At 43.4% G+C, this 141,252-nt stretch overlaps 11 protein-coding genes across 14 annotated transcripts in view; 7 read left to right on the top strand and 4 right to left on the bottom strand.

The window, feature by feature from the left end:
• Positions 1 to 18,297, top strand: part of dtnbp1a (dystrobrevin binding protein 1a) — a 21,575-nt gene extending 3,278 nt beyond the window's left edge. For both annotated transcript variants that reach the window (XM_076280775.1, XM_076280774.1), the window contains exons 5-10: positions 643 to 775; positions 1,799 to 1,931; positions 4,104 to 4,126; positions 13,371 to 13,526; positions 14,762 to 14,905; positions 17,617 to 18,297. In XM_076280775.1, the coding sequence (XP_076136890.1) occupies positions 643 to 775; positions 1,799 to 1,931; positions 4,104 to 4,126; positions 13,371 to 13,526; positions 14,762 to 14,905; positions 17,617 to 17,921 (894 nt within the window). In that variant the 3' untranslated portion in view covers positions 17,922 to 18,297. The remainder of the gene's footprint in view (positions 1 to 642; positions 776 to 1,798; positions 1,932 to 4,103; positions 4,127 to 13,370; positions 13,527 to 14,761; positions 14,906 to 17,616) is intronic.
• A 1,026-nt stretch (positions 18,298 to 19,323) lies between these two features.
• jarid2a (jumonji and AT-rich interaction domain containing 2a) lies at positions 19,324 to 58,080 on the bottom strand. 2 transcript variants are annotated; one of them, XM_076280772.1, is made up of 18 exons: positions 57,469 to 58,080; positions 43,887 to 44,022; positions 41,396 to 41,549; positions 38,697 to 38,866; positions 35,228 to 35,413; positions 32,806 to 32,990; positions 29,234 to 30,482; positions 27,326 to 27,909; positions 26,521 to 26,613; positions 26,233 to 26,351; positions 25,833 to 25,903; positions 25,602 to 25,716; positions 24,786 to 24,891; positions 24,246 to 24,428; positions 23,628 to 23,758; positions 23,275 to 23,458; positions 22,117 to 22,224; positions 19,324 to 21,020 (listed from the first exon to the last, which is right to left on the bottom strand). In XM_076280772.1, the coding sequence occupies exons 1-18, from the start codon at positions 57,511 to 57,513 to the stop codon at positions 20,838 to 20,840; spliced, it is 4,002 nt and encodes a 1,333-aa protein (XP_076136887.1). In that variant the 5' UTR covers positions 57,514 to 58,080; the 3' UTR covers positions 19,324 to 20,837. The 2 variants fall into 2 exon arrangements, with proteins under 2 accessions (XP_076136887.1, XP_076136888.1); XM_076280773.1 differs by having other exon boundaries at positions 35,231 to 35,413; positions 57,469 to 58,078.
• A 7,974-nt stretch (positions 58,081 to 66,054) lies between these two features.
• On the top strand, positions 66,055 to 69,212 carry LOC143119341 (glyoxylate/hydroxypyruvate reductase B). The gene is made up of 6 exons (XM_076280770.1): positions 66,055 to 66,109; positions 66,456 to 66,831; positions 66,916 to 67,087; positions 67,882 to 68,060; positions 68,338 to 68,434; positions 68,718 to 69,212. Exons 1-6 carry the CDS (start codon positions 66,095 to 66,097, stop codon positions 68,869 to 68,871), a joined length of 993 nt encoding a protein of 330 aa, XP_076136885.1. The 5' UTR covers positions 66,055 to 66,094; the 3' UTR covers positions 68,872 to 69,212.
• Positions 69,213 to 69,437: 225 nt separating this feature from the next.
• pard6ga (par-6 family cell polarity regulator gamma a) lies at positions 69,438 to 74,729 on the top strand. Its single transcript, XM_076280769.1, has 3 exons — positions 69,438 to 69,662; positions 70,352 to 70,574; positions 73,461 to 74,729. Exons 1-3 carry the CDS (start codon positions 69,603 to 69,605, stop codon positions 74,468 to 74,470), a joined length of 1,293 nt encoding a protein of 430 aa, XP_076136884.1. The 5' UTR covers positions 69,438 to 69,602; the 3' UTR covers positions 74,471 to 74,729.
• Positions 74,730 to 76,426: 1,697 nt separating this feature from the next.
• adnp2a (ADNP homeobox 2a) lies at positions 76,427 to 84,539 on the top strand. Of its 2 annotated transcripts, none has more exons than XM_076280768.1 (4): positions 76,427 to 76,685; positions 77,122 to 77,238; positions 77,458 to 77,550; positions 81,359 to 84,539. In XM_076280768.1, the coding sequence occupies exons 2-4, from the start codon at positions 77,131 to 77,133 to the stop codon at positions 83,996 to 83,998; spliced, it is 2,841 nt and encodes a 946-aa protein (XP_076136883.1). In that variant the 5' UTR covers positions 76,427 to 76,685; positions 77,122 to 77,130; the 3' UTR covers positions 83,999 to 84,539. The 2 variants fall into 2 exon arrangements, with proteins under 2 accessions (XP_076136883.1, XP_076136882.1); XM_076280767.1 differs by having other exon boundaries at positions 76,427 to 76,690.
• A 772-nt stretch (positions 84,540 to 85,311) lies between these two features.
• Positions 85,312 to 87,795, top strand: rbfa (ribosome binding factor A). The gene is made up of 7 exons (XM_076280766.1): positions 85,312 to 85,999; positions 86,192 to 86,225; positions 86,309 to 86,476; positions 86,612 to 86,724; positions 86,846 to 86,930; positions 87,049 to 87,125; positions 87,255 to 87,795. Exons 1-7 carry the CDS (start codon positions 85,821 to 85,823, stop codon positions 87,634 to 87,636), a joined length of 1,038 nt encoding a protein of 345 aa, XP_076136881.1. The 5' UTR covers positions 85,312 to 85,820; the 3' UTR covers positions 87,637 to 87,795.
• A 321-nt stretch (positions 87,796 to 88,116) lies between these two features.
• Positions 88,117 to 99,678, bottom strand: zfat (zinc finger and AT hook domain containing). Its single transcript, XM_076280765.1, has 16 exons — positions 99,229 to 99,678; positions 98,556 to 98,720; positions 98,111 to 98,383; positions 97,794 to 97,988; positions 95,787 to 95,940; positions 94,228 to 95,624; positions 93,327 to 93,559; positions 92,713 to 92,797; positions 92,429 to 92,578; positions 90,866 to 91,039; positions 90,490 to 90,578; positions 90,074 to 90,212; positions 89,349 to 89,473; positions 88,902 to 89,022; positions 88,645 to 88,772; positions 88,117 to 88,410 (listed from the first exon to the last, which is right to left on the bottom strand). Exons 1-16 carry the CDS (start codon positions 99,260 to 99,262, stop codon positions 88,198 to 88,200), a joined length of 3,675 nt encoding a protein of 1,224 aa, XP_076136880.1. The 5' UTR covers positions 99,263 to 99,678; the 3' UTR covers positions 88,117 to 88,197.
• A 2,353-nt stretch (positions 99,679 to 102,031) lies between these two features.
• dync1i1b (dynein cytoplasmic 1 intermediate chain 1b) lies at positions 102,032 to 112,771 on the bottom strand. The gene is made up of 17 exons (XM_076279508.1): positions 112,686 to 112,771; positions 111,628 to 111,762; positions 111,396 to 111,510; positions 109,001 to 109,058; positions 108,239 to 108,298; positions 108,001 to 108,116; positions 107,764 to 107,859; positions 107,183 to 107,345; positions 106,978 to 107,077; positions 106,754 to 106,879; positions 106,121 to 106,267; positions 105,502 to 105,615; positions 105,244 to 105,377; positions 104,558 to 104,702; positions 103,960 to 104,100; positions 102,827 to 102,952; positions 102,032 to 102,599 (listed from the first exon to the last, which is right to left on the bottom strand). The coding sequence occupies exons 2-17, from the start codon at positions 111,733 to 111,735 to the stop codon at positions 102,486 to 102,488; spliced, it is 1,863 nt and encodes a 620-aa protein (XP_076135623.1). The 5' UTR covers positions 111,736 to 111,762; positions 112,686 to 112,771; the 3' UTR covers positions 102,032 to 102,485.
• Positions 112,772 to 114,732: 1,961 nt separating this feature from the next.
• LOC143119335 (serum paraoxonase/arylesterase 2-like) lies at positions 114,733 to 120,853 on the top strand. The gene is made up of 9 exons (XM_076280764.1): positions 114,733 to 114,887; positions 116,644 to 116,714; positions 116,952 to 117,007; positions 117,291 to 117,450; positions 117,669 to 117,795; positions 117,919 to 118,119; positions 118,196 to 118,277; positions 119,946 to 120,074; positions 120,466 to 120,853. The coding sequence occupies exons 1-9, from the start codon at positions 114,808 to 114,810 to the stop codon at positions 120,625 to 120,627; spliced, it is 1,068 nt and encodes a 355-aa protein (XP_076136879.1). The 5' UTR covers positions 114,733 to 114,807; the 3' UTR covers positions 120,628 to 120,853.
• Positions 120,854 to 128,660: 7,807 nt separating this feature from the next.
• On the top strand, positions 128,661 to 140,446 carry LOC143119334 (serum paraoxonase/arylesterase 2-like). The gene is made up of 9 exons (XM_076280763.1): positions 128,661 to 128,756; positions 129,073 to 129,143; positions 129,368 to 129,423; positions 130,044 to 130,209; positions 130,487 to 130,613; positions 130,990 to 131,196; positions 139,475 to 139,556; positions 139,691 to 139,819; positions 140,050 to 140,446. The coding sequence occupies exons 1-9, from the start codon at positions 128,680 to 128,682 to the stop codon at positions 140,209 to 140,211; spliced, it is 1,077 nt and encodes a 358-aa protein (XP_076136878.1). The 5' UTR covers positions 128,661 to 128,679; the 3' UTR covers positions 140,212 to 140,446.
• A 732-nt stretch (positions 140,447 to 141,178) lies between these two features.
• LOC143118455 (engulfment and cell motility protein 1) overlaps positions 141,179 to 141,252 on the bottom strand; it is a 13,289-nt gene continuing 13,215 nt past the window's right edge. Inside the window, exon 9 of the mRNA XM_076279507.1 lies at positions 141,179 to 141,252. This exon is cut by the window's right edge and continues 556 nt beyond it. The gene's annotated coding sequence lies outside the window, so the exon portion shown is untranslated.

The following is a 141,252-nucleotide window of genomic DNA, read 5'->3' as shown; positions in this document are numbered from 1 at the left end:
CAGCTGCTACGCCATGTTAGCTAATCTAATTAGCGTTGTGATCACGGAGCAAAGGCTGCATGAGCAGGTCCTGTAGGTCCTGTAAGTGGAGACGCAACAGCTGAAAGGGCTGAATAGCGGATGTTTCTGTACCTGACCTCTTTACCTGGATAGTAGGCCGAGTGCCTGTAATGGAGCCTTTGGTCTTTTGGCAACTTTGGATTTTGATGATCTGAACTGGCAAATAAGCCAGTTAAGCCAAGCAGCAGTAAGAATGGTTCATCGTGACCTAAATGAAGTGATTTAAGTGATTCATAACAGATTGAGGTGATTTATCATAATCCTATCAAAGTTAAATGTTAATGTGGGAGACAATTTGCTTGTTTTATTGGTGCAAAGGCTCCTCATGTAGATCATCACGTCATCATAGATCTTTTCATTCAAAGCAAATTATTTCGTAAACCCTCAGGGGTCCCTGGACCCCACTTTGAGAACCGTGTGTGTGTGTGTGTGTGTGTGTGTGTGTGTGTGTGTGTGTGTGTGTGTGTGTGTGTGTGTGTGTGTGTGTGTGTGTGTGTGTGTGTGTGTGTGTGTGTGTGTGTGTGTGTGTGTGTGTGTGTGTGTGTGTGTGTGTGTGTGTGTGTGTGTGTGGGGCTCCACCAGGCAGCAGACGGGGAGGTGGTCATGCTGTCGGCCCACTGGGAGAAGAGGCGCTCCGGGTTGGTGGACCTTGAGGAGCAGCTCCAGCAGGTCCCGGCCTTCCTCAGCGACCTGGAGACCGTCACGTCCCGCATCGGTGAGCTAGACGATGCGCTACACTGCTGGACCCATGGTCATTTAAGATTACAAGATGATCACATACACGTACACATAATTCATAAATACTCACAAAGTCTCTCCACATTCTTTTTGAGCCCATAATCATGTCCCGCAGAAAATAATGCACTCTACGTTGAAGTGATGCCCTTAGAATTTATATGAAGTCCTTTGGTCCAGTACACATAGAAAAAAAATGTTAAAAGTAGGATTACTAAACTGGCGTCTCTGATATTCCATTCAAGGAAATTGACACCCTAGCGCTATAGGTGGGGAATTTCCTTCAGCGTCCAATCAGCAACCAAGCCTGTTTACCATCAAAAACAAAATCATTAACAAAACAACCTTTCTGGGCAAAACATAAATAAGAGCATTTCACTGGAGTTATCAAACAGCGATCTTCCTTCATGGGTGTTTCATTGAATTAGGAATAGACAAAGTCATTATACTGAAAAAAAAACACTTTTACTTACTGTTGTAAAAAAAAGTATTTTGTATTTTTACATGTTTGTGAGTTGTTAGAAGCTACTCTGTCTTTATTGTCTATTTACGCCTGGTAGCCTGAAGAGATGTTGACAGCTGTTTGTTGATATCTGGTCCAGTTGGGAAGCACTGTACAGGTTTCTTCCATCCCCTGGAATCATTATAAGGATGTTTCCGACTATCTGTTTGACTAAGATATTTCAATTTTGAGATGCCTTCTAGATGTTTTACCATGTGACCACTAGAGGGCAGCATATGTACAGTTGTATTGCAATGACATGTCTCACCAAAAGCCCAAAAGGTCAATTTCTCTATGCACTTGTTTAATCTCTTTAAGATGTTCTGCACCACACATCATGTTAAATACCCCCATAATCAGATCTTAGGTTTCGCACACATCACCACCACCACCCTGATATCAGCTTTACTACCATCTGATTCTGTATGGAAGTTGTTTGAGAGAGTGCAGTGACATTGGGCCGAGATTTAGCGTGGGATGCATCTGCTCTCTGTTCCTCAGCTCAAATGGAAGCTGACTTTGAGGAGATGGAGAGCCGCCTGATGTACCTGGAGAATCTGTGTGCCCAATGCGAACAGCAGCGCTTTAAGCACTTTCAGAACCTTCAGCTGGAGAACTATAAGAAGAAAAAAAGGTGCAGTATTTCCAGTAATCTCAGACTATTTACTATCTAAAGGTGCAGTATTTCCAGTAATCTCAGACACCTCGATGTTTCCACCGAGTTTACATCTCTACATTGTGGAATGAAACAGCCAGCACGGCTCAGTTCTGTGTAAAAGGAGTTTGCGTATTATTTCCCAAATAAAGATTAAGGCTTTTCCACAGGTACTTTGACAACATTGTGAAGTTTAGCACTGGATTAGTAGTAGTTTGTTAAACACCTCTTAAACGCTCTCGGCGGCCTCTAACCAGCAGCCACCACTTCCCATTTCATATTTGGTTATTCTAAACAGTCAGTTCCCCACTGTGAGGAAGTTTTTTTAAATGAGACAGAGAGAGAGAGAGAGAGGTAACCAGAGTCTTCGTGCTTCCCCCTGTCACCAAACGTTCAGTGACCTGAAGGGCCACGTTTCGTCAGCAGTGCTCGCTCCATCCCGTGTGAGGGAGTGCATTCATCGGTGGCAGTTATCCGCCATCGTTAGTGCGTATTCTGCACGCAGCCTCTCTGCCTAATGCGATCAGCGTGTCACCGCAATCAGCTGCACTCGGGCTGATTATGAAAGAGGAGCCATCATCAGCCGCAGAGCAGTGAGCGTGGAGAGAGAGCGAGAGAAGAGAAGAGAAGAGAGAGAAGAGAAGAGAAGAGAAGAGAGAGAGAGAGTGGAAGGGATGGAGAGATGGAACCAGGAAACAAATGCAAGCCTGAAGCAGTGGGCCAGATATAGGTCAAGCCTTTTTAAGAATGCCAGTGGTGACGTGCTCCTCTCTCTTTCTCCACCTCCTCTCCCCCTACTGCATTGTCTCCTTTCTTTCTTTCTTTCTTTCTTTCTTTCTTTCTCTCCTTTCTCTCTTTGTGCCTATCATCACTTTAACGTATATATTGTGCCCATCATCACTTTAACGTATATATTCTCTGCTACCCATCCGTCCATGTGCCCCAGACCCAGCTGGTCGCTATCCCAATGAAGTGCTGCCTGCCTGGTGTACAGTTCAGTGTAGAGTCCACCTTTTCAGTAACTCCTCTTCCCCACTCCAAAACCAAACCAGTGTTTGCTCTTCAATCTGAGGTGTGTGTGTGTGTGTGTGTGTGTGTGTGTGTGTGTGTGTGTGTGTGTGTGTGTGTGTGTGTGTGTGTGTGTGTGTGTGTGTGTGTGTGTGTGTGTGTGTGTGTGTGTGTGTGTGTGTGTGTGTGTGTGTGTGTGTGTGTGTGTGTGTGTGTGTGTGTGTGTCTCATTCTCTCACTGCTTGGAGATCTGATGGCCTCCTTTTGTAAGCACTGACCTCCCTGGCATCCATCACAGCTGCCATTGTTTGTAGGGCATGAGATGAGGAGAGTCATGGTGAATGCCAATGGGTTCTCTCGCCGTCCTGCCGTGGCCATCAAGAGCACTGGTAGATTTGTTGGCGTGCGTGTTGTTGATAAAGAGCCAGGCTATTTTTATAGTGCCCCCATATGTATACCACACACACACTTGATGTACCAATGTATGTCAAGCATAATGTATGTGTGCGTAGTCTTGCGTGAAACATGTAGAGCGTCTGAGAGTAGCCTTTTGTGTTGGACCTGACTGCACATGAAGGACTGAAGGAGTAAACACATGACGACGCAAATGGCCCCTCTGCTGGCATTCTATCGTTATGCAAAACTGCAGCAACGTTTGCAGACGTGCGCAACTCAAAAAGTACACACACACACACACACACACACACACACACACACACACACACTGACACAGGATGTCAAGGTGGGTGCTCGGTCTGTGATGATGGCTCCCATACCGGGTCATGCAGCTGGCGGCGGGAAACCGCGTGTCAGCTGCGCTCCCACAACCAGCGCCACTGCTGCCGCTGTTCTGCACTCCGCGTTTATTTACCACACAGAGAGGCAGAGGAGCAGCCTGAGGCTCTGCCGAGGAAAAGTCAAACAGCAGGAACTAAAGACAAGAACCGCGGCAGAGACGTTCTAAAGACGAGAACTGAGGCGGAGAAAAAAAGAACACACACAGGCAGATTGTTTTTCACTTGCTTTGATGTTAAATGTAAATAAGAGCACTCTTATGTGCACTGACACAAATGCCATTTGCTGTTCTAAGAGTCGGCTAGGAATCATCCCTAACAACTTCTTTCTCTCTCTCTCTCTCACCAGGAAAGAACTGGAGTCCCTCAAAGGTAAGACAAATTGATGGTGACGTAAAAGAAACTCTCATTATCATAACCTGATTCATATTTTTTTAATCTTTTTGTTCACATCTCTACAGCAGTCACAAGCATTAGCTTATAGAATTGAACCAGTAAGCTTTTTTCAGTTATGTAAAGCATAGAATACCCTATTGATGAGGTTTTTTGGAAACCAGTCTTTATATGTCATTTCAAGCTTGTATTGTAGTGAACTGAGCGAGTGATGAGAGGTCATGTAGGCTAAATGTTGAACATTTCTGTCCACTAGTGTTTATTTTTATCCTGCTTGGTTTTCAAGCAGTCATCAGAATTTCTGCTGTTTTTTTTTTTGTGTCTTTGTATTTGATGAATGGTCGATCCGAAAGGTTGTCCTTCTGTTCTCCACCACATGGTTCCTTCTGTTGCCGGAATATTGCAGACCTGTCTGTTTGTGTGGGCTTTGTGTCTGTGGAAGTGGCATTAAGCTAATTAATTGTGTGAGGGGGCATTAGCAGAGGCTTGTTATCTGAGGTGAGACATTGTCAAAGGTGTGTGTGTGTTTTTGTTTGTGTGTGTGTGTGTGTGTGTGTGTGTGTGTGTGTGTGTGTTTTGTGTGTGTATGTGTGATGCTCTACACTCATCACTACTGTTTTTGCCTCACAAACCTCAATACTAATAAACAGTGTGGAGGGATGTTTGGCAACTCTCCAGCCAGACACTAATTAACCTTTGTGTGTGTTTGTAAGTGAGAGCGGGCAGAACACAGTGTGGCTCTTAGTAGATTGGATCATTTCGAGGCGCTCCGTCTCTGCTGTGCTTTCGATATGGAAGTGACCTTAGAGAAGCTCTCCCCTAGTGTGTCCTATTCAAGGGGAAATAATGCTCTAGATGCTCTCCAGTCAGTCTTCATCAGGCATGTTGTCCGTCTCATCCCTGAGAGACAACTCCGAGGCTTTATGGTTAACATCACAGCTGAACAACCAACCGCTCCCTGCCTGTGAGGAATTCGCTCTCCAGTCAGTCTTCATCAGGCATGTTGTCCGTCTCATCCCTGAGAGACAACTCCGAGGCTTTATGGTTAACATCACAGCTGAACAACCAACCGCTCCCTGCCTGTGAGGAATTCAGGTCATCTGAGTCTTTATGCTCTGCATGTTTAAACACTCCTATTCTGCCGTATAGGAGGGTGGTATGGCCTGTTACCACGGCAGCAAAGCTTAATACCATCCGACGGCATTCATTACAGTAAAGAGACCACAGTGGGTCAAACATGGCCTGTTGTCCCAGCCGCAGAAAAAAATCATAATGTCATGATACGGAGGTTTTTGCAAATGAACAGTGGTCTGCCTTCCCTCCTTTTTTTTTTCTTTGCCAGTGTAGAAGAAATGGTTGGTGGATGCCTCAGGCTGACATGTTTGCGTTCATGTGGAGACACGTGATGGTGACGATAATGTGATAGAGGTCATACGTTTCCCCTCCAAAAATGTTGATGGAGATTGTCTATTTATTTATCTTGGGAAAGTAAAGGAAACGCTTTGAATGCTTTTAATACAGCGGGCAAATGGAGTAGGTTGCTATGCAGTGTCATACTCCTCAGCTATAAATAAAGTATGCCAATCAATGAGTGTCAGTGTGATTTACAATAGCGCCTTAGCTGGAGAAGAGGGCTCTGGAAGTGTGCCTAAGATCTTAGCTCTCAGCGCAGAAGAGAGGAAGATTATGCTATGAGTATCGCTTTTGCGCTTGTTCATTTGTTCTGTCATGAGCTCTGTGAGCGTATTTTCATGAGTGTGCCTATTGAGAGCTGGATTTTCATCGTGGTATTAGATTTTTTTTTTGTTTTTGTTTGTTTGTGTGTGTGTGTGTGTGAGTGATGACGTGGGAAGGGCAGCTTTGAAGAACTCTTGTGCTTGAGCAGCACAGCTGCTGCCTTTATCATGTGAATTTTCCAAATTGGGCGTTTGCAGCGGGTGCCATGGTGATGGGAGAGTGTGGTGATTATGCCTTAAGACTGCCGTTAGTGTGGGTGGCGTGGAGAAGGGCCTGCCCGCTTTTTTTCTCCTTCTTCTTTCGCTTCTTCTTCTTCTTACTTGTGTGGGAAACCAAGTTCAAGAACTCAACTCTTAACGTCCAACAAAAAAATAAAATAATCAAAAGTTCTCTTGTGCTCAGCTTTGACTTTGACTTCTCTTGCCTTTTTCAAATGTAGATCATCAACATTTGAAAAAGGCAAGAGATCATGTGGTGGTGGTGGTTTTTTCTGTATGGTTGTAAACCAAATGGTGACTATCCATGTGCTAGCAGTAGCCCCCCGTAGCAGTCGCTGATGCAGGGAGGATCAGGTTGTGCGGTTGCTGAGAGCATATGTGTGGTGCACTGACCTCAGGTGTGTGTCCGCATGCAGCCGCTACTGGAACACACACACACACACACACGCACACACACACACACACACACTGCAAGCCTCCAGCAATATGCTTATTTTCATCTCACGCTTTTCCAAGCCCTGCCCTCCCCCTCCCCCTCTCTGACAGCCGGGAGTGGTACGTTCCCGCCTTCTCTCTCTCTCTCCACCTCTCTCTCTCTCTCTCTCTCCACCTCTCTTTCTCACACACGTGCTACACGCTACAGCTGCGTCTTTCCGACCACTCTGCCCCTGAGCGTGCAGGCAGGCGTGCGTCCAGTGCAGTGTCCTCGTCTCCTTCAGCCTCCCTCTCTTCATCCCCCGTCCCGCTGCATCCGGCAGCATCTCGCCCCCCATCTCAGTGTCTTCCCACGTTCCCCCAGCAACAGCGAGGACCAGCCAGGAAGGAGTGTAGCCGCGCTCGTCGGTGTGTGTGTCTGTGTGTGTGTGTGTGTGTGTGCGTGCGTGTGTGTGTGGACTGACTTTGTGCTGATGGTGGGTGGGATGGAGGAAGGAGTGTAAGGGGTGGGGATTTTGGCTGCGGGCAGACATGCAGGTCTGACGGAGCTTCTTGGACCACCACCCCCCACCCCTTTCTCCGCCCCCCACACATCCACCGGTCGGTGTCTCCGGTCCACTCCCTCACCCCAGAGGAGATGTCCTCTCCAGGAGATTCGGACAGCAAGAGCACCTCCTGTAGGTCTTACCTGTTTACCTTCTCTCTCTCTCTCTCTCTCTCTCTCTCTCTCTCTCTCTCTCTCTCTCTCTCTCTCTCTCGTTGTGTGATGGAGTGTTGGTATTTAATGTCATGTTTAATGTTTAAAGTTATTAACTGTATGTTTGTAGCGGTTGCTGAGTTCAAGGATGTAGATTTTATATTTTGAAAGCAGAGTGCAATCGATTGACTTATTTACCGCCGTTTAACTTGCATCCCTCATGTACAAGTACAGTAGCCATCAAGCTCTTCCTCCCTCTGTTTTTTAATGAATGATGTCAAGACATCCCTCACTCTAAGAACACCCTGTGTGTCTGTCAGTGTTTTTTTCTTTCTTTTTTTCTGTGAACTTGTGATTTATGTGCTAGTGATTCTTTCGAAGTGTGGCTAATCGGGATGCTTATGCATAATGCATTTAGAGGTCTCTGTGCTGTCTGGTGGTTGTGAATTGCGAGTGCCCAGTTTTTTAAGGCAGTTAAAAATGCCTGCAGACTGATCAGTCCTTCAGCAGTCTTCTCACCCAGCCACCCACCCAGCCTTCGCCAGCCCTGTACTTTAATCACACCCCCGGAGAGTGCCTGCAGCCTGCTCCACCCCCTCGCTAGTCTTGGGAAATGGCCAGGGTGTTAGCGTGTTATCTGTACTTTTTCATTTTGTCCTCACGAGGGTCAGAAGGTGGCCAGTGAAATGCTTTGAGGAGTGAGCTGTATTGTGCTCCTGCTGCTGTGCTCCTCGTTACCATGTGATTTGACCTTTGCCTCACTGCAAAGGGGGGGCGGTGTGTGTGTGTGTGTGTGTGTGTGTGTGTGTGTGTGTGTGTGTGTGTGTGTGTGTGTGTGTGTGTGTGTGTGTGTGTGTGTGTGTGTGTGTGTGTGTGTGTGTGTGTGTGTGTGTGTGTGTGTGTGTGTGTGTGTGTGTGTCTTAAAGCTGGAAGGAGAGGAAAGGGATTTGGAGTGCAGCAGCTCAGGAGCAGTTATCCCTGAAATGAGCAACGTCTCCATCCTCCAGCTCCCAGTCCATTGTGAGCAGCTTTAGATGGGCTTGGAGCACGCGGAGGAGGCGGAAGACCCCCCAGGCCTTAATTAGCCAGGTGTAGAGTCATCTGTATCAGGCTCCTGAAGCTGAATTCTTCGTTAATCGGCGAGCCAACGACTTTGAGAGTCCCCAGATGTTGCCGTTTGACAGATGTGATGGGCGTGCGCCGGTCGGAGCCGAGGAGAGTGTTTACCTGAGGAGAGTAGGGGCCTGAGGGGAGCCGTGTGTGTTTGAGAGATCTGGAGGTTTGCAGCTCCACTGCATGTTTACCAACTGCTGGTCTGGATGCGTTTTTGATGTGTTGCAGGTTTATGAAGTCTGGTAACAGTATTTAATTGAGTCGAGTCGATTAAGTGCGTTTGTGACCCCGCTAGGCACAGAGACATTAAAAGAATCATACAGAGATGGTTGTCATGTCACCAGTTCTTTAGTCAGCCTAATCCTAATATTTTGCCTCTCCCCAGGCTTGGACTGTTTGAGATCCTGACTGTTTCAGAATTAGAATAGGAAACGTCCGCACTGATTACATAAAAAGGAAAGATCACAATGGAGTTCCTTAAGAGTTTTTACTGCCTCTTATAGCAGAGATTGTTGAAAGAGGTTTAGTCACTCCATATTTAATGCTATTAAAGTCTTTGGTCATGATGATTACGGAGACTATCTAAAAGTCCCTCTCTCTCTCTCGCGCTCTCTCTCTCAAGAGAGAGACACAGGAGATGGCCAGCATAATGGAGTGTGCGCTTTGTGACCAATTCACACGGGCCAGCTGGGTGATGCGCTCGTGGTTGTTGTTGTTGTTGTTGTTTTTGTGTTTTGTGTTTTGTTTACGCAAGCCGCTCGTGTCTCTTCATCTGTGCCCTTTTAGCTCCCTGTTTACTTCAAGCGTGGATGGCTCTGTGAAAAGAGAGGATCGGAGAGCCACGCGCCGGCATTCGTTACCCCGCTCATCCCTCCTCAGAGTGGAGCCCCGTGCGCTGCTCGTCTGAATAAAGCGCTGTTTATCGGACGTCCCGCTGTTTGACACCACCCCCCTCGCTTCCATTTTGGTCTGCTGATGTGGAGGTCAGGTTGGGAGCACGGTCATTTCATCTCAGAGAAAGGCGGCGGGGATTTGGGAACATGAGACGCTGAACCCTAGCAAAATGGCCGTCTATCATAAACCTTTCATCTTGACGCTGAACTGAACGTTTAACCCCGCCATGTTGCTAAGCTTTGATGAAAAGAACCAGTACTGTAACTAAAATCGTTCTCTTTCCTTCACTCTCTCTCTCTCTCTCTCTCTCTCTCTCTCCCTCCATCTATCCTCACGCCTTTCTCTCTCTCTACTGTCTTCTGGCCCTTGTGAAATCCTGTGTGAGCAATGGCCTCAATAGCTAGCTCTCCACCCTCCCCTGCTCTCCACGCCTCATCATGAAGTCATGTGTGTGTTTCTTCTCCTAGCATGTGATCACCGTCGTGGCCCGAGGGGTCATTCTGTATGTTTCACTGCTCTTACAATGGCTCCCTTAGTGGGACAGACCATAAGAGCTGGGTGGGAAGGGAGACCATAAGAGCTGGGTTGGGCAGACCCAGCACGGGTCGGCAGAACCTGATGACCGTGAGAGAGGATTGTTCACGGCCTATGAAAGGCATGTGTGTTGATGTGAATTGTCATTGTGTAATCACATGCTCACACTGTAACCTGACCGGCTCTATGAAGACATTTTGAAGCAAAGCAAGGCTTTCCAAAAAATTGGCTCAGCCCAGGAAATTGCTACTTTCGGCGTTTAGAAACCTCAATTACATTCAAAGAAATAATTCCATGATCATATCATACTACCACCATAAAATGATCCTCTCGTAAAGGGACCACAACTCTTAACTACTAAAGAAAAAACACCTATCTCAAACCCTTCGTATGGTCGCTCAGCCCAGCAGGAAGTGGAAGGACACCACAGCCGTTTCCTGTTGCCACTCTCCGGTCGAGGACACTCCAGAGGTGCCTCAAGATCGCCCCCTGCTGGGCCCACCACTGCCAGGCGGCCAGCAGGAGAGAGAGAGGGTGCTGAGCAGGAGAGGGGGGATTGAGCTGGGGATCATCAAAGTGAGTGGGGGGGGGGGGGGGTAGTGGAGGGTGTTGGCGTGCTTTTGAAGGGGGGGGGGGGTGTTGGGGGTGGTAAGTGGAGAGAGGGGGGTGGAAGTGCTAACAAAGCAAGTCAGAGGATTTGGCTCCCTCTGATGAAGGCTGCTTATTCGATTTGTCATCAAAAGACCCTCAATTGGGTCCTCATCATAGAGAGAGAGAGAGAAATTGCTGGAAGGGCAGGGATGAACCGAAGAGTGAAGCTCATGACCAAAGCATCGTAACGGGTAGTGGATGGCATGATTCAGCGGGATTTTCGTTTGCTTGTGTGGTCTGTTTTGATGTATGAACACACACATAGTTGACTGAAGCTTGTGCGCCTTCTTTGCTGTCAGCGCACAGGAGGCCTTGATGCATCCCCCGGCTCCACTCCCAAAGCCACCGGGAGACGCCAGGCTCTCCGCAATCTGGGAAGTGCCCGCCTCCGAGACTCTGTGGACGTCTCTTTACGGCGGGATCAATGGCTTCCTCCTGCATCTTTCTTCCACCCGGCTCCAATCTGCGAGCTGCCACTTTTAAGCAGATTATTGCTAGATGGGTGAGCGGTGCATCTCCAACAAGCAGACGGACGCTCAAGCACATTGGCTCTCTCTCTCTCTCTCTCTCTCTCTCTTTTTCTCTCTCTCTCTCTTTCTCTCTCTCTCTCTCTCTCTCAGGCTCAATTTAGACTCTGAGGTTTGGTGGTGATCCACCACCCCAAAGGTCTGTGAAACTCCCTGCGGGGCCGTTTAAGCGTAAGCGCCAAAACATTACACGTCTCATGGCGTTTTACAGAGTGTTAAAACATTCAGAGAGAGCCCATGAGTAACAGGGGCGATGAAAAACTCCCTAGAATTGGAGATGCATATAGAATATGTTTATGGAATGTTTTGAGGCTTGTATTTATGACAAATTAAAGGGTGAACTCAGAGCAGTGATAATAGTCACATTGTAGGAGAATCCATTGGTTTAACTGTGAGTGAAGCAAAATGCCAAGGCCTTCCAGATATTTTTTTTTGCTTTGCTTTGCCCCAGTGGTTTATCATTATACAGCCTAAATCCTAGAATTAAAAATCTAAGTAAGATAAGTAACTGTAAATCTATCATTTTCCTACTATTTGCTTATAACAACATTTTTTTGCACTTGATTTAAGTCTTTTTTTTTACCTTGTTATAAGTGAAAATCTTCTATTGGCTAATCTGGTCAGATAATTCTGCTTATTCTAAGAAGTATTTTTCACAGAACAAGAAACTTTCACTCAATAGAACAAGAAGATTTTCATTTTTGAATTTTAGAATTTAGATTTGTTTTTTTGGCTGTACTGTCCTGAGGATGTGTGTTTATCAAAAATGTACTGACATCGATCTTATCAGAAAACAGAACTTTCCCTATTATATAGAGGATGCCGCTGAAGGAAAACCTACAATACTACATATGCTGTTTATACAGTATGAGCCTGCAGCAGTGTGTTCACGTTGTCGTCATGCTCGCCCAGCCCATAGTTTATCACACTCCCTGCTGTTCACACATGAATCAGGGCCAGACTCTCGCGCTTGCTCCCGCTCTCGGCTGATGGGATGGCGCTCAGAGAGCTGCCGTGTGGCCGGCTCTGCATGGCACTTAAAGCAGCCGTGTCTCTGGCTGCATGTTGACATCATACTTGGGTTCTGTGAGATGTCCAAGTTACGTGGCTCACTTACTACCCTAACAAGCCTGGAGGGCTGGATACCATGAAGTACATCTTAGTCTTAATGTAAAACCAGTGCAGTAAAAACAGTTCAAAGCCGTTGCACTCTTAGATGTGGGTAGTAACACAGCGGCTCAACACAGTTCAACTCAACATGCAAAGTATGTTTGTGCTTACTTTCTCTCTCACCCACACCCACCACCCACAGCCTCCGCTAGCCATGACTTTTGTGCTACATACCCAACCACACACACACACACACACACACACACACACACACACACACACACACACAGGGGCCGTGCCATTCTCGTCTCTGAAGACACTTCCTGAGGCTTAGAGGAGTGTGTCTGTCTTCCTGTCACAGAGACAGAGAGGCACGCCATCCATTGTAAAGTCTCCCGTGGATAGTGGAGCAGCCAGCCGTTGGCGGCCAGGGCGCACTGTCATTTTCTGCCGGAGCGAGTTGAGCCCTCACCTTTGTGCCAGGCAAGTAAGTGCTGTAATTACTCACTTGGCCCCTTTGTGCCGGACACTCTGTAGCAAAACCCCACCATCACGCATCATTTCAAGGGTTAGATGACCTGTGTTCAGAGCCATTCGGTTTGTGTGTGTAGCAACTGCTCTGTGATGTTGTCAGGTAAAGTTTGAAAGGTGAAGGAAGATGGCTGGATACACTGAGAGGCGATGGGCAAGGGTGGCTTGTGTTGAGCTTGCTGGGTCTCTGCTGGAGGTCGAGGCTAACGGCGATGCTAACTAAGCAGGATAATCTTTAACCTTCGCAGTAACATCCTGTTTGAGCCGCGCGGCGTGCAAGTTTCCCCTGGAGACACACAGGAACACGAAGAACAATGGCTGATGCCCACTATGTGCTGGGTCATGCACACCAAATGGATTTGCTCGGAAAGCCTTCCTTATCTAGTTGTTGTTTGGGGAATGCTGTTGGTCTTCATTTCAGCTGCAGAGCCACATGGAGATGATATGCACTGATGCTCACTGCACATATATATATGTAGCACACATTCAAGCTACATCAACGTTCAAAAAAATCAGAAGTACCAGAATAGGGGTCAACATTTAGAAACAGGAACTCACTGATTTTATTTAAGTCTTATTTGCCTATCTCTTCTTCTCCTCCCTTTTTATCACTCCCTTATCTTCTCTTTCCCTCCTTTTCTCTGTGCTTCTCTTCCTACTATCCTCTTACCATTTCCTCTCCCTCCTTTCCTGCTTATGTCTCTCTCCACCTCCTCTCCTCTTCGCTCACTTTCTCACCTCTCTCTCACTAACCCCCCCCCCCCCCCCCCTTGTAGCGGAGCTGCATTCTGAGCATGCCCAGAAGGTGCTGGACATGGAGCATGCCCAGCAGGCGAAGCTGAAGGAGCGTCAGAAGTTCTTCGAGGAGGCGTTTCAGCAGGACATGGAGCAGTATCTCTCCACAGGCTACCTCCAGATCGCCGATCGGAGAGGTGAGTCCACGCCACTTCTTCTTCAGTCTCTCCTCCCACTTAACCGGTCTCAGGCGCTGTTAGATTTTTGCCGTGTCCTCGAAGACAAAAGAGTGCAGCTCGTTATGCTTAGTTAAAGACGATAGCGACACTTGCATGTATTTGCATGTCTTGTCTTTCTTAATGTGACTCTTTCTCTTTCCCTGAATGCAGAACCAGATATGAGATGCAAATGCATATTGTAGTTGTTTTGTGGCAGGATGTTGAAATCCTCCAAAACACAGGTGTCGGAGAGTTTTGTGTTGCCAGTTGACACTATTTGTTGTGGCAACAGTACGCACATCTAATGGTGTGTCAACACTGTGTGTGGGTGGACGGAGGTGTGGGAGAATGAACATTCGAAAGATGATGCTACTCTATCTCTCTCATTAAACAAAAGAAACAGTCAGTCAGCATATACGGCTATGTATTAGCACCGCTAGGGGAAATATTGTTTTCCCAGTTATCCTGCCTCCATACGTCCACTTATTGATCTCCGAGTGTGGACTTAAAAGACTCCCTTTAGTCATGATAAAAGTCCAGCCCACTCTCGTCATTAATATTGGATCCATCACCTCGGCTGCAGCTGTACTGGACTGGACAGGACTGGTCTACAGGCGTGGCTCCATTAAGAGCTCATTCCTCCTCAGCTCCCCAGTGACGGACTGATGAGTTCTAAACTGACTCTCTCTCTCTTTCTCTCTCTCTCTCTCTCTCTCTCTCTCTCTCTCTCTCCATCCCTCTGCTGCCCTGGTCGGCTGGTGCCTTGTCTTGAGGTATGGTGATGGTTGGGAAAGGCTCTCTGCGTATACCCTTCCCTCGCTCACTCTTCCACCGTCACGTCCCTGATCTGCTCAAATCATATCCATTACTCTATTTGTTTGTTTGTTTGTTTGTTTTCATTTATGATTACATGTAGTTATTTTCTAATTGTATATGTCATTTGGTAATTGATGTAGCACTTTTTACAATTACAAGAGCATGATTCCTTCATGATGTGGTAATCCAGTTTTAACATTCATTCACTTAGCACTAAAAACACCCTTGATGTACCTGGCTAGCTTGTAGCCTGTGGTTGTAGCTAAACCAAAATGACAGTCCTTCCATAGAGTCTCCCTTGATTTGATTGGATTTTTAAAGACATTTTAAAACATTCATATGTGGAAAAGCGGCCCAATGTTTTCCAAGTGTAACTGTGGCATTTGATTGGTCCCCAGAGCCATTAGGAAGCATGTCCTCCATGGAGGTGAACGTGGACATGCTGGAGCAGATGGACCTGACGGACGTCTCTGACCACGAGGCCCTGGATGTCTTCTTGAACTCGAGCGGGGAGGACAACAGCGCCACCTCACCGGTCTCAGGTACAGGTACACACACACACACACACACACACACACACACACACACACACACACACACACACACACACACACACACCACACCTGATCAGACAGTGAACTAGAGCAGTGTTTCCCAAAGACTGGGTCGCGACCCACGGGTGGGTCGCAGGAGATTTTATTTGGGTCGTCAGAACACTTTATGTTGTCTAATAGGCCTAACTTATACTATTTAGCCAGGAAAGCTATCAGTTTTCTATTAGGATAGTTTACCACAGTCACGGCCCTCTGCGCAATTTTGCATTTAGAATAGCTCTGAAACTGGGGGGCGAACACGTCGCACAGGGGACATCGTGGACATCTCCCTCGCAAAATGAAACATTTCTGTGGGACGCCTGCCATGGACCTCTCAGTTGCAAAATGCAAGGGACATGAATCAGCCTATTTGCACAAACATTAACGGACACCAGCTCTTCAACTTGACCGATTAAAATCTAGTCAACTGGCCCAAGCCGTGGCGCAACTGGCTGGGGCACCTGCACCGTACGCCGGCGATCCGGGTTCGATTCCCGCCCCGTGGTCCTTTCCGGATCCCACCCCGACTCTCTCTCCCACTCACTTCCTGTCACTCTCCACTATCCTGTCGCATTAAAAGGTATAAAAAAGCCCCCCCCCCTTCAAAACTTATAAAATCTAGTCAACTAAAGCAGACATCCGTAGGCTATACCGGACATGGCTATTCAATTTGCGTCATAGGCTGTAGATAGTTTCGATTGTAGATGCACTCTTTAAAGTTAATAGCAACCTCCTCACATTTCTTATTATTTCGTATTTAAAACGCTCAACAGTGCATTATATTAGGCTACAATTTCAATGGGCATTTTAAACGCTATTATTTCCTCTTGTTTTCCACCTCGCAAACTCTACTAGGCTACAGTAAAGGCGCATTATCTTTTGACTATTGCGCAAAAGCCTCTTGTTCCGATATTTATTGATTCTTACAACATAGCTTGTCACAACATCAATACACAGCCTTGGTATACGGCCTACAAACAAACGTTTAACTCCAGAGGAAAATGCGGATTCAACTTTCCAAATAGGCCTAAAGAAACCTCCACAAATAGGCTACAATATAACGACTTGAGTTACTTGCTACTGTATGTTTACATAGGAATTGACGGTGTTATGGATCCATTTGCGCAACGCAACGTAGCCTACAACATCTCTCTTTAGAAATACAGGAACAGCTTACTATGCTGAAGAGTGACGACTACGTAGCATGCAAGAATACCCCCAAGAAAAGTTTGAGAACCTGTGGCCTAAAACAATATGGTTGCATGCAGGTTGCATGTTAGATCTGAAGTGAAATGGGTCGCGATGGTCTGTCATTTTTAAAAACTAGAGCCTGTTAGTTGTAAAGTCCCCAGGTTTCTTAGTCCCACATGTTGAACCGTGAGGCAGAACTAATAAGGGAAGTCTGCAGTAGCAGTGGGGAAAGATAAGGTCTCATTTTGACAATCTGAACTTGGAAGTGTTCATCTGTGCTCATGTGACATAAGGCTGGTAACTGCTAATCACTTCACGATCTAATGAAACCACTCACTTTAATGTGAAAGCATTAGCCAGTGCATATATCAAATGTGCCAATCCCTGAGGAGACAGCCGGATGTTTTCTATAGGTAGCAGATGTTTGAGTGCTCACTTCAAATGCAATTTAGGCATTTGTGTGCCTCCCTCTAGACTGGGCTGCTCTCCTCCCTCTAGACTGGGCTGCTCCCCTCTCCTCCCTTTGTGCCTCCTCCTGTTTATCTATTCACACTTTTCTGACCTCCATCTTCTTCTCCATTCACTTCTTCTCTCTCTCCTTTCACCTCCATCTTCTTCTCCCTTCACTTCTTCTCTCTCCTTTCACCTTCACTCTTCTCACCTCCTACTCATTTCCTCTCACTCTTCCATGCTTCACCCTTTCCCTCCTCCCTTCCATTTGCGTTATTTCAATCCTGCTCTCTCTTTCTCTTTTAACCCCCCCCCCCCGTTACTTTCTCTTCATTCAGCTCTTTTCAATTAATTGTGCTTTATTGGCATGCCCATTTAAAGGCCCCATATGCAACATTTTCAAGTTAATAAAATAGTTTAGAAATCATTGTGATGGTTAAATGACCTGTTGTGGCGAGAATGGCAGCTTTCCTCGCTCCCCCTACCGTCTCCTAGCAGAAAACCAGCCTTGCACAGCCTCGCAAGATCTGCACTATCGTCCGGCAGTGTCTGAATCAGGAAGTCCCGTGAGAAGCGAGAATCAGCGAGAATTAAAATTCTCTGGACATACACACGCCCCCCTCAAGCACCGGTTAGCCATGCCGGCTAGCTATTAGATTTTTCATTCATTTTTTAGATGTTCATTTTGGCAGAGACAGCAAAAAGACCAAAAAGACGGTTGTGCAATATGCAGCCCCAAGGCTGTAGGGGGAGCTCAATAGAGAAACATGCAAAATCGGCGAAGAAATGACTTGACTTAGACGGGCCCTTAGAAATAAACAGTCTCTCTCTCTCTCTCTCTCTCTCTGCCTCTCTCTCTCTCTCTCTCTCTCTCTCTGCCTCTCTCTCTCTCTCTCTGTCTCTCTCTGTCTCTCTCTCTCTGCCTCTCTCTCTGTCTCTCTCTGTCTCTCTCTCTCTGCCTCTCTCTCTCTCTCTCTCTGCCTCTCTCTCTCTCTCTCTCTCTCTCTCTCTCTCTGCAGGTCCGGAGCAGGACTCCTTGTCCAGCGCCGACGCTGAGATCTCCCTGAAGGTGCCCACTCGGGTGGAACTGGGCCATGGCCTCCCCTCTGCCTCCACGGCCTCGACCCGCAGCGAGTCGGCCAGCCTGGAGACGGAAGGGCCCGACGAGGAGGAGGAGGAGGAGGAAGAGGAGACCAGCCTGGGGGACGCGCCGGTGGTGGCATCCGACGAGGAGGACGTGCAGCCAGACACCGTGCTGACCGTCCTCCCTGAGCCTGACGAGCCGCCCAGGATCTCGGACGACAGCGACTCGCTGACCCCGTGACCCCGTGGGTGAGCACCACGTCGGCGGGAGGCAAAACGAGACGAAAAGCGATCAAACCAGAGACTGCAGAGAGATTTCGCTCAGACTCTTAAAACACTGGACACTTTCCTTTCCTTCCAGAAATGTTGCCCAAGTGCAGACTGACAATACTGTGTGTTCAGGAGCAGCACTTCCTGTCTGGGATGCTCCTGTTTGTTTGTTTGTCTGTCGTTTGTTTGTTTGTTTGTTCTGCTTTTTCCAGAAAATCAATGTAGATCATATATTCTACAATTTTTCTCAGTATTACATGGGAATGATCTCCCCCCTATCCCCAACAGAGGTGTATCTAGAACAAATAAAAGTGTTTTTTTTTTCATTCTTGCTATTAACACAATCACTTAAAGTCTTTGTGAAGTCATTGCTGCAGACTTTGTTTTGATTTGCTATTGCTGTTCACCCCCCCATACACACACATACATTCATACATACATACATACACACACACACAAACATACAAACATACACACACACACAGAAAGATACGCAGTGCTAGAACTATGCCTCCAGCATGCTTGTGCTCACATCCCTCTCCTCCAAAGGTTTCCGCTAAGACATGAATACTAACATGCAGACGCGCTGCAGCCTAAACAGCCCTTGACATTGTTGGCCATATGTCTGCACACAAGCTGTCAGGACTGCACACTGGGAGAAGAGTGATCGCAGCCAATCACAGCAGCCCATCAGGGGAAACGTATGATTGCACCACGCAGGGGAGCAAGAAGGTGAAGAAGTGTGTGTGTGTGTGTGTGTGTGTGTGTGTGTGTGGTAAGAAGCTGGCTGTGTGTGTGTTCCGCATCGCTGGCTGCTCTCTCCTCCACGCTGCACACCAGTGCTCCGCTCACGTCCAACGGTTCATGGAACACCGTTTCAGCTCCCCTGAACAGAACTACTCTGCACTGTGTCTGCGTTGAGATGCGCCCAACTCCACGGTCACGTCCTCATCGCACATCTGGTGGGAGGTGAGAGCGGCTTCATCCGCTACTCTGCTGCGCTCATGGACAGTAGTAGAGGAAGTGGTCCAACCGCATGGGTAGCACCTCACTGAAGTGCACATGCACGTTGTCCTCCGAGTTTAATGGTGTCAAGCCAAGAGTAGTGCTTCATAGTGGTGCAGCTGTGCCTTTGGACACTGTTGAACTGACTCTGTCCTGAAAAAGAAATGCGTTTATCCAAGCTTATTTTGCATGGGAGTATACAGTACTAGTCTGTGAACCTGAGAGTCTTAGCTTAGTATGAGCCCACAGATAATACATAAAAAAAATACACGGGACTGTATTGCCTCATAATAAATAAACAACAATTACTGTATAAATTACTGTATAAGGACATGTTAGAATAGCACAGACATTTGAGATTTGAAGGATTGACAGTGGAATAGTTTATTTATTCAAACTTAGAAGTACAAACCTGCAAAGTGAAAAAACTGTAATAACATAACTTTTGATAGGAGAGCGGAAAATTCAGTGCTTATAAATAAAATGTAAGACAAGCAAGGTTTACTGTAAAAAAAAAAAACATCATAAAACACTGTAAGGCCTTAAAAAACAAACAAAAACTAGACAACCACAACTCTGGAAAACACTAAACTCTGTGTTTGATTATCTCTAATACAGTTCAGTCATTTTTAGGGAAGCAACGATAAAGTTGGGATTAAAGAATCGGGTGCCAGTGCAACAACAGGAGCTACTACTGTACCTATATTATTATTATTATTGTTATAATTATTTATTATTATTATTATTATTATTATTTTAACATTTCCCTTTTTATTATAAAATTAAAGCTAAAAAACTAGGGACCACCACTATGCCATACTTGATGATTTAAGCAGCACTTATTTATATATGTTACAAGCGTGACCCTGTGGAGGGCTCGCCGAGGCAGGTGAAGGTTCCAAAAGGGTGAGTAAGGCTAATACCCTTCGTCTTCACCGTCGATTCGCCTCGAACCACCCACCATGCTCTCCCTCAGCTTGAGTTTAGAGCACAAAAAGATAAGGTATTGGCTTAGCACAAGTGTAACAAGGGTAATTTTAGCATCTGTGTGGGTTTTATTTGTTTTTTTTTTTGGTAAAATCTAATTTGCATGACATAATGTCAAGGGGGGGGGGGTTGTGGGGGTTGGGGTTATTATTTCTTACAACTGAAATAAAGTAGTATCCTAGTATTTATAATAAAGCTTAAAATTAATGGCTTCATTTCTTAGAAACCTTATTCATAGGTCTGAAACGTTTTCACGGCATTTTCTAATTTTGCTGACTTTGGGGCCAGCGGGAAGGTGTCTCTTTTATTATAATAATTTGACTTTCTGATTTACAAAATAGCTTATATTTAAAACTGCTGTGTGACTTCTTTGTAGTAACCTCAGTCTGCACTTCCTGGCTGATTTCTTTTTTTTTCACTGCGGGGGGTGACCTGCAGGGGGCGTCTAGAGGAGGAGAGCAGGCAGGCCTAGTGTGGAAGAGAGTGAAACTACAGCACCATTTGAGCACAAAACAGAAGGTAATTCGATAGATATATTGGTATTTACGTATAGATCTATATTCAACGTAATGCTAAAACAACCAGAAAATACTCAGATCTAAAAAAAACAACAAACTCATATAAAATAACGATAAAAAAGAGAAACAGTTGACCTCAGGACTAGTGCAAAAAGATTTTTCGTGCTTTCAGGGAAGAGGTCCTCCATCTCTGTTGGGAAGGTATTTGTGTGTATGTGTGTGTTAATGCTGAGGGTTGGTGTGTAAGAGTGGGGGATTGTTTTTCAGAAAGTTGAAAGGTGGAGTGTATCAGGTGATTGAGCTGGGTGTGTGTGCGTGTGTGTGTGTGTGTGTGTGTGTGTGTGTGTGTGTGTGTGTGTGTGTGTGTGTGTAGGGGGTCACATCTGAGGGCTGGCGGTGTGTTTCGGGGTCTGGGTGGAGCTCCTGGCAGCTCGGGGGCTGCGCTGTGCTGGTGTTGGGCACGGAGGCGGGGCCTGGGCCTGGGGCTCCGCCCTCCTCCTCTCGCTGCTCCTCTCCTGCACCCTCCCACTCACGCGGCTCAGCAGGCTGTTCATCTGCTCCTGTCACACACACACACACACACACATGGCAACATACATTACACATTATACACATCCAAACACACCACAGATTACACACACAGACGTAGACACATCACATCCACACAAACAGGTTCAACGTGTTGGTTCAACAGGTTGAACATGTAGAGTACATACCAAAGATTCTAGAGTGTTCTGCTCAGAGGCCTTTGGTACACACCAATCAAAATAAGTATGCCCTAAACACCCCAAAACACCCTCAAAATGCCCTAAATACCCCAAAACACCAATACTAATTGCATTACTAATGTCAGACACATGACATGTTTCACATCAGTGAAACAGATGTCAGGCTAGCAGGCTGGGGCTGCAGTTGAGCACCTGCATAAAAAGCCTTCACTCCTGGTTAAGTGCTACACTGCAGTTCAAACTAAGACCTTTCACATTTATAGTTGCCAATAGTAAGCACACTAATAGTAACTAAGGCAGGCAACACCAGGCACATTCTGTTCACAAAGCGTCTGCTGCTAGCCTGGAAAATCCATACCCTGGTAATCTAGAAAGATTAAGGGTCTGGCCACGAATGATGAAAATGGCCCAACTGGCTTGCAACACCAAGCATGTATTTAAAAATCTCACTGCATGCAATTGGATCACACTACAACCAATGTTTACTGACTGATTCTGGACTTCGACGCAATTGGATAACACTACGACTAATGTTACTGACTGATTAGTTGCAGCGCTGTCGTCATCTGTTTAGCTCGCCTCATGGCCCGCCTATATCAGATACACCGATGTGATTGGTTCCTCGCGATGCAAGGTGTAAAAGTAACATGCATTATTACTCATTGCCAGAGTGTCTTGCAGAGACCATTCAAATTGTGCTTTCGCGAGACCTCCGGATTTACAGGGTAGTCTGCTGCAAGAATCAGCTTCCAACGATCATCAGTGGTACTGGCTACATCAGACATGATAGCGGCATATACATTCGGAAAAATAGTCTCAGCGAACGGAGCTCTTTAATTGCAGACCCGGTTTAGTCCGGCTGTAACGTACCACTGAGAGGAGCAGACTGAACTCTGCTGAGGGGTGCTGGCCCGTGAGCCCTTCTTACCTCGTCGTAGCGGTACATCATCTTCAGACCCCTGGAGGAGCGTCGCTTCTGGACCAGATGCAGCGTGCACTCCAGACAGAACACCACGTTATCGCTCTCCTGGACCACCTGAGGAAACCACACGGCCCAAAGGCCAACAACATGAGCCACACTCTCTCAAAGGACTGGCTGTCTACAAAGAGATGCGGAAAATTGGATTACCAAGTTATGATAACATAAATCATATATGTTATCAGGTATACAGTACAACCTTCAGTTTGTCCTCACATTCTTTATTTTCTCTATTTTTTACCCTGTTAGTTGACCCTTTTATTTATTATAATTTAAGTTTGCTACTGTTTGTTTTGCTTGTTTGTCTGCAAAGCACTTGTGGTTAAAAAGTGCTATATAAATAAATTGTATTATTATTCTTTTATTATCATATTTCCACTGGATATTGATAGGGTAAGCAGCAAAACACATGTCTACTTACAGTGTGTCCAGCTTTTAACCGTGAAATTAAAAGGCAACCCCAAGGATCCACCCAAACCGTGGAATTGTCATTCCTCGACTTATGATGGGATATTCCCTTAAGGTGACTGACGAAGGCACTGCTTTTGCACTGGAATCCACCCAAACACATAACACTTCACAAGCTAGGACCGTCTCCAGTATGCAAGGAGAGTTAGCACTGAAACAAACTGCTAACATGGCATAAAACTGCATTAGTAGACAGATCTGCAATGGCCTCGGAGGCCTCCTGTCATTTTCAATTAATGCATAATAAGTGTATCACTGAATAAGCCTTATTACCTTGCAAGCAAACTTCTCATATTGAAATAAATCTCAAAGAGGTTTAAAACTTCAGAGAGTAATGAGCGCTTGCACTGTTGCAAATCAATCAAACTGATTTGTTACACGAAACACAATTTGTGAACTTATTTATGTCAGTGCTGTGGATTACATACTTCACAACAATCTCTCACTACAGATCTCACAAAATCATACAACTATTCGAACTGCATTCACACTGCTATTAGTCAACCTTATGATTTTACAACTGTCCGCCGTCTACTGTGCTGCAGCCTCCAACTAAGCATCTCACAGAGCGTGCTCCCTGTGGTCATTTGTTACACTAGGGCTGTGTGGCATGCAGAGGCCATGTTGTCTGGCACCCACCATGGACAGGTAGCACAGGTGCTGGCAGGTCTGGCAGCGCCGGTCTGAGGTGTCCTCGGCCAACCGCGCGCTCGGCTTCTTCCGGCCCTCCGTGGGGGGCTGGCTGCTGTCCAGCGTCCGGTAGCGCGCCGACGAACGCAGCCCGGCCTTGAACAGATCCTGCCGTTGGCTAATCTCTGTGTCCCTGTAGAGGAGCAAGGCACAGGTGTGTTTAGCCTTGTGTTGTGGCTGTGTAATTCGGTAGCAGTATGAGGTTATGATGAATGGTATAGGTGTCTTTGGAATTTATGTTGGTTTACATTTATCTCCTTAAAGGTCGTTTGTGTTTATGTCCTCCTAATGCATGTTTATACCTGAGATCTCTGAGAAGTGAGGAGATTGTACTCTGCAAAAGTTTGTTCTCCCGTCTGGACTCAAACATGCCCATCTTGTAAAGAAGCCTCTCCGTGGAAAACGGCTCCTCCATCCGACGACGCTTCAGTTCCTGTACAAACGAGAGAAATGAATGTGAACGGCAGAAAGAGAGAGGGAACAGAGAGAGAGAGAGAGAGAGAGAGAGAGAGAGAGAGAGAGAGAGAGAGAGAGAGACCAATGCAATATTTATTTGAATTATAGAGTACTAGTGTTACATGGAACATGACTAAGTACTTTTTTGTGTTCATTTGTTTGCTTTTCTGAGTGACTGCACTTCTCATAAAAGAAATTAATCTTTTAGCTTTGTAGTACTGGTGCCAGAAAGAGTGACAGAAAGACAAACAGAGGAAGAGAATGAGATAAGGTACTCCAACACCTTGTCCAGTCATCTTTTGTTTGAACAGGAGCCTCGCTTGTATAATTTGACAAGCATAGGCATATACTGTATTTACTTTCACTTTTTTGCTTTTAATGGTTATGTCTCAATGAGTGTGTCTCCGAATAACCCTTTTCCTTTGGCAAAATCAGTGGTGTGCTTCTTGACCCTCTCGGCTTACCTTAGCAGCCTCATGGCCCATGGTCATCCACTGGGCAGTGGCAAAGTGCACCGTCTCCGACACACTGTACCCACAGCACACCTTGGCCACGAACGTCCCTGGGAAGCAGATCATGAACTGGCCGCTCTTCTGGACCGTGCGGTGTACTCGGATGCCCTCTCGACACAGCACCTCGGGGGAGATCTAAAGCAACAGGTACACACACGTACACACGTGTGCACGCACACACAAACACGCACACACACGGGGGGGGGGGGGGGGTCACACTGATTCTCAGCTCTCCACAGGGGCCACAGTGTCTAATCCCTGCTGTCGATAGAGAGAAATTTGAATAGATATCTGTATAGAATATGCATAAATTTGGCAATGCAACTATACCTCTATACCACACTACCATATAACCATCTACCTGCTTTAATCTAACACATTGTCATTATGAGTCCAGTGTTACGTGAGAGTAGAGAGAGTATCAGGTAGGTCAAAGAGGGGCGTTGCTGTGCTGTGCTGTGCTGTGCTGTGCTGGCGTTCACGCTCACTCACCATGATGCCTTTCTCCAGCATCTCCAGTCCCGGAGTCCCATTGGCCTGCAGCAGTGTGTGAACTACTTTGTCAAGTTTCGTCTTCTCCTCAGCGGGAATACAGTACCTGCCGACAGCACTGGGGGTCAGAACCTAGTGGGGGGGCCCATCACTGTGTCTGCAGCTTTCAGTTACTCAGATGGCCTATATAGGTTGTCAGTGCTTTTTCTAAGGTCTTACAGCCTGTCTATCTAGACAGACCTTCAGAAGTGAGAGTTATATCAAGCAGAGGGGTAAATTATTACATGATCTACAAGTTGCACAGTAACCATTTAAGAATCTAAATAGATTCTTGATGAAGAGGCATATGCATATCTGACATATAGTTGCATCCCCCATAGGCCCAATAGTCAACCCAGAATGTTGAGCCTAGCTTTATCATACAATCTGATTTTGTTTGTAAGCAAATGAGCGCATATTTAATGAGATAGGGCCTAATTTACATATTTAAACATTAAAATAGAAAAAACATGCAATACATTTATTTCTCATCTTAACATAAGTAATCAACTGGGAAAGTTTCATGGTGATAGCTAGGTAACATTTTTACCCTATTCACCTGTAGTGTCTTAATTATCTTATTATGCTAATTATACAAATTACCCAAAGAGCAACTTTTAGGAACCAAGTTGAATTCCATCCACTAGACCTATATATGACATTTCTGCAATAAAACTTTAGGGTACTCAACATTTCTGGGTTCAAGAAAATGCAACTAGACTAAGAGGGGGGTACAAATGGCATAAAATATAGATCCAAAGAACATTCTGCACTCACCAAATACAGTCAGCACCAGTGTGTAGGTAATCTATGTACGGAAGGCGGTTCTGGTCCCGAGACCAGCATGAGGTAGAAAAAACCATGCCAATGTTCAACCAGGGGATGGTCACTCCTGCACAGCAAGGGAAACACAAGGCTTTCAGTGAGCCGCACTACAGTCTGTAAAGTGGACATGGAACTCCGTTATCTGTCGTGAGGCCGTGTATGGCACGCGATGCGAGCACCTACCAGACACAGCACCGAGGTGACGTAAGATGGATCCTGAGTTATTGGGAAGGACAGTGAGGTTCCATCCATGCCTGAAGTTAGAACACGCAGCATTGGTCAGACGCAGACAGTAAAAAAGATTACTATGTGTAGCAGTATGCTGTCCTAATTTCAGTAACTCTGCATCTCATTTCATTCTCATTTCCAAAGGGATCTAAGGTCTTGAACTGCATATTACCAGACTGATAATACACAGAGGAGAACTATAAGGACTAGCATTACAGACAGAGAGAATATAAGGCAGCTTCGTTAAAAGCTTTGTTGTCATTTAAATGGCACTAGTTTTCTAGTGGTTGGTAGTCGTTAGTGACATTTTTGCGTCATGCGAGGTTTATGAAAGGACTTTGAACTGTGCACTTACTTTGAAAATGGCTCAGACTTGCCCATAGGGAAGCCGCTCCCATGTGTCTTAGTGTCAATCCTCCCACAATGCACCGCAACATGGCTTTCCCTTTCCTCCACGATCCTCCAGTACTCCTCCTACACACACACACACACACACACACACACACACACACACACACACACACACACACAGAGATTAAGAATGACGTGCAATCCCTCTGAGTACATCCCAGACGGAGTGAAAAGACAGAGGAGGTTAATGATCCATCAGGGGCGCTCCAAGCGTGGCTGATCACTTACTGACCTCTACCTCCGCTGCGTCAGGTTCCTTGCTGAAGCACATGTTCATGGTGTTCCTTGCTGTCCTGAAGAATGTTGTGAGGGACATGGATTTCCCCTGAGAGAAAAAAAAACAGTTTACAAAAATGAATACATAGAAAATAGTGATTTTGTATTCAACTAACAGGACTTATTTGAGGTGCTATCAGGCATCAGGCTAATTTGCTAATGCTTTCATCTCAACTTATTTCCAGTGCAGTGAAGACATATCAACTTAATCCTGTGTGTGGTGTGTGTGTGTGTGTGGTGTGTATGTGTGGTGTGTGTGTGTGTGTGTGTGTGTGTGTGTGTGTGTCTGTGTGTGTGTGTGTGTGTGTTCCTGACTGCCCTGGGCAATAATCCCATGAGAAAATATGCCCTGGAGACAGACTTGTCTCAGCAAGACTGGTGGCACCCTGCACCACCTCCATCTCCAGCTTACTCTCTCTATCCCCAGTCAGCAGGGCAGTGCAGACTGGCCATGAGCCCACCCATCCCCACTGACCAGTCCAGTGCATTTACCCTCCGGCTGCCAACTATGTGTTAAGTGCTCTTCAGCAATCAGTCATTTTTAATGCACCCTTTTGTCTCTTCATATCTGATTGCTGCATTGCTGCATTGTTGTTGTTTTTTGTTTATTGTTGTGCATGGTATAGTATGTATGTGTAGTATGTATGTTGTCTCATGTCACTCATGTTTTTTTTTCCTTTTCTTTCAAGGGCATTTAAAGGCTTCTTGTTATTTTGGCATTAAAAGGATTCCTCTATTCCATTGTTTACGAGTGCACATACCCTGTAGACGCACTTATGTTGGTCACTCAGTACACCACCCTGTTGCTCTGTCTCCTCCTCTTCACCTCCTCCTCCTCCTCCTCCTCCTCCTCCTGCTCTCTTCTCCTGTGACGCCGTCCTCCGCCGGCTAGTGCTGCCGTTGCTGGTGCCGCTGGCGCCGCCGGCCTTCCCGCCCGTGTCCAGCTGCAGCTCCCTCAGCCTGCCCTGGTGGTGGTGGTGCGCGCCGTTCGGGTGCAGCACGCCGTTGAGCAGGCCGTTCTTGGGCTCGCTGCGCGGCAGCAGCAGCAGGGCCTGCTGGGAGTGGTCAGCCTGGCCCTCCAGGGGCCCCTTGTGCCTCTCGAGCTGCTCCTTGTCGGCGAGGACCTCGCGCTCCAGGCGGGCGCGCTCGGCAGCGGGCAGCGAGTCGTAGGAGAGCAGGTACTGGCAGTAGGCCTCCTGCAGCTTGGCCAGGCGGTCCTGCGCCGACTTGGGGATGCCCAGCAGGTCGGCCAGGCGGCTCCACTTCTTCAGGTCGCTCACCTGCTGCATGCCGCCCATGTCGTTGATGAGCTGGAAGAAGCGAGCAAGGTCCAGTTCGCAGCCCCCTACACACACACACACACACACACACACACAAATGCACAGAAATGAGAGGAGGTACAGAGCTTAAATATAAACATGGGATGTTTACTTGTGTGTGTGATTAACTACTGTTGTTGTTGTTGTTGAAACTGTAGGGGATGGTTAATCCTCTCCCTCTCTATTTCACTCTTTTTCTCACTTTCTCGCTCATCTCTCTCTCTCCCCCACACACACACACACACACACACACACACACTGAAAATCTCTTTAGCTCCACTTTCATCCCCTCCCCCCTGCGGCCACTGCCCACACCCCGACATTCCCCATTTGTCACAGGCTTTCTCGGCGGCCCGTCACGATGCCAGCGTGGGCACAGCCTGACGCGGGCGGCGCCCTTTCATCTTGCTCGCGGCTCTCAAGACGCCTGGTGCCCGCCGGACCAGAGCTGGCAAGCTAGCCTGCCGTGGCTCTCAACCCTCCCCACTTCAGCCAGGGTGTGTGTGGGACAGGGTGTATGTGTGTGTGAGTGTGTGTGTGTGTGTGGTGTGTTTGCGTGTGTGTGTATGTGTGAGTGTGTGTGTGTGTGTGTGTATGCGTGTGTGTGTGGAGGACACACAGGAGGCCAGGCTCTAGCAAGAGGAGAGGAGAGTGGAGGAGATACGCTGGCAGGGCGACAGCTTCTATCCCTGCGTAATCTCATCAAAGGCAGCCGACTCGGCGTAATCCTGATTTAGCTGGTCACTCTCTCAAGCAACACAAACACACTCTCCTCCACCATCTTGACAAGCACTTACAGCAAGACACACACACTCAAACTGCAAGACAGCAACACCACTGTTCTAAATCAATGTGTCATATAATGACAAGTTTGAACACGATCATGTCTATCATTATTAGCTGAAGCTCTAATGACTGTTGAATGTCTGGAGGGTAAAGTATTACAGTATGTTTTCTCAGTCATCCAGCATTTCAAATGTCTCAGTGTGATTACTGAGCTGCCTGCCCCAGGTGCATTAAGACACAACAGAAACAACAAAACCTTTCACACAATATTCCATTTTTACCTAAAGAGCCTCATACTTGCATCCATACATTCCAATACTGTCTAAATAATCACACATGTACACCCCCATACAGATACTGTACATTTTCACACAAAGTTCAACAGGTTTTGCAGTATTGATTGAGATTGTTTGGTGGAATATGCATCACATTGCCCAGTCCAAGGTGCAATGCTCAAGTTTCCATTAACCATATTACACCAACACCATAGTACCATGCCATACCATATTACTACTATTAACTCCAACATTTGTTATTCAATGAGAGAGAGAGTTGGCCACATACCGATGAGTGGGGGCTCGTCCAGGGAGATGGCCTGTGTGCGGAGGTGTTTGCGTATGCAGGCCAGCCGCTGGACGTTGGGGCCCCAGCGGCGTCCAAGCTTGTGCACGTGCTGCACCTGCGTGACGAAGCGCATCTCGTCCTTTAGCTTGCACTCGGGCCGCCAGCAGGGGGGCGGCACCATCCGGCACAGTCCGAACGGCTCAGCCCGCTCCCGCACGCGCGCCACAAACGCCAGCGGGTCCTGGAACTCCTGCGCCGACGGCTCGAACACCGGCACATCCGTCACGCCTTCGAACGGCCCTTGCCCCGGCCCTGCGTCCGCCCCCGTCCCCGTCCCAGTGCCCGCCCCTGCGTCCGCCCCTGTCCCGGTGCCCGTGCCAGCGCCTCGCTTGCCCCGCTCCCTCTCGCGGGCCGCTTTGGGCTCGGCCGGTTTCGGGGGCTCGGCGGGCGGCGGCAGTGCTGGTGGCGTCGGGGCAGTTTTGGGCTGCGGCGGCTGGAAGGGTGGCAGTGGCGGAGGCGGTGGCCTGGGCTGAGCCTGGCGGGTAAACATCAGCCGCCCGGCCGACACCCGCTTGGGCCTCTGGGAGGCCGCCGTCTGCTGGCTGCCCGCCGCCGACGCGTCGCCGTTGCTGGGCACGGCCGATGCCGTCTCTGCGGCTGTCTCCGCGGCAACCTTCTCCGGCACGCGTGGCTCGGCTGGAACAGCGTCATCCTTCTTGCAGCTTGTCTCCGGAGACACCACCTGCACTTTGACCTTTTTGATGCCCACCTCCGGACTGTTCCTGGCCGGGCTAGTGCCTCCCCCGGCCGCCTCCAGCTGTCTCTTTGACTGCCTGAGTCCGTTACGCCGCGGCGGTGGCTGACGCGGCATCTGGCGTGTCTCCCCGGCTGCCTCGCCTCTGCCGCTGCTCCTGCCATTGAGCCGCGAGCAGCCATCGGCCTTGGGGGGTAGCGCCGCTCGGACGGTCTTGACCTGGCTGCTCTGTCTGGCTTTTCCTGAGTTGGGTTTGTGGGGGGGCTGGCTGGTGTTGCTGTGGCTGTTGGTGCGTGAGGTGGCCGAATGGCTGGTGCGGGCGCCCGGGTTGAGCTTGGCCTCCTTGAGCAACCTCGCTTTGGTGTAGGTGACGTGGCCCTTGGGGTACTTCACAGCTTTGGTCGGCGGTGGTGGCGGCGGAGGCGGGGGGAGGGGATGTTTTGCCTTCCGCGTGCTGGTGGAAGATTCCCGCAATGCTCCATTCATTCTAGAAACCTTTGGAGACCAGAAACACAAATGAGCATTATAATTCCAAACCTGGAAGCATATGAAGAAGGTAAAGTTGGTTACTGCCTGCTAGATCATATCCAGATATAATTAGTACATTTATTTCCTATTTTATTTATTATTTTATGATACAACCTTTTTAACTGAAGTAAACTTTTCTAGCCTCTCTAGTCAATTTATTTCTAGTGCACTATCTATACTATTTATTATTGTGTGATATCACCCTTCTAGCTGGAGTGATTTAACCTCTCTAGGTTGTAATTCAGGCCATGAAACAAGCTAACAAGCAGTATAACCAACGTATCATTCCAAAACACCTTTCATATGCACTCAAGCAAAGCCAGCCTGTAAGTATTAGCATGCATGTCTGAAACGGGGTCAGTGGGTCCACTGTGTAACTAATCTCCAGCAGGCTCCGCAGTCACCACTAGGGGGCTCACCAGCACTGCTCAGCTCTGCAGAGACAGCGGGCACGTGAGCTCAGCCATGTAAAGCGATTGTTCGGCCTAGAAATGTGTGTGAGCCAGCGAGCGAGCGAGGGAGAGAGCAAGGGAGAGACAGAGAGAGACAGAGAGAGAGAGAGCAAGGGAGAGTGGGGGAGGGGCGGCGGTTTTGCCTGCGCTGTGCTTAATACACACCGGCTCAAAGATCCACGCTTACATTCAGCACAGAAACACTGACACACACATACCAAGGTGTAGCTTTAAAGCCAGACTGCATGTCTCTATGCACATACGGTCCTATTGTTCTGAACTGTTTTTTGTGCACACGTGAGTCAGTGGGGTGGTTGGGGGGTGGGAGGGGAGGATCTGGCCACCGGGAGGCAGATGACATCATGTGTTGCTATAGCCCTGCTGCAGGATGGTGGGAAGGCTAAAGTGAACCATCTGCAGCTCTGCAGTCCATAGGAAGCGCTGGCACAAGGACAGGAAACTTCGGGCTCAGCGCAGCACAGAGCCTCCGCAACACCGACGCAATGGCCGAAAATCGCAAAGCCTTAAGCTTCAGCATGGGCTCCCGTTATAACCAGTTTTCCATGCCCCTTGTAAATCACAGTCGCGGGGTGCTGCGCAGCTGCCAAATAGGTCAAATTCACCCTGATGTTTAAGTGGATTTAAAATGGCAAGCTTTATGTTATATTCATGTCTGATTTATGTTATCAGTCGAAGGTTTTGATTTTGTGTAACAAGATGTTATTAATGTAGCCTAGTTGTTTTTTTCCTGGACCAAAGCTCTGCTCTGTTTCCAAACAGTGAATGGATTTATATTGACATAGAGTTCTGTCAGGGAGAACCTAAACAAGCCACGTAACGTTTGCTCTGAATCTCATAAGTGCTCGAGTCTCTCACTGATTGATGAACCGTTTCTGACTAAACTGGCAACGGGGGCCAGTAGTTTTCACGGTGCCCGCCGTGATTGTGGTTTCATTTGCCCATCAAATGGGCATTTATTCATTCCTTACTTTACTACTCTCTGGCTGGAGTTGTTTTGGCACCTCTGTTTATGGCGCAGTATGCAGAGCTGAGCTTAACGCCGCCGGACATGTAGCCTACTGTACACTCCACGGTCTGCACACATAAAACAATGCTTCCCATTACGTTGTGTTCACATAGGGTGCATGTAGCCTACTCATTAGCAGTGAGTGCTTTAATCCAGTTTGCCAATCAAGGAGATTAGACCCCAGACCACACCCTGACGAAGACCCAGAAAGCGGTTTGAACCGGTTGCCATTTTTACTGTTGATATGCCCCAACTTCAATAAAGGGTTTTTATCTTTTTCCTTGACTCAGTGCCAGTGTGCCTGAAGTGAGACCAGCGGCTTCTCCATCTCTTTAGTGAGGTTTGACTAATGACTGAAATCAGCTAGCTCAGTGTATGCATTCAAAGGAAAAGAAAAAGGACCTGTTCTGACTAATAGTTCTTTGGATTGCATTTAATCATTAAGCAAGGGCTTTCACTTAACCTATGATACAGCACGTAGTCCAACTGAGTTCACTGGAAATCATTGCACAGTGCACACACACACACACATACACATACACCATAGGCAAACAATCACTGCATGACCCTGCTGCCTTTAGAAATAAGTGACAAATGTGTAAGATATTCTCAGAGACTTGAGCAGAGTGTGAGGTGGAGGGTGGAGGGTGGTGGTTGAGCAGAGTGTGAGGTGGAGGGTGGTGGTTGAGCAGAGTGTGAGGTGGAGGGTGGTGGTTGAGCAGAGTGTGAGGTGGAGGGTGGTGGTTGAGCAGAGTGTGAGGTGGAGGGTGGTGGTTGAGCAGAGTGAGGTGGAGGGTGGTGGAGGGCAGACCTGCAGTGGCCGCTCCTGCACCGCCCGGCTAGGCCTCAGGTTGTGGGTGGTGGAGGCGCGAGCCGGGGTGCCGTGGTCGGAGCGTTGCTCCCTCTGGCTCCTGTCCCTCCCCTGGGGGGTCTCCTTCCCTCTGGACCGCAGGCTCACCTCCTTCACTCCCGCGGCTTTGCCCTGGCCACTGAAAACTGAGGAGAGAACAGGAGGAGAGTGAGTGGGTATGAATGCACTATAGCACCATGCACTGAGTCAGCAGGTGCTTTCACCCACCACCACAGTGACTAACAATGCCGTGAACACTTACATGAGAAATAATACAGCGCAGTGAGGAATGATAATGTATAATGTCAATGTTTGAGCCAGGCTAACCAGCCTTTACCTTAGGTAAACAGACTTTTAACCCACTGTGTGTGTGTGAGTGCCTACAGCCTGTTAAATACATTGACTGCCAGCTAGACGACCTAAGCTTCTATATGGTGTGAATTACATTGACTGCCACTATTTTTTTCTATTCACCTATGTGATTACTTTGGCTTTTGCTTCAAGATCATTCTTTAAGAATACTAAAACGCTTCAACAAATAATCACTGAAGTAGCATGTATTACACACATAAACCTGAAGGTCTGAAATGCCTGAATTAATCTTTTAAAAAAAATATATATATATATATCAAAACATAATGAGCCAGTGTCACCTTTTACGATGTTTACATTTCAAGAGCTCTTAATATTTCCTGGAAAATAAAATCGCCATCCACACACGCGTGACAAAAACACACACACATACACACAACCACAGAAATGGAGCTTTCTGCGCACATTCTCTCGACAGCAAGTCCTGTAGCTGAATTTCATTTTTTTAAAGAGAGTGTCCAATGTTGGCCATAAAAATATTAAAGAGTTGTGAATTACTATTTGGGTCACTCTGCTAAATGAAAGCCCCACTCTGTAGGCGCTCCATGGGACCCACATATCACCCGCACTGGGCCCTCGGCCAGCGCAGCATATAAAATTGTCTCATTTAGGCCCGGCCTTGTATTGGATTCCTCTGCGGAGCGTGCTGGCCCAACATGGCTCCCTCCCCAGTTCATTTCGCTTCACACAGAGTCCCTTTTCAACACCCGGCCTCCACCCCTCCAGCACCACCCACCCGGCCTCCACCCCCACCCCCCCAGCACCACCCACTCTCTGCTAAGGGCATGGGGGGGGGGGGGGGTCGACAGGCCAAACACCAACACTCCCAAACTCCAGTCTGTCCGTAGTGAATGTAGGGGAGAAAAGGGGGAAGAAGGAAAAAGAGTGAGAGAGAGAACGAAAGAAAGAGAGAGGGAGCGCCTGGAGATTCAACTTTTGAACCTGAGCTGGCTGAAGTGGCGGCCCTGGCTGGGAGGGTACGTCCGTGCGTGTGGGGAGTATGTTTATAGGGGAGGCTCTCCGGTGACAGCGGTGTCCGATTTCGGTCCGGAGATTGTGCTGAATAGGCAGGGAGCCTCAGCTGAAGGCCAGAGCGCCGACAGGGGAAATGGGCCATCAGGGAGAACAATGCACGGAGCAAGGGAAAGGGCCTGCCGATAGCACGACCCCCTAAAGATGGTGGGTACGTTTGCAAAGAAAAACGTACGTCTCAGTCTAAAGGATAATAAAGAGCCAAGGTATTTAATCTCATACAAACCTGAAAAAAAAACAACATAACACTAGATAGGGAAATCTTTTGGGAATGCTACTGGGTGTATGTATTTTACTGCACTTGCAGATTAAGTTTTTCATATATTGCCTTGAATCGAGTCTTTCTTGAATTATTCTTCTGTGTGTCTGTGTGTGTGTGTTTAGACAAGGTCCAGTGAGAATGATTCCGCTCATATTTCTCTCCTGTTCCATATGGCTCTGATGCTTTTATCACCTGAGCATTGGGGAAGGTTTCCATTCAGTGTACCCTCAGCCTCAGCTGTGTTTGAAATAGGGAGAGAGAGAGAGAGAGAGAGAGAGTAAGAGAAAGAGAGAGAGTGTAAGAGGAAAAGGGAAGGAGAGTGAGAGCATGTAGCCATGGCCTCTGATGAGTGTGGACATGGATCATTAACTTCATGTTGTGGCAAAAAGCAAGGGCCATTATTCCCTACACTGCTCACTGGGGTCCTCAAAATGGGAACCAAATGGCTCCTTCTGCCGGCTGCTGGTCGTCCGCGGACACGGAGAAATAATAAAACCTGAACACTTTGGCCTGTTCAAACACACCAAGCAGAACTGGCCCTGGACTGGATAAACCTGTAGTAGCTGACCAATGGCTACTCAGGGGGAGAATTTGCATTATTTCATAAAAATGTGATTGTTTAAAGACTTACATAAAGGTAATAAATCTGTCCCGTGTGTGTGTGTGTGTGTGTGTGTGTGTGTGTGTGTGTGTGTGTGTGGAGGGGGTGTGTACAACTACCGTGGCCGTTGGCGGTGGGTTTGCCAGGTGATTTGTGTTTCCGCGGTGTGGACTGACAGGACGTGGACGCCTCGCTGCCCGCTGCCTCCGTCTCCTGATCCCCCTCCTCGTCGTCCTCCTCCACGTCGGCGTCCTCCTGGGCAGTACCAAAGTAGACCATGCTGCTGGGTAACGCCGAAGAACCTGCACCAAAGAGACGGAGGAGGAATTAGAGATACGAGAGAGAGAAAGATAGACAAGGGAGAGGGAGAGAGAGGGAGAGAGAGAGAGAAGGAAGCCAAAGGAAGGAAAATTCTGAGAGTTGGAGAAAATAAAAGGCAGAGATTATTGGGTGGGGGCAGAGTGGAAAGAGATAAAGAGAGAAAGAGAGAAAGAGAGAGAGATAGAGGGAGGACTGGCCATGTAATATACACCTCTCCCCATGATAGCACCATATATCTCTTAACAGGGAGGAAGGGGAGGGAAAAGGAGGAAATGTGTCCCCCCCTTCAGACAGCCTGTGGGGGCCGAGGGGGCGTCATAACACCCAGTCTCCGCTGACGGGCCCTGAGGGGGTCCAGTCGAGCAGCTAATGTCTCGGCCACGCTGGAGTCAGAATCGGTGTTGGTCAGCCCCGTCCTCCCTTCATCTGGGCCGGCGCTTATCCACGCCGGAGGGCCAGACTCCCCCGGCCCCTCGGGCCCCCTGGCCGCCATCGGCCTCACAATGGAGGGCCTGTGTCAGAGCGGCCGCTTCGGAGGCCATGAATAGCCATTTATCTCGGGGGGTGGTGGGGGCAGAGAGGGGAAGGTCATCGAGTCCAGCACTCTAGCATGTGCTAGCATGTGATCCCAAATCAGGGGGGGGGGGGGGGGGGCTCTGGGAAGGGCCATCTAGCGAAAGCGAAAGAGGGAAAGAGAGAGATGGAGAGAGAGAGCGAGATGGAGAGAGAGCACTGGGGGCCTCCCTGGGCAGGCATGGGAGAGGTCAGGACATCCCCTTGACAAGAGGTAATCTCTATGTGACAGCAGGACTGGCCGGTATTCAGACGGTGTCTCTGGGCCTCCTGATAGCTTGGGGGGTAGAGGGTTAATCCCATCCTTCATCTCTGATGGACGTCCTGGGCTTTTAAATCTCTGGACTATTGTCCTCGGCCCGACAGGACAAGCGCAACAAGCCTTCGTCATTGCAACAGTGTGGCAGGTCACTGAATAGATATGGCTTTCAGGAGTAGCATGTAATTTGGGAAGAAAAAAATAGGATTTTTTCATAAAATAATATTCTTGCTGTAACCTATTTACTGCACAGCAGTAGCATGTCTGTGCATACAGTATGATATAACCTATTTACATGACAGTGCTCATGAAGTTACATTATCAAAAAAACAATAATGGGGTATTTTTTCTATGGCAAATCTGTTATGCTGTGGAAGCTGATGACAGCTGGCAAATTACTCATGCCAAATAAACATTTAACAAAGAGAGAGGCCTCTTCAACGGTCTTCTACTGTCCCTAATACAGTCCGGGAGTTTTCCCATCGTGAAGTGGGGCCTCTCTTTTACTGGCAACTGGGGCCTCAAACCTGTTTTTCTTTTTGCAGGGACTTCAAAACGTACCACAAAGACCACAAATCCTGTTATGAGTTGGTGTGCCCAACACAGTCCCCTGTCATGGACATCATGGACCAGCATTCAGAGCACTAGAGAGTCTGCAAGCCCTTGCACAGAGATGACTGTCATTGTAATGAGTTTTAACTGGATTCTTCTGGCTGAGCCACAGTTGCTGATGACACTTGCGATGAACCAGCGTACAGTTCAAATAACGCAGTATACTTTTCCGCACCTGCTCACTGAACCGGGGGGTTGACGGATGGGAATTGGGAGGAGGGGGGGGGGGGGGTGTTAACCGGTGATGGCCAACTAGCAGACAAGGGTCAGTGATGATGTGGTGGGGAGGGGTCAGGTCTAGTGGAAGAGATGCTTTGATTCGCTTTTTTATGTCTGGAAATCCATTAACCCACTTTGCCCTCCGCCAAGAGTCAAAGGGAAATCTAATCAGTGGGCTCCATGACTTTGCAGAGCCTTCTGTGAGTGTGTGTGTGTGACAGAGAAGCGAGAGAGAGAGAGAGAGAGAGGGAAGAAGAGAAAGAAACTGGAAGGGAGTGAAAGAGAGAGAGAGAGTGTGTGTCTGTGAGTGTGAGTGTGTGTGTGCATGTGGACAAGAGTTAATTTGATTTTATTCAGACATCTTTGTTCCGGTTAGATGCTACAAGGAGCGAAACAGGATATGGAGGGGGGGTAAATGAGCGTCGCGCTCAGACACAATAAAGCACCTCATCGTATTCCTGTCGGCTGTGATCAGTCATTCACCGCATGGAAATACTGCTGCCAAGCCCTTCTGAGGGGAAGGAAAAAAAATACTTAAAAGCGCTTTTCAGAAACTGACCTCAGCATAAAAGAACTATCTTAATACGGTCTAGACATTTGGTCTCAGGTTTATTAATTCTCATAAGGTTAAAGCCCCGAGAAGAAAGAAAGAGAGAGGGAGAGAGAAAGAGAGAGAGGGAGAGAGAGAGAGAGAAAGAGAGAGAGAGAGAGCTTGAGGAGGGAAACCTGAGACAGTGCGTCTGTGATGACAGACACCAGCAGACGCTACCTGCCCGGGGTGACTGATGAACAGAACTAGCAGCCCTGAATGAACGGGCAGCCACAGAGGGTGCACATTCCAAACATCCACCCCCACCCCCCCCCCCCACCCCCCTTCCTCTCCAACCCCCCAACCCCCTCCAATGACGATGTAATCAGATAAAGCCACGAAAACAAATCCTGGCACCGGGCACGGCACGGGCGAAAGGAGAGCTGTCACTGATGCTTAGGGAAAACACTGATTTGGGTCTGAGAGTGAGGTTAAGAACAGACCCAAAGTGGCGCTCCGCACCGCACAGCACCGCACCGCACCCGCTCCACTCTACTCTGCACGCGAGCGCGAGCGGCTGCCTATAATTCTGACGGGGCCCCGGGAGGCGAGCCAGCAGACAGACACGCGCCGTAAATAACGTCAGCGGATGCCTCCGCAGCGCAGCGCGGGACACGCCAGTAAAAACACGGCTACCTTCAAACGACTTTGAAAAGTGTGTCGCAAAAATGAGACGTACTCTCCGGCCAGTCTTTTTTCTCCGTCGCTGTCCACCACCACCACCACCACCCCCACCTGCATTCCTCTTTACTGGCCCAGAGGGTTGGAGGGAAATAAACCGCGCTAACAAAGCAGCAGCATCCTGGGACGGCGGCAGGGTGAAGTTTCAGGACAAAATAAACGCCCTGCAGAAAGAGCTTTTCTGTTGTTACTGCTGTGTGCGCCGGAGTCACGATGGGCCAAACGACAGCATCACAGCAGCAGTTAGAATCGAATGTGCACGGTTTGCATGGGGAGGAGGACGAGGAGGAGGAGGAAGAGGAGGAGGGAACGTCAGCTCGGTGAGGCCTACCTCGTAAACAGAGAAAGGTGAGGAAGTCCTCAGTCTTGGGCCGGCGCTTGGAGAGCTCACTGAGAGGGGGCACGGGGCTAGGCGGCATGGTCTCCACCATCTTGACCGGCGTGGAGGTGGGGGAGTTGGGCTGGGACTGGGCAAACTTCCTCTGGGCCTGCAGTCTGGGCCTGCGGGACAGAGAGGGACGAGACATTAGGACCACTGGCCACAGGGGAAGGACACAGACAGGCACTCAACACAGACGTCCTGACCAATGATTTATCTAGCACCAGCAAACTAAAACAAATACTCCTATTTGCATATAGCTTTTTTTCATTTTTTATTATACATTATTTGTGTGTTCCAGCAAAGAAATGCAATACATTAATACAATATACAATACAAAAATACAACTAAGCACACACACCAGTTATGCCTTTCAAAACATATACAAATAAGAGCATATACCTCTATGTATTTCTGACAAGGTGAACCCATTTATTAACACTTAGAATTCACTCTAATAACAGCTTTTGCCATTAAATATAATGAAAAAGGGGGAAAGCGTACTGTATATTTGACACCAATGGTCTTTGCATGAGTGCTGGGTATGGATCAGACATGGCTCCAGTGCCTCACCAGTGGTATAAATTATTAGAGGCTCAGGCAGGCTACCTGCTATTTCTGCACAGAGGCGGGCAAAGCGGCACAGGGGGGCTGAAGCAGCTGGGCAATTATGTAGCCCCCTCTGGCCTGCAGCGGGCTGGAGGGTCTGGACAGGGACCAGAGGAGCTCGGCCCCGCGCGCAAGCTCTCCCCCTGAGCACATTCACCATCATATTGCGTCGCATCGCCTGTGTGTATACATTAACCTTTCGCTTTAACCCTCTCAGACCCCAAGACTATATTACTCAATCATATCAGGGAGAAGGAGAAAAGAGAGAAAAAGAGAGCTAGAGAGAAAGAGAGAGAGAGAGAGAGAGAGAGAGAGGGAGAAATAGCCTCATCAAAAATCCGCAGGGTATCTCGAGATATTATCTCATACAAAGTCATTTCCTTCCAGAATGGCCCAGTTTTTCATTCAACCCCCTTTTTTGTGCAGGGAGAGAAGACATCTCAAGAGGGAGGCAAGACAGCGCTTCCTGCCTCCAGATGAGAGGGATGTGATAATTACACCGGCAGGCGAGTTTTTTTTGACACCGCCGCATGTCTTGATCGGAAAAGAGACCTGTGAGAATCTGAGGCACCGGGAGAATAACACCCGGCGAAGTTTGCGGCAGTAATAACAGTCAGCTGCACCACACAACAGTCCTAATAACAGCCAGCCGCACGACACAACAGCAGCAGCCACAGCAGCAGCAGCAGTAGGGGTATCTGTTTCCCCCTTGTTAAAATTCACAGCTCTGCCATCCTGGGATGCTTGAGCCCGAAACGAGCTGCAATCGAATCTGTAACTGCGGCAGCATTTACGTTAATTAGTATCAGCTGTCGGTTAGCAGTCGAACACATTCAGTAGCTTATTCAGTTCGAGCCTGATTGTGGTCCAAGGAGGACATTTCCCCAAAATTAGTATGTGCCCCAGAAGTCAATCTTTTCACACAATTGCTAAGGCATGGCCTTTAGTGGATACTGTTACAGTGAAATAATGTTTTGTATAAATATTATACTCTCATAATCATGCCCTGAAAAGGAAAGCTGACACACATTCAGCAAAACTGATGTAGTAGTAACTGCCAAATTGATGTAAGCAACCATTACATCACTCGCTGCCAGGCTGTATAAAAACATCACAGAACAACATACAAGAAAATAAACATATCACAGTGGACAGTGTCCTGTTGTCTTCTAAATGGGTTTTTACAGCAGAAATAAGCTAGCCTGCTGCACTTCAGCCGTCTACATTGCACGCTTAGTTGCCTTTCTGAAATGGATTTCTTCATTCTACACTTACAAAAAAGGGGTCCTTACAAGGGAGAAGTGCAACCTCCTCTGTCCTTACACAACACACAAATCTACAGGCCTAAACAAATTAGGACAAGCATTTTAAGACATGCCATTTTTCCACGAAACCTTTCCTCGCCAAAAGGGTAATTCACTTGACCATCTGACAAACACTACAAGAAAAAAAAGCTGTGTTTTTAATGCCATCTTGTCACAGTAAATGAGGAATAAGGAGATACAAATACGACACCATGTGTGCATATTAAAAAAACAACAAAAGAAGCCATTTGGAGAAAGGTCAGAGAAGCAAATAGCGGTAAGTACTGTGACATTTAGACTGGTCCATTCTGCGCTGCCTATCAGCCATCTCCGCTAATCACCACACTGGACCTGCACCAAGCTCACCGCAGACGCATCGAGGGAAAAGCCGCGTGTCGCGCGTCCATCTCTGGCAGTCCTCTGCTGAGACTACAAAAGAGAGCGGCAATCATTGCCTCTGTTGCCTCTCTCTCTCTCTCTCTCTCTCTCTCTCTCTCTCTCTCTCGTTCCAAACACATCCACTTTGTTCGAAATTAGTGGCTGGCATTCTTGTAATGCCTTTTAGATTGCCTGAAAAGATTGCTGATTTTGCGGTCACAATGATCAGGAATAAAAAGAGGTCTCTGGAACTGTGCTTTGTGCTTGACATTCACTATATTCATTGCCTTGTACTTCCTTGTAATCAAACACATTTCTGGTGTATTGTTTAGGAATTAACATTGTGACGGTCAACCTCACCTCTTGCGGACGGGCCCCTCCTCTGAGGATTCGCTGACTCCATCATGACTCGGGGCCAGGCGACGGGAGCGGTCCACCTTGGAGCTGCCCGTGAACCCTTTGGACGCTGTTGACCTGGAACTCGATCCACTCAAATGGCCATTTGCTAAAACACCTGAGAGGAAAAACAATGACATATTTAGGATTGACAGAGGTGGACAGTCTGAAGTCTGACTCTCTCTTTTTCTCTCTCTCTCTCTCCCTGTCTGTCTCTCTCTCACCCTCTCCTTCATACAGCACCCTAACAGGGCTCTCTGCCAGGGCTTTGGAGAATTCCTTGAGAACTCCTGGCAAGTTAGCCACCTTGATGTGAGTCACAGTCTTGCGGAGAATTAAAGAGAGAGGCCGGGCCAGGAGGGGGGGACAACAAAAGTCCCGGTGGAGAAACTTGGGCCAGACGAGGAGGAAGGTTTTCCAGCTTTTATGTGCGATTACGGCATTTCATTTCGAAATGGCTCGCCAATGATTACTAACTGCCTGTTCTTTAATCAGTTTACATTTAAAGTCCACAATTCATTTATGCCAACTTCAAATGCTTTTTTTGAATGTCCCTACAAACAATTTTCACAAAATGATTTTCTGAACAAGCTGTAAAAAATCAGCACACCTTGTTATCGCTGACACAAAGAAGAAAAGCCCCATTGAAGAAGTATAATTGCGACAACTACTTCTACAAAATTCTTCTGTTTTTTTCTTAGCCACAGAGGAAACAGTCCATTAAAACCGAAATAGCACCCTGTCCTACGCATGATCAAAACCACCACCCCCAACCCACACACACACACACACACACACACAGACACACACACACCCTGCAAAACAGTCCTTTCTAACAATAGAAAATGTCAATAAAGATGAACTCCATCGGTATCACAGAGTATCGTTTGTAGGCCTTTACTCATCTACTATGCCACTGACTATGCTATGATTACACTGACCCACCGCCAGTTGCCCTTTTTGTCTGCAGATGCAGGTGCAGTGCCATGCAGGCCGGGCCGAGCAGGTCACTGGTGCCCTCGTGCTCTAATCTCCCTCTGAAGCACGGCTGGCTGGCAGACTGACCGGCTGGCAGCGCGCTCTGCTCTGGGCACCTCTGGGCCATTAGAGGAAAAATGACTCAGACTGGTAGGGTGCAATAAAACCAGGCTCAGAAAATGAAACCATACAGAGAGGGCTTTATTCTGGCCCTAATTTGCCTTACTAAACTCAAGAGTGGGAGCAAGCATGGCAGAAGAAGTAATAGTGAGTCTAATAAGCTGGAAAAATGAATGGCCAGAAAAATAGAAAATCATGGGAAGACAGCAGTGTCCACAGTGCTGCCTGACTGGAGCAGAGCTCTTTTTTGGAATATATCCACGACTGGCCCACAAACAATGCTTTTCATCCATTTAACTGTGATATTCCCAAAATAGAGACAGTAGTGGCAAGGGAATATAGATGTCCTACACAAGATAAAGCATGAGAACTTAAAAGGATTTTGTTAAAAAAAAATAAAAAAAAGACAATTGGTGACAAAAAACCCACTCCGAAGATTAAGAGAGGCTTTGAGTGTGTGGGTTTCCTGGGCAACACGTTGCCGTCCTAATGAGACGATAAGAGAAGAGAGCGCTCCTTCGAGACGAGTGTTGATCTGAGGACAGCTTCCCACTGCTCTGGAGAAGGTCAGGCTACCGCTGGGCCTCAGACTGAGACGGAGACAGTCGAGGCTGCCCTGAGATATGCCTGCGGCATCTAGAAAGCGCCTCCAATGGAGCCCCAATAAGAGGAAATGAAAGCAGACTCTTCTCTGGCTACCACTGCTGCCTGTTTCCACTGTTTCCAAAGTGATTCAGACAACAGCATCCTTTTCTGTCAACTCCTTTTTTTTGCAACTATGTGTCAGCGACAGAATTTAGCGGAGCAGTGTCTACGACAGTGTGTACGCTGCCTGTTACAATAAATTCGGTTCATGCAGTTTTACTGGAGTCGAATTCCTTAAACATCAGTGATTTCACCTTCAATTTGATATATGCAGGCAAAGGCACTCAGAGTTGAAACAGAGCTATGGACAAAAATGAAAGGACCCTTGTGCAAAATGTTTCACTAGCGAATTATTATTATTGCAATGGAGTATTTACAGATGGACAAAAATGATTGTAGAAAACAACAACAGCAAATATAATCTCTGTGAGTCTTAAAATGCCAGAAGACTGAAATCATTGTATGCTATATTGTATGAAATATTGTATGAAAAGTGTGTGTGTGTGTGAGAGAGAGAGAGAGAGAGAGAGAGAAGAAGAAAGGGAGGGAGGAAGACCAAAAGATAAAGTGTGATTGTGTGTGTGTGTGTGTGTGTGTGTGTGTGTGTGTGTGTGTGTGTGTGTGTGTGTGTGTGTGTGTGTGTTTCGATAAAAATGAAATTGTAAAGCATGCAAACGTGCTAAACAAGCTATTACGATGATTGTCCACTCACCATTAATGCCCCCCTTGCCGTGGCCTTCCTTCCCCAGCACTTTGCTCTTCTGTTCTCTCTTGAACTCCTTGAGGGAGAGGTAGAGCACCCTGCGCACCACGCGCTCCTCCGACCAGGGGATGCCATCGTTATCATCCTGCAGAGGAGAGCACAGCACAGCACAGCACAGGATGAGCCTGACCCAGAGCAGTATCCCAAGGCAGCACACAGAGGAGCAACCCAAAAAACAGCTGCATTTGAGGAATGCAGAGATCCACAGGGCCATGCTAGTGGAGACAGAAATAGACAGACAGCATTACAGCAGACCTACTATGGAGAGCTTCATTACAGCAGACCTGTTATGGAGAGCTTCACCGGCCATATAGTGTCACTGTCACTGCAGTGAGGGCACGGTGACAAGAAATTTCAGGTATTCTACTGGATATTCCCCACTTGAAGTAGGCTAGTCTGGTATAATGATGTGTGTGCTAACCTTCATAATCTTACTGGAGATGGTCTAATTTTAATGTTGAGAGGATGCCAGACATGTTGGAAAATCTCTGGACACAGCTTACATTTACATTTATTCATTTAACAGATGCTTTTATCCAAATGAGGAATAACATTCAAGCTACAATGTAGATGAGGCCTGTGTAGGTGAAGACACCAGGAGCCCTCGAGACCTCACTGCCCTTGATGTGCTTTCACACACAGAAATCCTGGAGGAACTGGAGCCTAAACATAGAGGTGAGGTGTGTCTCTACAGAGAGACTACATCATCACTGACCAAACTGGTTGAGAGAGAGAGATAGAGAGAGAGAGAGAGAGAGAGAGAGAGAGAGAGAGAGAGCGAGAGAGCTCAAACGGACCCTCCCACAGATACAGTATGCAGGCATTCCACAAAGGCATGATGGCCACTTCTGGGATGGTGAATAGGTGCTTTAAGCCTATCAGGTGTCAAAGGTGAAATCGCCATAATCACGTTGAAGAAGGGCATCTGTAGGGCGATTAAAAACGTTTCAATAAGAACTGTGAGTGCCATCCTTTAATTCTGAAGTTTATTTTGACACTCAGGAGGATTTAGCCCTCAGATGTGAATATACCAAGGTGTTGAGCGCGTTAGTCCGGTTATTTACTTATTTATTCGTTTGAACTCTGCTTCCCCATAATAATAATAATATTATTTATATAGCACTTTTCAAGCACAAAGCACAAAGTGAATGATATGTGATACATGTAAAAACCCTTGAAATGCTTAAACAAAGTGAACAAAATGCTCGTACACACATTGTGAACCCAGAGGGCTCTCATATCTGTTGAAATACATATTCAGTACCTATAGAATAACAGTTCCTGGGGTGGGGAAATATATCAATGTCAAAAAGGACACCAATCCTCTTATAGGGCTCTTCCAGTGATATGACGATGGCATAATCTGTGAACAGTGGCCGTGTAGAGGAAATTAAAATCACAAAGTGATTCACACAAGACGAGATGTGTCAGATTCACCGCGGAGACAAAAGCGCACTCGGGCAGAATAAATGTGCATTTTTTAGGAGAAACAAAGGAAACCGCCACACTGTCTGCGATGAACTGTCGTGGCTAAAAATAGACACACACACACACACACACACACACTCCAGCAGCAGGCTTCTCTCATCGGTGAGAGAGCAGCAGCAGCAGCAGCAGCAGCAGCAGGCACGTGTCAGAGGGATCCTTATTACTGTAGATACTGACTGCTATCACAACACGCATGCTAGCTGTTATGATAACACACATTCCCTGTGGGCGAACAGCTTGTTTGTACAATACACATTCTTCTCCCAGTAGCGAGATGGCTCCCACTTCCTGCTCCACGGCTTTCCCCCAGCTGCTTCCCACAATTCCTGATTCTCTGAAAGCTCTTCACACACTCGATTACTTTCTCACATAAAGGGGCACACACATCCGAGTGTGCGATTCTGTGAGTGAGTATATATCTGTGTCTGTGTGTGTGTGTGTGTCTGTGTGTGTGTGTGTGTGTGTGTCTGTGTGTGTGTGTGTGTGTGTGAGGCCTCCCCTTTTTTACCCTGAGTCAGCTGGCTTCAACCAACCCAAGCCAAAATACCTTCTGGAGTCTGTTCAAACCCAGAGAAAAATAATACTGTGGGTCAACCCTACTGTACCAACAATGCAACACTTTTGGGCAATGTCCAAGTGCGGGGAGGGGGGGGGGGGCACCGGTCTCCTGTTACACTCACATATCATTCAGCACAGCCAGCGGGAGCCGGCCTGGCTGGTTAAGAAAAGAGAGAAGCCGGTTACCCCACCCCCCCTGCCCCCCCCAGCGCGGAAGGCAGCGATACACTGCGGAATTCTCCAGATGTAAATAGCCGCCGATTTCAATGGGCTGTACAACGTGTTCCTCTAAAAGACTGTATGGCACACACTCTGCTCCCAGGGAAAAAACACTACTGCATACCAGTGATTAATTACCCCCTGCTAAGAGGATGAAACTTCTTTGTCCATAAAGAAAACATTTTCTTGCCTTTCAAGCTTGTATGGCTTTTCACACATACTCAAGCCTACCGATGCACATAAAATGAAACATGGCCAGGCCTACAATCAATACATGAGCACTTCTAGACTGTTCTAAGCCACGTAGAGCCGTGGTGTTGGCAAACATACTTTCACAGTAGCATTCATCATATATATTCAGGCATGTGCTTCAAATTCCTGCTCCTTCCACAGGGACTATGTAAGCCGACACATGTTTAATTTATGAATAGCTCCATCCATTTGATCTTAAGGAACACCAAATTATAAACAAGTCTCCTTAGCCCATGAGTCACACCCTTGACAATAATGACAACTACTTTACGCCGGCGAACATGAGCATGCTTCACTCCGAGCGCCATCTTTCTTCGTGTTGTTCAGGGCTGCGGAGAGTGTGGTATGTGTGGCATGCATAACTGACCAACCGTCAACACAATAGAGACAGGTCAGTTGTTTTGTGGTTAAGTGTGGGGTCCCCTGGGCTTGGTCTTTAAAGCTCAGGTCTTTGTCCTACAAGTGAGCCTACATTGGCCCCCATCTCAAGGGCATGGGAATTAAACAGTTGATGAGATATTGCTGTTGACACAATGACAAAGAGAGATGCATGTGAAAGGGGTTGCGGCAGTTGAGTGATATAGACACAAGATAACAATATGAAACCTGTCTGTCTGTTACACACCTAACTGTGTGATCCTTGAGAGCTACATCTTGGATGTGTTACACACCTAACTGTGTGATCCTTGAGAGTTATTTTGGATGTGTTACACACCTAACTGTGTGTGATCCTTGAGAGTTATCTTGGATGTAGTACAAGAGAGCCTCATCAGCAATAGTAAATGAGTGAATGTCGCCACAGTCTCGATCCGCACCACTTTACAGCTCAGTAAACCAGAGCAAATTGAGGAGACTTTAGCTGACTGAATGAGAAGCAGCACAGCACTTCCTCCTTCTCTCTCTCTCTCTCTCTCCTTCCTACTTCCTCCTCCATAATCCTTCTGTGAGAACAACGGTCTATCTGGACCTGCTCTCTGATCAAATAAATGTAGATCACTGCTTCTCCACTGTATGGACCCTTTCAACAAGGTAAACAAAAACAATGCTTGAACATTCTATTTGGGCCCCAATCTACTTCCTCTGCATTAAGATAACATATGGAATGTTAAAAAGGAAGTCTTGTGGGGCCAACTATGATGCTGATAATGAAAATTCCATGAAAGGGTCTATAGAACCTAATGAGTGACGTTCTAATCAGAGACGCCAAACAGAGCACCTTCAGTCTGCACATGTGCATGCGTGCAGTGTTCAATGCATTCGCTGAGTCCCACGTGAAACAATCTATTTCAGCTGAATTTCCTTTACTTCGGTTCCAAAAACGGAGGTTAAATTAAATACCTAATCATCTCTGACACGCCGGGTACCCTCGGAGAATCTCAGTTTCCTGTGTGCCAACTGCAATATCCTCACGTTCTGCCTTTAATGTCCTCATCCATTTCCATGGAGTCTCCCTTCCTCTCCCAGACCTGTGCTTTGCAGAGGAGAGCCTGAACCCATGCCAGACAATGTGGTATGATTAAAACATTCACTGGTTCAGAGCAAATGAAGTCCTACACCAGCCTGGGAGAGGTATGTTTTCACTCAAAGCCAGGCCTCAGAGAGCTCGGTAAATGATTGCTTACCTCATTGCAAAGAGTTAAAATCCAGCAAAACACTGATTGCTAGGTTTCTCTTAAAATAATATAATACTTTCAAACATGGCTGGAGGACTTCTCTGTTATCACAGGGTGAATAAGGCTACGGACTGAACCAGTGAATAGCTTCCACATTGTGTCCAGTGCAGATCCTCTGCCTCATCAGAGACTCAATTTCTTTATGAGTGGCAGATGATGAGCTGATCCTCTGTGACTAACACACTTGAGGGAAAGCCCTGAGGTTTGGACTGTCTTCAGCAGCCACGCAAACGGATGAGGAGGCATTTAGGCTCACATAATGAAAGTGATACTCGCGCAAACGGCCAAACCATAATGCCCAGCGCTGACAGGGATTACATTATAATTGCTAGCAGACTAGAAACAATTTTGTGCACTTTTCAAGCAACGCTGTTCCAGATTTGCATACAGATAACCTGTCAAAGCAAACCCAATGGAACAGGACAGCTCGAATGGACAGACTTGCCTTGTAGGCACTGTGAATTGCACAAGGTGGCATTGATCCAGGCACAACCACCATCTCAATACTGCCATGTTGTTTGAGTAGGACAGTGTGCCAGTTAGCATGTATGTGTGTGTGTGTGTGTGTGTATGTGTGTGCATGCATGTGTGTGTGTGTCTGTTTGTCTGTCTGTCTGGGAGGGGGGGGGGGGGGTATTCCTCTTTGAATAAACATGCTATGTCTACGAGGTTAATATGCGAGTATCAACTGCATCGCTTCGTCACAACCCACAAACCTGACAAGAACACAAATGACTCATGTGCGAAAGACGCAAATGAGCGAACGCTGGGATCCTATTTTCAAAATCCCATTGTTAGAAATATTAGCTTATCCACTTCCATTTACAAGGATGGATCACCATTAAAAATGAATGCCCCTCTGTGACTAATAAGAAATGAAGTCAGCATAATAAGTAGACAGAATATTTTTTAGCACATTTGTTCTCCCACTGATAATTATTCTCCATTATTTATCTAAAATGTCGAGCAGTAAGTCAACTCTCTGATTTTCTACACTGAGGGAGAATATATTTAATCTACAAGCTTAAACATGCTCCTTATTCAATTATCCTTTCAATGTTTAAAATATTTTGGTGTTAAAACAAGACTATGTGGCCTACAGAATTGCAATATATGTGTCACTTACAAGACCTACCAAATCTCTTTGTATGGCATACCAGTGATGGTGAATATCACTATTACTTCTGACCACCTGAAACCTCTGGTGCAGATGAGAAGCATGACTAGAAGGCAAAAATCCCTTGTTAGCTCTTGTTAGAAGCCAACGAATCAAAATCAATACTTTTGCTTCACCCATCTGGCAAAATCCAACTTGTCCACTGTGTGTTTTTGGTCTGGACTGGGCCTGTGGGGTGGACTACACAAATAAACAACGCTCAATCTGTCCGGCTCTGGGTCTCTCCTGAGTGGCCGGCAGCTGGCCACAGTATCAGTCAAGCAGCAGATTAAGCAGAACACATCAACATTATTACACCCTGTTGGCCGAGCTCCACGGCCACATAAAAACAGAAGCGTGCGGGCAGCCGCAGTGGCGGCAGCAGCAGGCCCTAGCAAGCCTCTGCCAACATGTCGAACGTGACCTTGTTCTGAGACACCAGAGCCAGTGGCACACAGACACAGAAAGAGTGGCACACAGACAGCACCACTCTTTTTTTTTTTTGCGTGCGTGCGTGCGTGCGGTTATAGCTCCTGGGAGCTCTCATTCGCCCGCTCGCACGGCAAGGAGACAGGAATTCCTGTGAGCCTTTACAGAAGCGGGAGTGACACGCCACTTTCCTAAATTTCACACGGACATCAAGGTTAGCTCTAGAGGAGGTGAATACTTTCCACTAAACCTGAGTCTGCAGGGCCATTATGACACTCAGGCTTAGAAAGGGGGTGGGTGGTTTGTTATGGTCAGCCAGCCAACGGATTTACACAGCAAGTGGGAGAAGTCCTTCGACTGAATATTTCCCTCTGAATCAAAGTTATGTTGGCCAAAAGAAAATGCCAAGCTCACGTGATACGACGTGCATTCAAAGACTGAACAAAAGGAAGCCTATAAGGCCTGATATTCCAGCTATATTTAGTGATTGTATCTCATCTTGGATTTGTGTCTGATCTGTTTCCTGTAACTGCTAGGGGAATAGAGCTTCACGCCGATGAGCAGGGAATACTGTCAGGTTAATCATTTTTACGAGATACAATCACAAAGTAGCAGGGAGACTGCTTGTCTCTGTCAAAAAAAACACACAAACAACAACAAGCCGTATTCCAAAAACAAGTAATGAAACGCATGGATTTCGCTTTTTCAAGAACAAGACTGAGGTGTTTAGACTTGTCTCAATCTGTTTGGATCCCCACTAAGCAGCTGCTGGCCTGGCCTCACCACCACCGCATGAATGTTATCTACCGCCTGCAGTCAAAGGGTTCTGAAATGGGGAAGCGTTGACTGCGCTGGATTTCCCCCCAGCTGTGGAGTTAATTGCATCAGCTGTATTTTATCTGAATTACCAGGTGAAGAAAGCGGAACCAATTTGCTGTATAAATATGTAATAATAAGCTTTATTTTTGCAGACACAAATTGTAAAATCTCCTTTTGATCATGATGCTGCCGTTCCTTCAGAAGGCCTGGCTTGAAAAGCAGCATAATAAAACCATTCATTCTACCAGCTAATGAAATGAAAACAAATCGATGACCAGACCCAATATATGGAATGTAACACATTCAGAGAACATGATTGTCATACATTTCATCTGGGCACACCCCTTGTGGATAAAAATAAAACATGTATATGGCAAAATGTCTGCACTACAAATCTTAGCAGTACCATTTATGGCCCTTGTTCCTCATTTTACTAGCTGTAATGCACACAAAAGACAATGCCCAGGGGTCTCGCTAAAAGCCTGATTACACCACAACAGGGTTTTAGCTCACTTATCAAGGGCACTTTGTTCCCTCAGACGGCACCGTCCAAATAGTCACCTAGAAGCCAAGACAGACTGTCACGGGGAGAGCCAAGATATCACAGCCCCGCCTCCTCCCCTCCCTCTCCATGACAACAGCCACATGGCCCATGGCCTCCCAGTTCTCTCTCTTTTTCTTCTACTCTGTCCCCCTCTCTTTTTCTCTAACTCTGTCTCTCTCCTTCTGCTCCTACTCTCTTCCCCCCTCTCAAGAGCACCTATAACTCTCTACTTGCCCACACAGCCCATTCACTCGCATGGGCTTTGATGCGTCTCTTTTTTTGTCACTGGATAAAACTTACGAGTCGTGAATCTGCTCAGTGCCTCACTCTAGTGCCTGCGGTCTTCAGGCTTAAAGAGAGCAAGGAGTCCATGGTGGTGGCATTAGACTTCCAGAGAAAAAAAAATCTCTCTGCTCAGCTACAGTATTGAATGCAGCTGTGAATTTGACAGAAATGGATGGGAACTCACCCTGACAGTGCTGAGAGAAGGAAACGGAGGGAAAGAGTCTGTCAAAGCAGCAAAAAAAAATTAAACCTGTTGTGAAATATTATCCCCTGGTCCTTTGTATAGAGAGGGCGGCTGTGTGAACAAAGAGGGGCCCGGAGTGGGGTAGAGGTCTCTGAGGCAGAGTGGCAGCACAAAGCAAAGAGGGACATGCCTGGAACATGCTTCAGTCCAGGGCACATACATAATGCAGCTGCACCAGGTCTGCTTCTGTGCAGACTATAGGAAGAGCAGCGGCATAATTTCACACTACATTTACGGCAAAACAGCATCTTCTCAGATACTGATGTGGCCATTCTTTTTAACACAGTAGCCTACATGTAGGCTATATGAACGTATGAAACAAATGAAACAAGCCTAACCACACAAATGTACATAACATATACACAAATGCATACAATTAAGCTAAGCTTGTTTAGGTGCTCGGCAGAGTCGGTGTTGATCCTAGGAGTGATTTGCTTAATTAGAGCACAGCTGGACATGTCTGGGAGTGGGATGGGCTCGGAGAGATGACTGGCATCTCGGAATATTTCCCCTGGTGATTTACGTCTTTGTTTTTGGGCATTAGGAGATACAATGCTTCGCAAAAAAACGCATGTGGTTTCCCACAGCAAACAGGGAGTTTATGCTACCAGTCGTCTGGTACACCGATACTTTAGTTAGCCTCGCACACGACTACACTCTCAATTGTGTAATGACCTCTTTCTGAAACTCATAGCTCTTATTTGAGGTCAATTTAATGACAGGGACGCATATCCATAAGCACTATATCAAAAGCATTTGGGCTCTGACGGAGCATCTTTTTGCCAACTCAAAAGCCTTTTTCTGACAGCAGACAAGCTGTCACTGCCCTCTCCTCTTCTCCTTTAAGACAGGCTTTCCTCTACCTGGAAATATACTGCAAGATGAATACCTCAGGGAGAAACTCAAGGATGAACACTACCATTGGAATAAAACAGACTTGCAAGAAATGACACAACGATTCTTAGATGCTTGGACACAATGCAGAGAGAAAATAGAACTGGCTATAGAAAGGCACAAAGACGAAGACCTCACTTAAATGCGTGATGAATATATTTTCATGCCGTCCATCCAAATAGGGAAACATTTACTCACAACAACAGGATGGGGGGGCAGGGAGAATGGTTGGCCCAATATAAAGCAGAGGAAAGCTCGGGAGGGCCGTTTCAGTTATACCGTACTGAGTGCTGACGATACAACTGCTGCTGGCTGCCAAGGGGCCTGACTGGACATTACAGATTACTTTGTTAACATATATTAGGCCCGAAGACATGTGAACCGACCAGGAAAGATACATCGTCCATTACTTGGTCTGATCAGCCAAAACTGCAAGGAGCCTGTCACACAGTAGTTGCACTGTTCCTGTTCCGTAGCCTCTAACAACAGCTGAGTGTTGGAGGAAAGCCTTGCACTCAAGGATCTATGTAAACAGAACCTGGCTCAGTCCAAGCTGAGAGAGAGAGAGAGAGAGAGAAAGAGAGAGAGAGATAGAGAGAGAAGAGACTCAGGCCAAGGCCAGCAGCACAGGAGGCCACAAAGCAGAGCAGAGCAAGAGAGTAGCCTGCGCTGGGCTGGGCTGCACTGGGGATATCCCCAGGCTGTTAGGGCTGCTAACCCCAACTCCAGGGCCAATCTCTCCTGGTGTCCTGAGATGGAAAACACCTGGACCTGCAGAAGCATGTCACGCATCGCGCCCGACCAGATGAGAAGCACAGTCAGAGATGTTTCTGAGCCAAAAAAAGACCAAATAAACATCTTTGAAATAATCCTCAGAAAATGGTGGATGGTTGAGTATTGGTTATGAGAGATGAAATATACGGTGTTCTATCGCTTCCACTGTGAGGACAGATGAAATTCTCACAGAGGACTGCAACACATCTGGAAGCGTTAGGAGTTGCCTGGCGGTGTGCTATTAGACTTGTTGTAGCTCCTCTCAAGTTAGAATAAGCCAAGTGCTCGTAATGGCTATCTTGTGGCTGTGGAGGAAAACTAATCATTCTGCCTAGGTAGTTATAATCCTTTTGTTACCCTGTCCTTTAGCTACTGAGCACAACATTTAAATTCTGGCATGCATCGACGCAATGACAGCACAGTTGCCAGAATGTCAGACTAGGCAAGGCTAGGCTATTGTTTGACGATCAGATCCCATCCAACATCACAAGCATCGAGACCACTTCCTTTTTTTTTCATTTCTTTGCAGTTTCCAGGGTAGTCGAACCAATAATTCTGAGCCGCACTGGTTTCCTTGTAATTATTGTTATGTGCCATGCCCAAATGATTTAACCACTGTGGCCAATGGCAGTCTGGCATGATTAGCGAGCCATATTTCCATAATGCATGGAAATTGAAAGCGATAAATAGATGAGTGAAAATCTATGTTTCCCATAATTCAGGGCATGTGTCCCGCATTGTTAACGTGTCGGTTAATGTAGTGTGACTGGAGTCTGCTCTTAGGGCTGAGATCTCTCTGCTGCGAAAGCGGCTCTTGACAAACACTGTTAAGCAACAAGAGGAATAATGCACCACAGGTTTGACAAGTGGCCCTCAGATAAAAACTCACCCTGCATGGAATAAATCGGGGGACATAAAGAAACCGCTGAAGCGCTGAGCTGAAGCAAAAGCAGACTGTGATGCATGGAAAGTCCATACCTCCTCACACCGACGGGAGAGCCAAGACATACATTTATGGCCTGCAAGGGTCTCAGCTCAAACACCAGAGAGTAATCAAGTGCTTGTTACATGGACACTTTTAACATTCATTTGATTTGAAATCTAGATCCGGCCATTTGGACTGACAAAACATGACACAAACAATTTGTAGAAACCATTTGAATGGACAAAACAGAAGTGTTGATTATGTGACTATGTATACAGGTCTTTATCCAGCTTCAGCAACACTGCAGGCAATAGTCAGGCTCATACCTGTACAGCTGATTATGTAAAACCAAACAAAATAATTATTATCTGAATAGCGACTGAGCTTTGATCGCCACTAAAAATTCTTTCGCTGCCAACCCTCACAATAATCTGGCTGGAGCAAAGTCATTAGGTTCACTCCAGAATAAGGTTACATAATTTCTTTTTAACAACGCTTGCTTGCAATCAAATTATATAACAGCAGTAATGAAACGGTGCAGCCATTGTGTAAACAAAAACAAATGATGGGAAGGGCAATAGAAGTGTAAAGTGCTGACTGCAGCAGATCTTCCCGAGGGTAGGGCTGGTTCGATTCCGTCCACCGCAGATACACGGTTCACATGCCCCCCCTCACCAGCAATCCATACCTACTCTGGAGTATAAAGGTCACTTTTACAGGTGTGCAGGCTCACAATCTGTCCAGAGGGGCACACAGCATGCTGAACACATCTTTCTGGCTGCAGCGGCAGAATCCACTCTGCTCCGTTGACTCAGTTCAGATGGAGGCTGACAGAGGCGTGACACAGATTATAGTGATACTAGCCGAGTCAGGCCAGAGCCTGGTATTAAGTTTTAATGCCACAAGGCAACACTGTGGCCTTTAAAGAGCCCTCTGTGTGTGTGTGTGTGTGTGCATGCATGTGTGCGTGTGTGTGTGCATGCATGTGTGTGTGCGTGTGTTTGTATGAGTGTTAGGATAAGAGAATGAGAGACAGAGAGGGAGAAAGACAGAAAATGATTGTGTGTGTGTGTGTGTGTGTGTGTGTGTGTTTGTATGTGTTTAAAAACAGAGACACATAGAAAGGGGAAAAGGCAGGACGAGAGAGCAGGAGAGAGTGTGTGTGTCCCATTCAGTAGGTCAGATTCCTTGACTGGGCCTTGTCAGTTGTGTGCCCACTCAAACAAACACTGACAGCCTCTTTAAATTTGCAAAAGCCTAGCAACAGCTGTGCTTATCCTCACACATGGCAATGAATTAAGTTTTAGAGCACATGGCACTGAGTTATGTTTTAGACCACCACACTGCCGTGCAGACTACCAAAGCTCCCCCCAACCCCCCCAACCCCCGCACTTGTCATTTCCAATTACCTCCACTGCCATCTTTCTCTTCCTCTCTCTCTTTCTCTCTCTGTTTCTTAACACTGAAGACATGCTTTAACGGGTGTCTTTATCTCTGGTTTTTTACACTGTCACAAAATGCAAACAACACGCTTTGTGTGTGTGTCTATGTGTGTGTGTGTGTGTGTGTATGATCACAGGGATGTGCTTATCTGGTGTAGCCAAGTGTCTTTTTTAGCTGAGTTCAGTTGCGAAGGCCCACTTGTTCTTTCATCCACTTCTCCTTAAGCCAAGCATGTATAATAGTCTTACACTAATTGAGTTGAGGTTAAACTGCAAGGGCTGAGGTGCTTCCGAGAGCACAGTCACACTAAAGTCCACTGTGACTAGTTGGGTTCTTCCTCCGAACGTACACTATGTTCGGGACGACACAGGTATTCTTTCACTTGGTCCATCTGGATTCTTGTGTTCACCTGCCACATGCAGCTTTAAATTGCTTTCCATAACTTGGTTGAAAATAAAAGAAATCCATAAACAATTCCTGATTGATCCACTGATTTGACATATTTAGTGAAGCACAGTCCTTTTGAGTGAAGTGATCATGAGATGTGACTCACCACAGTATTTACCACGCCTTAACTTTCTACACGCATGCAAACAGAGCAATGTAAAGCACCAAATAAACTCTACAAAGAAGTTGGAACAGGAAATATTTCAGATGAACGATTTCAATGGCTCATTCGCTTTGAAAAACTGCATGGTAGGTCAGGCCTACTGCAAGGCTTTAAGGTATCAAGTCATAATACATTGATCCACCTTTTCTCCTGAGTTTACACTGAATCACTATGTCACTAAATCAGCTCTGTCATGTACATAGTCCAGTTATATTACATATTTCCTTATTGAAATACTAGAGTATCTACCAGAATATCTTTTATCCTCATATTTGTCAAACAAATCACCCTCACCATGGTGTTCTGTGTGTGGCAGTGAACACAGTTGTGCTTATCACGTTGCTGACATTGAGCTGAACTAGTCTTACTGGTGAGGAGACTTTGGTTACCTTTTCTGTTGGAGGAAGCATATAGCTTCCTCCAACAGAAAAAATACTGGGCCATTACTGTAAAGTGCAGCTAAAATTGTAACTGTGTGAAGTCATATCCCTACATTACAGAATAGGAAAATGAGAACAATGACTTCAACTCTATCTTAAGGCCTCAAATGAAGCGTCCTGATCCTGAGGTCAATCACTAATTTTGGTTCCAGCAAAGGCTACATTTGATCATATTAAAAGACGGTTCCAGCACCTAGGCTATAAAGTGGACATCCAGCTTTCTAAACGAAACTGACATGCTTAAGACAATCCAACATAAGCTACATTGGTGTCTACACCACTCTGAACTCAGTGACCGTTTTGGGTTCACCAAGATATCATAGTGCTTCGATAACCAATTGACTACAAAAAGACTGCCAATGTAAACCGGGTTAGTAGTCGCGAATGGCGAAAGAACCCGGAAAAGCCAGAGGCGAAATGTGGCTGCCTGCGTTCTGAGAATAGCAAACAAAGCGATTCTGAGGTCAACTACAGATATTCTTAGAGATCCGTTTCACGAACACACCTCAATAAACAGACGTATTGCCCCATTTCTGAAGTAATAATGTGCGTCCAATAAACAAGCAACTCCCATCTGGTTGAAGCCAACGCTTGATAGATAGCCTACGTCTAAGAGCATAAACAAATGGCAAATGTGCTTACATTAGGCTAATATTTCTAATGCATGATTCTCGGGTGATTTTGGACAGGCTATTTCTAAGTGTAAGCATTTAAAGGCACAAGTTAACACCATGTTCCAAGCTTTTCAGAGAGACATTTAAATCAAACGCACACTTACAAATTTCTTTTGAATGATATTCCTCTTGGGTCTTTCCCTGCTCATTCTGCAATCCAGATTGTATTCGCTAAAGATTGGGTCGCCACATTAATTTTGATGTAGGCTACTATTTATGGTTCCGTTGTTATAACACGTGATAATTTAAATCCCGGGTAGCGATATGGCGAGGTAGACCGAGATTGTTTTATCCCTGTGTTCGATTCTGCAGAATCAGAAATCGCTTAACGAAGATTCCAAAATATATATCCAAGAAGAGGAAAACCCGGTTCAACCAGAAAAATCACAACGGCATAGCATATCCACGATAAAGCATTTCAGGATCTTCCATTAGGCATACAAAAAGCGTCGTCAATCCTCCAGAAAGCGCAGCCCCGCAATCGCAGCAGTGTCCCCCTTGGTGGTTATATATCGTTAAATGTTACATTGTGTCGGGGTAGATGCTATAGCCTATATTTCGGTTAAAATGAAGTCCAGAGTTATTTGCCCGTTGTTATCAGATAATGTGCGAACTCCTCGGCACCAGTGTTATTACGAACTGCCCGTGTCTTTCTTCGGCAGCACAGTCCTATCACAACCCATGACCACATTTCGCGGTAACTTTAAATGACTGCAACTTTACTGTCGACAATAAAATGCAAAAACACTATACCCAATTTGTAGCCTTTATGATGACTACCTATATTCAGTAAACTAAGCGATGCTGTGTAAAAGGAGAGGATAGGTTATTTTGTCGCATATGCGGTAGCCGAAAGATATTAAGAACCAAACATGAACATTCTGGATTGTTCAGATATCAGGTTACTTCAAACAGGTCAAGTGCCGTCAGTAAAGCCAGTTTGCAATGCTAAAAGCATTAGTGATCAAAGGCCTTTTCCACAAGCAGAAACGTTGCTGTCCCGGTGGTCTTGTGTGCTTTATATCAAGTTGCAAGAGGGGTAGCCTAACTGTAATTTACTTCGCTTGCGAGGTAGCCTAGCACTTCGTTCAAAATAGCGCATGCAGGCCTTGTAGCATGACTGCCAAGCTCATATTGTTACACGGTGACCTTCCTGTGAACAGTGGTCTAACTATATTCTATTAACTAGCCTACACAATTCAGAAGATATGAAGCTCATCAAAATGTTTCAGTTGGGGTTTTTTGTGATGCAATCTTCAGACAGTTTGTGGTTGGATCTTGCCTTTGAGGCAGGGCAGGCTAATACCACAAAAACATACAGCACAACTGACCAAAAAAAAAAAAAAAAAACATTTAAAGATAAGGGCCTGGAAAGAATCATTGAAACGAATGGAACATGCACACAATGGCATTGTTGTGTAAAACTTAATATATATTTGAAATATTATATAAATTATAACATATTTTTAAACAAGTATAGAGTAGGCCTATATATTCCAAGTTTATTATGCCTTTCTCATTCCAAGCTTGAGATTCATGAATTGAAGAGGCAGATTTACCCAACTCTGTTCGGGTGGTTGGGACCATGATAACAATTTCCCCTTGATATACTGGGGCAATATGTCAGCAAACTATACATGTCTATTACAATAATAATATCTTAAATGACTCTCGAGTATCACAGATATCACACAAAATATATGAGTTGTCTGCTGTTTTTATCTTTTTGAATGCCTTTATAACCTTGAAATATGTTTTTAAATGTTTATAAATGTCCAGGGAAATGGATTGATTAAATCAAAACAGCATCTTACCAACATGTTTTTCTTTCAAATGTTCCCAATAACTGCAACATGAAAGAAGAGCAAACATCTCTCTTCATTGACACCAAACATAGGCAATCATTTGAGTCAAGTGTCCCCATGCCCCACAATAACATTGGAAATACTCACATTCTGGCAATGTAAGGTCTGGCAATGTTTCAATCCTTTATAGGCCTAGTTCTAATTAAAAGACCTCCATTTTGAATGAAGTGATATAGCCTATATTAAAGGTGCAGTCAGCGATTGTACAGGAAGTTGTGTTTGTTAACATTATTAGCAGACACTTTTCCCCCTAAAACAATGTACATTACATTTTAACCAAGGACCAAAGGAAACACACCTGGAGGTAGCTCACCCCTCCCTTCAGTATTTCCCGAGAAACTCAACACAGGGTTTCATTTTTGTTTGAGGGATAGACTGCACCCAATTTGTTTGTTTCCAGTTCTTGGGGCCTAGTGGGCTGCCTAAAGAGGCCGGCTTTCTTACAGTGCACTCACTGAATGGGCAGCTAGCAGGTGTTGAGATGATTGCTGAATGTGACAAAATAAATGTATTGGCTTGAAATCACACATGATCACTGACTGTGCCTTTAAGCATGATTGTTATTACGGTCACATTTCATTGATCAGTAAAGTAACAAATGGACAACTGTAGAATTCCATTCCACTGACACAATAGTTTAATGGCTTTGTAACAAAGGGGACCCCCTTTTCTAGGGAGAGTACCAACCCTAGTGCAATCTGAGTCCTCAAGGATTATACCAAGCCCCTCTCCATGGTAATCTAAGGATTATTTCTAAAAATAAATGCTTAATTCAGCCATGCTGGCACAGGGGATTGGGGAGATGTGGAATTCCTCCACTTATCTCATCTGAATGTACAGACGGGTCTGAACCATATCTCTCCATCCCGCAACATCTGCATGTGGCCCATATAGTGAAGGGGTGGTTTTGCTGAAGAAGATGGAGGTATAGATTCTTAGATGCAAAGCGAAAAAGTAATTTAGTGTTCATACAAGAAAGGGGAGCACTTTTTCCATAATGCACAGCATTGCAGAATATTATCCTTTACGCCTACGGATATTGTAGGATGGGTGTTTGAGTTTGCATTCAGGCCAACCAACGCTGTGTGTAAATGACATCTGTTTAGTTCTAGTACTGGTGTATGTCTGATGTCACATGATGTCACACTCCAGTAGTCTGTGCTCTGTGTGTTCAGTGTTGAGACAGGGGAGGCCCCAAGGGAGACGTCTCGCTTTTTAACACTCCGAAGTGACTAATAAAACTCTCTAATCCCCACTCCCCTTTACACACACTTTCTCTCTCTCTCTCACACACACACACACACACACACTCTCTCTCTCTCTCTCACACACACACACACACACACACGCACACACACACACACACACACACACACACACACACACACACACACACACACACACACACAGCTAAACTACAAAAGTTTTTGTTACTGTTTTTTACAATTGCTAAAACCCTAAACTCCATTCTCTGAAACAAATTATCAATTGCCAGAACACATTTCTTGTTCGATCACTCTTTTGTCAAAACCATAAACAGTTTTCACATATAAAACACAATTTGGAGATCTCATAGACTCTTTTTGCAAAACTCTTTCATTGTGATGCACTTGTGATGCATGATAACCACAAGTGGCAAAAGAGAAACACAAAGAAAGCACAAATGCTACATGTTAAACACAATGACTCAAAATTGATCACACTTGTTTCAAATTCTGTGACACAACCATTATAAGTTTGGAGTGTAAACATGCTGCTGAACAGTGCAGGTTTAACAATGGACACAAACTATCAGTGAGGCATTCAGAGTACACTAGGCTGTAGACTGCAATACTTAACATTTACAGTACTGAAATGCCTGTCAGTTTTTCACAATTGTGAAACCTTCCACCCTTTTCTCAAAACTGTAAACACAAACCCCCATACTCAATACTTTATTTTCACTGGATTTACAGTAAATGTTGAATCCACTGAGTTATGAAATCTTTTTGCGTTGTTTTGTTTTTTAGATGCAAAATGCAAAAATTACTGTAAACAATGACAATTTCTCCTGGAGCTATATGAGCTGCTATGAACACTGTTTTCCATGTTTTGATGTATAGACATATAGTGTGTAATGACTGCTCAGTAGTGTTTTCATTTTGACTGATTTGTGAGATGATCTGAAAACAGTGTTTGGTTTTGAGTAGGTAGGCCTATAACTGTTTTGAGACGATTGTTCAGTTTTGCAGAGGTTGTCAGAGGTTTTGTAAATGTGAGATTCGGGGTTTGTGTTTACAGTTTTGAGAAAAGGGTGAAAGGTTTCAAAAATGTGTTTTAGCAATTGTGAAAAACTATAATCATGTTAGATGCTTGTGAAAGACAAATTAATGTCAGGTAAAGAGAATTTCACAGGCAGTTTTCCACCGGAGACACTGGAATCATAGAATCAATGTAGGCTATAGGCCCTACGTTAGATTTGTATTTGCATAACACTTTTTTGTAAGGGGGATCACAGCCAAATAGCTTTATATAAAATCCTGGAACACAAAAAGAGAGCTAGTACTGCATTATTGCAATCTGAAAGTTACAATGAGCCTTTTATGGTCACAGGTCTGACTACGTGACCCATTGACTTTCTACATATAGACACTAACGCAACTTCAACTCAACATATTTTTTTAATCCTTTCTCCCACAGCACCGTCCCAACCCAACAACCCAACCAGAAATCAGCAATGTTTTTGTTTTGTTTTCAATTCCAAATAAAGGGCTCTCAATATATGGACTAGTTATCCCAATCTACCACGCTGTCAACCTGTACACGGATATTCCTCTCATTGTACTGACAATTGAAACATGATAATAACAATGACAACACTGACACACTGACACGGATACTGTTATAGTGCTCGGTGCATGTAACAGTATCTTATTCTTTGTGTTATAAGTTTCACAAGTCCTTCATGGAGGAGCTATAGCCTTTCATTAAAGACACAATGAGGAATTTCTACTCAATATTCAGTCAAAACTGAAGTCTGACCCTGTGGATTCTCATCTGGTGATCAAGATAACAGTACATGTCATAGCAGCAGATCTCTAGAAGGTCTAGAATGTCTAATATCCCCCGGTCTAGAATGTAATTTAAGGATTTCTCCAGTATCTAATGGAATGCATTTAAGGAGATCTCATGACTCCATTTGAAACAGCAGTGCCTTTTGCTTTTAAAAGGACAACACAATGTATCCTCTATCTGGCCTTGTGTCACGTCTGAAATGCACTAGAGAATAGAAGCCTTTATCCATGTGATAGACAATAACATAATTGACAGCATAATTTTTGTGGAAGAGCTTTAGAAATGCAAGCCACAATAGTATTTGATGATTCAAGCATTTTTCCCCAGTGAAATAAATACATTTGAGTAGCATTTTGACATTTGTCTCAAAGAGTTTTTCGTGAAACTAGGGATCTGCCATTTGGGCCAGAAGACTGACAGTCTTGCATTACCTGGGTATGGCTTAACACAATTTTATTCAGGGGAGATAAAGCGTCCGATGGGTAGCTGATAAAGCCGAAGCTTGTCGCCCTGACCCAGTCTCTGCTGTGTATGTCCCAGAATCGCAAACTTGCTTTTTATCTTGTTCTTCATCCTTATTTTCGCTTCCTCTACTGGAGGCGTCAGATAGAGCTTTGTGATGCCTCACGTACCACAGCTCTGAAAATTACCCCCCTCTTTGCTCCCATTTCACTCTCCAGAGGAATACATTATAACAGAAAGTATATTCAAATTTGATCATCAGCCTCACGTGCACTCTGAGGATAATTATTTTTCAGCAAGAAAATCATACATGTGTCATCTCGTATTTTTGTAGCGTATAAACACGACTATGTTTACATGGCAAATGTTATCCCCTGTGATTTTGTCTGTGCTTTGTTTTGCTGGTGGCAAAGTGTAGGGGTGGGATTATCTTTCAACCCTGAGCCCACAACCAGATGGGTTGTCTTTAATTGGCGGAAGGAATGTTATAAATAAACTGTGGAGGTATCAGGGACGAATCACAGCACGAGAAAATCCAGTCATAGATATAACGGCCAAGGACAGGAGAGCCTTGTCTACCTGCCAGGGATTGTCAGTGGTAAGATGAAAGGCCTTGGGAGACACCAGGGCAATGCCCGACTATGCTAATATACATGCTCATGTGCTCATATATATATATACTGCTCAAAAAAATTAAGGGAACACTTACAGTTTTTCACAATTGCTAAAACCCTCTTCTCCTTTCTCAAACTACATTTACAGAACGTCTGACAGACAGTTCTTGCAAAATCAAAAAATCACCAACACCAAACAATGTCAGAGCACTGATCCAATGTGTGATTAAAGTGCTCCCTTATTTTTTTTTAGCTGTGTGTATATATATAATTTATTTACCAGTACTTATGTATTTATTAATTTTAAAAAAAAGGTAATAAACATGGGCCAACCAATAGCTGTGTAAACCTGTAAGCCATTTGAAGTTGCATGATCTAGAGCAAGATTATATGGCACATAGCCACAACCTTATTACACAGACAGAAATGGAAAAAAAACGGGAGAAAATCTGGCCCACATTTTTCACAGTTCATCGGCTCAGGGCTAAATAATAGGATCTCCAATATGAGAGTTTTTAAACAGCAAGGATAATGGGTCACTCTACAGGTCAAGATATTAATTACAGTAATCATGCTACATGCTGGCTCTGAACATTCGGACAGGATATATGGTCAGGGAATTAGACTGAGAATAAGACCCTGCAGACGCAAAGGATCTTTTATGGTGTGCCAATATATGCATTAACACAAGGACAGATATGTTTATTAATTGAATGGATAAAACAAGCAGCGTAACTTATCTGAATAGACATATGCCATAAAATATTTTTTTGTCTGAAAATTCGACAAGTAAGCGGTGTCTTAGCAGGAACTCCTCAAGTGACTCAGCAATTGATCCAGTGGGCGTATAACTGAACTGTTTCACTGTATGCAGTATTAGTAAGACTTCTTTGAAGTATTCAACAAGACATTTCAAACCCATAACAATGGGGTTTTTCTCCATGACCAACACTCAGTCATGTAATTATCTGCAGAGAATTAATTCTTTGTCAAATATAAAGACTTGAAATGAAACCCAAAATGTCCCCCTGCTTCCTGTTTTTCCTCATTCGCTTTGACCAGCTGAATTAGGCCTGGCAATGCCCACTTTAACAGTCACAGTGGGTTTTTCCGGACCAGCAGTCTTTGTTTAGGCTGATTTGGATCTTCTGCTAATGTAGTCAGCATGACCGTATGGACCAAAGGTGCTCGATTAATGCCTCCTGCCCTGGGTGCATCTGGGCCCTGACCACTTCCAAAAACATCCTCGTCTTCCTTTATTTCTCACATTTATTTTAAAAATGAGACGGTGCATGGTGTTCCAGTGTCTAAGCATTTATAACAGGGCACACTTGGAGTGTATTATTATGGGGTATTATTATGGGATATAGAGCTACTGTAATTCAATTGGATGCGGCCAGTACTGGCAGTTGGTGTGTATGTGTGTTTGTGTGCACATGTGCAAGTGTGTGTGTGTGTGTGTGTGTGTGTGTGTGTGTGCCCCTGACACTGACTCGCTGAGTCTGGGCAGAAACAGATTAGCAGATGGGAGCGCTGGGAGAGCCGCGCACTCCCCACAGACTCCGCTAGACGTCCAACCAACACCTCAGCTTCTGTGGTGGTGAAAAGCCTAGCGTCTCGCTCAGATGACATTGTGCACCATGCTTGTTGCTGTTTTAACAGTGATCCACATTGTTCTCACAGACTCTGTTTTGCTGCTATCTGTCTATCTTTTACAGTCTGCAATAGAGGCCACCAAGTAATGCTTTCACTTTTAAAACTTTCCTTAAGGAGTCTATGCGTCTGAGACTTTTAAAGGTTTGCACCTGGATGCTGAAGGACAAAAGCCTACAAATCCCTTCCCCTATAACCAGTTCAGTCAGCAGCACTAAGTAGAAGTGTCTGAGTTGCCTATAGCTCTGACTATAATGACTGCAGGTCAGACAAGCATGGATAGGCAGGGGGACCTTTATGAAAAAGCCCTATAGACACCATTCCTGCTGTGGGGCCCAAATTTGGGGAGGCAGTCATGGAGATCACTGAGAGAGAACCACTGGCCCAGAGGTGGAGTCAACCACTGATCTAGAATTTGTATCCACTGACAGTGCTTTTAGAAATGCAGATTTCATAGTGTAGGCCTACACACTGACAGACAAATGTTGTAATAATTAAATAATAAAATGTGATATTCAGTATTTGCCAAGTAGATTAGTTGGAAATTAATCTGAAAACAGACATTTCATGTGGCAGTTGCCTCTCTGGAATTATTTTTAACATAGTAGTTTTATGCCCTCTACTGGCTTTCTTTTGACATGTAAAGATGGACGATTTGACAGTGGATGTTAAAGCCAGAGAATGTCTAATAAGGGGCTCTGGTAACTCGAATTTGAGCATGAATAGGACTAGACAGATAGGCTAGAATATTGAAATAAACAATATAGGCTAGGCCTATTAATTGTTACTGGTTGTCACATGGTTGTTAGCTGGTAGACCTAAACGCTAGCCAATGGTAAATGTAATAATGCTCGTGGGACTTGTGACAGTGTCTGCCTATGTGATAGGTTAACTCACTAAATTAGGCTAGATTGCTGCAATAATTGACTTCGGTTGCACTGTACGCACATATTTCGCAGGTCAATGTTCGCGGCCATCAGTGAATCGGTGCGGGATTAACAGCGTCTGGAAGACATGACAAAATGAGTCTCGTGTCTTTCAGTGTACAGTTGGTTCCTTGGCTGGTTAGAGGCTCGCGTTGCATGTATTCACAGTTGGTGAGAACATAAATTGAAACTGCATGCTTATCCACGTCAGAAAAATATTATTCTATATTGCTAAGAACTTAAACTGTGCACTTACTTAGCATAACCTTCATAGCCTAAGCAGAATAAGAATGTTGACTATAACGATAGATATCTATACCTATAGGCTATGTTAACTTTGTGTGAACTAGCTTTTGAATGAACTGTTGTCTTCCATCATGTCATGTTGGTCAGCAGACCAAGCTGTAGAGCCTAGTCAACATTATAACTCAGAGACAGTAAAATGTAGGCTACTAATCATCCAAGTTATCTTGAATCATAATCAAGGCACTGTGACTGACTGACCCCATTCCTACAGGCTATGGCGAAACCATGCATATTAGCCACCAAGTTGGGTGCACCAGGAGGAATATACCAGTGTTATGCACCTTGCATTGAGAAGCACTTCACGATAATTCCCCAAGAGGAATTTTTTCAGAAGAGAAACAGCCTCGCTGACAACATCCAAGCAGTGTTTGTGTGGGGAGGTGCTCTGAAAGTTGACAGTGATCTCTTACAATCACTGCCCAATCTCAAGGTGGTAGTGAATGGTGGAGTAGGTGTTGACCATTTGGACGTGCCACTGATCAACAGCTTTGGGGTAAAAGTTTGCAACACCCCTGACGTTGTAGACAATGCCACCGCAGATATTGGCATGGGATTGATGCTGGCATCTGCAAGAAAAATTCTGGAGGGTAAGGTGTACAAAACATCAACATTCTGTATTTTACAGTTTGTCATGAACATGACTGAATATGTACTTTCTTCTCTGCTTTCAGGCCATAACTTTTCAGTTTCCCATGACACAGAGGATTTGCCGGAAAGTTCAATGGGCACAGATGTTAGTGGTGCCACACTGGGAATCATCGGAATGGGTCGAATTGGATATAAGGTGGCCAAAAGAGCCTCTGCATTTGATATGAAACTCCTGTATCACAATAGAAAACAGAGGTATGCAGTATTGCCTCATCATCTTTAAAGTTAGGCTGTCAGGTTAAATATTGTCCGGACGGTTAGTGACAGCTACTCTGTGTGTTAGGCCACTCAGTACATTCATTACTTTTCAACTACAGTAAGTCACACACTTACTGCCATTTTGATTTATTTTCTTGTGCTCTGGGCAGTCACACAGCCCAAAGATTGAGAACATTTGAGCAGTTTATAGTGTTGCACAATAGTGCAAAGGTTTATTGTGTCAAGAAATAAAAATGCTGCCTAACATACACATCTTAGGCTATGTAATTATGAAGGCACAATCAACCCTCAGAGTGTCCCAAAATTAGGCCCTAAAATAAACAAATTCATCAAATACCCACCACCACATCCAATCAGCACGCATATTCAAGAATATTGAGAAATGTTACATTTGTACCATTTCAGAGTAACAGGATTAAATCTTGAAGTATATTATGCTTTGAAGAATTTTCGTTTTGTGAGAAGATGGCTAACCTCACCTTGAAAAGTAGTTAGCCGTTCAGTGTGTTGCATGATTCAAGGGCGTAGGTTTGTCTCAGCTTTGGTAGGGACACAAAAACCATTACCTGGAGAGGTGCACTTTATGAGGACACATTGGAATGAATAGGACTTCACACAAAAAATAATACGAAAGAGCTCGCTGAAATGTTGGTAGGGACAACTTTGTCATCTCAAAATATTGGTATGGAGGACATGTCCATATGCAAACCTACGCCCTCAGTGTGATTTGTCTACGGTGTCCAATCACATGCTTGCTGTGACCCCTGCAGGCCAGAGCAAGAGGAGCGGGCAGTAGGGGCCACATACTGTGCCAAGATGGAGGACCTCCTGAGGAGTGCGGACTTTGTCATGGTGGTGGTGAATTTGTCCCCGCAGACACACAAGCTGATCGGAGCGAAAGAGTTGGCCATGATGAAGCCCACAGCCACCCTGGTCAACATCAGCCGAGGTTAGCAGAAACATTGAGCTCTTTCATTATTACTTTCTTCTGTTAAATCTTAACACTCCTAGCCCCATTCTCTGGGTGTGTTTAGAAAAACCTTGGAGTAAAGTAGCGCATTCTGGAGAGTGCCATGCACAAGCCTGGCACATAGTGTGTAGTTCCCAGGCTTATGAATACGTGCACATTGTGTTTTTCACTCAAGGGGAATAGACAGCGTCAAGAATTGATATGTGGATGTACAGACTCTGAGTTGTATAACCTCCATGCTATGTTCCTGATACAGGATTGGTTGTTGACCAGGATGGGCTCGTGGATGCCCTTCAGAAAAAAGCTATCGCTGCTGCTGCTCTTGATGTCACATACCCAGAGCCACTACCCAGGTCAGCACCTTCATTCAGTATGTCTAGTTAATCTGTATTTTAAATATACAGTACAACATAGCTTCATAACAAATTTAAATGCAAATGGCAAGGTTCAGAGTTTTGCTTGCAGTCCCATATCAAAAGCTTGCCTTTGCTGCTAATATGCATGGTGTAATACATAGTCTTCGGGTCATCATCGGACACTACGTCCTGACAGGGCGAACAGGACCCCTTTGCTGTTTATATACAGTATGTGTGTTGTTTATATCTGCCTTGTAATGACATTTGTGATGATCCACAGAGGCCACCCGCTTCTCTCCTTCCCCAATGTGATTGTGCTGCCTCACATTGGTACTCACACCCGGGAGACGTCGGGGTTTATGGTGGAGAGGATGGTTACAAACGCTCTGGCGGCTCTCAGTGGTGGCGCACCTCCAGATGAAGTGAAAGTGTAGGACTGTAAGCTGTTAGCTAAACAGACACTGGAATTGAATGTGCACAAGCACATTTTGACCACCATCCACCGGATGCGTTAATATTCCTCCAAATCATGGTTCTCTCTAGATTCATCCACTTGTAGTCTTGATTTATCTTGTAGGCTTAGCCTATTCTTTCGAGAGAGTCAAAGTGATAATGTATGATTATGTAAGTCCCAACAATTCTGCAATGAAATGTATTGTTTTCATATTCTGATGAAAAAGCACAATATATGCCTTTCTCTTAAAAACACCACTAATATATGTGTACTACACGTTTATAAGTATAATAGTAGGCTTCTTAATTCACATTTTGCAATAAAAATCTAAATAGGCTACAATGCGTCACGATGATTATATCTAGTTGGCTACATTTACGCAGGCGTGCAGCGCACTGAACTCCTGTTAGTAGCGCAACAGAATTCTTGAATCATTCTTGACAATGAATCCTCTGCTATCCGGTTGTGCGGTCAAGCCGTTTTTAGAACGGAAAAAGGCGGACTTAAGTGATGTCATTGTAATATTATTTGTGCCTCCGTTCTGGCCACACGTCCTGTCTTCTCCGAGCACTGATGGAACGTGGACCGCTGGTCCAGGGGCCGCTCATCTAAGGATGTGATTTAAGCTACCCAGAAGAACACAACTTCACGCATCGTCAAGAGGATTAACACTGGCAGTTGATTGCAGATGGCTTTCTGGCAACTGGGGAAATGAATCGGAGTAAATCGCAGTCTTTGCGCAGTTTTTCAATAGTCGAAGTGAAAAGCAAAGTGAGTACATTTAATTTTGTCCACTGTTGTTTGGGTACCTGCTTTCGGATTTAAGAAAACTGCTTTATAGAGTCAATAAACAAATGGGAAGAAAAAAACGCATCGCCCGTGGTTGGCCAAAGCAGGAATATCCTGTGGAAGGCTACAACTAACGGGAAGGATCACGCCTGCAACGTCAGAAATGTGCAAAAACAGACGCATTTGTAAACTTACGTTATATACTTTTACAAATTACTCAGATTTGCCATTTGTATATTCAAGTTTGTAGTAATGGTAGCCTAGCTACTACTGATCACTGCTGACCATCATAAAGTTGTCCGGAAGGAATTCAGCGTGAATGGTCACCAGACATAGCAGCGCTATTGTTCCAGCTGATTGTTAGGACTGACTGATGAAGGATTCCCTTTGCAGATAAACATTAGGCTTCCAACGTTTACTAGACATGCCATTCTAGATATGTTTGTGCAAGGCAAGACTGCATTTCAAAAGCAATGACATCATTCACTTATTTTGAAGGAAATAATCAACCAACAGCAAAGTTATATTGGAAACCCAAAAATAGAATGACAGATGAGTGAAGTTTCTAGAGAGATGAATGTTTGAAGACAGATTTTCCACTAAAAAGAAAAAAAATGGTGTCCAATGTCCATGCTTTTAAACTTCAAGCCTGGTACTATTTCTCTTCATAGTATGGAGCAGAGTTCCGGAGGTTTTCCCTTGATCGGTCCAAACCAGGAAAATTTGAGCAGTTTCACAAGCTTATTCTACAGCTGCACCGACTGGCCAATACCCCAGTGCTGATTGCGTATGCAGATGTCCAAGGGGACTTCCTTCCCATCAACAATGATGATAATTTCGGCAAGGCTGTGTCTACTGCACACACACTTCTTCGCATCTTTGTCCAAAGACCAGGTATGGGTGTCAGGAAACTCCTGTGCTGCCTGCGAGACTACTGTGTCAATAGATTTGCTTCCTGTCCATTACGTTTCAAGAACATAAACACACACACACACACACACACACACACACACACACACTGCAGTCTTATGATATTTATTTAAATAACTAAAGTGCCCTCATAGAAAATTACAGCTCTTGCTGGTCCTGAGATGCAGTTCCTTTCATTAAGGCATCAGGCAAAGTTGGATTTATACATCTCAAAAATTGTACAGAGTTCTCTCGAAGACTGTTTATCTTATGGGATTAATCTTTCCAGTGCACAGCTCTTTTCTTAGAATGAAAAGTCTGGTCTGAATGAATTAGAAATGCATGGTTTTGATGAATAAAGGTCAGTGTCAAACGTGGACCAGAAACACCAAGCTTTTTGACTTGACTTGATTTTATCAGGGTAAAAGAAGGAACCATAAAGATGTAACTACAATATAACTTTGTTTTATGGACACGTGTGCTGAAGTAGATGTTTCTTGTTGTTCCTCTCCCCATTTGTTTACATATTGTGCTTCTCCACCCAGAATGGGAAGTAATTTTAGCTGTTCAGAATCTGTGTTTACTTGTGAGTAATTGCTCTGAGTTCCCTTGTGGTGAGTTTGTTTTGCGTGTCACGCTATTTACATTTGTTTTCTTGCCACATTTTGTTAAGCATCCCAATGGATGATGTCCACTTAAACAAAGGTTGCTGTGGGCTAAACGTACTACTGTCATATGAGCAACGCAGGCTGGATACTGAAGCAACAATGCCTTGGGCTATTTTAGATTGTGTAAAGAAATAAAAAATAATGTTACACACACACACACACACACAAACAAACATAAACATGCACACACACACACTTACAAACAACACACACAGAATATCTATATATATTTTTAATGACCCTCACTTCTCTGACTCATTGACGGAGAGGCCGAGCACTTCCAAATAACTCAACTTTATGGGACAGAATTACAGTAATTTCCTGTGTATTAGCCACATTGTGTATAAACTGCAGAACAGTGTTTTATTCAAGTTAAAAAAACAAAACTATATTAAAACCATATTAACTGCCCCCATGTATTAATCTCATATCTGAAGAAATCCTGCAAAATTAATCTATAAACCTTGACTAAAAGTTGGTAAATTACGGTAGAAAATCTGTGTTTGACTGGACAGCACACACAGTGACATTATCTGGAAGTAGAGTGGCCGATCGTGGATTGAATGTGGTTAGACCTTCAATTATAATGTATTATTTTTTTGCACTAAACTCCAGGGAGGTGGGGATACAAAGGGAGAATCCCTGGAGAATTATTTTTATTATTAGTGTTTAACCTCTGAAAATTAAACTAAAGGATATGGCTGCAGGGTTGCTATAGCGAGGGAGGCCATTTTGAATCAGCTTCTTGCATAACCTTATTTGTTTTACTGAAACAACTTATAATCACACAAGTATTTGATTAAAAGTTGTTTTCACATGATGGTAATTTTGATACCATATATTTAATAGAGACCCAGTCAGACCAATAGTATGAAAAATCAGGAACAGAGTTTATTTACAATGATGCGCATCAAGGGAGAGACAGCATGACTTCACCTAAAGATCCATCAGCTGCTCTAACTAGACAAGTAAATAGTTAGAGTTTAAGTATCCTTCCAGGCTGACGGGAGATGGCGTTGGTCATCCCATCTCACATGGACTACACTGAATCAGACCCTGATTAGTGGCAGCCTGGCAATCCGGAGCAGATAGCTACTGACGCAGCCATGCAGAACAGTGAAACACTCGAAAGTCATAATATTCCTGCTTATCTCTAAACACAGTCACACACAGATATACACAGGGACAGTACAGATATCATACAGTCATTACATAGAATCATACTTTTAGTATCAAAGTGACCCACTAATGAGAAATGCAGAACATTAAACCACATATTGGAATATTGGACATAATGTTCTATTCCACTTTCTCTCACACAGCAATGGCACTACAAGATGAGATACATCTTTGAAATCGTGCGGTTGGTCAACAGCAGCAAAATGTGTTTTGGGCAAGCAGAGTTGACGTGAACTTCACCTGTTCTCAAACCTAGAGGATATGTACCGGTATAGGCCTTAGTTGAAGATGTTTCTGAGATTATGCCTGCCTCTTAGAAGTGGAACAATTTGGTTAGCTGATGTGTCTGACAATCAAAATAGATTTTTCAAGACAGAGGGCCATATTTCATCACTTTAGTACCACTAAGAACATAACAATATATGGTTATGTTTACATCATTTTACAAAGTCATTTGAGATTTTAAGTGAGATTGCATGTTCAATGTAATTGTGAAGATGTTTATGGTTTACATCATGTAAAGCAGCAGGGCTATAAGAGAAGGATGATGTTAAAGATCTACACTTTATTTTGTTGGCAGACTCATGGTCCCCACAATAGCAATAGTATAGAGGTCATGAAATGTGCAGTCCTTGCATTTACCCAGTGGGAATAGGGAAATTAAGGAATTAGTCAATATTTGGGGCTTTCAAGTTAATTAGCCACTTGCTGTTATTCCCTCATATTCAGCGACATCAATTAAAAATAAAACACTGCTATGCCAATAACTTAGAAGTAATAAGATTTATTTGATTCTTTCCCCTTCTTCAAATGTTACCCGTTCTATTTTACAAAGAGATACACTCATAATATAGTATATTGGTATAAAGGTATAAATATATGCATTATGTATAATGGTATAAATAAATGCAATTTTACACATAGTACTTACATAATTATGTCTATGTTGTTACAATGTAGGTAGTGCTTGTCTCTATTGTCTCTATTGTAATGACATACAGTAATTACTTCTCTTTTTGTGCAGAGGAGGTAGATCAGGGGAGTTTCTGCAGCAACACTGTGTCACGACGGAAGAAGCAAGCTGCGGCCCTGCTCTCCGATACACATCGCCGGAGAACGGCAGTCCACATAGGCCTGCCGCAGGACTTCCGTCCCGTGTCGTCCATCATTGACGTCGACATCTTACCGGAGACTCACCGTAGGGTGCGTCTCTACCGGCAGGGCTCCCAGAAACCCTTGGGCTTCTACATCAGGGACGGCGCTACAGTGAAGGTGACCCCACATGGCCTACAGAAGGTCCCAGGGGTCTTTATCTCTCGCATGGTTCCAGGAGGGTTGGCAGAAAGCACAGGGCTACTGGCCATCAACGACCAGGTCCTGGAGGTGAACGGGATTGAGGTGGCTGGTAAGACCTTGGATCAGGTGACCGACATGATGATCGCCAATAGTCACAATCTTATCATCACAGTGAAACCAGTGAACCAGCGCAACAATGTCACACGCAGCAGTTTCAGCATGTCGGGCTGCACTGAGATGTCTGTCGATGGACCGGGCGGAACTCTGTATCCTGGCCTGCCGGTCCTACTGGCCAACCAAAGCTGGACCGGAGAGGGGTTAGAGAGCGACGACGACACCGACTTGGTGATCGAGAGACACATGACCAAACCGCCGCCTCGCCACTCGGGCACCCCTTCCTCTTACCCCCGCCCCCCAACGCCTCCGCGCATGCGTGCTCACGGCCGCCCGAGGTCTCCCGGTGCCCACCGCCGTCCGCATTCCATGTTCGTCACACCGTCGGCGCACCGCTCGCAGCCCTGCCTGCACGTGCCCACCAGCCCCACCAGCGACCTACTGAGCGCCAGCCTGTGCCACCACCTCACGCTCCAGCAGCAGTACCACAGTAGCCCCACCGTCCGCGCCAGCAGCGCCAGCTTGCACAGCAGCATGCTCCGCACACTACGGACCGAGCCCTTCCACAGCCTGGCCACCGCCCAGGCAGGCATGGAGGAGGACGGCACTGTGATCATTCTCTAACCTGCACTGATTCCCCCGCCTGATGAAACAAACTTATGTCAGGTCATTATCATGAACTTATGTCAAGTCCTCCCTATCAGGTCATTATCAGTCGTCAAAATATGCTGAAATTTCCCTCTTCTGTAATTATATGTAGGACATTTATTACATATTTAGCATTAAGCACATGGGCATTACACTGGAAAATGACTTTTGTATTATGTATGTCTGAAGCAGTTTGTTAAAAAGCAATAAATATATACTTCTATTGGAAATGCAATTATTAATGTCTGGTCTGGTCTGGTCATTTCCTGGAGTTGTATAGGCCATCAAAAACAAACAGTTATAACAGCAATGCAATTTAATCCAAGTCTGAGGCTAATGGTTTAATGTTTTAGTAATCCAGGAGAAAAACATTGTGCGAGCAAAGCGCCTCATATTTAAACAAATGGAAGAAATGTGCTGACATTGAGTAGGCTTGTAGAGCTGTCAATAATGGACAATAATAGAAAAGATAAGTGATGGCTGAACTAATTAAATGGCTAATTTCCATACAAGAAGAGCATCATGGATTCAGACAGAAGGAAAGTGCCTTGCCAGAAATGAGAAGTAACCACAGATATCTTCCGATAGTCTCTACATGTCATAGATGTTGTCAAAGACCATGCTCATGTCATAAAACTGTACATGTAGGCTAAGGGCCCGTCCCATTTCTCCCCCCTTAACACTTCCACTTGGTTTTGATTGCCCTCAACATTAAAGCCCCCTCGACAAGGGAAGTGGAGGGTAAGATCTTTCCCTATGAATTGGCACACCACTATATGCAAATTCGCGTAGCGAACGTGCTCACCTACGTCACGCGCAGCGCCGACGTGTCTACCGGTAGTAGCCTGCTACTATTTTCATTCAGGAACATACCCGTTCCAGCGGTCATTGTTGTGTGGGCTGTGCTGGTTTATCTACGTCTGGTTAATCAACAAAAATATTTGTGTTCATATGAACGCCAGAACACACACCTTAAATATTGACGAATCTACCCAGATCATATATATAATGTTATTTGATGGGCAGACTCTCTCAAAGCACTCAGCAGATATCATGAACATCGTCAGAAAGCTTGAGATATTTTCTAACATTAGTGTTCAAATGTCAACAGTCCATCAGATGTGCATCAAACATATTCCAACATATTTCGAAATTTTAATATGCTTCTTTGTGAAAATATTCATGGGTTTCATCAGGTCCCTTTCCACAGGTGTATCAAATCAAGCACCTTAATTATCAATGCAGACTGCATGGTGATTGATTAATACACCTGTGGAAAGGGACCTGATGAAACCCATGAATATAAAAAAATTGGCCAGCTCGCTGAGCTCACACGCTATCCTGGGTAATTTCATCTCCCACTTCGTTTTAAGCCTGCATCGGTCCTGGCTATATTTTGAGGGTTGATTTTAAGGGGGAAATAGCACTTCCCCTTGCTCCCTAAAGTAATGGGACAACCTAGCCCTACACGTGCACGCGCAAAAACGAGGGTTAGGGCAAAAATCTAGGGGTAGGGGAGGTATTGGGACGGGCCCTAAGTGGTAACCCTAAATGTAAGGGTAGCGCTTCTCATCAGCCACTGACAGTCAACACATGATGTTAAGGTAACCATTCCCCAACATTTGGTTAATAATTATTATCAGGGAACAACTTAGTTTAGGCCTAGTCTTTATTAGCACTTGCAAAGACATGGAATGATATCTCATGGACCACAATCATGTGATGCAACAGGTGTGGTGAGGGGTTTCCAGGTAACCCATAGCACTGGCTTGATCAAGTCCATACTGTCATCAGGATTAATCAAATGATTCAATTATGCATTAGAATGTCAACATTGAACGTTCAGCCCATCACTCTCCCATTGGTCAACCTTCACCAGGCAATATGCTAATGAGAAAACGTCATTTCCTGTCTTCCTGTACGCCATGTTTCACAGCAAAGAGGGAAAGGGATGATGGTTTACGCTTCACATACAAAAGAAATCTACGTCTTACCAAGGCAGAGTTCATTCAGTAACATATTGTAATGGGGACGATCGTGTTGCTAAGTTAAATATCTCGTGTTTGTTGTAACATACAATGTAGGCGAGGCCCATTCTGCGCGCGCTTTTAGTGACGCCGGAAGAGTTCTCCCCTGGTGAAAACAAGCATCCATCCACACAGCGGGAGCTGGGATCACCCCGCCTGGACGTGTAAGGTACACATTTAAAGTAGACACATTTTGGGGTTTTGAGAATAGTCACGCCCGCATCCAAGTGTCTGTTGGAATTTGTCACACTAAGATGATTTCCGTAATGTCATGCGTGTCAAGCGAAGAGACATGGTGTATCCCGAATTTCACCGCTGAAACAGCTATTTACAGTTTGAAGACTGTTTCCCTGACATAACACCTGGATACACGCTACGTGTGATGCGAATGGTAGCTTGGTATACAACCATCGTGATTAAATCAAAGAGCGTGCACAAGTGCACGATAGTTGGTTAGCTTGCTTACTTGCATCCACGCTGATAGAGCATCGCTCGCCGTTATTTGACAACTCACACAGATATCGTTTTGGTCTTTAGATATTTTTCCCAGCCACGCATTAAAACATTGTACAGTATCTTAACAAATACCTTTCTTCACAGGAAAGCAAAATGTATCAAAATCCTGTTGGTGACGTGGAAAAACTCAGAAACTCCAGGAAGAGAGTTAAGAGTATCCTATGTGACATCGGACTGGATAGTTGTAACGATTTAGTCGAGGTATGTCCTGGAAAAGGGTACACGAAAGATCGAATAATCTGTTTACTTTTGTTTTTACTTAAACAGAATAGTAAGATTGCTTATTGAAGCATTTCAGTCATATTGTAATTCATATAATAATACCAATTGCTATGATTTACAGTATCCCAATGCAGATCTAGGCCTATACTGAAATGTAATTTGATGAATGTAACTAATTAAACGTTACATTTCCATTAGGAATTGAAGAGTTTTGACACTGGTGAGGAGTGCTTCAATGACACAGAGTGGGATGACTTGACTGAGGGATACAGTAGCAAACGGCGGAAAAAGGTGGGTTTGTGATTTTTCTTACCCAAGATAACAGTCAGCCATTATTATGATATATTATTGAAGTGGAATTGTAGGATCATTATAACATCCTCTGAATGCATGCCAAGTTTTGTGGAATTCCGTTCATGGTGGAACATACAATAAATGAAGATTTATTGAATAAAGATACATACATACACACACACACACATACCAGAGTTTCCGCTAGAAGTTTCAGAGTTTCGTTTTCCGGACATTTTGATGATATGCCAGTCAAATATCCTATTATCGCTTCTTAATTAGTCAAGTTGAGGAAAACTGGAGACAGGCTATGTAGCTTAAAGAATGACATAATCAGGCTGAATAGAATGCAACATGTTCATTAGCCTAACTTACGTAAACATGCCTAACAAGATCTAGCCAGTATCTATGTTTTAATGGACAGCAAGAGTCCGCTTCGTTCATTGTTTTAAAAAGGCTACGTTGTTTGTTGCTGCTACCCACGTTACCTCCAGTGGTTCCACTGTTTAACTTGCACAGATGCGCACACACAAGAATGAGCGCTCACACCACTACCCCCTATGCCTCTTTATTTGATAACTAATTACTAAAATAACTAAAATTAAGAAATGTTTCCTATTCTGGGAAATGTTTAGTTTTTTTTTCTTTCGGTCTGCGGTTCACTGATAGCCTACCGTTTAATTGTGCCGGAAATTATCCGCGGACCAGCAATCTCCTCGTCGAGGAGGCCCTAACCCTGCAGATCATAGACAGAGAAAGCATAGGCCTACTGTATGCTTTGGGTACAGAACACAGTTCCATGTCCAATGTACACGGAGAATGACTTGGAGCGTAAGTGTCTTGGAGCGGCCCAACGTCATGATTCCGACAGATACGCCCGACACTTCTGCTTTTTATCTGGTGGTGGTGGAGTTGACCTGACATCTGAGGCTTCAGATGTTACCAATGTATCATCATCCATCGCGTCTGGCCTCTGAAAAAACTTTTAAGGCTAGTCTGCCTGGGCCTGGCCATGTTTGAACCGCCTCACTCATTTGTTCGTTGTTTAACATGGACGTTTTAAGCGTTTAATTTTAAAGATTAAAGATTTAATTTTGTCGGACATTTCCTTTTTTTTCCGGCCAATGTCCGGTGATTACCGGACAACGGAAACCCTGACACATACATACCAGGGTTTCCGTTGGAAAAAAAATGAAATGTCCGACAAAATTAAATCTCTCCGGTCAAATTGTCCGATTGAAATTGGCTAATAATCCCGTCCCCTAACGCAATCTGAATTTAAGAATAAGCCTTAATATGTAGGCCTAAGCCTATATTATACGTCCTCTGGCTATGTTTTTTAAATGAACAGGCTCTACCGTTTGAAAGTTATTAAACAACACGCATAACCTATGCTGCATTTCAAATAGGAAGCGCACGCTTAAAACGTCCATGTTAAACAACGAACAAATGAGAGGCGGTTCAAACATGGCCAGGCCCAGGCAGACTAGCCTTAAATGTTTTTTCAGAGGCCAGACGCGATGGATGATGATAAATTGGTAACGTCTGAAGCCTCAGATGTCCGGTCAACTCCACCACCACCAGATAAAAAGCAGAAGTGTCGGGCGTATCTGTCGGAATCAGTGACATTGGAAGTGGAGTTGCGGGGGGTGCGGCCGCTCCAAGACACTGTCATTCTCCGTGTACATTGGACATGCAAAGTGTTCTTTACCCAAAGCATACAGTAGGTTTATGCGTTCTCTGTCTATGATCTGCAGGGTTAGGGCCTCCTCGATGAGGCGATTACTGGTCCGCGGATAATTTCTGGCACAATTAAACGGTATCATTGAACCGCGGCCGAAAGAAAAAGAAACTAAACATTTCCCAGAATAGGAAACATTTCTTAATTTATAATAATAGGATATTTGACCGGCATATCATCAAAATGTCCGGAAAACGAAACCTCTGCCGGTCACTTTGACCGGCACCATTTTTTTCTAGCGGAAACTCTGATACATACATAAAGACACACACACACACACACACTAGTGTTGTCACGATACCAAAATTATGACTTCGATACGATACCTGCCATAAATATCACGATGCTCGATACTAAAACGATACTACGGCGAAATCCTAAGATATCTGGAGAAGAAAGGACTCATACCTCTTCCAAGTGTATTGAGTCATTTGTGTTAAATTTGGTGCACTTTTGTAGGTCAATTCTGGGTTCTAAACTTCCTACATAATTATTTTTTTTTTATAGTCAGTAGAATAGTAGGCCTACTTTGTGTGATTAAGTCCTTTATTGTTTGTTATAGTTCATTTACATTGTGTTGTGTTTTGGCAATAAAGTAGCTTTAAATAGCCAAACTAGGCTAGATCAAGGTCAGTGTTAAAATTACTGCATGCAAATCACTGAATGCTATGCAGAGGGGCCTAATCTTTAGGCCATCTGATGTACAGTATAGCCTAGGCTACCCTAGGCCTTCCCGTGTTCATGGGATTTCTTTGACAGTTGCAAAGGGCAAAATGTGAGGATAGTCTTCTTTGCGCCCAGTGTACAAGTACGACATTCCAACCACTCAGGTCTTCGTCAGATAGGCCTACACCATTACCTGTTGCAATATATCTGTGTGCATTCCTACATTACGTCTATTCCTTTGATAACATGATTTGCTACCACGTATAAGCCGCTATTATTAGGACTCAACACGCTTTGGTGGTATTATGCTGTGGGCTTTAATTAGCGCATTTGGGTAGCCTATCCTACATCTGGACAATAATTATTGAACAAATTGCAGTCTACATGCTATGACAAATATTACCAGTAGTAGGCTACTGACCGAACATGAAATAGATCGTTTACAAGTTATGGTAATGTTATTCTGGCGTGAACATTGCGCTTTCATCACGTTAGCACCCTATGATTACAGCTCGTTATGTCTCGTCAAAATGATTACAGCTCGTTATGTCTCGTCAAAATTCATGGATGAAGGAATTTATCCCGCTTTATCCCAGATAACCATACTCGTTTTCGCTAGACTAAAACATAAGAAAAGAACTTGGCACTAACCATGTAGTCGTGTTCTCTATAGCATATTCGTTAACCTGTCGTTCTTTGAACTCTTCAAACTCCATGCGTAGCCTACTGCTTTTAAATGACTTTGTGTACCTGATGGCTTGCCTTCACTATTCGCGATGTATCCGAAATAGTTGCAGATTTCACTGCACCTTTTGTTTTATCCTCAAGGCCTAGAACTGTCGGCAAAGAACTATGTTGACGTTGGCTGCGCACTCACTCACTCAGAGCTGCCTGCTTGACACGCCCACTTGCCTAGATGCGTGCAAGGAGCATTGAGAGCAGCAGTTCACACAGACACAGAACGTTATTATTTTAATAAAGTATCGATTCTAAAAACGTCTGAAATCGTATCGTTTTTTGCGTGAAGGCATCGCGATACCTTTTTAGTATCGATACACCGTGCAACACTAACACACACACACACACATCCCATTAGCCCCACACACACACACTCACAAGTGAAAACTCACACACAGAGAAGCACACATATACACAAAAGCAAACGCACACATGCACACACTCATTTACATACATAAAAGTTGCAAGAGTAGGGGATGGAGTAGGAGATGGAGATACAATTAACAAGCGTGAATTATTTGCAGAAAGAATGTGCAAGACTGAGTGGCGGTCATATTTTGTACCACTTTGCGGTACATCTAGTTATGACCCCATTTGGCATTACCTTTCGTGTATGCTGATAGAAGTTAAATGTCTTACCACTGGGTGTTCCTCTTTTTGCAGTGGTGCTATCGGTCTGAAAAGTTCTGTTGCAACCTGTGCTGGTTCTCCACGTGGTCCTGGTACACCTTCAGAGGGCATGTGCAGCGCTGTCACGAGGAGGAACTGGATCTGGCCTCTCTGTCCACCTGCAAGAACTGCCACTTTGTTGGTCACCCCAGTACCACCGACCACCACATCAAACTCTTCCACTCAACAGCCAAGTTGCGACAGAAGCAGGACACAACCGCAGCATCACAGAAAGCTGAGATTAAGAAAGCTGCACCCGTCGTGCCCAATATACAAGGAGATAAGTACACTTGTCGCAGCTGCGGCTACCACGATTCGTTGCTTTATGTGATGAAGAAGCATGTTTTGGTGAACCACTATGGGTCACTGCTGAACCGTTACTTTGGGCATCGAAATCAGGATGAGAAGAACAGTGAGGGGGCTATGTACTACTGCAAGATGTGCAATCTGCCTGCGCAGACTTGCGAGCACCTGCTTTATCACATTTTAAGTTCAGAGAAACACAAAGAACTGGAAGTGCATATAAAACCGTTTGTGTGTGAAAACGTGAGTGTCACTAAAAATGGAACGAAGAAAAAACTCCAGAGTTTAGCACCAAAGGCAGGACAGAAGACCACTAACAAGACTGCTGTGTCTGTGGTGGCGAAACCACAACACTCCTCTGTTGTGAGTCCGACTTCCACAGCGTCCTCTTCAGGTACTGTACTGTTGGCAGCACCGAGCAACACCACTGCCTTGCTGTGCACCTCTGGACCAAGGCAGGTGTACATTCCATCACAGGCCTCAGCCAAAAACATATTGCTTTCCAATGCGCAGACCCCTGCAAGATTACCTACACCAACAGTAGTTAAGACGGGTTACAGTATGTTTGTGCCAAATTTGACTTCCAATACATCCAAGCAGGTGCCAAGCATCACTGTGAGGGTTCCTGGTCTACCACAGACACAACCTGGCCAGGTCCTGCTGCCTCCTGGAGTACGGATCAATGTCCCTGGAAAAATGGGGCTACGGCCTCCACAGCCTCTATTGGTGACCCATAACCTTGCGATGAATCAGTCCAATCCTCAGCCACCAATGCTGTCTTCTCAGTCCATCCGACTGATTCCAACAGGGAACAATGTCAATGGAGTTCCGACGTACACCCTTGCACCCGCCGTCCAGGTCACAGTTCCGGTCCAGCCTGGTGGTGCCCAAGTCGTTGGCAAGGGACCGGTGGTCTTGACCCAGAATAATGTTGGCACTGTTCAGCAGCTCAGTACACCAATACCACCTGGTGTCACCGGAATGAGTGCAGAACAGAAGCTGGCTTTGTCAAAATCCAAGACACATGAGCTGGCTGTCTTGTCACCCTTTCTGAAGTCTGACAACAAAACAGTCCGATGTTTAAAATGCAAAATTTTACTCACAGAGAAGGGAATTTTTCACCATTTGTTGCATGGCTTAAAGTGTCTCTTCTGTCCCGCGATGTTCTATTCTGTGAAACAAATTATGGAACATGCATACACAGAACATAGTCTCTCTGTCAAGGCGAATCGAGATTTCCTCAAGAAGGAATATCAAATTGACACCAGTGATCAAGGTAATCTTGTGTTTACCTCTTTCGACTTGAACACAAATATACCGAAAGAACAGCTAGGGGACAAGGAACTCAATCTGGTGTTAGTTACCGGCTGTCTTGAGAAGATATTCATGAAGATGTACCCAGAGTCTCCAAAGGTAGTTGGCACAGCATCTGCTAAGCATTTCTGCACTGGCTGTCCACTTTGTAAAGTGAAGATCCTGAACAAAGAGGACTATGATTTGCATCTGAAGACCAAGCACCACATCATGCCCACCATTCACGCCATTTTGAAAACTCCTGCATTCAAATGCATTTATTGCCTTGGTGTTTACACAGAGAAGTTCACCTCCAAAACCATATCCATACACGTCCAACGGTGCCGGTGTGCACCCAAGGCTGTGAAAGATGCAGAAAGACTGATAAACCCTGACCCAAACAACCAGGTCAGCAATGGGGAGTTGACCCAACCCATAGTGGGTGACAGTGCGCTAAATCATAACCTAATGCCCACTGGGAAGAAAGTCAATGGAGTACCCACCTATACCTTTGCTCCAATTCAGCTCATGACATCAGTCCAGCCACGTAATACTCAGCTTCTCCGCAAGGGACAAGTGGTGATGGTGTCCAAGACCAAAGCTACCAAAATACTGGGTGGCAAAGTGGTACGCAAAGATTCAAAGTTGGCTCAGTTGAAAGGAAGGGGTAGAGAAAGTTCAACACCCAGAGGCCAGGCTAAATCAAAGGGAACGGAGGTGAAATCTCAACAAGTTCGAAAGGAATTGCTCAACAAGCATTTCAACCAAAAGCCCTACCTGACTGAGGCGGAGGTGGAAACCCTGGCAGCGCGTCTCTGGTTGAAAAGACCAGATGTTGTTGCTGCCTTCAGTAAAAAACAAAACATGTGTATGAAAGCGATCGACACCAAAAGGACTGCAGTGCTTCTGGGGTTTAACATGAGCGAGATGAAGAAGGTGAAACACAACGTTGTCATTCCAGAGGCTCTGCCAGTTAATGCCAACGTTAATGTATCTGTACAAACAGAAGTCGTTGTTAAGACAGAAAACGATTGCTAGTTGAATTTAGTTATGCTTATTGAATCTTTTCTTGTACAGTCCACCCAAAGCCCATGACATTAAGTTATGTGTCAGCAGAATAAAGAAAAGAGACAATGGCCAGTTACAGATTTTATGTTGCGTTCTATGAGTTAGTGTTTGTGAATGTTTCATTTTAAGATGAGTTTATACCTTCATATCTTATGTCAGACAGTATAGGCTTTTGTAAAAAAGGAGAAAAAAAACACATGTAGATGTTTGGGAGACTGTTGTGTGTAATTGGGGTAAACCTGCAAGAAGTATTCATATTTATTTTTTGTTGGTTTATTAAGGGCCATTTAGACTTGTATATAACCTCATAATATGTCAGCTAAAGGAAGCACATTCTAATTGATTGTCTACTTGATAGGAAAAGACCCCATATCACATGGTGTTTTACGGTTCTCAAATTTGAAGAAACTTTACTGTATAAGTGCCTGTTGTTCCATACATGCTCCAACGCAATGCTGATATGACCTGAAGAAGTTTTTAATAAATTGCTGAAACGTGTGTTAACATTAAATGTGGAGTAATTTATTGGGGGGAAATGTGAGGCGTGGTTTAAACTTTGTGGTTATTTAAACAAAAATACTGATGTAGTGATTTTTAAAAATATATATACAATTCCGTTCCGTGAGTGGATTGTCAGTGCGATCAGCTAATGCAGGGGTTTTCAAGTGGTTCTGTGCTAGGGACCTCCATCCTGACTAACAAGTAATCACGGACCACTATTGTGTGTGTGTGGGGGGGGCTGCTCTCACAGAGGTATAGTTGGAGAAAGGGTAAAACACACCTCACAGCACTCTTTCTCATGAGCGGCTGTCTTTGACATCACGCAAAATCTGTATAGGCTACTCAAGAAACTGTAATGTGTGTCTCCATATGGCGCGAGTTTCGGCGGTTTCATGGCCTCAACGTTGAACATACAAAACAGTGATACCTCCTCCAGTTTTGTCAATCGATACTTTAAATCCATATTTACATTTAATCTGTTAATCACTGTATTTCTTTATAATAATAAAATAATTAAAATAATCACTGTATTTTCTTTCTCGTTTCCACTATGTTTCCTCCGAAGTTGTAGCTTTGTCTGAAGAGCATGCAGCAGAATCCTGTCCATCTTTCCTGACATCTGTTACTTTTAGATCCATGCTGGTACTGACTAGCTAACTTCACCTTAGTTAGAAACGTTAGTTAACAGCTCCACTCATCTCCAAATTTCACTAAACTATTAAGCTTCTTTTTAACGAAACATAACGTGAACTCCGCCCGAGCTGGTCTAGGCTATATCGCGCAGACTGTAGCCTACCTTATGAATGTGCGTGTGTGACGTTGGGGACGCAAAACACAGCATTAGCAAAGCACAGGATAGACCTGTTATGTAGGCCTACAAAGCTAACATATCCTGTGTCAGCTTGAATCTCATCTCCTCTATAGTATTTTAGATATTTTCAATAAGTTCAGTATTCACACCAATATGCGCAACAATTCTGGAAATGGTTTGGAAAAATTAATGATGGAAAAAAGTTATTAATTGTGAAATTACGCAGGCTGGAATGCATGTCACGGACCATCTGCAATGACGCCGCGGATCACCGGTTGAAAACCCCTGAGCTAATGGATGCAGACGTAGACGCTCCATATCATCGATCGATAAATAGGTACTCGCTTGCTTTAGGCTGGCTCTCAGCGCTAGAGTCGACAGGCTGTTGACATTTACTAGGGTCACCAAGTAGAAAGAGATACTAGCAGTTTGCACTGCAGAACCAAAGATTGTAGATATAAAGCAATTCTAAAAAATATAATGTTCGCTCAAAGTATCAAAAAGTTTGTTTCTTTTCGATGTATCGCGCGCAGCGTGGTTTGGATCAACATCCCACAGACATCCACCAACATCGTTGTAGGTAGTCAGGCAAACACGTTCCACGCATGTAATTGCCAGTTGGGAAGTAACAAATTGATGAAAATGTTAAAAGGAGAAAGGTGAGATCTCTCAAGGATATTGCAGACTGCTGTGTCGGTCTGAGTATGCTTAGCTTCAATAGCTTGCTAGCACAACTCAGTGCTAACTTACATTGCTTAACGTTACATCCCCATTAGCCAGCCAGCTGGTCAGCTCATTTATATTACGAAGTGATGATTATTTGCCGAATAAAACATTGTCTCTGTGTCTAGGTCGAAGAAACAGTGGTACGATACTCCGCCTCAGGTAAATTTACATAATCAGGACCTAACATTCGCGTTTGTCAGTCGACAGTACCTGGTTGCTCATTGAGATCATTTACGTTATAGAAGCCACCAGGCAGCCACAGTATCCTTAAACTATCCAAGAAGCGCAACCCAGAAGAGAACTCACGGCTTCGTGTGTTGAATGGCATTCTCTTCAAGGCGATTTCTGACTTGCTGGCTTCGCACGAAATCAGTCCAGAACTACCTCACCTAAATGTGGAGATTTCTAAGGTGATAAATGCAGCTTCCCACTCCAGCTTCAGTCTCAGTGGGCCAACACATACAGAGTAAATGTACTTGTGTTATTGTGTTCACACGTTGTGTAAATAACAAGCTAGGCCTTACATAATTTATCTCCTACGAAAGGTGTCATTGTCTCCTGATTATTCTGCATGTCGGATCTATTGGAAGACTTGTGGCACTTCGGAGAGGGATGCCCAAATTCAACAACTTCTGGATAAAAGTGGCCCTCGTATTAGGTATTCACGTACCAACATACTGCTGTGCCAATGAAAAACATACTTCCTCAATCGAGTAACCTAATACATTTGAGTAGAGTTAAGTCAAGAAGGGGCATTTAACATGGCGTTATCCCTTCAGGTATCTTCTTACATCTCAGCAAGTCCTTGGAAGTGTCCCTGCTATAGTTTTCATCAGGGATAAACAATATGCTGCTCTTAATGAGGTAGGCTACAGCTTATTTCAGCATAGCAAGCATAATATAAAACATAATCACACACAGTAACTGTATTTAACTTTTTAGTTACTCTATCAATAGTAATTTGGCTGAATGATCTCCTCAGATTGATAACCTATTGAAGGCAGCTGACTTTGGTCCAGATGAAGAGTGGATAGAGACAGCCAGTGTGAAGAAGAGTGGGTAAGTTTTGTTTTTGTTGTTTTAATTGTTTGTCAGGTTTGGTTTGTGTAGCACTTGCATTTGAACTGCCACCCACTGTGGCTCAAGGAGTATGCATGGGATGAGACATGGGCGTGTATTTCCCCATAGGGTTAAGTCACACTCATCGGACCATGCTGACCACCAGCAGCAGCCCTCCGAGAGGAAGGGGCCTGTGCTTTTCGGGGTGGACCACGATGCCCTCCTCAAGCAGATCCAGGAATATAAACAGCAGGCCCGAGACCCCCTCCCTCTGGCCTCTACTGCGGCCCTAACACAGCAGCAGCTGGACGCTGTCGCAGAGTTCAGGAAGCACAAGCTGATCGAGAAGAAAATGAAGAAATCCAAAAAGATGATCGATGACGACATCACGCCCAAAGCGTATTTGCTGGCTAAACATAGTGAGCAGAAACCGCTGGAGGACTTGGATGATGACCGTCATGAAGATAATCAGATCAGCGAACTCATGGCTGAGGACAATAGGAGGCCTTGAGTTGTGTTTGTGTCACAATGCCATGCTGCTCCTGAATCACAAAACTATCCTAACTGGATCATAATGTATTCAGTAACATCAGTTTGTGTGTGAAAGTTCTGTAAATATGTACTTTGTATGTGTTTAGAGAGTACTTAAATTAAATATAACATTCTTGTATTTTTCTTGACATACCCTTGGAGTTTATTTACAAAAGGCTCTGTGTTATCAACAAAAGCCAATACACAGGATGCATATTTAAAATATGCTATGAAAACATTTGCAGAGTTATTCTTTGCTTCACATAATGAATGTAATTTTTTGGCTGGTGCAGTACAGATTATCCTGAACATCTATAAGATACAATGTATGGAGGCTGTCCCAACATTTAATATATACACTTAACACATTTCACTATAAATTACAATAAATTAGTTCAATTAAAGGTGATATGTTGAGGCTCAGAAAGAGCACTTGACTGGTACATCAAGAGCCTTGTAGGGCTGAGCATAGACAAATGGGAAACTTGTTGGTAATAATAGCAGTCAGATGACAACATATCCCTCATATACAAAGTGTCCTTCACAAAGCCTCTGTCATCTGTTCATCAGTCTGTACATAAACAATGTACTGAGATGTGTCTTCTCCCTGAGTGTATACAGTCACGGTCTTAATGCCCTCCATGTCGTCCGAGGACACCACTAGGTGGTGCTCTTCCCCCATCTCCACGGAGCCTTGCTGCAGAGCATCCTGGATTATCATGGTGTGGTCGGATTGCTGCTCCTCCTCAGCCACCTATTCAGGTCACAAGAGAAGAGAAGCTTTGTAGAATTAGCACACTGGGGAAACTCTGAAGAGATGCATTAAGTCACAAAATACCCATACATGTAAAGCACTTTGCGCTGAGAGACAGCTACACATTACCAGCTGGTCAACCAGAGATTTGTGTCGGCGGAGAAATATTGAGAACTGCAGCATGTTACTTTGTGAGCGCATAGCTATGATGATCTGTTGCGGCAGAGTGCTTACCTGTTCCACAACAGTGACTGTTCCTGGTGCCATGGCGACAACGGAAGCCACGGTGCCATCGGTGTTCTCAGACCCAAGTCCAATGATCTGCTGCAGAATGTTCACCGCTGCAGGGTCCAGTTCGTCACCTGTGGCACACGCAACACCGATGTGAGAGAAGTTGGTGACATTATTACCTGGCTCAGGGAAATCCTCTGACATTATTCTGATTCAGAAAGAGTATGGGCTGTTTTGTTCTGGTCCGCCATATTGCTCACCATTCTGTGTGGCAAAATGTAAGTCCTGCAGGGTTGTCACAGCTTCCTCAGTTCCCTGAGAGTCGTCAGTCTCTGTGATGTGAAGGAACTGAGTGGACTGCTCCTCCAATGACTCTACCACCTATAACACACACACACACACAAATACCTACTCAAGGTTTACTGCATCTCAGGCTGCCTGTTTTTAGTAGCCGACTAGAAAGCTAGCGATATCACATATTCAAATAGTTAAAGGGAAAATATCCATGAAATATTCATGGGTATATTTAAAGACCAATGTAGATACAGAAAAACAGTGAGAAGAGCTAGAATAAGTGAAACAATACCAATCATAATCCACACGTGTTCCCAAGTCAACTCTATGACGGTGTGCTTTTATGTGGCTGTCCACTGATGCAGACATTTCTCATAACTAAACTAGACATGTTGAACAGCACGACCCCTCACCTCCCACTGGCCCAGCCCCAGGCCATCGCTCTCCACCACCTTGAGGCCGTGTTTGTTCTTCAGGTGCCTGTTCATCTCCCACTTGGTCCCGTACACATAGTTGCACACGGGACATTTGGAGCCTCCTGAGCGAGGAAGTGGATGTTTCTCAGTGAGCAGATTAAAAGACACTGAAGTCTAGTAGTATACACAATAATAACATAGGGTGTTTCTTTCCTCAAGCCATCCGCATTCTGAACACACATAAAACTCTTTAAACTACATTACATGGACTTGCCATACTGCACTTACACACACAAAACACACTTTTTTACCACCTTCTCTCAATCTATTTATCTCAATCTAATGCTGTAGCCCTGTAGTTTAAAAGTTTACATGTTAAAATGCTTCAATGTTAATAGCTTAATTTTTATTCTGCTATATTGCTGTAGTGCAGCTCTGTAGCTTAAATCTAAAATGCTTAAATGTTAATAGCCTAAATATTATTCCATTGCTGCAAGTCGCTTTGGACAAATGCGTCAGCCAAATGAATACATTTAAATGTAAATGTATTAAATTCTTTCTAAATCTTTCTTTATCCTTATAAATAGTTGGTGATCCCTCAGGACACCTATGCACAGGAAAGTTGAGCAGCTGAATGTCCCTTTACTACATGTTTAACAACAGTATCTCTATGTATGTGACAGACAAAGTCCTTGAATCCTTGAAAAAGGGGAACCTCATACCTTGTTCTATCACTGAGTCGGCAGTAGTGGTTCCAGAGCCTGCATTACAGTACTCCTCATTGGGATGCTTCTTGTGGTAGTGTCTCTTCAACGAGCCAGATATATTACATGAGTAATGGCAATGTGCACACTGGAATGGCTAAATGGGAGGGGGGGAGGGGGGGGGGGGCATGATAAAAATGCAAAAAAACAGCAACAATTCATCACACACACACGTGCAGGCTGCTATGAATGAATACATCATTTTAAAGATTAATCAACATGATTTATCCAACAATGAAAATGCAAATTCACATAGTATAAATTACATTTGAATTGCTATGAATTTACGACAAATCGGAGCCCCCGCAATGACCACTTAGATTGACATGGCAAGCCTTTCAGTGTGTTCATGTCAGACAAACAGGTGTTATTACCTTAAAAGACGCATGCTGCTCCATGTGCCGTAGCAGCTGAGGCTTCTGTGCTGCCGTGTAGTCACATTCTGTGCATCTGAACTGTTTTCCTGCATAAAGACAACAAAGACAACTTAAAAACAAAAACAATTTAAGACCACAAAGACCATCTGTTCACTTTAAAGTTTTCAAAAAAGCACTTTACTTGTTGACAGCCATCTAACAGTAAATCCAGTCAATCAATGATGTATACTTACACGTATCAATGCTTAAGGCAATACATACTAAAAGCTTCTTTTACAACTTTTTAACAGGTTGTTAAAAGGAGAATTTCTGCGATTTTTCACATAGATCTATGAAACATCGCCGGATTTCTCCTATAAGGGTTCCTTCTCACCATCAGCCGTGTGCATGAGCTTGTGACTCTTCAAACTGCACTTGGACTTAAACTTCTTCCCACACAGGTCACACAGGTGGGTCTTCTCCGAGTTGTGCCGGTTCATGTGCGCCTTGAGGTTGCTTTTGCTCCGCGAGGCATAGTCACAGATTGAGCATTTGAAGGGTTTTATACCTGTAGAAAGCAAAGATGCCATTTTACAGTTTTTTTCAGTCGCTAACAAGCGTTTGTCCAACCAGTTGTCACATTTTCAAAACTCTAAATACAATTAGCACAGCATCGGTCTTTTGTGGCCATACCATTCACACTTTTCATGTCGTTTGCACACAATATGCAGTCAGTGAACACATTTCCACAATGCTTACATCAATAATTGACACACAACTGATTTATGTTGGGTAAATTGGGCCAACCACAGCTGATTCCAGTCTGGCTTAGACTCAGTGGCAGGTGTTATTTTGTTCTATTACACTGACACAGTAAAATGAGGACTTTGAGGAGTAATGTTTTTAGAAACAGAAAAAGACAAACACTGTAATGTCTGGACAAGGAAGAATAAGAGCAAGGGGCCAGGGAGAAGAGCAGGCCCAAGGCGAGGGCAAGGTAAAGGTGTAAGAATGGTGGTGGCATTCCATTTGGCTGCAAGAACTGTTGTCAGTGATGAAATTTGTGCCACTATCATTGACCATGTAATCAATGCGATATTGATGAAAACATGTGGCCTACTGTAACCCTGAAGATCGCAGAGATTAGATACAGTAATTTTGTGCTTTTTTTAGCTCCCCCCTTTTTATCTGGGCTTTTTGCTGTTGTTTTTTTGTTCAGAATGCTTGTGTGTTTCATGGATATTTTGTTCACTGTAAGCATTGCAATACTGCGAAACTGTTTCTGTTCTATCATACTGTAAACAGTATTTCTACTGTAGTAAACAGTAAAGGAAAAAAAACTGATTTGCTTTTTACTGGAATGCTTTTGAATGTGAACATAACATGTGGACATACAGTTCCCAACCAAGAAATTTAGTGTAAAAATTGCATGCAAATACCTGTAAAACTGAAACATAAAAGTCTATGCCGTTTTTGTAATGTCAACAATAGCCAGTATTTTGAAACCTGGTGTAATTTGATTGACTGCATGTACCTTGTGAAGTGAAAACAAGTGTTATTCTTTGACAGAATAATTTCATTTTGAGTCAGATTTCCAGTGTTTTGGTAAAGTTAGTGTGTGCAGAGAAAGATGTGTTAGTAGTATATTTAACCAAATGTGTTTTTGAGAAGAAAATTATCCATTTGGCCAGTTGTGTTTTGTAGGTGTGAGTCTGTGTTAAGAGTTTAGAAAAAGTATCTGAAGTATGGGTAAGCACTTGTTAGTGATTGAAAAAAAATGTAAGAAAGTCAGTGGGCAGAATTTGATCACCTTAAAACAGTAAAAATAAATGTTATTTTCTTTTCCCCATACTGTCAAAGCAGAACTTTTGGAATGTAGAACATTTGGAATGATCGGTCATGGCTACTGGTCGTTTCCTGAGGGAACCACACAGTCAGTAACCCTCTCTCCCCTCACCTTCATGGGCCCATATGTGCTGTTGCAGGTCGGCTCCATTCCTCTTGAAGGAACGGTCACAGTAGGGACATCTGGAGGCCTTCTTTCCAATCTTTCCTTTTGTCTCCCCACTAATACCCAAAGACTCAAATATTGAGTCCAGAGGTGCATCTGCAAACACAGGACACCAATTAAGTCACATAAAATATTTTTTTTTAAATAAGAAACATGAGATGTTACCTGGAAAAAAAAGACTGTTTTTAAGTACCAAAAACTGTTTATCAGTATTATTATACTTTTCTGACCTGGATGGCGGGTTTTGAGATGAAACTTCATTCTATCCACTACAATTGTATCTTCACAAACTGGACATGCCACAAGTCTTTTGTCCTAAGAAGAAAATAAAATATAGAGCACAATACTTAGAACCCCAAGCAAGACTTAGTATGCAGAAGTGTGGAGTGGAAATAACTGAGAAAGGTGAGCACTAATTACATCCAATTGGGCACCATTAGGCACACACATCCCCAGTTCTCCAGACTCGGGTTGACCCCTGATCAACAGATCAAATGATTGCCACCTGAATCACTTTCCAGTAATGGTCAACCTTAGTGATGAAACTAATCATGGTCTTGTGCAGAATTCTTGCATTACTGCAAGCCATTATAAACAAACATTTCCTCTTAACTTGTTTTGCATGGGAAGATTAATGTGCTTTACTTGTTCTCCAGTCTTAAAATAAGGAACTGAACTTTACCATACTATTTTGTTATGTCTATACAACTAAGGGAGTCAAAAGGAATACTGTGAACTTATTGTGACATATCTGAAAAACAATGAAATGTAGAATCTGTAAATCAATATTAAATTAATAAATCCAACAACAAAAAAGGGGTCTTAACTCAGCTCTTTGACTCACCTTGTCTGCATGAGTTTTATGATGGGCCTGCAGCTTGTACTTGTCAGGTGTGGCATATGGACATCCCTCCTCTGGGCACTTCAGTAGGATAGTGCTGTGTTTCTGAATGATATGACGCTTCAGGCAATTCTTAGTGATGGAAGAGTAACTGCACTGGGTACAGTAATGTAGATGTTCTCGTGTGTGTGTTCGCACATGCGTGTTAAAGTGTACCTGGTACCAATACAGCCTACCTGTTAAGAAAGAAGTAAGAAAGAAGCTTAAAAATACTGCGTGTCTAAAGATAACAGGTCTTGAGTAAACATTTCAGGCATTTGTTAGATGTGCTTGTTGCAGCCAATGGTATTCAAAGAAATCCATTCATTCATGTTTCTAATATGCATGGATAGATTCAACAACATCTCAACACCTTAACAATGGTCTGATGATTCACTACACTTATGACCTTTCACTTTCCTAAAGAGGAACACATAAATATATGGAAGTTTATAAATAATGTTGATGTTTTGACAGCTATTCACAGCCTTGAAGCCTGAAACAATATCAAAGTAGGGCAGCTCGATCGCTCAATGATTTTGGAAACATCATCCATTTCCTAAACTTAACAAACATGAATTCAACTGAATTTGAAATAGAATACATATTCAAATAAAAATACATCTAAAATATGATAATGTATACTGTATACAGCTACCACTGTAAAGCAAAGGGGTGTGCTGGATTTTTATATTTTGTATATATTATTATAATATAGAGTTGTTGCAAAACGGAATGGAGCAAAATATTATATTCAGATTATGTTGTTTTCATAATTGCTGAAAGTCTTAATGGACGATTAATGTGATTAATTGCACAGCCTTACATTAAAGTATTATTAAATCAAGTATTCACTTAAACATACCACAGTATTCACACTCCATATCACCATACAGCTTCCTGATTCTCTCAAATAATTCCATGGTCAATTGTTTCTTTTGCATTTGATCTATGATTTGCCTGAATGATGTCATTTCCTCATTTGGACCCCACTTCACATTCTCCCTCTGATTAGGGACCACTTGGAGAGCAGAGGTCTCAGCCTGAGGCAGTGAAGCATCGGAGGAGGCCTTAGCATCCTCTGACATCAGAGACTTGCCGCTGAAGGACGCCTCATTATTAGTATCCGCAGCGCTTTCCGAGGGCGCGGGTAAAACCTCTTCAGAGTGAGCTGAGGCATTCATTTCACTGCTTTGCATTAGATGTTGGTTTTCCTGCAACTGGGACTGCTCTTGCGCTCCCTCGCCAATTACTTCCTGCGCTGTGACCACCTTGGTTTCCTGGACGACACAAGAGTTTATGATGGCTCCATCTGAGTTTATTACACTTCCATCTGGGGAGACGAGAGCGACCTGTGTTTGCTGCACCAGAAGCTCTTCTGCTGTAGTTAACCCCTCAGAGCTCTGCGCCTGTTCCCCCTGTTCCTCTACATTGGCCAAATGGGAAATGAGAGCCTCATCGTGTGCATTGAGAAGGGACAGCTCCTCTGTAATCTGCAGCTCGTCTTGCTTCAGCACCTCTCGATGGATGTCATCGCCGGGCTTCAGGAGACAGAAGCTGTTGTGGATGGAGTCGGTGAATCCCAAGGACTCCTCCATGTCGGCGTGCGCCTCCTGGAGATGCGCCTTGAGGCGCAACGAGCTGACGAACTTCTGTAGGCAGATGGCACAGACGTAGATGAACGGGTGCTTGCGAATGTGGGCCTGTAGAGCCTGGAGCTTGGTGGAGCCGTGGTCACAGAGTTCACAACCGAAGGGCCTCTTGGTGCCGTGGATCATCATGTGGCGGTCCCGGTCCAGCTCGTTCTTGAATTTGCGCTCACAGACCGTACAGTCGTAGAGGAGCTGCCTCTTGCCCTCTCTTGTCTGAAGGCGAGTCTCATCATAGAGTTCTTTCACTTTCCTGTCGGCCATGTCGTGAGTCTCACGTATGTGTTTCAGGAGATTTTTTATGTCGGAGTACTTCTTTTTGCAGAAGCGGCAATGCCGCTTGATCTTCTGGTGCACCCTTTCGACATGGACCTTCAGGTGACCCTTACTCAGGCAGCTGAAGGAGCAGTGCTCACAGCTGAACTTCTCGCCGGTGTGCTTGCGCAAGTGGACGCTGAGGTTGGCCTTGATGGCGCTTGCATAGTCACATTGCGGGCACTTGAATGGCTTTTCATTGGTGTGGATTCGAAGGTGGGCCTGCAGAGAGTGCCTGAATTTGAAGACCTTGTTGCAGTACTCGCACGTGAAGATCTTGAGCTGAGTTTGTCCCACTCTGTAGGGGTGACATCACAAAATGAGGAACACCACAAAGTAACAGTATATCTAATAACGGGAATCATCAACAACAGTGTCCATATTCAATGAAAGAGGAATTGCAGGTATTTTGTCAATTGCGATCCATTGAAATAGCCACATGTGTCTCTTCAGTATTTACCTGTTTGACTTCAGTGGTACATCATAGGCAGCTTGCTGTATAGCATACTCTTGGTAGCCTCTCTTTTGGCTTGGATCTTGGGAACTCGGGTCTATATCTGCAGATGGAATGATGTCTGCAGGGGAGGCCTCAATAGGCACTATCTTTGTAGCACCTGTGCATTGAAAGATAAGTCACCCTATCTGGCTTATACAGTACTAACCCCAAATTAGAAGAAGTTTGGAAGGTTGTGTAAAATGCAAATAAAAACAGAATGTAATAATATACAATATACCCATATTTAGCAGCAAAAAGGACATAGACAACATATCAAATGACTATTTCATGGAAAATATATGATCATTTTGAATTTCATGTCAGCTACATTTTTCCAAAAAAGTTGGTACAGGGAATGTTTACCACTGTGCTGCTTCACCTCTTCATTTAACAAAATTATCTAAATGTTTTGAAACATTCCTGCCCGATATAGGATTTCAGTTGTTCAACAGTATGAGGTATTCTTAATCATGTTTTTCATTTCATGATGCATCTAATTTGACAGGCCTGGGCTGCAGACAGGCCATTTTAGCACCTGGACTCTTCCTGTTTGGAGATACGGTTTAAATATGTGCAGAATTAATTTTGGCATTGTTTTCCTGAGATATTCAAGGTCTTCCTGGAAAAGACATTGCCTGGATGGCAGTAATGTTGTGTATGTATATTTAACCTGTATACTTCATTCCGAATTGATTGTGCCTTGCCAGATGTACAAGATGCCCATGCTGTAGGCACAAATGCACCTCCACACTGTCATAGATGTTGGGGTTCAAATTGAGGACGAAAACAAGTTGGAAAGGTTGGATGCTTGGATAGGCCCTCTCCTCTTTAGCCCAGATGAGTCCATGATTTCCAAAAAGAATGGCACATTTGTATTGGTCTAACCACAGGACCTTTTTCCCATTTTACCTCAGTCCATTTTAAACAAGCTCAGGCCCAGTTAAGAGGGTGGTATTTTCTGTATCATATCTCAATACAATTTTGGCTGTTACAATTTTGGCTGCAGTTTTTGAACTGAGTATCAAACTGTGCACAAAGACAATGGTTATCAAAGGTTTTCCTTAGCCCATGACAGGTCTGGAAACAGGTCTGGTTTTGATGCAGTGCCATCTGAGGTCCAAAAGACCACGGCCATCCAATGTGTTTTTCAGCTCTTTCCCTTGTTTGCAAAGATTTATCTTGATTCTCTAAATGTTTTAATAATATTATGTCCTGTAGATGATGACTCCCCAAATACTTCATAATTTCCTGTTAAGAAGCATTCCAATTACATTGTTTCATCATTTGTGCACACAGGTTTACACAGAGTGATGAATACCACTACATCTTTACTTCTAAGAGACCCTGCCTCTCTGGGATGCTCTTTTTCATAGCCAATTGTGTTGCCAGTTCCCTTAATTAGTTGTGAAACATTCCTCCTTTTGTTTTCTTTATCATTACACAACTTTTCCAGCATTTTGTTACCCCAGTCCCAACTTTTTTTGAAACATGTTGCTGGTATCAAATTCTAAATTAACATGTATTTTCCATGAAATAGTCAAATTTGTCATTTTCAACAGTTGATATGTTGTCTGTATTTTTGCAACTAAATATGAGCTTTAAGAGATTTGCACATTATTACATTCTGATTTTATTCACATTTTACACAATGTCCCATCTTTTTCTGATTTGGGGTTGTAGACCACAATGGCAGAGAGCCAAGTTCATTAGTATGGCAGTCAGAGAACAGTCTTAACTGTGGTGAGGGTTGTCACACCAGAACACCATACAAGTCTTTACTGCACCTTATGTGGCAAGAGCATGCCAAAAGGATTTGTCTGCTTTTACTAACGCTCAGTATGTGAAAATGCAAAAACACAATCTCTACGAGGACTGAATTTAGCTAAAAATGGGAATCATGATAAGTTTTAGGCTATGCTCCCCCAACAGAATACTCATGTTTATCCAGAAGAAGGCTCTTGGCATCCTTACCAGGAATGGCCTCATGAGCAGCCAAGACCACACTGACGATGGGGTTTACTGGTCCGGCTGCAAACTCGGACTCTTTTGCAGGGACTGAGTTCTGAGTTCGTGCCCGCTTTGGAGTTCGGAACTGGCCCTCTTCATCATCCATCCTGTCCTCTGCAGACGCTTCTGAATCAGCAACCACATCTGAGCTGGCAGCGTCTGTGGACAGTGACACAAGCACTTATGGGATATAGAGGCGCTGCAAAGTTTGGAGTTAATCATGTACAAAGAAATGCTGGATACGTTTACAAGTAATCAAATAAAAAATCAGAGAACAATACCATTTTCATTTTCCTCTTTCAGTGTAACGAAGCAAATGTGCTTAGTGATTTGGCGTTTGTTGCTGAACTTGCGATTGCACTTCTTGCATTCCAGTGATGTGCTGAGCTCAGGTTCATCTTCCATTATTTGCACTGTAACCTCTGCCAATGAAGCCTCCTGCTTTCCCATTGGTCTGCTTTTGGCACTGCTGGCTGAATCCAACATCCCATCACTTGTACCGACCTTTCTGGTGGAGCCCTTGGGCCTTCCTCTTTTCCTCTTGATGGGGCCATCTAAAAAACAATCAATTTCTGAATAAGAAATTGCTCAACATAAAGTGTGATTTTGATAATGTATTGATATATGTAGACCTAATACACATTACATTTGTTTAAATTGGCAAAAGTCCTGACATAATCTGATATCAACTATGATGTCATGTCATATAATCTGACATTCACTCACCTGTGGATATTTCTGTGGATTGTGTGGTTAAAGGTTTGAGGGGTATAATGATATCATCTGGATTAATTCCCTCAGAGTTATGGACTTCAGATACATGGGAGAGGAGGTCTGTCCTACTTGGCGAAAACAAGTTGCAGACTTTGCACATGAATATTGATGTGCCACCTAGGGGGGATGGAATGTGCTACAATTTAATGTCTCCTCATCAGGTAAGGACACATAAACTAAATATGTTCTTTGTGACAACAAAATAAAGAACGGAACATATCGGACACAGCAATAATTTCACTTACCATATCGCCATACCTATCGTGATAGAGGCTTATAAAAGCCTGCCCTTTACTTGACTGTAGCGAAACATCACATCGAAAATACAGAATATTTTCGAGAATCAGTTGCTTGCTCTGGGAAACTTAAGACCAGTTTCGTGAAACACATTTCACCTTCTGACTGCACCTTCCCAATCCATGCATTCATTTAGACTACCTGAACATTAGATTTGAGTGTATTGTACACGCTACAATTTCACAAATTTGTTCAAAATTACTTGAATATTTAATCATGCCTCATCTAACTTCAATTACCTCTTCCCACAGCTACATTTACCTTTCAACATAGTAACCGGTCAGCTAGCTTGTTTGTTACGTTGTAAATATGTTCAAATTCTTCTTACCTTGACCAGAGATACTCATTATTTCCAAACACATTCAAAAATCCAAACGTTAAATATTGATGAGTCAGTTTTGTTTTTGTTTTTAAGTCTTAAAAACAATATATGGCTTAATTTGAATTATTTTGCCCATGTTTTCTGTCGAATCTGCGATCTTATACATGGCGGATGAACTCTACTTCACTATGGCGGATGCGAATGTTGTCGTAGTAGCTTGTGGGGTGCGCCATCTTCCGTTTGGAGGTATAATTACTACACATTCACAAGGTGAAACTGTCCCTGGCGAGGGAATGACTTGTAGCTTCATGGTTTACTGTTATCATCAATATCAACCCAATTATCTAAAACTTTAAATATTGCACGAAAAATAATATATGCGTTATAAAAGAACATTTTAAACCAACTGACATAATTGTTATAGTGATTTCTCGGACACCCTTGCCTGGAGTCCTTTCATCACAGCTGGGAAAAGACCAACCTAATGTGATACAACAATGTTTTTTTTACACATAGAACACGTTTAGTTTTCAATGTCATACTGTACATTTGAATTGCATTAAGATTTCTGAAAGACATAAGGGACCAATGAGTTTTAAATACAACTGTTTATTTTCCTTAACAAGCAAGGCTATTACATCGAGAAGATGGCAATAATCACAAAAGATGCACACAACTTTAAGCAATGCTCTTTGACACTTCAGTCACATAATGACTGACAGACTCCTTCGGCTGGGACTCTCCAACCAGTCAAAGTAAACACCCTCCTCCCAGCCCTGTGTGATGACAGCTGAGTGTAGGATGTTTACAGTAACTACACTTGGAAGGTTGCAATACAAACAGAAAAGCACACACATACAGATCAGTACCACAAACACATTAGACGTGAGAGTAGTAACACATTAAGAAAAAAAGACAAAGGTAAAATCATGCTTGTGTCTAATAATACACCGAGCACAATCCACATTCTCCATGAAACGAGAAAACATGCTCAAACACAAAAAGCACGCACATTTACATTATTGGGACAAAGACGTACAAGGCGGCCTGTGGCAGCAAACATCCAACTGAAAGCTCAGATGTTTTGGCACAGCTTCCAGTCGGGGATGTTTACAGCAACAGACGACCAGCCCTCAGAAGGACACCAAGCACAAGGTTATCTGGGTGCATTACATCTTGGGGTGCTGTCATCATTGAGTCAATAATGCTAAATCGCGTTCAGTAATGATTACCCCTTACAGTGAACGATCACTTTAAATGCCCTGAATATACAACAACATGCATCTTCTGCATGCAACATCTTAACTTATTTAGCGGCCAAAGCTTACATTTCTAACACCTCCAAATAAACATGGTCTGTACATTATCTCATATTTCCCCATCATCAGCCATATGCAATGACCTAATACCTTGCGTCTGTGTCAAGCTTAATCTATGAGCTGTTTGTTAGAAGAACACTCTCCGGATAGTACTCATTAGCACTTCTGTATTAGTCCATTTGGACAACCAACAAGGTCTGACACAACTGCTACATAAATCCTGTTTTAGTCTAAGAACTTACTGCCTTCTATTAACCATACACTATTCATCTTCATCTTAAGTCATTCCCACAATGTGTTCTAGCCATAGGGTTCTAGCATGACCTACGATAGGTAAATTAATTAGCCCACGTCCCCGTCCTTGATTTCGATTTTTAGCCGATGCATTCACTAATGCCCTCCAATAATTTTAGTTCAGAAACTGCAGAAGGTAAACTCGCACTGATCGCAACAACTGGTTCTCTAAATTCTCGTTTTATCTCTCGTGACCGTGGCTAACATACATAAATGCAAAACACTTTCAACACATAGAACTAATTAATGTAGATCTTAGTAGCTACTAAACTCTGTCTCGGTAACAGTATCCTCAATGCCACGGGTCAAAGAAACTTGCCTCTTCTCGATCCAGCAAGGCAATGAAATGTTGGCATTAACGTTAGCTACGTTACTCTAACTTGGCTGCGAGCAAGCAAGGTCGCAAGACCATCGACCTCATTTTCTAAAGCAATTTGAAATGTCAACGTGCACACACCAATTATTACAAACTCTACGTGCACTGCTGCAAAACAGTGCCGCTAGGATATCTGATCTTCCAAAGACAATACTAACTCAAAGTCCAGTCCAGCGGGCTAGTTTATTTTAGCCTATTAGCTAGCATAACAGCACATAACCTACGATGTTCGGCTAAACTATAACCACAGTGTCCTTTCCAACACCAGTACCTCATTGCATTGCTTCATCCTTGACAGTTCAATCAAACCACTTCAAGTCAAGAGAAAGAGCAATAAAGTCAAGACTAACTACTGTTATTTCCTACGGGTTTTTACTGCCAAATATCTGGTTCCTCCGCCATTCTGTGTCAGTTTCCTTCCGTCTCTCTTGTCTTTAGTTTGACCTTTAGTTACCCGACACTAATATTGACGTAATTGTCATGGTAACAGAGCCCCGCCTGCTACGTGCAGTCGCTTGCGTCCGCGTGAACCCAACAACGAAAGACGTAGCCTATTTGTCACATCAATGTATACCCATTAGCCTATATATATATATATATATATATAATGAAACAATGAATCAGTTGTTACATTTTTGAACGCAAGTATTTATGTCAGCAATTATAAATAATTTTAATATAGCAAACAATTTCAATAAAAAAGTGACAGGGTAAGGTAGGCTATAGGCCTACATGGGTAAATATAGGCCTAGGCTACCCTGGGTTATTTTATTTGGTTTATTTTTATTAAGTGTCTTGATCTAAAGGAGAACAACGCAACTCAAAGAGGCTTGGTATTTTATTTGGTAAACAAGATAAATACAATATTTTTGAAACAACAGGAATTTCAGCATGAACGAATAAGCCCACACATCTATTGGTAAGCATTTGTTTTCTGCCTGTTGCATTCTACACATAAATAGCACAATCATAAAAGGCATACAAGATATTTCTGGGCCAAACATTTTGATTTTGGCAAACAAACAAGGCTCACTCCAATTTCTTTATCACTGCAAGCCTTACACTTGAATATTTGACTCACACACTTCTAAGAATTATCCAGAGCTGCTAGAAAGAGGAATTATTGCCATTGACACTTATGGTATAAATAGACCCACTGAATGAGCTGAAAAATGAGGTGTGATCACAGCCAAACTTGGGTGTGCGTCTGAGTCAGCCGATAAATCTGGCATCTGCAATGTCTGATTTGAAATCGGCATGTGGATGAACTGTTCTTAAGCTGCCATCTCCATGGCACCCTCCTCTTCACCATCTCCTTGGTTGGCACGGATCTCCACCAGTGTGCGAGCAAAGCGGCTCCAATCCTCCGAGTGTGGAACTGCTAGTTGCTGAGAACAAATGAATAGAGTAAAAAAAAAGCCATAGGCATTGAATTGTGTGCTTATGGTACAAGCAACTGATTATCTAGTTTAGGTTCTGGGTATTCCTCGTGTCACTCATGGTACAGGGTACAATATGACACATAGTGATCAGTGAGCAAATCTACTAAGTGAATCCTAAATGTCATTGGTCAGCGACTGATGTGGTGGTGTTTTGATTTGATTGCAGTTATTACCTCTCCTACATCATAGATCCAGACGCGACCCTCTGAGTCTCCCACTGCCACCTCCCTGCCCCCTGATGCCCATCTCACTCGGTTCAGGGCACAGGCACCTTCCACGCTCACACTGGCTGTGGGCACCTGCAAGGGAAATGGAGCTTATCAACTGATTGTTGGCTCTCTCTGTCGCTTTCTCTCTCACTCTCTCTGTCACACACACACACACATGCAAACACACACACACACAGACACACACATACACACACACACACACACACACACATATGCCTTCTGAGAGACATCTTATAGATCTTGCAAAAAAACTAAAGATCAGGGTGATTCAGTTTAAGTTATTAATAAAAATAGGCTATCAATAATTGGAAAGTGTGCTGCTTTGCTCCTTTTGGATGCAGATACATCCTATTGTTGATGCTTCTGGAGACTTGGGAAAGACCAGATTACTGATAGCAAAGAGAAGTATAAAATCAATTTTTACGACAGTCCTGGGAGGCTCATGTGAACTGAGAATGGCAGGGCACAGACCCAACAGCATCTGCTTGGTCATTTTGTAGTTTTTACACAGAACTATGTACACAATGACATTAAAGGTGTGGGTTTTTGAACATTCTAACATAAGATTCCATTCCGCAACAATTCAAGGTTCTAAAATTCTATGTTGAATTCAATGAACCCAGATATTCTTTAGAACGTCATTTTCCAACATTCCAGTTACCCCGGTGTGACGGTACACCTTTAAGGGTTAAGACAGTCTGTTGATTAAGGAATTTATGAATTCCTACTATGTTGTTAGATCTGGTAAACAATATGCCTTTGGGAGCCCTTGGCTCTTGGGTGGGTGGGCTCCCTGCGACTAAAGTCTGGGTGGATTTCCTGCTTGGACTGTCCATGTTTCCTGTTTGTGTCCCAACTCTAACAGGGTCATGCAAAACACAGCAAATACATGCATTCAAAGAACATAAGTTAATGGCCTTCTGCTGTGGTCTTAATTCCCCCTTTGTGCAGTACCATTTCTGCCTTCCCTGTCCCTTACCAAATGGTCTACCCTATGAAGCCAAGATTAAAGATTAGATCGTGCCCGCTGGTTGATGCACAACACTGAGCGCTGCACTATCTATGAGAGCGCCTACCTCTGTGTCATTATTCAGGTTCCACAGGTCCAATCGACTCATTCCATCCACAGACGCGAACAGTGCTGGATGGACAGGTGACCACATCACATCGTAGACATAGTCTGCATTGTCCTCAAAGGAGTAGAGTGGCTTGTTATGCTGTAAGGACAAGTAAGTTGTGTTTGCAAATCATCTGTGTACACATACTGGTTCCTCAAGTCTTAAAGGAGAATTCCAGCGATTTTTCACATAGATCTCTGTTCTTCAAGGTCACCGAGAACTGTTGGTACGGAAAAAACCCCCAAAAACAATCGGTTTCGGTTAGCTCGAGTTGCTGCAGCCAACAGCTAGAGCTACAGTGCTATATTCTGGGGGCTTGTTCATAAGCCCCCATGTTCATGCCCCCGGAGTGTAGCACTGTAGCTGCCTGGCAGCTCTAGCTGTTGGCTGCAGCAACTCGAGCTAGGTAGAACCGATTGTTCGTTTTTTTGTACCGACAATACTCTGTGACCTTGAGAAACAGAGATTTATGTGAAATATCGCCGGAATTCTCCTTTAAGTGAATGTTTGCTGAATGGGCACCATTGTTATGCGTGAAGTGTGTGAGGGATCATACCTTAGTACTCCACAGTTTCACGGTCCAGTCAAATGAGGAGGTGGTGAAAAGATGGGAGAAATCGATCGGGCCCACAGCATTATGGCAACTGATGCCAGTAACTGGGCCTTGGTGTCCTTCAAACATTTCCCCGATGCCAGCCTTACTGAAAGGGACAAAAACAAATGAACACACAGTTACTGTAACAGTGTATGTATTTCCATTTTAGTGCAAGATACATTTAAAGAATTCAGATGCAAATGCCTCTAAACGCCACCTCTGTCAAAAATGAGATAACGATAATGAGTAATGCTCTCCACACCTAGTATACGTTACTCAAATATTTTTACTTCAAAACCCGCTAAATACCACTTTTTTCCTAGTCTGAAATATCGATTTGTAGGCAAGCGAGCCTGATAAAAAAACATTAATTTAAAAGAAAAGTGGTCTGACAGATTTCGAGGGTTTTGCATCTTAATTCAGTTGTACTTCGTTTGTACTGTACACTATACCATTGAGTTTGTGCCTCAGATCAGTATCAGCTTACAGCTTTTAACCAAATGTTGCATCACAGAGTTGTAATACGTCTTAGACTTTCCCTCTAGACATATGCCAAGCAGATGCACACCTGACTTAGCTTGTCATGCCATCCTGGAATAAATCTCAGGGAGTAAGGTCAAACACCTTCGGAATGCTTCTTCACTCACCTTCCATGGCGGGACGCAGTGTACACGGTCCCCTCCTCGCTGCCCACCACAAAATTGTTCACGTCACCAGCAGGGAATGCCATTCCTGTGACTGCCACAGGTTTGGACTTATTATACACCAGCTCCATACTCTCCTGTTCACAAAAATAGATCAACGGCAATGTCCTCCAATCTTCAATCCCAAAAATATACTGTATTTGATGCACTGTTTTAAAGATCCTCTTGAATTCAGCTAAAACACTGGATGACATTTCTCACCATAGGTTGCGAGAGCATGTCCAAACTCCAGGAACACATCTTTCCATCTGTGGATACTGTTATCAAGTTGTTGGCATTCTGAGTACCAACCACATTCACACAGTACACAGGGTGCTGTTGAGAGGAATATACGTGTATTGTCAGCATGTGTCTGTATTGAGTACTTCTGCAAAGCAAATTCATATTAAATACAGTAATTTCCCGTGTACTAGCCGCATTGTGTATAAGCCGCAGGACAGTGTTTTATGCAAGTTAAAAAAAAAAATATATTAATACCATATTAACTGCCCCTTGTATTAACCTCAGAGCTGAATAAATGTTGCAAAATCAATGTATAAATCGCGGCTAATAGTTGGGAAATTACGGTATAAATGAGTTTAGGAAGGATCACTTTTCCCCCATTTACTTGAAAGGAATATGATTTATTCCCAAAACCACCCCTTGACTTGTGTTGTTTGGAAGGCTTTCTAAGCTGTCTGAAGTCACATGAGAGACCAGTAAGAGAGCATTATCTGTTTTCATTTCCAAAATAAGTATAATCACATTGTTACAATCCTCTAGCATCATCTTTATGGGCAGGTCCTGATGGGGAGAGGCAGAGAGACGAACCCAAACTTACTGTGTGTGCAGCCGATGATAGAGGGGTCCTCTGCACAGGGGTCCGGCGGTGGCTGCGGTTATCCCACAACACAATCTGCCCCGAGTACGTTCCTCCCACCACTAGGTTGGGGTGAAACTGAGCAAATCCCACAGACATCACCGAGGACTATGGGGAATCAAAATAGGCCAAATTTGTGAGAAGGGTGGTGGTGGTGGTGGATGGGTCAAGGAGATCAAGAGAGGGACAAAGAAAGGGGGCTTAGGCAGCTTTAATTGCATAACAGGGTTAAATGCACAAATTGGATGCTCAGCATGGCTCATTTTAGAGCCCAACATTGTTGCCTATTGTTTAGATGCTTGGTAATTTAATTGAGTTGATGTTTGTACAAAAGAACATTCAGGTCAGTCTCCATGGTGTGTTTATTTTTGGTTCAGCCCATGCTGAGTATGTAATGAGAGTAAATAAACAGATAATACAATTTTTACTGCTTACTGCTAATACCAGGCTTTGCCACTCTTTCAAATAACCACTGGCAGGATTAAACAGTATTCACTGTTATTTTAAATTGAATTTATGTCTCTTAAATGCTATTATCTAAAATGAGCACCACTAAGTATTGGTTATATTTATGACTAAAATAAAGTTTCTTACTTGACAGTGGAATATATATTCAGGTGTTGTCTTCTTAAACTTCATGTTCCACACAAGCACAACCCCATCTGGTTCGTGTGGCGCATCTTCATTGCTATTGTAAGATGTCACCATCAGCTCAGAGAACTATGGGGAAAACAGTAATGTGAGTTAATGGCATGAGTTATTCCATGTACCTACCACAACAGCAATACAATACCAATAATCTATAAATCCCTCTCTACCTGAGGGGACCAATCCAAGCATGTCACGACTCGATGTTTGGACCAGTGGTCGTCATAGAACAATCGATTGAAAGACAAATTGGATCCGGCCTGCGTATCCCTGGGGGAAGCAATGGTAAAATGGGTGAAACCGTTGCTAATAAAAGCACATTGTGAATTAGTGATTGTATCAGTACGGTCAGCAAAAACACAGAAAGGTTCTGACCCGTCTCTGTCTTCCATATCACGGCCGCTGTAGTCAAAGAAAATGTCTGAATCCTCGGCTAAGGCACGTTCCATCACCCGGATGGTCCGGTCGAAAAACATGAGGAAGTCCTCTGAGTGAGTGATCTGCTGCCTCTCCTCCTCGGTCAGCTCTCTTGGGTGAACTTAACAACATACAGTATGTCCCAACACACCAGCACCACACACACACACACACACACACACACACACACACACACACACACATAATACAGACAAAGTAAAAGGCAATCATGCAAAGTTATGATTTGGTGGTATAAGCCAATATGATATTTTGTCACCCCAAGGTTAGCCCGGTCTATCTGACATTTGAGAAAAATGTGCTTGGATATCCAGAATCATTTAACCACCACTCTTTCAAAACATATGCACTTAGTCATATTATCTAATGCTATCTAATGCAAAAAAATAGTCCTCATCAGATATACTTTTTTTTCGATGATTTTGGTGCATACACTTAAACAGAACTATATCCTCTGATGCATCCTCTTGTAGTGCCTTGTGATTCCTCACAGAGCAGCAGCGGCCATTTTGCGCTCCTACCCTCTGTGGGCTCCTGATTGTCCTCATTATCCAGCAGGTCAGTCTCAGTCTCGGGCTTAGGCACTGGGATCTCTTCATCCTCCTCCTCCTCTGTGGCTAGGAAACAGCCATGTTGTAGGAAACAGTTATGCTTTTGTACCAGTCCTATACCACTCAAGCACCATCAAATAAATTAACTCTACTTTAATCCAACGTGTAACATGCCAACAGGTTTGTTGTGACCCAGTATTAGGGTACCTTCTGACTGATGAGCTGCCAGAGGCGTCTGGGTCTCCTTGCAGTATGTCACAAGCTCCTTGGGCAGTATGTCCACTTGAGTTATTTTGGAGGCACCAAGTCTGTGGACCTTGCGACTAACACAGAGAAAGAAGAACAAAGGAACACCATGTGACTCCAGTACAAAACAAGACACAGTACACAATGGATATCAGTGAATTGATTAATTCCACTCCAACTCATATGCTTATTGACATACCCAACATCAGAGTCGTCTAGTAACTGAAGAACAGAGGGGTCAGTATCCCATTGTAGGGTTCTGAAGGAGCAGAGGGTGTCATATTTGGAAAGGAAAATATAAAATTAGCTACACAACCTGCTAATGAGGTAACAACTCCATTCCATGCAAGGTGTGAAATCAGACAGCGTTTTCGACACTACGTCCACAGCTGGCAGGGGAGATGGTTTTGGTGGGGAGAAAAACAGCCAATGATGCAACTGCACAGATGCTGCTGATGCATGGGATCAGAGTTCACATCTAGAGCTCAGCCATACACAAGTTCACTAACATCGACTTGTCCTTACCTATATCTGAGTCCACATTAAGAGGTGTAAAGGAAAGGAAAACATCAGCTATTTGCAAGGCAGTGCTTCAAGAGGAGATACACTTCAAGGTATTAAGAACAAAGTACCTTTGTTTATTTTTTATTTTTTAAAGAAAAAAATATTCATGTTTCTTGTTCTTTTGAGCATGGTATCTTTACATAAATTGGAGTACAAGTAAATTAAGAATGATCCAGAACAGTAAGATCACTGCATTGGTATTATTCACATGCTCCACATTTCCAGCAAAATCTTTCACCTCAATGAAAAATTTCCACCCTATGAAATGAATCAATCAAAAAAAAAAAGTGCAAGATACATTCACTCATGCATGACTGTGCTCCGTTCATAACATTCCACATTCCATATTCCACATTCCATATTCCACATTCCATATTCCATATTCCATATTCCATACCTTCCCATAGTCCCTCCATTCACTGACTCCTGGCTGCCGGCCTCACTGGGCGTGCTCACTGATTGCGAAGAGGGAGACATAGGGGTTGGGACTAAATAATGAAAATAACAGGTATCCCATGTTAAAAGCTGCAGTGGCTGCACTGAGGGACAGCAGTGACAGACACGGCCAAACCAAAGAGAGAGTGAGAGAGAGAGAGAGAGAGAGAGAGAGAGAGAGAGGGAAGTCCAAATCATCAGGATGGATTGAAATGGTGGTTTGCAAAAAAAAGAGAGAGAAAGAAAGGATCCAAAAAGAAAAAGAAGAGAAGAAATTGTCAAGCGAATTTTCAAAGTTGTTTTAAAAGATGTCCTTATACTTATCAATGTAAAATCCAATTCCAAGTAATGTGTGCTGTTGTTTGTTCTAATAGGAGGTTGGGGAGGGGGAGGGGGGGGATATCAGTCATTTCATCCAGGATTAGGCTTTGCCACAGAGTTCAAGTTAAAGTGCAATATCATTGCAGATGCAATGCACATTACAATGGCACCCATTCAAAGCCCTAAACACCCCTTTTAAAAAAAATAAAATAAAATAACAGGCTCTGCTCTCGCCATTGTTACTATTCAACAATAAGACACTGATAGAGAAAAGTGAAGGAAAATTAGCTATACAGCCCATGCAGCCAACCATCAAACATTTACAGTATGATTATGCATATCAATGAATATCAATCAGTGGTGATGGATGATGATGATTATGCATTATTAGAGGTATGGATTGTCGCTCGATTCTAGACACATAGAGGGTTTTCAGAAAAGCATAAATGTGAACAACGCTGATGCAGGATTCTAGCTTGGATATGATAGAAATGGTATAAATATGGTTTTAACCTAGTTTTGCACAGAATGCTGTATTTAACTGAGGGTGGCCATTTAATATTGAATACAAATTAAAACAAATAATATCACTTATTTCAGCTCCTTCAAAGAGAACCACCTATGCAAGGCTTGTTTATAGAGAGCAACAAAAATAAATGCATACTCAAATAAAGATCTTCAGATGAAGAGAGTCTGTGCTAGATTGTTTATGTGTAAATCACTGTTTCACTCTGTTTGTGTGATATGCAGAAGTAAGGTGTAATCAAAGCACAAGTCAGTTATATTTTTCAATTCTTAAGTGGCATTAAAGCTAAAGATCACTGCTCTTTGCTGCAGAGGCTTTGCTGGGCTCTGAAGTGTATATATCCCCATCCACAAAACATATAGTGCCACACTTGTACCTTCTGAGAAAGGATATTGTTTTTTTCCCTTGAGGAAGTGCTCCTCCCATATATACGCCAGAATCTCCAGTACTATGGCATTTAGTTACTTCCTGATCATGTCTAATATACCACACCTCATGGGTACCTTTGTCAGTTACTTCCTGATCATGTCTAATATACCACACCTCATGGGTACCTTTGTCAGTTACTTCCTGATCATGTCTAATATACCACACCTCATGGGTACCTTTGTCAGTTACTTCCTGATCATGTCTAATATACCACACCTCATGGGTACCTTTGTCAGTTACTTACTGATCATGTCTAATATACCACACCTAATGGGTACCTTTGTCAGTTACTTCCTGATCATGTCTAATATACCACACCTCATGGGTACCTTTGCCAGTTGCTTCCTGATCATGTCTAATATCCCACACCTAATGGGTACCTTTGTCAGTTGCTTCCTGATCATGTCTAATATACCACACCTCATGGGTACCTTTGTCAGTTGCTTCCTGATCATGTCTAATATACCACACCTAATGGGTACCTTTGTCAGTTGCTTCCTGATCATGTCTAATATACCACACCTCATGGGTACCTTTGTCAGTTACTTCCTGATCATGTCTAATATACCACACCTCATGGGTACCTTTGTCAGTTACTTCCTGATCATGTCTAATATACCACACCTAATGGGAACCTTTGCTCTCTGCCCATGGAACTCATCTTCTCTATCTTATCTGGACTGTTTCAAAACTGCAAATGTACTGCATGTGGCTGCTGTTTGTTTGATATATTGGCTGTTGTTTGATTTTTTGTTTTGCCAGCCATTTCTGTTCTCAGAATCAAAGCCCATAGAGTGATATCATTCTTGGCCATATCCATAAATCACAATAATATCACACTACAAGCAATTGGATTTGACCAGTGACTATGAAAGCTTGTTTCTACAGTCATTAGTCTGAACAGAACTGAAATGCAATGATGTAACTAACTGCTCTTTAGATCATACCTTGAAAACATCTAGCGTCTCAAGGATGAAAAGCGGCTTGGCTTTTGGAGTAAATGGGATTGTTAGGGAGTAAGAGGCAGTGTTGTTATGGTGACAGTTTTGTGCTGAGAGAGGATGGGTATTTTCTATGATACCTAATGGGGGCTCTGGTGAGATCCCAATGCTCTGCAGCAGGGCTTCTGTCTCTCTCCGCTTGCGGTCCAAATCCGAATCCTCAGACACGCTCTCTGCCTTCTGCTGAGCCTCTGACTGAAAACGGCGCCATGGACATATGTGTTTGAAAACAGAGCATGAATCGCATTCACTCAGACTCAAAGGGCAAAGTTTTTTTTGAGCATGGCAAGTAAAGAGATGTTGGGTCCTTACCTCCTTCTTTTTCCTCTCCTCCTCCTTCCTTTTTTTCTCCTCTCGGATCTGAGCAAGGCGCTGCTTTTTGCGCTCAAGCTCAGCTTTCAGGTCACTTTTTTCTGACATCTTCGACCACGGCAAGAAAAGAGATCTCTGTATTCAAAAAAGTATGACTGTGATGTGGGTCTTCAGGATTTCTCATGGGAAAAAATCCATGATGGTGATGTTTAGACATCATATATAACGGATCAATTGATGCATGTGCTTCATATATTGAGAGAATGTAACAGTAGCAATGAAATTGTATGAACATGTATAAAGATCTCCAAAATGGTTTGGAGAGATAATAAAAGGCATGAAGCTGGCTATGAACCCCAATGTGAATGGGAGCATAAAAACAGACAGCTTAAACTGCATGCTGCACCCAACCCAATATGAATGCAGCAGCTCAACCTTACAGTGAACATAAACAAATGGAAAAGAATAGGCTACTTGAAATACAAGAACCTAAACCTTTGAGGTAAACATGAAGTAAATTGGTAATCTATTTGAAGACAACTGAGGACAATGGAAATTAATTGCGTGTCTGATTTATTGATACATTGCATGGCGCTTATTATAGATTGACTTGCAATAAGTAATGAGTAGCATAATATGACAAGTGTAAGTGAGACAATGACGGCTAGGCTAGAAAACAGCAAAAATAACAGTCCTATCATCGGTTAGGCCCTATAGTAAAAAAAAAAAAAAAGAACAAAGACGTAGACTAGTCTATGCATGCAAACCTAAAATAGGCTACGTGTTATAGCCTACTCACAGTTGTTAATAAATACAGAAATGATATTGCATGAGGGAAACGGGAATGAGGCTACTCTTGTTTGTTCGCATATTGGGAAACCAAAGGCAATTATATGTAGGAATTATGTCGGCCTTTTCACCGGCCCTTTGACAGTCTTTTACCAGCTGTAGGCTATTTCCAACGAACGTAGATTCATTTGTCGACTACAAAACAACACCACATTTTCATTTTCATAGGCCAACATAGTAAACATCGGTTATAATGGCATTATTCGTACCGTGCGTATTTTCTATTGTTGCTCGCGCAGTAACTGGTTTCTGTTGTTCGCAACAGTCTGCGATTCGAACCGGCGTCCTGCTGTTAAAATTAACAGAATTTCAGGACATCCACAACACAAAAATATAGGCTATACCATACCCCAGTCTGGTTATCGTTGTCAGTCTAGCATCCTCTGGGCGGAAGTGTTCAGTATCAGACGTCACAGCTGAGTCCCTCCGCTTGGAGAAGGCGCGTTGGTCCCGCACTCTGGTGCTGATGAGACGCTCAGACGCATAGCCTATTTCATAAAGTAGGCTATTCTACGCGTTGGATGTGCGTGTTGCCCACATGTATTTAGCACCCCCACCCCCTCCCAATAACAATAATTAAAATGGAATAATCAATAGCAACATTAGGCCTAATAATAAACAAAAGGCTTTTCTTCAATGAACCCTTCTGCCTGAACCTGTAAGTCAGATATGTCAGTCGCACACTTACATATATTCTGCCAGGACTTTTTAAGGATAAATAGCTGTTTGTGACTTTATGAGTACTTGACTTAGAAAGAACCACCAGATGGCGTATATCTTCGCTGCAGGAGTCCCACCGATACTAATCGGTCTTCTAAACTAGATGTACCGCAGAGCGGTACAAAATATGACCGCCGCCCAGTCCTGCACATTCTCTCAGCAAAAATAAATCACACTTGTCAATTTGTCTCCATCTCCCACTCCACCCTCTACTTTTGTGTATGTAAATGAGTGTGTGCATAGTGTGTGTTTGTTTTTGTGTATATGTGTGCTTCTGTGTGTTTGTGTGTGCGTGTGGGTGGGTGGGTTTGCTTGTGAGTGTGTGTTTATCTGTGTGTGTGTGTGTGTGTGTGTGTGTTTTTATGTGTATGTGTGGGTGTGTTTATATGTGTGTGTTTGTGCGTGTGTGTGTATGTATGCGTGAGTGCGTGTGTGTATGTGTTTATGTGTGTTTCTGCATGCCTGTGTGTGCGTGTGAGTGTGGCATGTGTACTGTGTGTGTGTGTGTCTTTATGTGTGTGTGTGTGTGTGTGTGTTTATGTGTGTGTATGCATTTGTGTGTTTATGTGTGTGTGCGTGCATGCAAGCGTGCATGTGTGTGTGTGTGTGTTTCTGTGTATGTATCTGTGTACCTGTGTATGTGTTCTGCAAAAAACTGCTTTTGCTCTCCCTGGGTTGAAGGGCCAGCACAGCACGCAGGGGTGCAATCCCGGAATGAAATAGAGAAATCCCCAAACCCAAACCCACACTGTTGTTCCCCTAATTTATTGTGCTGAGTCAGTTATGGGAAACTACAGCCATCAGTGCAGTCTACAACCTAGAGTCTGAGAAGAACAAACTCAGAAGTCTCAGCTACATCATACTGTATTTCTGAGCGAGTGTGCCTTTAAGTATTTGATGATGCCATTACTGTAAGACAGATAAGACAATGTGGCAACAGACAAACACCTCAGAAATACCACAGGCAGAGAGACACAAGTTTCACAATTTCCTTTACAATTTCTACAAGTTTCATAGAAACCACATGTTGAATCACCTCATACATCTTTACAGCAGAGCCTCTGAATATGGCATTGGTAAACAAGAGGCTTCTTTAAATGGAATGTGGGTTAGGCATCTATTCATGTAATTTTACTTGCACTATAGAGAAAGCTGATTGTTTTGAGAAAAGAAAGAATGATCAAGCTCCCTGCCAATGGGTGTCTGGGAAGTTTTGATGACAGTTCGAGCACAACTCCCATTGACTTCCCATGGAATGGTGGTAGGAAGTAAAAGCCTTAAAAGTGTAATTTGACCAGTTTTAGGCCTATATACATCACAGGCCTCATTTCAATCTGACTAGCCTACATTAAGATGCAAATTGAGGCGCATCTCCATAGATAAGTAGGTTCAATATTTGAAAGGCTGCAAAAACAATTAAATAAAAAACGTAGCTTTTACATATTTGATTTTATTATTTAACAGGATCACTTATAGGCTATTATAATACATTTGGCTGCCCGTGTATCACGTGACGTGATCCCGCAGCAAGTTTGACTTCCGTGTTAACTCTCTTGGGCGCTTATCTCTGGAAACCTCAGGAATGTCAATCGCTGCCTGCATCACAACAAAATGGGAAAGAAACTAATAATCATATCAGTCATTATTGCTGCATTTTCAGCATTTCTTGGTGAACGCGTAATGAACTTAAGGTATGGGAAATGTATGTTAATGAATTGCAATGAATTGTTTGACTGCAACCTGCAACCTTCTTGTAGCCTACGCTCTAAAATATTTAACGATGTCATCTCATCTTGATGATTGCCTGCGAACTTTAAATGAGTGAAAGGATACGTGTCTTTCCTTCTGACTGAAATTGTTTGTAAAGTAGGCTAGGCCTAGGCTAGATTGTCCTTGACGAACAAGCACACAATCTGATACGACGAGTTATTATCGCTAACTTGGAACATGATCGCTGCTTCTTCTATGTGTGTTTTAAAGTTGAATGTTGATAGACTTGCGCGCCGCTGCAGCCGCCTATTTTATCCTTCTGCGTCGAATCGACGGCGTACCCCCGCAGACCCCTCTGCGTCGTCGCGAACCCCTCCGACCCCTCCGCCGTAGCTCGACGTGCACCTCCAAAAAATTGTAATTTCGCAGACCGCAAGGACTGTGATTGGTCAACTCGTCCTGTGTGTTGATGGTCGGTGTCATAGGCTCACCGTTATTAGAGCACTACAGTCTACTTAACATGTGGTCTCAACTTTAAGGGAATAGTAAGGCTAATGGGTTGTTTTCAACTACCAAGTGGTGGTTAGTTAATGATGTTTGTCAGCCTTTTGCAGACATCCCAACCTGCAAAAAGCCATTTCAGGGAGGTACCCCCCCCCCCCCCCACACACACACACACACACACAAATAAATAAATAAAAAATAAAATAAATATAAAAAAATATTTAGCCTTCTCATAGTGAAATAGTGATGAATAGCCTATGTTTGTTAATTAATTGTCTCTACTCAGCACACCAAAATAAGGAAGGCCTATAGTTAGAAATTGTGATAATAAAAAATGTAGATTTTGGTAGTTTGGTCTTTATGTAGCCTTGGCAAATAGCCATCTAGTAGGCTAGTCTGGAATAATATGCACATGAAATGACACTTGTTAAACTCACCTCAGCATGTCTTTTGCAATCACTTAACCCGCCATGGGCAATGCTACAGTCACTGTTACAAACAGTGCAGCATGCAAGACTATCGTTATTTTGAACTCTTATGAGACAAGGGTAGGCCTACACTTTCGTGTAGTCTGATGTGAAATGGGTCCTTAAAGGGGGGCACTCTGCCTCTGCCATGACGCTCCTGTTCCTATACTGAACTGAACATGAAACAGGCCTATCAGGATGCTCTCTGTCTTGAACAGCCACACATGCACTACCTCTCTCTCTCTCCATCCCCGTCGTGTGCGCGCTACACTCAGATGCACACACGATTTGAAGTTTCGGTCTCGTGTGCGCGCTCTTGCTCACTCGCTCTAGATTCCGGGAGATTGTATCTAATTTGCGGGCATCAGGGAACCGTTATCAATATGCGGGAGACTCCCGGAACTTCCGGGAGACTTGGGATGTCTGCTTTTGGCAGATAAAAAACTGTGCCCATCATTTAGCCTCCATATAGGCTACTCACAGTAACATGAGAACATCTTAAAATAGCATGCGGTGACTGTTGGTTCCTGATAAGATATGAGTAGCCTCCATGACTCATTTCTTAATTTACATTAATTTGAAACCATCTAATCCTATGAGGCTTACCTTCTCCCCATAGCTTATAGTACACACGCTATTTCACCAATAAACAAATTCTCAGGTTTCATCACCGCCTGAGGTATTGGAAAGGTCTGGCATGCAGTTGTAACAGGTTTGCAAATATTCTGGAACTCAGAATGTAGGGCCTACCTGTTTTATTTTACAGAAAGAAATGTCATGCTAATCGGGAGCTGATCCAAAACCACCTACCCAATTGTAAACATATCAAAGGCCTTGGTATGTATTGTAGATTATTGTTAGATGTGATTGCATGATCAAAACTTATAAAAGTATATTGTTGTTATAATCATTATTGATTATTCTAGATGATCTTTCTCTTGTTAAAGTAATATAACATAGTTTTTTAAACATTAAAGTAACAAAATAATGTTGATGGTACTACATATGAATCCATATATTTACATTCTGTATATGGATTCATATATCAACTCCTGCATTATATTGCCTTAACAGAATATGGATCAGAAGATATCACCATACTTCCAGATGGACAGGCACTCATCAGTACCGTAAGTGGCAAAGTGACTGTGGCACCCATTTATGCTCTCTTATGAGCTACACAAAAGGAAATATAAGGAAGGGGTTTGCCTGCCCGGTTTGGCAATGTCCTAATAAATTAGGTTAAATAATTAGTGGCACATTTATGCTTGTACAGTATAGTTTTATGTAGGCTATAAAACCTGTCCTAGCTTTTATTATCAACATAGAGAGTGAGGTTTGTTTTCCTTGTTTTATTTGTACTGTACACCCCCCCCAAATGATAAACCAAAAAACAGTCCCTCATATCCTCAGGGTCTGAAATACCCAGGCATGTCGTTCTCAGATGACCCTGGGAGAATATTCATCCTGGACATGGAAGAGGACAGAATGAAACCTGTCGAGCTGCGCATGGGAAGAGGATTTGACCTCGAGTCTTTCAATCCCCATGGAATTAGCACATACACTGACACTGGTGAGCTCATCTCTTGACCAAACTGACTCTAGCATTCTTTTTGCTTTTGCCCTTCTTTGTGTATACATTTGTATGTGATGATGGATACCAAAATGTAGTTGCACACAGTAAGTGTAATTGGTTAAATCCCCAGGTACCCATAAAAAAGCCATGATGGCATAATTGCAGCAAACATACTAACACACAGATACACTTTAATGTTCACCCTTTCAACATAGATGGTGCCATATACCTCTTCGTTGTCAACCATCCTCAGCTTCAAAGTCAGGTGGAAATATTTAGATTCCTGGCGGAAGAAAATTCCCTTGTGCATCTGAAAACAATAAAGCATGAACTCTTGCACAGGTAAAGGTGTGTCAGGTGAAACTAGTATTATATTGTATGATGTCTTTCAGCGAACCTATCTACAGCAACTTACTAAGCTAACGGACCAGTACACTCACTGACCCTTATCTGTATCTCTTGCAGTGTGAATGACGTAGTGGCAGTAGGAGTGCAGAGTTTTTATGCCACAAACGATTACTACTTTACCAATGGAATTCTGAAAATGTTTGGAATGCTTCTCTCCCTGCCCTGGTGTACTGTAACCTACTACAGCCCTGAGGAAGTTAAAGTTGTGGCAGAAGGTTTTTACATGGCAAATGGCATCAACATTTCTCCAGACAAAAAGTATGTTTTCAAACATGTGTATGAGTATCTTCTGTGCTGCAAGATGGTTACTAATGGTTCTTACTTCTTCTTACAGGCACATATATGTGGCAGATCTATTCGACAGCAAAGTTCATGTGATGGAGAGACAAGACAGCAATGACTTAATACCTATGAAGGTAATCTGCTATCTTGCATGCGCTGTAGATATTAAAAGAAAAATACACATCACCTGTTGTATCTTTCCTAGATGGTTTGTGGTTGTGATGTTAACAGTCTGTAAACTCATGTCAGCAAGCAGTTACTGCAAGTGATGACAAAGAACTGAGATCAACTGAGCAGAGAATTTGACTCTTCTCAGAATTGATTTATTAGCTTGAGGCACAGTTCATGCGAGCTCAGTTGTGTACAATTGACAAATAACTTGTGTAATAAGAAAGCTGATTTTAATCTATTTACAAAGCATTTACACATCTTGGATATTTCCCCTTTTACTGTTTTTATAAATGGAATCTTGATCAATTTAATTTTCACAATAATTTACAAAAATCCCCACTTTAATGTCAAAGTGAAAGTTATGTTATGCAAAATAAACAATTGCAGACATATTCACCCCTTTCAAGTCATCATTTAGTAGATGCACCTTTTGCCGCAATTAAAGCATGAAGTCTGCATGGATAGGTCTCAATTAGGCTTGCACATCTGGATGCTGCCATTTTACTCAAGCTCTGTCAGGTTGGAAGGGGATTTGGGTGTGAACAGCCCTTTTCAAGTCCCGCCACAGATTTCCTGTAGGATTGAGGTTTGGGCTTTGACTCCAGAACATTCACCTTGTTGTCTTTCTGTGTAGTTTTCCCTTTATCCTTCAGCTCTTTAGCCGCGTTTACATGGACGTTTCTGGAACTTTCCCTTTACAAGCCTTCCAGGGCCTGATGTTGAGAAGCATCCCCACAGCATGATGCTACCACTACCATGCTTCAAATTAGGGATGGTGTGTTTGTGATGATGTGCAGTATTTGGTGTCCACCAAACATAACATCTAGTCTGATGGCCAACAAGCTCAATGTTGGTCTCATCAGACCGAAGAACCTTCTTCCATTTGACCTTGGAGTCTTTGGGCGAACTTTAGTCGAGATTTAAAAAGAGCTTTGCCACTCACCCATAGAGCTTTGACTGGTGAAGAACTTGGGCAACAGTTGCTGTATGTATAGTTTCTCCCATCTCAGCTGTTGAAGCTTTTTCAGAAACTTCTTCAGAGTTGTCATTGGTTATTTGATGGCCTTGGTTCCACAAACTTGAACGGTCACTCAGTTTGTGGATACTGGCCTGGTCAAGGCAGATTTACACATTTGTAATATTCCTTTAAGATGGATCAATTGTGTTATTTTGTCTTCATGGTGGAATTGTAGCCAGGAATACCGATTGACCAGTGACTGGACCTTTCTCTATTATTACTATACCATATATATATATATATATATATATATATATATATTCATTGCATTTCACTAATTGTGAGACTACTAGCACTAATTGACTAGACTGCTGTTGATTTAAGTCAGTCACTTTAAGGGGTGGTGAATATTTATGAAATCGCTTATTTTGTATTATATTTGTCGTAGACATCTGCTTTCTCTTTGACATTGAAGAGGGTATGTTTCTAAATTATAGTAAAAAGGCCAAATTAAATCAATCAAGATTTGGTGAATACTTTTTATAGGCACTGTACATCTAACAAACAGTGTATACACAGACACTGTGAAGTTTTTGGATAATTATTAAATGTAGGAAGTGTATGAGTAGATTAAAAGTTGTATTTTAACAGTGCTCTACTGGGTTTGTTTCAGTTTGTGGATGTGGGATCACCTGTGGATAATATTGAAGTGGATCCTGAGACTGATGACTTATGGTTGGGGTGTCATCCTGATGCCTGGAAATTTTTTTCCAATAACATGGAGGACCCACCAGGTTCAGAGGTAAGAGCACTGTCTCAATCAGTGTTAAAGCAACTACGAGTTATTTTACCCTAAAACAATGATTTTAAACTCATTTTGATGCTACACTGACTTATACGGAGGATGGAACCTCTGACATTGGCGATGCATGCCTAGAATGCCTATGCCTTATATTACTGTTTAAGGGTAGGAGGGAATCATGACTCTTTTTAGAGTCAGTAGTTAGTTTAGAGTTGGGTACCCCCTTAGCTTAAAATGGATACCCAATGCGTTGAAAATGTAAAAGGAGAATTCCTACATTTTGTTACTTTAATGAGAAAAGTATCTTTAAGTATACTTTCTCATGAAATCCAGGTTTGTAACAAAGGTAATACTTAATATGTACCTTGTGTTTTCACCTTTAAAAAAACAGGTTATTAAGATCACAAACATCCTCTCTGACCAGCCGACCGTGACACAGGTGTATATGGATGATGGGAGTGTGATCATCGGTTCCTCTGTGGCGGCGACCTACGGAGGAAAACTCCTCATCGGCTCAGTCCATCACAGGGCCCTATGCTGTGATCTTAATTAGTCACTCAACAAGTCTTGGACTGTTCAACTCATCGGCCTACTTACAGAAGCTTACCAATATACTGTAATAATGTTTGTAATTCATAAATAATGTGAGACTTTCTCTAGCCATGTGAGAGGATTTATAAGCTGTCATGTGCATTGAACTGTAGGCTACATGAATGTATAATGTACATGTACGACATGCATCATTGCACTTGAACATAAAAACCTGTTGGAATTACCTACCTCCTTAAGCCAAGAAGCTTGTTTACACTAATAGCAATGTAGAAGTTGCTATTTTTCAGAATGGTTTGTAGAGCTACTCAGGATGGGCACAAATACATCAAAATGTAGGCTATTTCCAAATAAAATACCAAATACCCACCTTAAAAGTGTATCAAAATAACCTACAAAATACAGCAGCCAAAACATGTATCAAAATAAAATACTGTATTTTTGTATTTTCAAAATACTACAAAAAGCAAGAGACTCTTCCATAATCAGTCAACAGATTAGATATGCTGAACCCTCATGTTACATCCCAATATAAACCTCTGCCAGGGTCGGCGCCAGAGAGCAACGGGTGGGGGGGCCATGAGCACTGACGGGGGTACCTCACCTCACTTTTATAAGTTATTTTTCCAAAATTGCCATATAATAAAGAGCATCCTTCGAGCCTTTTGGATAACTGAAACAATATGATCATGGGGGAAAGTAGTGCAAGAACATAGCGGTCATGGCCTATAATGTTTAATAGACTTGCACACAGCGTTTAATAGAATAGTTGCATACATAGACATATATAATAAAGGCTAAATGTCTCGTCCGCGCCGCTGGCCAATGGAGGTCGACGTCTGCACCTCGCGGCCATCTTGCCACAGTCAGCTCACTAACTCATAACATTGTGTTTCAATGGTGCATACTTTTTAAATAAACATAAGTTGCTCAATTTTCTACAGATTTTCAAACGGTTTGGTTTGTTATAAACGTCAGAGATGTAGTTATGACACTGCATACTTATGAAAAATTATAACTTAAAAATGTTAAAGCATCCAGCTACGTTAATAATGTTTGTAAGAAATCAAACCGTTTGTAAATCCGTCAAGATTTCAGCGAGATAAGAGTATTTGTAGGCCTATTTGTGCAGATCATCACCTTACATCAAGTACCACAGAGCTGACCAGATAGCTTGCCTGTGACAAGATGGCCGCCGGTGATGCCTTTATTATGTACAGCGGGGAAAATAAGTATTGAACACGTCAACATTTTTTTCAGTAAGTATACTTCCAATGAGGCTATTTGCATGAAATTTTCACCAGACATTAGTATTAACTCATCCACCCATATAAAAAAATCCAAACATTAAAGTCCATAGGTACAGTTATGTGCAATAAAGTGGAATGACACAGGAAAAAAGTATTGAACACGCCTGCTGAAATTTCTTAAATACTTTGTAGAAAAGCCTTTATTCGTAATGACAGCTTCAAGGCATTTCCTGTATGATGAAACTAATGAGTCACAGTATTCTGGTGTGAGTTTGGCCCATTCTTTTAAACAGATAGTCCTTTAATATTGAAGATTTCAGGGGTCCCTCTTGTGAATCCTGATATTTAGTTAACTTCCAAAACTGTTCAATTGGATTGAAGTCAGGGCCTTGATTTCCTTTCTCTGAAATCAATTGAGAGCTTCCTTTGCTAAATGGTTTGGATCATTGTCCTGCTGGAAGGTCTAGCCATGTCTCATCCTCATCATCCTGGTGGATGTAAAGATTCTCCCAGAACAAAATGACTCCATTCATCATTCCTTCAACTGTATGAAGTCTGCTAGTACCATGAGATGAAAAACAGCCCACACCATGATGCCACCACCTCCAAACCTCCATGTTGGTAGGGTATTTTTAGGGTGATGCACAGTGCCATTTCTCCTCCAAATATGGTGTGTAGTATGACATCCGAAAAGTTACATTTTTAACCAGAATACATTCTTTCAGTATTTCATAGAATTGTTCAAATGTTGTGTAGCAAACTTTCAACGAGCTTTAACATGTTTTTCTTCAGCAATAGAGTCATGCGGGGTGAGGGTGCATAGAGGCAATGGCGGTGGAGTGCATTACCTATGATTTTCTCTGTAACAATTGTACCTGCTGCCTCCAAATCTTTTTGGAGTTTTCTCAGTGGTCCTTGGCTCTTGGGCTACTCTTCTGACTATCCTTCTGACTTCCTGGTCAGAAATCTTGCAAGGAGATCCTGTGCATGGCCAGTTGATGATGTAGTGATGTTCCTTCCACTTGCAAATAATGGCTCCAATACTGCTTGCTGGATGATTCTGAAGTTTTGAAGTGCATCTGTAACCAGTTCCATTAATATGTTTTGCAACAATAAGGTTGCAAAGATCTTGGGAGAGCTCTTTGCTTTTACCCATCATGAAATGTTTCTTGTGTGACACCTTTCTAACAAAAAACCTTTTTATAGCTCACCAGTATTTACTAACCCAGCTTATATGAATTTGCACAGATAGGAGGGATAATTTCTCTAACTACTTATAGATTCCAGTTTGTTCCTTGCCATTCCTTGTGTTTGTGTACTGCTTTTTCTTAGCGTGTTCAATACTTTTTCCCTATATGCCATTCCACTTTTTTACTCATAACACTACTTTTAGACATTAATGTTTGGATTTTTATATATGTGTGGATTACCTAAGTTAATACTAATGTCCGGCGAATAGCCTCACTGGAAGTATACTTACTGAAAAAATTTTTGACGTGTTCAATACTTATTTTCCCCGCTGTATATCTATGGTTGCATAGGCTACAATACAATAGGCTATAACAGACTCACCACTAGCAGGCCTAAGCTAGAGCTGAGTGCAAAATCTGATCATCACTGTGTCTTTCCATTCATTTTGAAATTTTCTTGTAAGATCCTGCCTTAAAAGCAAATTGCACATAGGGCCTTCTGATAATATTGTATAATTATTTATTCTTTATTTCAGACCCATGGGAATCCATATCACAGTAAAAAAAAACAGTAGAAAAAACACACAGGGTAAAAATACAAAGAAGCCTCCCACAATGTTCAATGTCTAGCATACAGACATTTTCGCCAATGGTTCAGTCTGGAAGAAAATCTGACAGAACTGCGTACAGGATTAGACAACACAGCAATTAAGTCATTTTCTGACAGAGATACCCTACACATAAATCTATACATCAGATTGGGTAAAACAGCAGAGCAGGTAGGTACCCCAACACTGACAAATAACTGGCTTGCACTGGAGCTTCTTGGAGCTCTCAACAGTAGCCTCATGCTGTCATTATACGCCACTGTGAGTTTTCTAATGCTGCTTTGCTTATTATAATTACACCATAGGTGGGCAGTGTACAAAGGTATACAGTACACTCTGAAGAGTGATATTTTCACAGATATGGAGCACATGCTAAACTTACGACCCAACATGTTTGCTTGAGCATACAGCTTCCGTCGCTGCCTATAGATATCTTTGTCATCAGACAGGTCATTTGCAATAATATGGCCCAAATATGTAATCTCACTGCACACACTGAGTGCAGTGCCAGAGAGATAGAAGTCAGGGAAGGTTGACTGTCTTCTTTACTTCGGATAATCATGATTTTACTCTTTTTAGCATTGTATTTTATATCAAAATCAATACCATACAGCTGTTGGAGACCAGCACTATATGGGCTAAAAATGACCAAATCATCTGCGTACATAAGGTGATTAATTAGTGAGTCACCAATTCTACAACCTGTACCACATACATTTAAGATAGAGGACAAATCATTCATATATATTAAAAAGAAAAGGAGACAGAATTCCGCCCTGCTGAACACCATTAGTCACTTGGAATGGAACAGATGTTACATTCCCCCATCTCACTCTCATTGTCTGATGCCAGTACCAATAGACCAAGATTCTAATTAAAAAAGCAGGGACCCCACTTTTAGACAACTTTAAAAATAATGTATTATGATTAACACGATTGAATGCTTTAAGCATCAATGAAGCACATGAACATTGTGGATATTTGCCTATTATATTTATCTAAAATTTCCTTTAGTGCAAAAATACTGCAAAAATATTGCAACATTAAACGTAGGCTATGTGATCACTCAAAATGTTCTTTAAAGTACAGAACTAATTCTAACATATTTACAAAGTGGCTAGACAGAGGCACCAAATGTGATAGAAAGTTTACGAGCGAACAGGACACGGCATGGCTTTTAGTATTTTGTGCTGCTCTGACAGTCCACTTTTATTGACTGTTAGTCTACTGTTTTTGAGTTTGGAGATGTACTGTTTTTGAGTTTGAAGATGTACTGTGTCATAGCATGTAGGCTATGAATGCTGACTCCACAACTGTTGCACTTTCCAGCCAGTTGGTGTAATAGATTGCCCACTATAGTGACAATAACTCAAAGACAAACAATCCAAATGGATAACTTATTTATACATTTAAACTAGGTAGCATTTTAACCTTTTAAGTTAATTAACACCATCCCTACCACGCTTATGGTGAGTTTCATCACAGTTGAATAATTTTGTATACACCTGAAACAACCTCTATCAATTTAAATACAAAAAAAGTAAAAATAAAAAAATCAGGTTGTCACATTACAGTAAAACCATCCAATCAGTTAAGCCAATTAGAAGCCAATTATTATGACATTATCAATCATTTCTTATTTAAAATGTGCAAAATTGGAGATGTCCTTGTTTGAGGTATCTTGTCAAGTTACCACTGAATTTCACAGGTCAGAGAACATAGACAAATTTAAAGTCTAAAAAAACTGTAAAACAGAAAAAAGAAAGCAAAATAGCAACTATGTTGCGATATATGCTTGTGAACTCACATCCTTGTGCTGTCCTTGTGTGAGCAAAGGAGTGTGTGTAACTTTTGCTAGTCACATCTCTTCAGTTGATGCCTTTAAGCACAACTAACTTCTCAAACAGTGTTGCATTCAGACGACGCCTATGGGGCCTGTTACAGTTTTTTCTGAATGCTTAAACACAACCGTGATTCTTATAGCACAATTTCTAAAACTATTAATACTTATAGCAAAACCACTCACTGAGTTCGCAAAGCTAAAAGCACAAACACTGCTTTGCACTCAGTTTGCAATTTTGTAACACACACTTTGCAAAACTGTAGGCACAATTCACTGCACAACACTCTTTTTGCGGAACTGTAAACACAACTCACTGCTTTACACTCAATTTCCAAATGATCACACACACTCCTGGCAAATCTATACACATGTATGGCTATTATTTACACTATTTTGCCAACTCTCTGGCACACTTTCTCATGTGAAAACTGTTTTAGATAATTAGTTCACTTTGCTATCAGCCTAAGCACTATAAATAAGCCACAGGTAATGTACAATGGAGGGAGCAGGAAGAGTGAGAAGAGCAAGAATTAGAGGAGGCTGAAGAATAGGACGTGGAGGTGAAGAAGTAGGAGGAAGAAGAGGAGACACGGAGGTGAAGAAGTGAGAGGGAGAGGATGACAAGAACAAGGAGGTGAAGTTAGAGGATCTAACCAGTTTGCCTACAAGGCCAGGAGAGGGACGGAGGATGCTGTGGCATGTCTCCTCCACTCCCTCCTCCAACATCTTGAAACACCTACAAACTTCGCCAGATTACTCTTCATTGACTTCAGTTCTGCCTTCAACACCGTCCAACGCCACCTGATGATCAACAAACTCTACCATCTGCACGTCCCCCCGACCCTCATCCACTGGATCCACAACTTCCTCAGTGACAGACCACAAGCCGTCAGATTAGTACAGTCACATCACCACTCACCACAATTAACACCGGCGCCCCTCAGGGGTGTGTCCTAAGCCCCTTCCTCTTCACCCTCTACACCAATGACAGCGTCAGTCCCACACCCATCACCACATACTTCAAATACTCTGATGACACTGCTGTACTTGCACTTCTCAATGACAATAACTCCATATCTGCATACCAAGACTCCATTTCTCACCTCATACAATAGTGCACTGACAACTACCTTCAGCTCAACATCAGTAAAACCAAGGAACTTGTAATCACCAACACCAGAACACCATCTGACACAATCCACAACCCCACCTGCATCAACAACGACACCGTAGAAATAGTGGACTGTTTCAAATACCTTGGACTCACCCTGGACAATAAACTCAGCTTTGAGCAACACACCACTGACATACAAAAACGCAGTCAACAGAGACTCTATGCCATCCATAAGCTCAGATCACTTTCTGTTGCCCCCTGTCACTTGCTCCTCCTGTACAAAAGCATAGTCCAGCCCATACTCCTCTACTGCCTTCCCTGCTTTTTCAACATGCTAACTGCTGCCAACAGAAACAGACTCACACGCATCACCCATACCGCAGCCAAAGCAATAGGCCTCCCCACCCCTAATTTATCAGACCTCAACAGCACACTCACCAAGAACAGAGCACGGACCATCGCTCATGACCCCATCCGCCCCCTCAATCCCTTCTTCATTCTGCTTCCATCAAAACGCAGATATAGGACTATGGGGTGGAAGCGAGTACGCTTCGGGAAAAGCTTTGTGCCCTCTGCAACAGCAGCATTTAACAACAGATCACAGCGGTGATGGATCACTGTGCCGCCCTCATTCCTCTGTAATGTCAACTGGTGACGGTTTTCCTGTTTGTATCTGTGTATATGTGCTGTTTGTGTGCTGTTGTGATATATGTGGGTGGGGTATGTGGTGGCAGGGTGGTGGCTGTGTGTATCTATGTATTTCATGTCTATGAGGCTTGTATGGTATGGTATGTGAAAACAAATTTCCTATGTAAGGACAAATAAACTAACTAACTGACTAACTGGATAAGGACAAGGAGGAGCAAGAGGAGGACGAGGAGGGGGAAGAGGAAGGTTAAGAAGAGAAAGAAATAGCCCTTTTACACGCAAAAACATCAGTCTACATGTGGGGATATTGTCATGTCAGGCCTGGATACGGCATTCCAGAATATATTTTCCCCGGTGCCTTGGACTAGGACATTGCAAGTCATGTAGACGAAATTTTGAGAGAGACGACCCAATGTAGACTGATTTGTTTTGTCTCAGTGAAATTGCTATTTTGTGTTTTGACTTGAAAAACACACTTGTGTTTGTTTTGATGTGTGTAAATAAACACCAATACTTGAAGTTTGGATCCATGTTTACAGATCTATGACAAAAGTATGACCTCAAACTGACCTAGTTCCTTGTGCACAAGGAAAGCAAAAGCCAGATGTGTTTTTTATTCACATCAGTGTGTAGTTGGCACATTGTGTGCTTACTATTGTGATGGCTTATGTTTACGGTTTGATACGAAAACATAATTTTTATGAAAGTGTGAAGAGTTAAGCAAGGTGTGTTAGCTTTTGCAAGAGAACTTTTTTTGCTGATTAGGTGAAAGGTTTTCTTATTTGTGTGTAAAGTTTTTCAAAAAAAGCCATAGTTACAAAAAATGTGCTTAAGCAATCAGTAAAAACTGTAATCAGTCCAGCAAAGGAAAATAAACGCTCTACTGGTGTAGAGGGGCTTGACCATGAGGGTGCCACAGACAGACAGAGACAGATTTTGTGCTTTATAGATACTAGATGTCATCACAGTGTTTCACAGAAAGTATTTTACAGTATTTTGAAAATACAAAAAATCCACAACACTGAAGTATTTTGATACAAAATACGAAGGCATTTTCATCATCTCAATAAAATACAAATTACAAAATAGTATTTTGGATTTGAAATACGTACTTTAAATACATGTATTAGAAATACTGCCCATCCCTGGAGCTACTTTTGTGGTTTGAAAAGAAATACCTGCCATACATTTATTCATGTGAAATAAATTGATATTTTCAAAAAAGCATTAACATCTGAATGAAGTGTGTTGTCCTGCTTGTATATCTGTATACTTTAATATGCACTGAAAAGCAATGCAGATTTCAGGCTGACAGACTAGGGATGGTCCGATGACTCCGATCATTGGCAAATAGTTAACCTATGACCTAATAGGCAAGCCTGTAGGCTATTTTCTGTGCAATCATGGGGAGATGTGTCGTTTGGTCTGTAGTTATTCTGGCATGTGCAGTGTTTGTTGGATTGCGACTGAATGCTCTAAAGTGTGTAACCATAGTTAACTATCTCTATTGTATTTCTGTCTGTTGTATTTTTGTCTATCGTTGTTTGTTTTGAATTGTGTTAGGCTACGGCAGAATGAGTACGCAACGTAGCCTATATCTCTGTGTGACAGCCACGGAAGGAAGTAGCCTAGTTTGTGCAAGTATAGGACAAAGCTCAACTCATAGGTTGACAAAGTTTAACAAGATTTTAAAATGTATAGGCCAAGCCTACCTATTCCATAGCCTTAAAACGCGTTGCAAAGCAAAAGGCTAATGGAAAATAATAGTTATGACCGGAGTTTATTTTTCCTTGCAGTCACTTATCACTTGCAAGTCGTGAACTCAAACGAAACCACCTGCACAAGTGTCATCCGATTAAGGGCATAGGTAAGTGGTAGGTATTTGAACAACTGCTCTTGAATTCTACTTGATGAAGTCCAGTAAGTAGGCTATTAAGACGGGTAGGTTCTTAGGAATTGGTAACCTGAAGTGGGGTGTAGCCTTAGTAACCTAGCTATTTTGGGCAGTTGATCATGTGAACACCATATTTTATTAGTGAGATAATTTTGTTGGAGTTTGTCTCAATACTGTAGTCTATTTTTGTGTTGCAGAATTTGGAGCAGAAGACATCACTATCCTTAGAGACGGACTAGCCATTCTCAGCACAGTATGTCAAAACATAGGCTAATTGCCATATCATTCTTTCTTTATTTTTACCCAATGCATTATCTAATTATTTGCAGTCTAAAATGCTAAAACCACAACACTTACTGAGCTGCGTCCACAAAGACGCACCTCTGTCTTTCAGTGTCCTGGGAATCGTTGACACAAAATTACTGAAGAAAAAAAAATCCGGAAGAAACAAAACTCTAACTGACTAAATGTATATAATTGTGTACATTTCTGGTAGAATTTCCCTCAAAACGTTGCAAAGATGTAGCCTGGTGTTACCATCCTACGTACTTCCGGCCAAAATTTGATTTCAGCCTCGCACGTATGACGAAGAGAAATCGTAGTCACAGGCGGTAAGGGCCAGGCTAGCAAAGATGGGCCTTCTGCATAATTCGTAGTGTATTCCATTAGGCTATTTGCTTTGTAGCCTATCATATTTATTTTCTCATTTAGCCTATTTATCTCTTGTCTTTCACGATACTCACCAGCATGTCACTCATCATCAGCCAATCAGCGTGGTCACTGCGGGCAAGCTTGCGCATGTTGAAAAGCAGTGATAAGCAATAATGACATGCCCTCTTACAGCAACATAACTACACTCTGCCTGTGCCTTAGGGGTTGAAGTATCCAGGTATGCCATCTTATTCTGATGACCCTGGGAAGATTTATACCCTGGATCTCCTGGATCCTGACCTGACACCTGTGCCTCTTCACATTGAAGGAGAATTGGACCAGAAATCTTTCAACCCACATGGCATCAGTGTGTTCACCGATGAGAAGGGTACGGAGTGTGTTCTGTTGTTCCCCGCAAGGGATTGCATGAAAGACTGACTGGTCATCAGGGGTTGCTCAGCGTATAAAAGATTTGGGACATGTAGGAAAGCATCCTCTATATTTATGTGGTCATACTCAAAGAAAAACTTATTCAAACCAAATTGCTTTGCATGTAATAACGTAATGTCTATTTTGCCTCATTACCTTTAAAGTTGATGATAGTATAGTTAATAGTATTGTATTAATCTTTACAATCATTCCCTGATATCTGACATTTCTTTTAGATGGATCAATTTACTTGTTTGTTGTGAATCATCCACACCATAAAAGCCAGATTGAGATCTTTCAACTCTTTGAGGAGAAGAAGTCCATTGTGCACCTCAAGACCATTAAGCACAATCTGCTCCATAAGTATGTTGAACACAATCTGCCCCATAAGTATGTGTTAAGCACAATCTGCTCCATAAGTATGTTAAGCACAATCTGCTCCATAAGTATGTGTTAAGCACAATCTGCTCCATAAGTATGTTAAGCACAATCTGCTCCATAAGTATGTGTTAAGCACAATCTGCTCCATAAGTATGTATTAAGCACAATCTGCTCCATAAGTATGTTAAGCACAATCTGCTCCATAAGTATGTGTTAAGCACAATCTGCTCCATAAGTATGTTGAACACAATCTGCTCCATAAGTATGTGTTGCTCAAATGAATAAAGATTGTAGTTGTGTTGCCCTCATTACTGTGCATGAGTCACATATTTTACATTCTCTCCTTTTCCTGTTACAGTGTAAATGATATTGTTGCCGTTGGAGTGGATAGATTCTATGCCACCAATGATCGCTACTTTCAGCATGACTATGAGGGCCTGAACATGCTGGTGACCATCCTGGGCCTGGCCTGGTGTAATGTTGTGTATTACAGTCCAGAGGAGGTGAAGGTCGTGGCCAAGGACATTTTTTCAGCCAACGGCATCAACATTTCCCCAGATCACAGGTTAGTTCTAACAGCTGACAATATAAACAATTGTGTTATTGTTATTTGGATTCCCTGTGCTGATGGTGTCTGTGATGTTTATCTTTATATTACATTAATTTGACTTGTGGACTTGATATAATGTCATGAATGGTATCAATGCATGAATAACATTTATTATAATGTATATAGGGATTGACTTTGACTTTGACTTGTAATGACTTGACATGTCTCGAGTCAAAAACTAAATTTCCTGATCGCGGACCAGACACCTCAGAGACGCATTCACTTCAGACAAGCGGGCAGAGCCTAATACAGAGACATGCAATAGCGCTGTGGAAGAGAAGCCTCGTCTAGAGCTGTCCGCAGGGCCGGTTCTCTAATACACACACTACGCAAGTTGCGTAGGGCCCCGCAAGTAAATGAAGCCCCCCTCCCCTGTCTCCCCTTGAGGCTAGTGACAGACAGGTAGGCCTATACAGTTACAGCGACAGTGTTTCATAGGCTACATTAAGAAGATTAACATGAAACCGAATTACCATTCAGGGCATGAAAAACGGAAGAAACTTTACAAGAATGAACAGCGGGAACAGCAGTCGGGTAAACTTCATTCCATGGTCTGATGTCTACACGCATCTCTCCAGCGCGTGGTGATGGCCTAGCCTAGGCCAACCATACAGGGAAGTGAATCCCCTGACCTGTCTGCGGCTTTCTTGCCAGCCTTTTCCAGTCACGGTACTTAGCAAAATTGTGAAATATAATCGCATGTTCCAGTTTTGAATGCGGGGCGACTGGCTACATAAAAAAAAAAAAACTTATCTTTAAATGCGCTCATGATAACGTGCAGCTCGGGACTAGCAGTTTTTCAGCAGAAACATGCGAGAACCCGTCGGAACTAATCAGTGACTTCACTCTTCCCATACATTTTAAAAGAAGTAGGCCTAAATGGTTTTACAATATTTCAGTCAAGCTTTAGTTGGTTTAGATAGCCTACAACTGACCGTATGCAAAAAACTGCAGTTATTTTTGTAAGGGGATATGTACAGCAAGCATCAAAAGCAAAAATGGGCATTTAGCTGTGAAGGTCCTTTATGGGAGAAAAACACTATATTTGGTAACTTCCGTAGACACCCAAAATGGGGTGGGATGATTGTATTGGGAGCACTGAGGTGTCAGATAATATATATATATATATATAAAAAAATGATTACATTTTGGCCCTCAGAGTTAAGGTAGAAGGGCCCCTTAGCAGGATTTTGCCTAGGGCCCCATGGAGGTCTGAACCGGCACTGGCTGTCCATCCGGTCTGCATGAGAAACTAAATAAATCACACACCGATCACGGCCAAGATTGTCCTATTTTGCCACCGGAGTGTCGGAGCCATCAGCTTTCTCAACTGCTCTGGGCAGTGAAATGCCATCAGCCAAATTATAATTATAAGTATATATACTCTTTTGATCCTGTGAGGGAAATTTGGTCTCTGCATTTATCCTTATCCGTGAATTAGTAAAACACACTCGGCACACAGTGAACACACAGTGAGGTGAAGCACACACTAATCCCGGCGCAGTGAGCTGCCTGCAACAACAGCGGCGCTCGGGGAGCAGTGAGGGGTTAGGTGCCTTGCTCAAGGGCACTTCAGCCGTGCCTACAGGTCGGGGTTCGAACCAGCAAGTCTCAGGTTAAAGGTTCGAAGCGCTAACCAGTAGGCCACGGCTGCCCCTAAATTATTACTTATCCTTACAGTGGATGCCGCAAAATGTAAAATAACTGCCTCTATTTTTCTTTCCACTCTGCTGTTTTTGTAATGTAGTTTTGTAATGCAGATTAAACATTGTTTTATTTAAATATTAAGTCTCATTGTGATTAAAGGAAAATGTTGACATACTGTAACTGACATCCACTCAAGCACTGCTTTCAGGCATCCACACAGCTCATGCTCATATGCCTCACTAGTCAAGGCGCTTTACCAACTTTAGGGTCACAGTGGTGCCTTCCGTGTTAATACAATTCAAACCCATCATTCAATCTCACTTCTTCTCTGAGACAACACACAATACTTTGAAGGTGTTTGGGCGCATGCGTATATCATAAAATATTTCCAGACAGAAACATTGAACATCTTTTAATCTGTATTTATAAAAAATATACTGTAGATTAGATTAATATGTTAAAATTATGATTGATAGTCCAATAATGCCGTTATTAAATGAAGAGTAAACTAGATGTACCGCATAGCGGTACAAAATATGACTGCCGCTCAGTCCTGTACATCCATTCCGCAAAAATAAATCATATTAATGAATTTGTCTCCATCTTCTACTCCATCCCCCACTCTTGAAACTTTTGTGTATACTTGTTTGGAATGTGTGTGTGCACACATTCCGCACACAAAGTAGCCTACTGGCGCAGCAAAGGTGAATAGATTTGTTTCTGGGTCAAAAAATTTGCAGCATTGTTATAAAACCTTTAAAATCTCTAAACAATCACAAGTAGGGCAGTTCATCACAGTCCATCCATTGCAACTAGACTGATGAAAGGTACACCTGTAGGCTACATTGTATTTGGGAAAAGCAGAAGGTAGCAGCAAAATGTATTTATTTATTTATTATTAAACAAAACAATCCCTGTCAGTTCCATGCAGTTTTCAACAGCTATCAAGAAGAGAGGTCATGTCACGGATTTTTGTGAATGTTTCTTCTTCTACATATGCATAAGTTTAGTCATCTAGTTCATATGATATTCAGCTTTATTGTCAATGCACAAATTAAATACCAGTAGTCTAAAACAAAATGCCGTTTTACCCAGTGGTGCAAATAACTGACATGTCCAAAAGGGCCTTAATGAAATGCGTTGCGAGACTGTTCATACACATTTTAACGGGCAAAGTTGAAGAGCTACTGTCCGTTATTGTTTGTGCAAATAATATGCTGATTCATGTTCCCTTGCATTTTGCAACTATGAGGTCCATGGTTAGTCTGGCTTTCGCCAGACCAAGCTCAATCTTTTGACGCAATCTTTTGATTTTCACCCAGCCTAGTCCATGGTAGGCGCCCGATAGAAATATTGTTTAATTTTGCGATTGAGATATCCACGCACTGGCGCCCCCCCCCCCCCCCCCTGCGACGTGTTCGCCCCCCGGTTTCAGAGCTATTGTAAATGCAAAAATGCATAGAGGGAGTTATGACAAAACCGTGACTGTTAACAAACTATAAGCTATATAAGGTAGGCCCTATGCTAGGCCTATTACACAACACAAATTGTCACTAGGCTATGCTGGAGACCCAAATAAAATCTCCTTTGGAACCAATGGCTTACACCTTACAGTATCAAGCTGCCACCTCTTTGCGAAAAGTTAATAGTTTTGCATATCAGTAGTACATTTCAAGTAGCTGAATCACCGAAAGGGCGAATGAAGTGGACACTTCTAAATGGAACCCAACCCACTGTACAGTAGCTCAAGGTCTGTGGCTAAAGCAGCCATAATGAAAGCGTTATCATTGTTTGGATACTTCACACACACGTGTTTTTTAATCGCATAGACTACAACTTCTACCAAGCTGGAATCAAAGCACATCGACTCCCCTCTCACACCCTAAACACGCACTTCGAACAAACAAAAAGCGCCTCAGTCTCACGGTATAGCGATAAGCAAAACTGTATCTGACCGGTGTAACGTTGGTACTAAATCATTCATCGCAAAGAATGATTTTTGTAGCACGTGCAACAAATATGTGTAGGTACAGCCCTGCCCTGAATACATCTCAACGTGCGCTCTAAAACATCTGGTTTAAATGGAGATGTAGATCATCACGGGTGCGTTAATAAATCTACATTGCGGCGAGTTGACACAAATTATTCTCTTTGACGAATTTACATAGGTGCCAACTCTCACGCATTGGCCGTGAGACACACGCATTTGATTAGTTTCACACGCCACACCCCCGATTTCTCACGCTGAAGTGTCAACCCGGTCGGTCAGATGCCTGAAAAATGAGTTTAGCCTATCTATAGATCTACCTGTTGAGCCACTATTATGCTTTCAGAGACGGTGAGAGGGTTCAAGAGCACCCCCTGTCTGTGGAATTTTCTAAATTTTCTCTCATTTGCGATGCTACTTCAGAAGCCATCCCAGGCGCATCCCCCCCCCCCCCGCATTTCCCCGGCTTCAGGTATGCTTTGAGTATTATTGAGTATTTTTCACGCTGAAGTGTCAACCTGGTAGGTCAAATACCTGGCAGATGAGGTTCAACTAAACTAAACCTATACATATGATATCACACATCATGTGAACGTGCGGAATCTAAGTTTTCCAATGATATTAGCGCCAAGTTGCTGTGATAAATGGTTCGCGAGAGAATTAACATTGAACCGACGTGCAATTTAGGCTAATCATATTTGCATTTACCCATTACTCTCGGTTTAATATTTCACTAACCCTTCACACAACACGTGGAAAACCCTATTTCACAATAAACAGCAAACCTACCGAATACGAGGATATAAAGCATGCCTCTGTGCAATAAGTGGTTCCTGAGTAATCCGGTTTTGAAATTGCAACACATTTCTACATAGCCTCATTGGGGCGAAATTATAATGTATTCTAATGTTAACTATTTGTCAGTAGGCCTACATACATTTTTGTAAATTGCTCAGCCATAGATTATCCCACTATCATGGTTCTTATATTGTCAGGTTCCAGCCAATCCCATTACAGATAAATGAATATATTTATATTGGCATGCTTCCTAGTGACATTAATGCAAAAATATGAAGAAAATCAAATAACGAGACACAAATATTGATATAAAGCCTGACATAAGCCATATGCAAACATTCACATCATGCAGATATGGGTACATCCTGAAAAAGGAATAGCATGTAGGCTATAGGCTATGGCCATTACAATGACCAATATATTATCTTAAATAAACTAGCTGAATAACACAGGTGACCACTTCTGCATAATTTCATGGAGTGCTGAAATGTACACACATTTCTGAACTGTGAAATGTAGCATATGTTTTTGTGGTTGTGAACTTATTGCAATATCACCATAACTATTCCACCTGCGTGTGCATGGTTATAATTCTGAAGTGCAAAATAGCTTAGGCTACAGCACAAATATTTCCATAAAAATAAGCAAGTCTGACCTCTGAATTTATTTTGAAAGTGCATCTGATTGATGCAAAATATACAAACATTTCTTAAATTCTTACAAAACACCCACCCACTCTTTAAAATTGTTAGTTTGGACCCCCCACCCCCACTTTTGCCATGTGAAATACCAGTGCTGTTTTCAGCATGTGTTTAGTGCTTCATTGTCATTTTCATTGGATTCTCCCATTTTCGCGTAAATCGCTCATAAACTTTTTTTTTTTGTTACACGCATTCTCCCATTCCGCTTCTGTCACACACACAGTGACAAGCGCCAAATCCCCCGCAGTGTTGAAGAGATCAGTCCCCCCCCTCACTTTTGATAAGGTAAAAAGCCTTATAGGTATGCCAAATAAATAATAACCTATAGGTTTACGCTAGGCTATTGTAAAACTCCCCATTAACAGCATCACGTCACAAACCACAGCTAAGACTGCACAATCTCTATTCACTCTGTTGGATATCTGAAGCCAGTTTGTCTACTTAGATACTGTAAATCCTCAAATTATGGCCGGGGTCTTAAGACAAAGTACAGGCCTTTAGGGGCAGGATTGTATTCGAGACAGCCCTTTATTTCTTATGCGAGTTTTATTTTGAGACATGCGTTTCTTGGAGCGGCATACTGGTAGGCCTTCTAAAGCATGACATTTTCGGTTTAGTTTGATATTTAATTTACTTTTGGACTGTTTGATTATATTGTTAAATGTTGGGACTGATGGGCACTGAAATCTGGGGAGGTATTTGATGATCACTATTACGTTCCATGTGTCGGGATTTCAAACAAACCATCCGCTTTCATACGTTCATTGATGAACGTCCGCGGTGCTGTAATGGAAACCTTATTGTGTAGCCAAGTAGCCTATTGAGTTATTTTTAAATTATGCATGATTTACTTTTTATTAATTTCGTAGGCTGGCTTTATTTTGTTATATAGAAGTATCTAAATAACCTGTTAAAATGTACCAGAATTCAGGAAATTGCATCTAGTCCAAAAAAAAATTTCTGGGGGGGGACCCCCATACCCCCCGCTGAATTGTCCCACCCACTTTCACAATGGCTCCGACGCCCATGGTACTAGTAGTAGGCTATATCCCTTTGATACCAATGTTCATATAACTCTGGGACCCTGGTCCCAGGGATGGATTACTGCACGGGCCTTCCGGGCCCAGACCCAGGGGCCCAAGGTGTCAGGGGGCCCTGAAGCCCAAGCCTTTGCATGGAATCATTGCCTCAATATCAACACATCAGGATGTAGGCTATGAATCTGATTGAATTTAGTATTGCCCATCCCCAAAATGCACCAGAATACAGGAAATCACATTAAACTAATTAAAAAAATTCTGGGGGAGTACCCCCAAACCCCCCTTCCACATATACGACAATTAGTGGGGAGCCCTTAATACATCTGGGCCCAAGGGCCCGAAAGCTCATAATCCGTCCATGCCTGGTCCCTACACCTGAGAACCACTGATGTGCGTTTTTTTTACTGTACGGTATAATGCTGAATGAGCCAAACAAAAATTTACGCAGCAAAATTTTGGTTGGCCCCACTAAATCTCACTTCAAGGTTTTTTGAAAAGTTGGCAGCCCTGAATTTATGTAGTTTCAGTTACTTTACTTTGAGCCATGCTCTTCCTTACTTGAATCACCTTTGAAAATAGAGGATTGAAGTAGCCTATATGGGTGTTTGGGAATGAACGTTGATGCTTTTTGAGACCAATAAAATGTCAGAAATGTCCCAGCCCGGTGTTTAGGATGCATCATAGACAGGTTATCTTTCAGGTATATATATATTTTCCATTAAAAAAACCATCACGTAGCGAACGTATTGTGGCTAACTCACTTAGCTCCTGTTAGTAGCCTAGGCTATGGTCATAAGCAAATGAGATGTCGAAAGATACAATTACTGCTGTTATCAATTTGCTTGGTAGTCTATAAACGCATTTATGGTTTATCCATCACTCAACCATGCTAATGGTAACATTATTTTACCTACATTCTGCTATTGATAGGATTAACGTAGCCTACCTGCAGTAAAAAACAAGCATGTCCGATAAACATTCTCAGATTTATTTCGGCTTCAAGAGGAAATGGGAATTACATGTCATGCAGAAATCATCCTACCCTTAGACGTTCTCTGCGGTAAACTACTGTAGCCTACTGTCTTGTCCTTGTAGGAAGCATAGTGTCTTTCCAACCCACTTTAGATTAACTTCCAACAAAATTACGTCTCACTGCAACGATGCGCCATCTAGTGGACAAACGACTACGTGACGCCAATACTGGAAATGCAGCCAAATTATTATTATGATGAATATTTGGGTTTCCTTTAATCCTACAGAATTTGTAATTATGTATCGGCCGTTCTAATTGCCGATACTGATAGTATACGTGCCTGTGTGTGTGTGTATATGTGTGCACCACCATCTACAGGCCAATGAGTGTACAGTCACTAAATGTACACATAACTTAATTTTTTAGACCCCCCCCCCCATGGATGAAATTCTACGAAACTTGGCATACCCCCAGAGAATGTCAGGTTAATCATACACAGTGCAGTTCTGAACGTCTCAACTGAAGAGAAGGGCGATTAAAGCAGAATGATATTGCATTTTCATTTTTTACCGGGGGGGTGCAAATCGCAAATGAGTGATTATGGGCTAGGTTGATGTGGGCCCTTGAGACCAACATACCATAAAAATTTCTTCATCCTCGGTGCCACGGTTCAGGTAGTTATTTAGGAAAAACTGCATTTTTTGGGTTTCGGGGGGCCCAGCGCGGAGGGGGGAGTGGCCCCCGGGGACCAAACAAATTTTTTCCGTAAAAGTCTAGTGGGGCTACATACCCACCAAATTTCATGTGCCCCGGTGTTTCGGTGCCCCAGGTATCATTGACCAAAATTTCAGGAAGTAGATGACGGGGAAAAAAAAAAAAAACTCTTTACTTGGGACTTGACTTGGACTTGACTGCTAAGACTTGGGACTTACTTGTGACTTGCCAAACAGTGACTTGGTCCCACCTCTGGTTATATGTATTCATAGTAAATACACATCATAGCAAAACATCTAAACTCAGTTTGAATACGGAGGGTGCATTGATTGACTATTATATCAGTCAACTGTTTTTACACTGCATGTTGCAGGTACCTGTATGTGTCTGATATTCTTGACCATGAAATTGATGTCCTGGAGATTCAGAAAAGAGATTTCTTGGTCTTTGTCAAGGTAAGAAAGCTCTAAGAGGCTGTCTATGTAAATGGAAACACCCTCCCAACATCCTTAAATGTAGTAGTTACTGTTGTGCAATGTTGAACACAAATGTTGTTATTCCCCCCCCCCCCAAAAAAAAAAAAATGCAGTCCATCAATGTGGATTCACTTTGCGACAACATTGAAGTGGATCTTGACACAGGCGACCTATGGCTGGGGTGTCACCCAAACGGAGCAAAAATTGCCTCGGGTAATCCCAACGATCCACCTGGATCTGAAGTAAGTATGGTGTGTGTGTGTGTGTGTGTGTGTGTGTGTGTGTGTGTGTGTGTGTGTGTGTGTGTGTTCACTTAATAGTAGTAGTTATAATAATACATATAAATACATATAATATCATTAAGATGTGGATCTTGATGGGAACATCTTAATTACATAATCATATCAATGATTGCTGTTGAGGAAACTGAAGTAAAATATTGAGACATGATTACATATTCCACATGTCCCAGGTGATCAGGATTAAGAACATTCACTCTGACCAGCCAATTGTAAGCCAGGAATATGAAGATGATGGGAATGTTGTCATCGGGTCTTCTGTGGCGGCCAGATATGAAGGCAAACTTGTCATTGGGACCGTTTATCAACGAGCCCTCTGCTGTGACCTTAGATAGTTTCTATGGTTTTTGAGATCTTTTGAATCTGCTAGCACATTTTTAATACTTGAGAATGCAATTATAGTGACAAAATGAAGGAATGTCATGTCCCCTTGTTGTTGACGTTCATTGTTGTCATTCTGTTTTCTCATATGGCCACTAGAGGGCAGTCACTCCATTTAACTTTAAGACGTATGTGCAGTAAACCAGAGTAGTTCTAAGGTCTACTTACCAAATAAAGTTGTAATTATTACATGTTATGTTGTTTTGGATTTACCTACAGTTCATTTCATAACCGTAGAGTCTCAGCGTACATGTTTTGTTGCAGCCAAACATCCTGTGTTCTGTCAAGATTTTCCAACTACAAAAGCATTCCTTTAAAATATTTGGCCCACCCTCAAGCATCCACTGAGATTTGTTAAACCAGTAGGTAACTGCCATGGGTAAACCTATGTTCTATTGTTATTCCAGACAAGTTGAGGCAGAGCCTGCTCGGCTGTAAGACGTTGAGTGGGTGGTTCACAATATGCAAAATAATGCTCTGTGATGTAGATCTCCACAACCAGTGTCCACAGACTGTCAAATGTGTTCTGATAATGTCTCTGTCAGCTGTGGCCTCAATGAGGGCAAACTGATTTAGGAATCAGGACATATTCAGGACGAGGAGACAAGTGAAGCACTGGGAATGTAAACAGACATGCCCAGGCAACACGCAGACACACACACGCGCAGACACACACACGCGCAGACACACACACGCGCAGACACACACACGCAAAGACACACACACGCAAAGACACACACGTGCACAGACACACAGACACAGACACAGACACACACACACACAATGGGGGTTGGGGGCTTCACTGGTGGAAAGATATAGTCTGGACATATTCTCTGTAGACAATTTCTAAATCATCACAAAAAAAGTTGTTAGGTGAAACTGAGAACAAATAAGACATTACATAACAGCTGTCTGGTTTTTAATTAAATTAAGTGTCAGAAAAGTACAGAATTGTGTTGGAATACCCTCCGTACACTTGCAAAGCGTTGGCCTCA

Source organism: Alosa pseudoharengus, unplaced genomic scaffold, assembly GCF_046254945.1.
Source record: "Alosa pseudoharengus isolate Yale_2024_CS ecotype anadromous, Long Island Sound unplaced genomic scaffold, YU_APseudo_1.1 YU_APseudo_1.1_scf_12, whole genome shotgun sequence".
Taxonomy (NCBI): domain Eukaryota; kingdom Metazoa; phylum Chordata; class Actinopteri; order Clupeiformes; family Clupeidae; genus Alosa; species Alosa pseudoharengus.
Note: the sequence above shows the minus strand (reverse complement) of the source record. Positions and strands in the feature narration are given on the sequence as shown.

What these genes read in the sequence shown, in the direction of transcription:
- jarid2a (XM_076280772.1), bottom strand. Translation starts at nt 57,513, where the DNA reads ATGAGCAGGGAAAGACCCAAGAGGAATATCATTCAAAAGAAATTT. An exon ending in ATATCATTCAAAAGAAATTT is followed by an intron (nt 44,023 to 57,468) that starts GTAAGTGTGCGT and finishes TCTCCTCTGCAG; the next exon opens with GATGATAACGATGGCATCCC. An exon ending in CGGCAAGGGGGGCATTAATG is followed by an intron (nt 41,550 to 43,886) that starts GTGAGTGGACAA and finishes TTTTCCTCTCAG; the next exon opens with GTGTTTTAGCAAATGGCCAT.
- LOC143119341 (XM_076280770.1), top strand. An exon ending in TGCAAGAAAAATTCTGGAGG is followed by an intron (nt 66,832 to 66,915) that starts GTAAGGTGTACA and finishes CTCTGCTTTCAG; the next exon opens with GCCATAACTTTTCAGTTTCC. An exon ending in TATCACAATAGAAAACAGAG is followed by an intron (nt 67,088 to 67,881) that starts GTATGCAGTATT and finishes TGACCCCTGCAG; the next exon opens with GCCAGAGCAAGAGGAGCGGG.
- pard6ga (XM_076280769.1), top strand. Translation starts at nt 69,603, where the DNA reads ATGAATCGGAGTAAATCGCAGTCTTTGCGCAGTTTTTCAATAGTCGAA. An exon ending in TAGTCGAAGTGAAAAGCAAA is followed by an intron (nt 69,663 to 70,351) that starts GTGAGTACATTT and finishes TTCTCTTCATAG; the next exon opens with TATGGAGCAGAGTTCCGGAG. An exon ending in CATCTTTGTCCAAAGACCAG is followed by an intron (nt 70,575 to 73,460) that starts GTATGGGTGTCA and finishes CTTTTTGTGCAG; the next exon opens with AGGAGGTAGATCAGGGGAGT.
- adnp2a (XM_076280768.1), top strand. Translation starts at nt 77,131, where the DNA reads ATGTATCAAAATCCTGTTGGTGACGTGGAAAAACTCAGAAACTCCAGG. An exon ending in GTTGTAACGATTTAGTCGAG is followed by an intron (nt 77,239 to 77,457) that starts GTATGTCCTGGA and finishes CATTTCCATTAG; the next exon opens with GAATTGAAGAGTTTTGACAC. An exon ending in GTAGCAAACGGCGGAAAAAG is followed by an intron (nt 77,551 to 81,358) that starts GTGGGTTTGTGA and finishes CTCTTTTTGCAG; the next exon opens with TGGTGCTATCGGTCTGAAAA.
- rbfa (XM_076280766.1), top strand. Translation starts at nt 85,821, where the DNA reads ATGTTCGCTCAAAGTATCAAAAAGTTTGTTTCTTTTCGATGTATCGCG. An exon ending in AATATGCTGCTCTTAATGAG is followed by an intron (nt 86,931 to 87,048) that starts GTAGGCTACAGC and finishes TGATCTCCTCAG; the next exon opens with ATTGATAACCTATTGAAGGC. An exon ending in GCCAGTGTGAAGAAGAGTGG is followed by an intron (nt 87,126 to 87,254) that starts GTAAGTTTTGTT and finishes ATTTCCCCATAG; the next exon opens with GGTTAAGTCACACTCATCGG.
- zfat (XM_076280765.1), bottom strand. Translation starts at nt 99,262, where the DNA reads ATGTGTTTGGAAATAATGAGTATCTCTGGTCAAG. An exon ending in TGCTCATGAGGCCATTCCTG is followed by an intron (nt 95,941 to 97,793) that starts GTAAGGATGCCA and finishes TTCAATGCACAG; the next exon opens with GTGCTACAAAGATAGTGCCT. An exon ending in TATGGAGTGTGAATACTGTG is followed by an intron (nt 93,560 to 94,227) that starts GTATGTTTAAGT and finishes CTTTCTTAACAG; the next exon opens with GTAGGCTGTATTGGTACCAG.
- dync1i1b (XM_076279508.1), bottom strand. Translation starts at nt 111,735, where the DNA reads ATGTCAGAAAAAAGTGACCTGAAAGCTGAGCTTGAGCGCAAAAAGCAG. An exon ending in AGGAGAGGAAAAAGAAGGAG is followed by an intron (nt 111,511 to 111,627) that starts GTAAGGACCCAA and finishes CGCCGTTTTCAG; the next exon opens with TCAGAGGCTCAGCAGAAGGC. An exon ending in CTAGACGACTCTGATGTTGG is followed by an intron (nt 108,117 to 108,238) that starts GTATGTCAATAA and finishes TCTCTGTGTTAG; the next exon opens with TCGCAAGGTCCACAGACTTG.
- LOC143119335 (XM_076280764.1), top strand. Translation starts at nt 114,808, where the DNA reads ATGGGAAAGAAACTAATAATCATATCAGTCATTATTGCTGCATTTTCA. An exon ending in GACAGGCACTCATCAGTACC is followed by an intron (nt 117,008 to 117,290) that starts GTAAGTGGCAAA and finishes TCATATCCTCAG; the next exon opens with GGTCTGAAATACCCAGGCAT. An exon ending in AAGCATGAACTCTTGCACAG is followed by an intron (nt 117,796 to 117,918) that starts GTAAAGGTGTGT and finishes TATCTCTTGCAG; the next exon opens with TGTGAATGACGTAGTGGCAG.
- LOC143119334 (XM_076280763.1), top strand. Translation starts at nt 128,680, where the DNA reads ATGGGGAGATGTGTCGTTTGGTCTGTAGTTATTCTGGCATGTGCAGTG. An exon ending in AAGCACAATCTGCTCCATAA is followed by an intron (nt 130,614 to 130,989) that starts GTATGTTGAACA and finishes TTCCTGTTACAG; the next exon opens with TGTAAATGATATTGTTGCCG. An exon ending in ACGATCCACCTGGATCTGAA is followed by an intron (nt 139,820 to 140,049) that starts GTAAGTATGGTG and finishes CACATGTCCCAG; the next exon opens with GTGATCAGGATTAAGAACAT.